Genomic DNA, 144,179 nt, shown 5'->3' on the forward strand with positions numbered 1-144,179 from the left:
TATTTCGGGTAGTATCGAGTAATTAAGACAGTTTAACGAATGAGTAGGGCTGATCGTCTTTCAAGACAAGGACATATGTTGCTGAGGATTTAACGTGTACATAGATAGATGCATTAAACCTAACGTCAGTCAATTCAAATTCGTGTATTTGAGTTCATTTCAAATTCAGTAAAAACTTATACCAAATAATAGGCGTCCGTACAAGAATATATGTTGGCGGTGAACTGCTCTTTTGACTACATAGGTTACTTTAAAAAATCCTGACAACGGTCCTTTTCTCAAAGCTTTGGTGTCGCATTGTCATCACAATTGTACCATTTGCTTCTTTGGAAAAGGGGAAGCATGATCCCTGACATGGTTATTGAGACGCATCACTGCGCCATGATCGACCACGCGAAAATGAAACAATCTGTAATATGTAATTCACCGCAAACTGAATGTCGTTTAAGGGCTACCTACATATCCAGTTCTACAGATCCTTTTTTGAAAGTAGGTAAACAACTAAAAATATATACACAAAATACAAAACCTTTCATAAATTGACACTATGCTAGCTTTGATTAACAGGACAGTTACTGTGAGTTAATAATAACGAGCCTGGCCTCATAACATAGAGCTCTGATTCAACTAATGTAAGGTCAAACATTCATGATCAATACAAACCTTTGGCATCTTTTGAAATTATACCTCTTCTGTCCGAACATTGGGAAAATGAAATTGAAATATACTTACTGACAACGGTCAGAATACAATTGCCGCCACCATCAATTCCAGTAGTACAAAACCATTCTCCAGCATCTGTTGTTTCTACACGAGAAATGTTGAGGACTGAGTGAGTGCTGTTGATGACAGAGGCCGATACGTTCTGAGTCTTACATGATCCATTTGACAAATTACATTCAGCAACGCTAATTCCACTGGGGTTGTTATACACGTGTAGCAGACTTGCCCCGACACAGATCAGCTGTCCAGACGACCCCAGATAGTTGGAATGTGAGCAGATGAGTACAGCAGAAACTGTGGAGAATATTTCAGAAGTGTGGATTACTGATTGTTTGTTCCTCAACTCTTTTGGAATTTCTCAGGTATTACATTATCGTAAATACAAAATAACATTTACATCGATTTTCATTTAAAATGACTCGTTAGTATGTCAGTTACTGAAACGATTTCCCTAAATGTGTTGAACTGACCGCAAAGTGATTGTGTCAGCAACAGAAAGGTCTTGTGTACGGCTGTGTTGGCTGTCATCCTGGAAATGGAAAATTCAAAAACTGTTCAAATGAACTATTAAATAAGGGGGCGTATCATATATACCCGTTGTGGATGTCAACATCTATAATCTAACGAACGTCACGTTTTGGTGTAAATTCGTACTCCGCCATTACCTATTAAAGAAACCAATGAAGGAGCATGAATTTACTCCGAAATATTGTGTTCCTTATTACAGTGGTGACATAAAAAAGTTCATCTAATGTGAATCATTACAAACGTCACAGTGCTGAAAGAAGTCACCAACACTTGACAAACGTATGACCCCAAGCACAAATCTTTGAGTTAGAAGATCCACGAGCAGCATTAACATTTCGCTCGACATCTTGTGTTTAGTGTACATATTACGAATGTAAGAACATTGCAATCGATCGTCCCAAATAATTAACCAGAATCCATTACGAAACAGAGATATGGCCGTGGACATGAAGTACGTAGTGCCACGTTGCACAAACGGTACATGTGGAACCTTCGTCAGGCTGCCTGAAAAGAATTGGTGCACCTTGTCCAAAAGACAGTGCACAACTGGCTAACCCTTAGCTGGAATATAGCCCTTGCATGTTACCTACATGCGGCTTATTACTAAATGATTGTCACATGCGCAAGGAGTAACAGTTGCTGCAAGATAGCATTCAGAAAGTGCGTCCCGTTGGTTCGAGGATGAACTTATCCTTAACCAGTGGATGGGATCTGTATATATATATATATATATATATATATAATTATATATCTTTCAAAATCACGTTGTTTCCAATTCTACAGGAATATGTACATTGAGAGTTCGGACGTATGGACAGCCTTCACGGAAAATACAATTCAATTTATTGGCAGACCAACAATGATATTTACAAACACTGAAAACATTACAGGAGGAAAACATGTCCAAGTAGTGTAATGGGCATAGACACAGGTACAGGACATCTGATTAAATGTGCTATTGCAGAAAAATACATCAAGAGTCCAGAACGAATGTCTTAAGTAAGGATGTTGAAGGCAAGAATCCGAAGAATCCGAAGGTTTGTCGGAGGGTATTTATAAATAACTACTAATAAAGACCACCTGACAATACAACCCAAACATTCTACCAAGTGATCATATACTGAGGAAGTAAACTCTCACTTTCGTATGTATCACCCACTAGTGTCTCTCTCCAACAAAGAACCACCTATGCAAAGTGCACAATTGAAACACAATTAATGACTCCTGACTCCTGATATATTGTTCAAATATATATTTTAGACATAGTGCACAGTTAAAATAGTTGAAAATTTTGAAAGTAACATGAATGTACTTGTACTTCACTTATATTATATGACTAAAATTGTCCAAATAGTTACTTCACGCCACCGTGTCATTGGTGCTATAGTGGCCTAGGTTATTTAATCCTCATACATTTGTAATATCTGACAAGATGGTGGGTAGGATATTACATGAGAGGTAAGTTCGAGTAAATAAGACCATGCGTGTTACATTCTCTTCACAACACATTCTATTGGGATTAACATGTCGAGGAGAACGAAAAGGGATTGTTGGGTCATTTTAACTTCATTTCTGAATTGCCGATTGTCTTCATGCTGTCAGACATATGTTTAGAAGGCCACGCTTCTATTTCACACAGGAGCTTAATCAGTGCTGCCTGGAGAGTTATACAATATCCTCTCAGAAAAGAGGATCATGATATTCGTCCATGGGTGGAGACGATATTTGAAAAATATAATATGCTTACCTGAGTCATGACTTCCATGGAACGTGCATCCTATTTACCTTCTCCTATTACTATTCGTTCAGTGGCCATCCTCACAATTTGCCTAATATTCTGACATATCCCTTTTGAATACAACAGTGAAACGGTGAAATCCTCTGTTTGACTCACGTGATGTCTAACCAGTGTATGCGTACCCAACCGACGTCTTTCGAGAGAACCTACCAACGTTGCGAGATGGTGTCAAATGTAAAACATTGAACTCCTTCCCTCTTCAAGTCATGCTCACATCTGAGTTGCCACAAACATGAACATAATGGCGGAAGGGAGGTAACTCTTCGGAATAGAGCATGTTACAGAAATACAGCGATTTTTTGAAGGGGTAACGGATTCTAAAGTACAGAATACAATCAACTGAATCAATCAGTACCGCTCATGATTTGTCTCACATATCAATACAATTTTATGCCTTGCACGAAGAGCAACTGTGTGCACCTGCAGTCTTGTGCAAAGTACACCCTTAAACTTGCCACCAAGTCATCACCTACATGAATAGCCAGATTGGTGGTTTGGACACGACAGAGAAAGTTTGCAAATTATCCCTCAATGAAACGCCCAAACACAATAACGTTTCACTCCGAAACCGGCACTTCGCAATAAAGTGTTGATATCTGCTCCTATAATCAGTGCAGAATTTATTACTATAGCATGAGTTAGAATTTCTTCGTATAGCCTTACAAACAGTCTCTGTGGCTTGCTTTACAAGACCCTTGAGATGAAACGTTTCAATAACATTACATAATGCTTACGGATTACTTTGGCCCAAATGAAAATGGCTACTGTGGCCACGTTTGTAGCATACAGTCGTAGTGTAATGTGGATCACAGGGGCATCTTGCCCCCCTCACAGTCATGCGAAGTTTCCAGAAACGCGCAATTAACTACCGGAAACGCCATCCACGAAGATATCACTGGACTAATAAAATCTAACACAAGCTGAAACTACTAACACCAATAATGGGAGAAGTATAATTATTGACAGGCTTCAGCATCCGTTATGACCAAAACGTGATGTACTCTCAGCTTTGGGTTTCAAAATAAAATTACTTATCTGGTTACACCGATCCTCATAATGTGACAAAAACAGATCCAGAATAAAAGTTTATGTTGTGATACAAAAAAATCATCATTGGCTGACAAGGGGCATGTAAATGCTGCATGATTACAGAATGCGCAAATAAGTAATTGCGCGATTTCCGTCAAGGCAACAGAAATCCGGCAACCGACTGCAACACGCCACATCTGCTGTGTTAATGCATATATATACCAAACGTCAACTGAAACGTTAGCCTCATACCCTTATGAATTACTGAAAATTATGAAATATATCTTAGACGTTGTAATTTGAACAATACAGCTTTATGCAAATCATAAAACAATTTCAAAAACATTCATATTAAGGTGACGTACACCTTTTTCACAAGTGTTAAATTGTCCTATTTTCAGGGCAACGTTTCTTCTTGGCGTTAAGTGACTATGAATTAATACCACGATTGAATGTTGTTTGTCTCAGTGAATGCCGTGAAGTATTATTCCGTACAACAGAAACAACTGTACTTGCATGGGATTGTGACCATGTCATACGATGAAAGTGTATGTGTTCATGAATCGCTATAATGAGACACAGTGTTCGGGAAAATGTAGTGGGTATCAGCAAGCATCGACACAGAGCAGATGCATTCATCATTCTCAGATGTGTTATACAGTCGTAACACGCTTAGTATCCATATCACATTTCCTTGTCCGGTATGAGTCAATATTGACGTGTATTTGTACACGAGATATGACATTGTTCTTTCTTCCCTTTCTAAAGTCAACATGATATGTATAGCACTCCGCAATACCAGATGTTTTTACATACATATTTATGCATGACCTTTGTTGAGACCACGAGAGAGCCAACGACAAAGAGAAGAGAGAGAGGATGTTTGACAGAAAGAGCGAGAGTGAGAGAGAGATTTAGTGGCATTAAAACTAGGGAAAAGGCGGCTTGTGTTGTTCGAAAGTTATGTCATATAACTAAGCGTGACTATCGTACATAAGGAAACTCATGCAATCATTTCGATGACAAATAACAATCATATCGGGGGAGAAATGTTTCCTGAAATATTAAGGGGTACTTTGAATGCTGCCGACACGGAAAGACGAAATATCATTAGCAACACAATATCACAGTGTTTTAGCTGATGACTAAAATATGACCTTTGTGAACATGATGAGTCTGTTTATATGTTGATTGAAGATTAATAATTCCTAGGCAAAATCTCACGAAAGCCATTGATGTCAGGTTAGGTTTTAGTCGTTTTCCACTTTGCTTGTTATCGATAATCCATGTGTAGAATAGATGCTACATTCCGATGTAGGTGCAAAAAGTGACACACAACTTTATACATAAGAAGAACCTATACACAAAGTATAATTGTAGGTAGCAGCCAGTGTGCACACCGTGCGCATAGAAACAGACCAGACCTCTTCGCCCCGTTAAGATCAGTCTATATCCGAGGAAGGATTTGGTGGAATTCCTGTGGCATTGTTGCAGGATTTGGATAACGTCTGAACTGTCGATAATCCCCGACGTGTTTCAAAGGTGAAACATCACCTAACATAAATTCAAGTTCTGTCGATACGGCTGGAGAGATGTCCGTGGTTTAAATTTGTCAGCCATGAACTAGGGCCTTATTGTTTGCAATACACCACCACAAATGTTTCTCAACACACTTTTGCTCTGGTTGGGAAAAATTATTCACAAGAAAATCCATGAATATACGCTAAGGTGTATCAACGTTTAATTCTGAGTATAGATTGAGTGCAATTAGTCGTAATCCTGTTAGGATACCAAAGGATGGGTTTCAAAGTGAAGTTAGAGAAGACAGGAGTTGTCTGAGGACACTTGAGTGTGAGATCAAGTTCAGCTGCAGATATGTGTTGTTAAAATATTAATATTCCAAAAAATTCTGAATCAGGCTTTGCAGATTTCTAAACACGTTTTTACAGAAATATCGTGTTAGTATAATTAGTGCCAAAGCCTGACATATTTGTAACACCACGTGGATATTTCTTACACCTATGCACTTAAATATGCCTTAAACATGCCTCGTATGATATTATCAGGTAAGTGATCATCAACCTTTGTGCCATCATTACTCCCCACTTAGAACTCGAAACGTCTTTTACCAGTGGACTGCAGGTAGTGTGTGAGACACGAGAATCTGGCGCTGTCAACCACCTTGATTTTGATAATTCAGGTCCCTACTGTGGTTTCTGCTTACGTGATGAATAGCATCACAGTTGCTTTGGATTTCGCTTACTTGACGCGATTGTCGTTGGTCGATTTTAAAATTTTGTGTCTCCTTTTTATAACGTATGCATATTCCTGTACGTGGCATTGGAATTGTGATCAAAGAATGATCCAAGTGTTCACAACGGTGGGATGAAGCCCACTCGTGCTTTAAACTGTCGTTGTTTAAATATATAATCACGGAGGTATTCGGTTCCTCAGTAGTTAATGCACACCTTAGGAAATTGCATGGTCTCTCTATGTTCCATGTGCTATTTCTGTTTCGAATAGATTATTGTAACATTTTGTTTGTTGGTCTAAGGTACCTAGAGACATAGGATATAGGGCAAGTACCTAATATAAAAGATGCCTTGTGAATGGCATGTCTGTTGGCAAATGGCACACGGTATAGATCATGCACACTGTAGGTCCAAACTGGAAATTCTGTTGTGCGTGTATAATGGCAAATAAAAGTGGCAGTAGTAGGACACTTATCTTTATCAGGTATGGTTAGATACCAGCGCAAGGGCACTTACTGAAGTTGGCAATGTGAGATTATATACTGCTTACTTCATAAAGCGCAGCAAATGTGAATGTTAACTATAAAAACACCTGATTTAAAAATGAGGCGTCGTTTTCAAAGGGAAGGTTTTATTTTCGCCGTTTTATGTAGGAAATGCTCGGTAACCACCATGTTGATAGAAGTCGGTCAAAATTTCCAAGAAAATATCAACTATATTCTAAATATAGGTATTTCAAAGCAGTCACAACGTCACAGTGCATCTACTATCATTATATAACGTATTTTGACTATTTTGAAAATACACTGTCAATATGCAGTATTTTAGGGCATGGACACAGCTCTTCCTGCTACTGGAATGTGAGACTGATATCAAGCAAAGGAGAGAAACTGAAGAGGCTCTGGATTGACAGAATCACAAACGAAACTGCATTGCAAATATACTTTCGAAGTACAGCAGGGTTGAACCGATGATTGTGGTTTCTGTTCGATTTACCTAAACAGTGCATACTATGCTGATCCTGAGAAAGGGGACAGAAAGCGCCTCGTACATAGTAATGGGCAGTGTGTCTAGTGTGAGGATCATTTCCTCATGCAGTGTAAGCGTCCCTGTGTCCTTGACACTGGTGACATCGCATGTAGGGATTCTTCGAACTGCAGAGAACTTTTCCACGTTAATATTTCTCTCAAATCAAACAAGAACTTTTTAAGTTTTTGAGAGCAAGTAATTAAAAAAACACTCGACAGGGACAAGTTGTGTATTGGCCGGGTAGTCAAACTAGGAGTAGTCATATTGGGAATAAACCGATGTCACGACACATCTAGCAAGGGAAAGCTTAAGATATCGACTTTTCGCACGTTTAATTTTTCAGGGAAACGCTCTGAGTATATTACTCATGTGTATTTACTTCTGTATTGAATGGGATCCATACACATACCCATGCTTCTCCAACAATATAATGTGGTCACGTCATCTGATATACATTTGTCTAACAAAGTACTGTTGTAACATGCTGGAGGTTTTCACCCTTGTCTACTGCACATTATATCGTTTCAGTATGGTCTTTGTTTTACATATTATATTGTAATTATTATTGATTTTGGTAATAAGTCTAAATCGCAATGTTTTTCAAGATGTTTGTAATGTTTTTCGTACAAAGGTGAGAATGTGTTCATATGCAAAGTCAAATTGCGGTGTCTTCGTAGACTTTTAACGCTTCACATATTGGATATCTGTTCGTATGTTGCCAGAGGTTCGTATATGTTTGAAGGTTGGACAGCACTTCTATCCAGAGCCGAATATTCTCCTCCAGCTTCAGGATGCAGGTGATCACCACCTGAAACAGTTAGATGAAATTAGCAAAGTCTATTTGTTTCTGAAAATTTAATATTAGCACATAGACTCAAGACGAACGACTGACTGAGTTAAAATATATGGTCACATTGGCAATATTTCAGCCATATCGTGACTTGACAAGACAAACGAATGAAGTGATAAAACCAAGCTGAAATTATGTGATTCATATTTCCATCTACGATGTATTTCAGCTAGAACGAAATGGCTGATGTGAATTGTGTGGTGTACTAGAACGACGGAGCGATTGTAGAACAAAACCATTTTGGACAAAAAACCCTCAAGGCAAAACCAATTAGGAAACAAATCCCCCAAAAATAAATAAGAACCTTTGGGCAAAATCCCCAAACACTGAGATATGAACACAGAAGAGTGATATACAGCATGTGAAGTGATAATTACATGTACTGGAAACCCTGTATGTATATAATCAGTCAATGAGGCCAGATAAAAAGAACTTGTAAAAACAAGTGTGATGTGAACACAACAGTGTGATATACACCTTTATTAGTGGCAATATAGGTGGCTTTTGTGATGTTCCAGGAGCTAGAGAGGCACACTCCTTGATACCATAACGTAAAGGTTGTCATCTGTCTGTCTGTCTCGTATACGTATTGAATTAAAAATCCAATTTTTGCTATTTTTCATTGTAAGTGTGATGCCGGCTAAATAGTTTTTTTTCCTTCATTATTAATTCGGTTTTCTTGTTCTACGTGTTTTTGTTTTTTTGTCCTAAGGGGGTCCAAGGTTGTAGTTTTTCCCTGGGGGGATTTTGTCAACAGGGGATTTGTCTGCAGACCGATTGAACATATATATTTCTGTGACCTATCGCGTGTGATGATTCTGTTATATCATTCCAAGGTGACACCTACAATACCTGATTTGCACCCAAAATGAACATGCAGTGCATGGACGTATTGGCTATTACCAGAGGCAGATCCTCCAGAGTTGACTGCAACATTGTGCACAGGTTGCTGCTCGCTTCCTCCAGAAGGGGGGCGTACTGTTAATTCAGATACCTGTTAACCCAACAAGAAAGTAACATAGAAACATTCAGCTTCCTGAGGTTGCTAATTTATGCACATTTAAGGAGTGATGCCATTATATGGATAAACAGTGAGCGTCAGTTGTCATTTACAAAGCAAGTAATTTCTACACCCACACCTGCACCGAAAATTGTGGCTTGCACCAATTTTAGTGTAAGCAGATGCAAGTGCAGGTTATGAATATATTCCCATGTCACATATTCAGCGTGTAATTACAAAGCAATCCTAAAGAGTCGTTATCATTCAAATTAGGATCAATATTTGTGAGGAAAGTTAGTTTCATATCTCATAGTGACATGTTAACATTAGGTATTTTGAGATATATCCTCACTCATTAAATGTTACCGGTTTACAACATGTGACCGCTCATTCGCTTGCATAGTGACACATGTGTTGTGACATACCCCACACTCTCAAAAGTATATTAGGATCATAAGAAGAGTGACTCGTGTTCAAATCAGTTTACCTTTCTTTTGACGACTAGGAAAATGATGATGGCGAGGACGATGAGACACAATGCGGCACCGACAACTCCAGTAATAATAACTATAGTTGAGCTTGTGGCTATTTGTCCAATTGCTTTATTTTCTGCAAACGGGGTATTCAGACAAGGTCAGACAATACGTCAGAAAACAGACATGTGTTGGTTTACTTTGAATAAAACAATCAGAACGAAGACTCAGCTGCAATGCAGTGTGGAACGTCAGTGTAAAAGAAAACTCAATACTGATCCAGACTGCACGCAGTCTAAAAGGCGTAATAGGGTGAAAAACATGCCCTGCATTATAGGTGGTACTGCTACGTATTGCGGATCGCAATCAAATAAGTACTTGTGATAACATACTCCTCGTTAGCATTTGAGTTTTAATGTAACTCACTGTTGTTGAGTCGGGTCACACCGCCGCAGCTGAGATTCCAGTGTTGGACTTGACAGTTGAATACCAGCCTTACCCCACCCAAGTGTGTTTCAGTCATATTGAATGTTATTGGTGAAAGTCCTTGATCTCCAACATGTAATAATTGCGAGGCGTCACCTGTCTGCAGAGTGAAGTTTGAATCTGCAGAACAGTGGGAGCCCCGGATATCGTAATACGCAGTAATGTCCACGGTCAGTGTCACCGCTTCATGCAGGGTTAGAATCTCTGTGTCCTTGTCACTGGTGATGTTGCATGCTGGTGTCCTGGGAACTGAAAGGACTGCATTTATTTTATTTATTTATATATTTTTTGCCAGAAGTGTATCAGTATCTTTGAAATCGTTAAAGTGTACTCACACTGATGCCAAGTTTAGAAATGCATATACATCTAATCGTTAATCGATAATCTGTTTAACTTTCGTTACATAACGCAGTCTAGGGTTAGTATCAGAATTCAAGCATTCTCAGTTGTAAAAATACGAACAAAGCATTAGGGCTGAAATATAAGTTTACCACAACATATAAATGACCGTGTGTGTTTTCATGCCTAACCTCACCTCAAAGAAAATATCACATACGTACAACATTGTTGACGGGTTTATATAAATTCCCAATTTTGACAGTGAAATTTCACATGTCTGTAATTAGTCCAGTCAATTCAAACAATGAGCTAAGTGGTCGTCCTAATTTCGAAAGTCCACGGCTCACACATGTTAATTAGTCCTACTATCTACTGGTAAAATTGTGCCTTTCTCAGTGGATTACATTACCAGTCTCCCTGGCTTTCATTGTAATCATCTTAGTAGTATAGGGAATGATAGTTCTGGCTCACTTTCAAGAAATGTCTCTACAACGCCTTATTTACTGAATAAGACGTTGGTGGGCCCCTTAGCTCTTGCTACTATTACCCCTACTACAAAATTACTGTGCCTTGGTAGGAGGTAACACTGTGCCGTACGGTACGATCAATAATTCTTCTCTTACAAACCCCCTACCCGGCCCACCCCTCAAGTAGTACAAGTTAGGTTCGTCGGCTTTCATATCCACTTTATCTATGTTGTAAGTTTTGACTGACCATATAGGATCGGTGGCCCGCTTACGACTATCGCCCTCGTGTTCCCCTATTTCATGTTTATATCGATGAAACAGTTTAACGTGAACCGCCTACGATCTCTTTGGTGTTCATAATAAAGGCTTGCTGGGCTTTTTGTATTCCCTGTTCTATGTACTTTTTTTCTCGTCCTCGCTGATAGCAGACTTACGAGACTTGGACCGAATATCTTGTTTCATTCCGTTATATTTTTTGAGTTCAGATAGGATTGAACGAAACTCCTCTTCTGAGATCTTACTGTCAGAGAGTGCCGTGGAAATTCGCTCACTCACTGTGTTCAGCTTTGCTTCGGCCAGAACCCTGATCTGGTCGTGTTTCAATGCCTTACGATTAAGCCTGCGTGATACTAACTTAAGCGCCAACCCTGCCAACCCTGCCACCCCTGCCGTTATTTCAATACCTAGCACTATAGGTGCAGCCACGATGGTAGCCAACAACCCAACGCCTGCCGCCCCTAGTCCCATGCTGGTTGCCATAAGGGTAGTGTCAACCCCGTCCACGATATTGAAAGCTCTATTATATTTTTTACATAGTGCTTTCCGCGTGTCACGGTCTTGTTCTAGTTGACGTTTCACATCACATAACTGCCTCAAGCGGAACCCATCTACGGTTTCCAGCGTCTTCGCTACTTCCTCTACGACTGGGTACAGACCCATCCTATAATATATATTTTGAAAAATATTTTAATTGGGTTTCAGTTAATATTTCACGAATGAATTTGAAGCCTACAAGGGATAGATTATGATTAATGATAATAGGTGAGAGATCAATATACTTTTCTGTTGTAATAAAAACCCCAGGGAGGCTTATTAAGCGGTTTATAGGACCCGTGGGGGCATCCCGTTGTATAACAATACGGCAATATTGACCTACGTGTTCGTTATACCAGTGTATTGTCAACCCGGGTAAAATTTGGCGTCCTTTAAGGGAGTTTTCCTGGTTAAAATACGTAAAGATGATTTCTATGATGATTGTGTAGAGGGAGTCTAGTTGATCAGGATGCTCATTGGGCATCAAAAACTTACTGCTAAATGTTAATTTACTTTCTGTGCCAGAACTTAACCCAATATGAGAATCTATCGAGACTGTTGCGTTATTCTCCGTAATGAAATCCATAGGCCAGATACCGTTATTCCTAATCTTAGAGATGAAACCGAAGTTTTTTGATGTGATATAAGGTGAGGTGAGTGTTAAGTTGATCAGCCATTTGGGCTCTTTTAAATCTGATAACGGCACCCGTCTGTACACGTTGTCTTTGAAGTGCAGGATGTATAATTCATCTTCCTCACCAGGCTGATCGAATCCCTCCGTATCTCCTAGGTCGTTAAGCGTAGTGTTGGTAGTGACTGGTCATTATTATACTATTACGATATAATTTCCAACTGGTTTTCTGATAATAATTCAGGGGTGAACTTCATACCAATGAAGTGTATGTTGGCAGGCAGGAAGATATTGGTTAGTGATATCTTATTTTCCACGATCACGTTGACCCCCTGCAGACTGGTGTTGGAGCCGACACCCACCCGCACGTAAACGTTGCAAACTTGATACTGGTGTCGTTTCACCCACCCGAGTTTGATCCCCTTCACGATCTCGACATCATTCCCCGATGGTTCCCCTAGGTAGACTTTGATGATCAGTGTTGAGTTTGCCGGTAGACTCTCTAGTATACTGACAACGCCTTCGAATTCAGACACCAACTGCAATTTCACGTTTTGTATGTTCGGTTTACTCGATAGCATGTGACCTGCCATAGTGTCGAGTGGGCTGACGACTATGCTACGTCTCTGAGTTGGGACGTAAGCCACGAGTATGGTTCCATTGTTCACGATTTTGTTTAGGTGGTTGTCTTTGTTATCCGTGAACACGTAGGGAGAGACGAGTCTAATATTGAGAAACCAGTCGTCGTTATCGGGTAACAACACCCACTTGTCATCTTCGGTGAAGACGAGCATATATGGTTTGTTTCGGGCGACGGTAGTGCTCTCAACATCGTCTAAGTCGAACAGTTTACCCCCGAACGATGGGTATATTATCCAGTTATTATCACCGGTGTTGACAAGGGAGTACTTAGTGTTTACTGTTGCTCTTGTGGTATCTATCATATCACTTAGGACTCCACCGGAGGGGATTTCAACGCTTTTGTAAATGTTGTTTTTCAGTTGCAAGGCGTACGATTTACCATCTACTCCGGGAGCGTCGAAACCGCACGTGTCTCCGAGGTCGGAGATCCCGATATTGATCCCCATTTTTTCACTCCGGGCCCTTGTGCGCTGGTCATTTTACATGAAGCGTTAAGCTGAGGTATCCTATATTTACAGGATTATGATTTATATCTAACACCGATATTGTCAGCTCAGGTATGTTGCCCTGGGTTAATTTTTTATACTGCCGTGGTGAAAACGACTCGGTTCTACCGTCGTTGTATTTCTCAGTTTTCACCGGCACTGCTCTCAGTATAGTGGAAGGGTGACCTCCTTGAATGTTGTACGTTGTGCTCACCTGATCGAGATGAATGTATAGCTCTCGGTACGGTACTAGGTCGGGTACCTTCGTGCCTGTGACGGTTGTTGTTGGTTTTATCTCGTCAGGAGACATACCGAGCATCCTTGCTAATGGTCGGCCGAGCCTCAAAGGGTTTATTCCATTGTTGATTAACACCACTGTACCGTTTGAGTCGTTCATCTTGAGTTCGGCCCCCAGGGGTTTGAAGACCTCGTCGTTTAGAGAGCACACGCTGTAGTAGCCGTCAGTTATCTGGCTGCGAGTTCCACTGACGAACAGCTTATTGTTGCTGATATTAATGTTAGTCCATTGCGGTAGGTAGGTGATATCGCAGAGTGCGACTTCGAGTTGACCTGACGTGTTATCGATCGCGTGCGTCAGCTGAATGGCCTCACCGCTCGTTATTCCTGGAAGTGTTATGTACATATTATAATATATGAATTATATATTATAATATGGATTTAGCACACTTGAAAATCGTGGTGAATGCAGATGGTACGGGGTTTAAAACAACCTTTATTAATATCTTTGAAAAGTGTGTCGTGTCCGTTAATAACGCGCAGGCGGTGGTAAACTGGAATCAAAACCCAATGCAATTTTGGCAGAACCAACTCAACTTTGCTGTGTGGTGTGCGACGACAGGGTCGGGTGTGACACCAGACTACGGTATAGACGAACTGAGTAAGGCGGTTGTTTTGTTTCATATTTATTATCAAACGAGACGAATATTGAAGGAAATAAGTGCTCCTCTTCCCCAAGATAAAGCGTGGAGTATGACGAATAACCCCTATGATAGGCGCGCTTATGAACGTGTTTGTGGGGAGTTTGAGATTCCAACGAATAAAGACTTTCGCCTTCCTGGTGTGAACCATGGTCTCGGTATAGTTCTCGTGTACTTCTACAGGTCCGGAACATATTATGCCGGTTCTAAAGATGGTTCATACAACCCAAACCGGCATACATTTACAGGCCCCACAACGAATGAAAAGATCCATGTCAGCTGTATAAAGCAAACCAGTCCTGATGCAGCCACAGCCTGGACTAAAATGATCTCAAAAACATCGAAAGGATTCACTCGTGCTGGTACAATACGCTTGAACGACTCGATTCGAACGTATGTGTGGGCGCTGTTGGGTGCGCAGTCGATGACGCGTTCCAACATCCTCGGTAAGGGAACTGCTTACGACGCTCAGACACAATTCGTTTCCAACGTTGAGGATGCTATCAATTCTCCAGTTGATCTCCCGAGGGCCATCGACCGTTACCAAAACGTGTTAGAATACGCCAGATCGAAAGTCAATTACGTGTTCGGCGTGGGGTTGTACATGGCTCCGAGTGATATGCAACTGAGAATAAAAAAAGTGGTGGGTTATAGCAACAAAATAGTCATAGCCACGGCGGACCAAAAGTTGGGTATCAACCCCGATATTAACACCCCCTATATCCCACACATCCCACCACGTGAAAAGGGTATAGTGGCGCCACCCCCGGAGTCTAAAGTTCATGTGCCCCCCACACACCCCCATATACATGTGGGGGTACCCCCCTATCAGCAGCATGTTGATAATAAAACAGCCTTAGTGGTTGGTGGGGTAACTTTGGGACTTATTTGGTTAAAGATTTCTTAGCCGCTACGTACACCAGACCCGCCACAGCGACGATGGCTGCCCACAGGTTTTGACTGAGCCACATGGCAGTTTTAGACAGAGCGCTCAACAACCACGAGACGATGCTACCCAGGATGCCGGGAAGGGCTTCGGCGGCTTTACCAGCCAGTTTAGCTAGGTGTTCCCCTAGTTTTTTTATCCAGTCTTTAACACCGTCTGGGGGTGTGGGGGTAACTCCCCCACCGGCAGGCCCCACAGGGGTTCCTCCCACCAGTGACACCACCAGGGTTGATATAATTAAACCCAATGCAGTCAGAATGCTGGCGATGGTGATCCCTTGCTCCCGGAATAATATCCGAATCCTGTCTGCTAACGTGGTGTCTCGGTAGAGGACTTGATTGATGGTTTCCCGTATACGATTGACCTGGGATCGAAGCTTTTCTTTGAAGGAGGATGCTGTCTCCAGCCAGGTCTGCTTTTCATCTTCCAAATTACGTATTCTTTCCTCGATGGTGGCTTTCATAGACTCGTCCTCAGTTTCACCGAGTTTTTTCTTTTCATAGGCGATGTGGTCGTCTATCTCACTCATTTTGGCTGTGCTTTTCGCGAGATGTCCGCGAATGGTTTGCATCGTCAGATCCAACCCCCGCAGTTCCCGAACGGTAAATTCGAGCCCCGGGAAGGGTTTGTTCTCGTAGTCGGCCAACACCTTTTTAATATCATAAGTCATGTTTTGATCTGATGTGGCGTCCCTGATGCCTTCCAGACCTTGAACTAACTTCGGAGGATACTGCTTAGGTCGCGCGCCACCGTAATCTGTGAAGCCTAGTTCATCTTGGACCAACTGACTTCCATGTTTACCGGCCAATGTTGATAAAGCAAGCGGTTCTCTAGTGCGTTTATTCATGAGATCGATCTCCGGGCGAGACTTCAAACGCAGCGTGCCATTGCTGAGGGTAAAATCGGAATAGTTCCTTCCCAACGGTTTGAGTTTGGATTTATTTTCAACTGCGTTGTAATAATCGTCGACGGCGCCCTTAAGGAGCTCGTCACTTTGCGAGAATGAGGTCTCCTGGTCATCATCGAATGCCTGGGCACTATCGCCCGGCATCTCATCCATAGGTATGTCTTCATCCATTAGTATTAAAAATATATTTCATTTATATAACAATGTACGGTAGAAAATTAGATCCTTTCAGAAGATTGAGAGAGCCATTAGGCGCCAGAGCCGTGCGACAGTCGGTGACCATCACCAACAATCCCAGCAAGATAGACCAGAATCAAACTCTGCTGGTTAGATTTCCAAACCTTGGTGAGAATGACCTCATTGTACCAGGCACTGTTCGACTGGCGTTCAATATCACGTTGACCTCCGACAACGATAAACGCGAGCTAGTGCGGAACGTGGGGCGAGCCATCATCAAGAAAACGACCGTCAAGATCAGCGGTAACGAGGTGCTGAGCATCGACGACAGCGACGTGTTTCACTGCTACAAGGATCTCTGGAAAAGCGATGGAGAACGAGTCAATGATGTGTACCAGGGCATCAGCAAATCAACCCGGGCGCGCATAGGGTACGTCTTCACGACAGACCAGCAAGACAAGCTATCGGACGGTGAAAAAGCCATCGCTCTAGCATACGGGAATCGATTCTGCGTGTTTTTCAACCCCGAGAGAAGTTTTTCAACCCCGAGATTGAAAAGGTGGAAGTGACCATCGAGGGCGTGCCCAACCAGCTGTTCAGTCATGGTATGAGGCCACACCAGCAGTGGGATGAGATAAAAAAGCTACCAGTGGGGGATTACATAACAAAGGACCTGGACCTAAGCTCCGTGCAGATCGGTGAATACCTGACCACCAAGTACGCCCTATGGTTGGACATGCGATCCACGGATGATGATAAACTGCACGGTAGCGGGCGCCGTATAGATAACGGCAGCGAAGGGATAACCATCCAGATTACTAAGAAGGCTCAAACCGCTGGTAAGTTGAAATTATATCTGTACGTTATTATGGACGCGCAACTTAATATAGACAATGGGAGATTCGTGCAAGCCATCTACTAGTGGGGGAGACCCCCACACCCCCCGGGGGTACCCACAACTACCCACTGACCCACACTGCGCTATCATATGCGGGCAGACTGGCTGTGGGAAGACCGTTTTCGTGTTGGATATGTTAGAGGGTTACTACAAGGATGTGTTCGATAACATCGTTATCATGTGCCCTACTCTGAGCATGAATAAAACGTACGCGCGACCTTGGGTGATGACGGACCCGGACGTACACAAAATCGACCCTGGAACACGCCTGCAGGACTGGTTGAAAGCTCTTCACGAGAAATTTAAAGGGGAACCGACGCTGTTCATACTGGACGACTGCAGCGCTAATCGCGAGATAACAAAAAAGAGAGACATGCTATCGTACCTGGCCTTCTCTGGCCGGCATGCAAATCACAGCGTCTGGGTGCTAACGCAGAAGTTCAACTCGGTGTTGAAAGACCTCAGGGAGCAGACGCGATGGGTGGCCTTATTTCACTGCAAGGACAGGGATTCGTTCGAGGAGTGTTTGAGAGAGAACGATGTGATGAGTAAATTAGAACGGGAACGGGTGAAGAAACAGCTCGCTGAAACTAAACACACTAAGCTCGTACTAAAGACCGACCAACCAGTAGCATATATAGTATGCTAAGCAAAGCTAAGCAAAGCTAAGCAAAGTTAAGCAAAGCTATGATATTTGAAGTGTTTGTCGTGTGCAACTTAACCTTCATTTCTCTGTGTTTTGTCTGCATCGGGTATTATATAGTTAAAACTAAATCTTACTTGTTATATTATAAGATGGAGTGTGAGGAATTGCTCGAACAGTTGGGGGTACCCCCACTGGGGATTCCCCCAAGCGAGAGAAACTGGTGGCGTTGGCTGTTGGTGGCAAAGCCAAACATTACTTTGGAGACTACACTCCGGATAAAATTCACAAAATGTCAGCCGAAGAAATAGATAAGCTGTACACTAGATACGAGTCCTGGCTCGGAGCAGAAATGACAAAGACAATAGGATCGGCTATGACCCAGATATACACCGGTATTGTGTCACATTTCCTTCCCATTCCACCAGAGCGCCGACTTTACCTGTGGGAGGACCTCGAGAAAGACCCTTTTATCGAACACGCCGTGAGCTCTATCAGCTGCGGGCTGTACCACAAATATGGTATGTTGTTGGCTCCAGTGACGGCGGCGATTATCACGGCAAAACATTGTCAATTTGAGAGAAATAATAATAATAATAGTATAGATGGATGCTGCACAGGAAACAGTGAGTCCCGAGGTGACGGTGGAGACTCCTTCACAGGAACCAGTGACCCCAGTGGAGGTACCTCCAACAGTAACCAGACAGAAGAATCCTAAGAGAGTAGCTGCCGGTAAAAAACGGTGGTGTAACCAACATAAAGTGACCAACCCAACCCGACTGTTGTTGGCTGTAGGCGTAACTGCTGCCGTGGTTATAACATGGTTATACGTGGGGGTACCCTCCCACAGTGAGCCACCACCCAACAGTGAGCCCCCCACCCACACGGTAGATCCGCATATCATGTTATAATTTTAATATTTTTATATCATATACATAATGTCTGAGGGGAAAACGTTCGTCAACGACGCATACCACGCCACAGTGGTCGCCAGTCTAGCCGTAGGGTACGCTCGGTTGACTAAAATGGTGCTTAAACAACCAACTATCAAGCTAGATTTCAACCTGCAGGATATGGGTATGCTCATAATGAACCTTGGTATGGCGATGGCCACAAAAGACATCCTAGTAAAACAAGGAATAATACCTGATAATATAATGAAATAAATATAGGGATGGCCACGATAGCTATGATGGTCGGTGGGGCGTTAGTGAATGCCCTGGCATTTTCCGGGAGTAATTTCCTCTTCTCGAAACTACGAGATGATCACGCGGCTGAAATACAGGAAGAAAGGAAACGGCACGATCTCGCTACTGAGAAATTACAAAAGGCACAGTCCGAGTACGCTAAAAAACGCCTCCAGAGGATCGATTTTATTAACGAACAACTCACGCGTGAAAACCATGCCGTTCAAACATTCAACGATGTTGATGAAGCAATGAAAGAATACTATCTACTAACTGGTAAACAATTGGAACCGCTCAATAAACCCGCACTCGCTCAGTACTACACACCATCCAAGGGACAAATGAATCGTGAACTGGGCTTCATAGTGTTGGGTATAGCAGCTACTGCGTTGGTTGCGAAGCAATTAAACTAAAATACCTATATAAGTAAACATGAGACCCGCTCCATACCGATGCGAATACATACTTATGGGGAAGACCGAGGCCTGTGGTAGGAAATGCAGGAATCAGGGGTTCTGTTGTTTCCATATGGGAAGTCCTAACTACACGTGTTCTGTGTGTGGTATCGGGGTTAAAGGGCACTACTGTCTATGTAAAGCTCACGGAGCGAACGTAGTCAGACATCAACTCATCTACGAGAATAAAAAAGGCTACATAAAAGAACGTAGGCGACTGCTCAAGATAGCCACTTAAGGGCTACCTCCCCTTACTGTGAACCAATTAGACATTGGTTCTCTTAGGTGTAAACACGATGTCTACTGTAAGCGAGCTCAAGCGGGTCGCAAAACAGAGAGGTGTCATCGGGTATTCTCGAATGCGGAAGTCAGCATTGTTGAGATTACTAGGTTTAGAAGCCCCTCCTACGGTAAAACAATTAAAAGCTCAAGCAAAACAGCTTGGACACACGGGTTATTCAAACCTGGGGAGAGCCGGGTTAACCGCATTGTTATCACATGCCCCCGTAGCAAAACCTCCCACTGTAAAACAACTGAAAGTCGAGGCACACGATTTGGGTTTAGGCGGGTATTCTCGTATGAGAAAACCACAGCTTGTAGAATTATTACGACAGAATAGAGCTATTGACCTACAGTTCGTGCGCACTGAGCACGCCGTAGGCAATTATTTGAGAGGTTGGCGCATGCGCGTTGATAGAAACATAGACATTACAGATATCAAGCCTCTGATAGCTGATAAGGTCAACCAGGAACTAAATAACCTAGGAAGTATCAAGTTTCAGATCACAGTGAAAATGTCGCTTGATAAGCAGGTTGGGAGTACCACTGAGTATGTTCAGCCTTACTTCCGAGGTAAACAAGAGGTCGTCACACATGCAGAGACCATTGACGCATCAATCGATAACAGTTTTCAGCAGATACGAGAATACCTAGAACGCTACACACACTTAGGGTCCGGGTGGGCTGTAGATAAAATCGATAATGTCTATCTAGACATAGCTAACTACGTGCCGTTCAGAGGCGGGTCATACCTAGCCTTGCCTCCCTACTATAGGAACAAACATGCCATAGTAAACGTTAAGAATAGAGGAAACGATTGCCTGAGGCTAGCTATCAGGTCAGCCTTATTTCCAGCTGACACTCATTCAGATAGGCTTTCTAGCTATCCCCAAGACGATGGGCTTAATTGGGATGGTATAGATGAACCCACCCCCATATCCCAGATCACTAAAGTAGAAAAACAGAATAATCTGGCTATAAATGTCTTTGGGCACGAAGGTAACACAACAATAGTACACAGGGTCAGCCCGGTGAAGGATCGCCAAGTTATCAATATATTCATGATCCAGCGAGGTGAAAAGTATCACTACACGTGGATAAAACATCTCAGCCGGTTGTTGCACGACCAGTCGAAACACGTTGGGAAAAAACACTTTTGTGTACGATGCCTACACGGTTTCAGTCGAGCTGATTTATTAGAATCCCACCGGGATGATTGTCAAGGTGTGGGGCAGACGGCCATACGAGTCGACATGCCTAAGGAAGGTGAAAATATCCTACAATTCAGTAACCACAAGAACCAAATGTCTGTACCTTATATTATATACGCCGACTTCGAAGCCTTAGTTGTGGGGGAATCCCCCACACCCCCTAGTGGTAGCTTCACCCACAAGACACAAGAGCATAAAGCCTGTTCGTTTGGATACATTGTCGTCCGTTGTGACGGGGAAACGAAAGCTCCGGTAGTGTATAGGGGGCCTGACGCGGCTGAAAGGTTTCTAAAGTGTTTGCAGGAGGAAGAAAAAATTATTAGGAATGCATTGTATAGAATCGCTCCCATGCGTATGACCCGAGTCGACAGGCTAGCTCACGCTAGTAGCACTAACTGTCACGTGTGCGACTCACCACTTAACGGTGATTCGGTGAGAGATCACTGCCACATAACTGGTAAGTATAGAGGCGCCGCTCACAACGCGTGCAACCTCAAGCTTAAAATCAACCCTAAGACAATAAACATCCCCGTTGTCTTTCACAACTTGAGAGGGTACGACTCACACTTGATCATGCAGGCCATCGCGAAAATCGATGGTAATATAACATGCATCCCCAACAATATGGAGAGATACATCTCCTTCAGCTTAAACGGACTTAGGTTCATTGACTCGTTTCAGTTCCTCCTGTCGTCACTCGACAGTCTGGTCAAGGCCAACAATACCTTCCCTATCACCGATCAATACACAGACGCCAAGACTAGACCCCTGCTTATGAGGAAGGGTGTGTACCCCTATGAGTACATGGATAGTTGGGTCAAGTTCACCGAGACCAGACTACCCCCTATTGACTGCTTTTATAGCAAGCTGAATGAGGCGTCCGTCTCACGAGATGATTACTCGCACGCGACTAACGTATGGAATAAACTGGGTTGTAAGAACCTGGGTGATTATCACGACCTGTACTTGAGGACAGATGTACTGCTGTTAGCCGACGTGTTTGAGACGTTCAGGCGGACTTGTTTAAAGCAGTATAAACTCGACCCCGCATGGTATTACACCAGCCCAGGTCTGTCGTGGGACGCCTTGCTTAAAAAGACCGGAGTTAATTTGGAATTGCTCACAGATTACGACATGCACCTATTCATTGAGAAAGGCTTGCGAGGTGGGATTTCCATGGCATCCAAACGATACGCGAAAGCAAATAATCAATACGTGAAAGGTTACGATCCTAACAAACCAACCAATCACATTCTATACCTCGACGCAAACAACCTGTACGGCTGGGCCATGAGTCAGTATCTACCTACAGGGGGATTCGAATGGGTACCCCACGTTGATGTTATGGGGGTCGCACCAGATTCGAACAAAGGGTATATCCTCGAAGTTGACTTAGAGTATCCCAAGGAATTACACACATCGCACAACAGCTATCCCCTTGCACCCGAACATATGAGGGTTAACACAGACTGGATGTCTGAGTACCAACATAACTTGTCAGGTGGGCGTGTGACAGACGTTGAAAAACTCGTTCCTAACTTAATGAATAAGACCAAGTACATCGTTCACTATCGCAACCTACAGCTGTACCTGTCGTTGGGTATGAGGCTGACCAAAATACACAGGGTGCTCATGTTCGACCAGAGCCCATGGATGGAGCCCTACATCAGAATGAACACAGACCTACGAAAAAAAGCCACCAGTGATTTTGAGAAAAATCTCTACAAGCTCATGAACAACTCGGTGTTTGGTAAGACTATGGAGAACCTGAGGAAACGCGTGACCGTGAAGCTGGTTAGATCTAGTGAGGAAGACAAGCTCAGGAAATTGATAGCCAGTCCGGCATTCAACCGTAATAAAATATTTACAGACAACCTGGTTGCCCTACACATGAAGAAAAGCCACATAAAATTCAACCGGCCTGTTTACGTGGGGATGAGCATCCTCGATTTATCCAAACACCTGATGTACGACTTTTACTACAACGAGCTCAAGAAACAGTACGGCGACAGGTGTGAAGTGCTGTACACTGACACGGATTCCCTGCTGATGGAGATTCGAACCGAGGACGTGTACGAGGACATGAAAAAACACCTCGATTTATACGACACCAGCGATTACCCTAAGACCCATGCCATACACAGTACGGTAAATAAAAAGGTCCTAGGTAAGATGAAGGACGAGTGTGCTGGCACGCCCATAGCCGAGTACATAGGTTTGAGACCTAAGATGTACTCCATACTGAAAGCCGACAATAGTGAGATCCGGAAGGCTAAGGGGGTTAAGAAGTATGTGGTGAAACAACACATCAAACACGCCAGATTCAAGGAAGCCCTGTTCAAGACCCGTACCTTTAGACATAAAATGAACACACTTAGAAGTGATGGGCATAAGATATACGGACTGACTATAAACAATACGTCCCTGTCGCCTATGGACACGAAACGTTGGATAGCTATTGATGGAATAAACACATACGCGTATGGACATGAAAAAATTTGAGGCTATTTACTACAGCCCGCGTGGGTACTGGAAAGGAGCTAGCGCAGTAGATAAGCTAGCTAAACTAGCGCGAGTACCCCCGGAGGAAGCCAAAGCGTGGCTTGAAAAACAAGCCCTGTGGCAGATCTATTTACCGGCACCACGCTACGTGCCTAGCAGGAGGTTCGGTATTAACATACCTAATAGCATTCACCAGGCAGACCTACTGTTCCTACCCCACGATAAGAGGTACAAGTATGCCTTAACCGTAGTGGATGTAGCCAGTCGTTACAAGGAAGCCGAACCCTTGACCACGAAAGATTCGGCCCAGGTAGCCAGAGGATTTGAACGCATATACAAACGCAGCCCACTGACGTGGCCAACAGAGCTGCAAGTTGACCCCGGACGGGAGTTCATGGGTGCCGTGTCACAACTGCTAGCCAAACACGATACAAAGGTCAGGCGTGGCACGGCCGGAGCCCATCGCAGCCAAGCCATAGTTGAGAGATTTAATAGAACTTTGGCTGAGCGCTTGTTCGGCTATCAGTATGCTAGGGAGATGACCACCCCTGGAAAACGATCGACTGAATGGGTCACGAGGTTACCCAAGGTGGTGTCGGCAATCAACCATGAAGTCACCCGTCTCACCGGTAAGAAACCGGCAGACGCTATCAAACTAAAATCAATAGTTGCAGAGTCGGCCGCTCCATTGCGTGGGAAGGAGAAACAGATACCAGATAGGGCTCTAGTGAGGTATCTATACCAGCCGGGGGAACACGAGGGTGATAGCCGTAAGCGGGCCACCGATCCTATATGGTCAGTCAAAACTTACAACATAGATAAAGTGGATATGAAAGCCGACGAACCTAACTTATACTACTTGAGGGGTGGGCCGGGTAGGGGGTTTGTAAGGGAAGAATTATTGATCGTACCGTACGGCACAGTGTTACCTCCTACCAAGGCACAGTAATTTTGTAGTAGGGGTAATAGTAGCAAGAGCTAAGGGGCCCACCAACGTCTTATTCAGTAAATAAGGCGTTGTAGAGACATTTCTTGAAAGTGAGCCAGAACTATCATTCCCTATACTACTATCTTACACATGCAACCACGTCAAATAATCACTAGACCCTTATTTTATCATCCCCAAGCGGTATTAGAGTTACAAAATGCTACTTGTCCTGTATTTCTCTCAACTGAGTTCATTCACCTCATTACTCTAAATCACTACAACTAGTTTCTGTTAGTCCCAGTATTGACAGCGAAACTTCATAAAGTAACGGATTCGACACATGAGCCTTGATGTGTTTATTGTGAACATAGAACTCTTGGTTAATGTTGAAAATTCGAATCTAAATAACGCAAAGTATATAGTTTTACGTACTTAGCAAACACTTTTAATAATGAAAATACAAAAAAACTAAAAGGTCAATTCCTAATAACAGTAGATATATGTGATGACTAGAAAACAAGGCTAGATAGGAGACGTGTTAAGTTTCAAGAAATCTTGACAAAGCTACTTTTTTTAAAGCTGTGTGTCATGTTGTCGCATTATCATCCCTATGTTACCACTTGCTGCTTAGAGAGGTGGGGCAAGCGTGATCGTATGGTTACTGCGCTAAATACGTGCACCAAGACCCGTCATAAAAGAGGAAATACACGTAGTGATTCGACAGGTATAGAACAATTCACTCCCTTGCGTATGCGCCATTCCGTCTTGGTTTGAGAGTGACAAACAGTTATATTGAATGTTACACGATGAGAGGTCAGTGTTGGACTTAGGTCGATGTTGACAATCAGAAGAGGAAGTATACATATGCAGATAGGCCGAATGATGACAACTCAAGTAAATCCCTGTGTCCGTGTGTGTGTCGTCAACACAGTAACTAGTCTTATATGCCAGCCACTTAAACTGTGCACTGTAACAATATTATCCCAGTTGATAAGTAGGGTAACTATGTCAAAAGTACATATAAACTTTAATGGAGGGATCATGAGACCATAACAAGTATGGAGAATTTCAATTGAAAAGTCAATCATAACGAGTCCACAAGCGAGAAAGGGGTCAAACGACCATGTCACATGCTCAATAATGCTTCCATCGGCGTTGAGAACAGCAGTGCATCGACGACGCATAGGGCCTATCAAACGTGCAAGGAAGGCTTTGCGGGATGTCACGCCAAACTATGCTAAAGGTCAAGGACGTCATCTGAGGAAGACAGCGTAGACAGCGTAGATGTCGATCCATCTCATCCCAAACATGCTCTATCAGGGAGGGATCCGGTGAATTTGCAGGGCACGACAGTAGGTCAACGTTATGGTGTTGCAAGAAATACATGCAAACCCTTGCTGTAAGAGGGAGGATGAAGAAGATGGTGTAGACGTCGATCTGTCTCGTCCCAAACATGCTGGGCAACGTCAACGTTGTGGTGTTGTAAGAAATCCATAGCAACCTTTACCGTATGAGGGTGGGCATTGTCCTGTTGGAATGTTAACCCATGGCCATGACGTTGCAGAAAAGGAATTGCCACAGGTCAAGTAATCTGATCCCTTATGCCCACACCGATTACGTTGCCCTGAAAAATCACAAAAGGGGTTCTTTGACATGTTGTTATTCCACCCCAAATCATCATGGAATCATCGCCAGAGCGATTGATATCCAAGACACAGACTTGTGCATTACGTTCTCGCACCCTTCTACAGGCACGTTGACGTCCATCACTAATGGTAATGTTAAACCTGGACTCATCTGTTAAAACGACACTTCTCCACCAAACCACAGTTGCAGACATGATTTAGACACCACAATCGGCGAGCTTGTCGACGACGTTCTGTCAGGATAGTTCTGTCGTCACACATTTACAAACTGGAAGGTGCCTCAGGACAAACATTGACTTTTTTTAACGTGTCTAATAAAAAAATTGAACCCTGGCAAGGTTAAACTCCATTCCGTAAGTCTTTGATTCTTAAAGAACAAAAGTCAATGGATTGTGATCTGTGAACGCTGCAGTTGATAATGCAGTGGTACCTAGATACACTTCAAAATACTGTAAAACTATCAAAAGACCTAATGTCTCTTTCTCAATGGAAGAATAATTCCTTTGCTGTTTGTCAAATGTCTTGGAAAAGTATTTAAAAATGACGTTCAATTCCTGAGTCTTCCTCTTGAATCAGGACAGCACCTGCACCTACATCACTGGCATCAACTATCTCAAATTTTGGTGCCTGCAATATTGCTAAATTCATGAGCACGGCTTTGACTTTTTCAAGAGCAGTCTGACAACTGATGTCCCTCTGCAAGTTTACCTTTACCTCAAAAAGGTTTGTAAATGGTGATACAACATCTGAGAAATTTTATGTTAAGTTATGTTACGTCTTAGTTTCTTTTTTTTCACGTTTTATGTGTTACCTAGATCTAGTTCGTGGCCACAGTTCAAGAAATTTTGATTTCAGGTTTTGTATTTGATAAAAAGAAACACGTCGTGAAAACGTTGTTACTAAAGTAATGATTGGACGAGATTTTTGTGAGCATTTCATGAAAATGACAATGCACTTGCATCACGAGATGTCATCCCTATAAGTAGAGTCACCGAACATACACCGACTCATTCACGTTTCGACAGTAGCAACAGGCCACCATTATCAAGGGAGCAGAGAGACCAAACTTGAATACTGAATGCTGACCAGATTGTTGGAAATCATAGTTCCGTTCATGTTCGAACAATATACCGCCTGCAGCAACGAGTCCAATCCACTGAATGCACAGCCGACCGTCCTCGCAGTGGAAGACCGCCCGTGACAATGCTGAGGCAAAACCAGCAGATTATCTATCCTCGCCTGCAAAATGGTTCTACTAGGTTTATGGAAACTGCACAGACAAGCACTGGAAATCACCATAGACCAATCACCACCGACACAGTGCGGAGGCGTTTGAGGCAGAGAAACGTCAGATGTGACAGGCCTTACCTGGGTCCGATCCTTACTGTTCGACATTGCCTCAAGCGACTCGCACATCACTGGAATTTTTCGTCCCCAGGAGTGGCGAACTGTAATCTTCTCCGCCGAAAGCCGGTATTGCTTCTCGACGGCTGATAGCAGAGTGAGGGTATGGCGATGACGCGGGAGCGTTTTGCAGATGATTGTGTCCTGGAAAGAGGCTCGTGGTGAGGTCTGAACACCATTGTGTGGGATGCTATTGCTCTCAGTCCCAAACTAGGCCCTTTTGTGCTCCAGAATATTAGTCGCGGTAGAGGAAATGGTGTAACACCTGCCCCCTATATTGTTCAAGCACTGAGACCTTCCTCGTGCCATAATGTGGTGACCCGTGAAGGTCCCGTGGTAGAATAGGCCTTCAACAACCCATGCTTGCCATAAAAGGTGACTGTGCTTGTTGTAAGAGGCGACTAACGGGATCGGGTGGTCAGGCTTGCTGACTTTGTTGACACATGTCATCGGTTCCCAATTGCACAGATCGATGCTCATGTTGTTGGTCACTGAATTGCCTTGTCCAGACTCGATTATTTACAGACTGCCGCCATATGGCTGGAATATTGCTGAGTGCTGCGTAAAACGTAACTCACTCACCCACTCGTTCATTCACTCCACCATACTTTGGTCATCGTTGAAACCATGTCTTCCAGCAGGCCAACTGGCGTCCCCATACTGCCAGAGCAACTAGAGACTTTCTGAGTCAACATAGCATACACAGTCTTCAATTGCCTACCCTCAGTGCAGACTTAAACCCGATAGAACACACGTGGAACGAGATCCAGAGGAGACTCAGAGATGTGCGGCCAAGGTCGACAACTTGCACTGAACACTCTCAGGCGTACCACCAAGTCTGGGCCCGATGTTCCTGTGGTCTTCATCAGCCGTCTCATCCACTCCATATACAGACGAGGCAACGCTGTTCTCAACGCTCAAGGAGGCCATACACGATATTACCTTTCGGATATTGTGCATGTGAACGACTGTGTTTGGGTCTACAGTTTTGGGAAACGTTTCATCATTTACTGAACTCATGACAATAATCTTTTCACCCTTCCGAATTTGTTTTGCAATATATCAGTCCATGTTTTAACAGTAACTTTAAACAGTATGGACTGTTTTGCACAATCTAGTATAGAACAGTTGACTGAAGTTAGAGGCTGGTAACTTTCGATGGGTACTCTATTATTTTCCAACGATATTCTATTTTATATGTCATATTTGGAGGCTACATCAACAACAGCTTGTACACTTGGTATGTGCTTCATTTGGATACGGTAAAACTAACCGAATTTAGTCACACCAGCACACTCTATATTCCACTGATTGCTGTCACATCTAAACACCAGTCCTACTTTGCCCAGATGGGAGTCCGTCACATTTAGTGTTACTGATGAGCTGTTGTCTGTGGCGCTTGGTACAGAGTCAGCTTCCATCAGCAGGGTTGTCACATTTCCGGTCTGGATGGAGATGCTGTGGGCGGTGGAGCAGTAGTAGTCTCGTACGTCCACCGTGAGGGACAGATAATGGTACTGGACAAGTGAGTTAGTGTCCTGCTTACTGGTGATGCTACATGTTGGTGTCTCTGAAGCATTCAGACTTTAGAATCAAACCAAAAGTCAGTGAGAGGGCGATGGAAGGAGAGAAGGAAGAAGAACATAGTTTGAATTAATGAAAGTAGAGTAAACAAATCAAATCTTTCATTGACATTTCTCACCGACGATGTATATGAACTGTGCATTCAGAAGTATTTAAATGCTCCAACCTTCGCTTGTTCAGTTGTATGACGCCATAGGCAATAACATTTATGTTAAAAGAACGCAAGTTTTTTGGTTTTTTAATATTAGTTTGGGAAAGGTAGATCAGTGATTTACACAAGTAGCGTCATCAATCAAGACATGTCGGGTAGTGTCGGGTACGTCACAGAGTTTAACGAATCGATTCGGTTGGTCGGGATCGTCTGTTCAGACAAGAAACTATGTTCCTGAGGACTTACCGAGTACATGGATGAATGTTTTAAACCCTAACGTCGGATTCATGTACATGTATTTGAGTTCATTTCAAATTCACTAAAACCTTATACTAAACAATCGACTTCGGAACAAGAATAGATATATGCGATGGCCTGCTCTTTTAATAAAAGACAGACTATATGACTTGACAGGCCACAACTTAAGCTTTAAGAAATCTTGACAACGCTACTTTTCTTAAAAGCTGTCGTGTTTTCGCATTTTCATCCCTATGCTTCCTGCTTCCCCGAGAAAGGAGCACATGATCGTATGGTTATTGCGTCACCGAACTGCGCCAGGAGCTATCATTAGATGAGGGAGTGAGTGAGTTAAGATTTATAGTCACATAGGCAGTATTCCAGCCATATCGTACCTCAAACTAGTTCTAAAATACGAATAGATATATATCATACATAAAATCCTGTTAGCGAAGGGCAGTACAACTACTAGAGTATCACACCTTGATTAAAACTTAGCTAGCGTATGTCTTGAGATTAGAATAGAACCCTTTTTTTAAGCATTTCAAAGTAGAAATGGGCTAGTATTCGCCACCAGCTGAAGGCAGATCACCATACCAGGGTCCAGGGGGATTACTTTACTTTAGCTAACTGCATGGACCCTAGCTGGATTTACACCATCCCCTCAGCCACTGACTTTTATGCAGAATATTAGCAATACATTAACATGGCAAAATACTACGATTAAAAGCGTGGAAAACTTAAATTTACATCAAATGGTTTGGGACTTATGTACCATACTACTTGTACCCTTTCAGGAGGACACTAATTTCACAGTTGTATAAACATCGTTGAGGATACAGCCACTAATGATATGAGATAACTAATTTAAACTTCCAATAATAAAGTATTATCTATTTACAAATCAGTTAACAAATCTAATTCTTTTCGGAATGCAACAATGAAATGAGAACTGGTATTGTTTAAAAAGATCCTTCATAGGTCATGATTTGAAATTCTCAACTCAGTCAAAGAAGATATAATTGACCGTGATTCTTTATTCACAAGGGATACAAAACGGAGGATCCTCACATTTTAGTATATATCATCTTACGCGTATGGATCGTTTGTGGCCAATGCGACGTCATCGCATAATGGCCGCCTTGAAGCTTGACTGACAACCCAAGTAAGTGTAACCAATATTGGGTTTTATTGCATGCAATTTATTGATACTCGCTTGAGTGTCCCACTTCTTTTGCATCAGATCACCAATATAAGACCCAATGGTAGCTTTATAATCAGTGTATGGAATAAGAAGTGGTGTCACAGATTTGTTGAGTGCTGCCTTAGTAGTAAAATCAGCCATTATGCTCAGAGAAATGCCAAGGTGCCTGGGCAACCAACAAAAGACGACGGAGAATTGGCCAGTAGCAAGATCATTACATAACTGAACGATTTCTATTAAACGTGGATGTTTACAAGAAGGTTTTTATTAGCCTGAAGGCACGAAAGAAAGTCCTAATAGACAATCATATACTGTTTGTACGTAGGGTGTTGTTAAACATAATTAAATGCAGTTAGTATAGAATGTGTTTCTGCTGTGAAAAGATCTGCTATGTGGTTATCGAGACGATGTTGTTTACCAATACCAATGATGGCCCAAGCCACTGAGCCACCATCCTTGCACCCATCTATAAATAGGCATTTATATGCATTATATTCACTGTTCAAATTATTATATTCATGCTTATACTGTAATTCATTGGCTCCTGATTTTCTTTAAAATATTGTGAGAGTTATGTTGACTTGTGGAAGAGCCAGTTGCCAAGGCGCAGAAGAAAAAAAAAACACTACAGAAGTATATTTTCCAGCACAATGCCGGTAGTAGAAAAGAATGGTTTATTTATGTGCCCAATAGGGGGACCAATAGATTTCTTGTTGTATAAATCGTCCTGAAGGGGATTGAAGACACAGTTATAAGCAGGGTTAGATTCATTGGAGATTCGATTATAGTTTGGTAATATAACTAATATAAATGTAAACTAAGATTTGGTAATGTTAAGATAAATATACAGCAGTTTGTAAAAGATGGTTCGTCGGCCTCGGAGGAGAGACTATCTTCAGGAGAGGTTCTCAAGGACCGAAGACAATGTCTTAGACCTTGATGGTGGACAGAATCAAGTAGTTGTAGGCTGCTTTTGCGGGCTCCACCATATAAGAAGGAGCCATATCAAGTTTCGAGAGGACCAGTGACATAGGTGCAGGGCGAAGGTGGCATGATCCCCTCGCTACTTTGAGTTGAAAATAACTTTCAACAAACCTAGTGCATTCAGGAATTTTGCTTTAAGGGGTTTAATTTTTGGCAGAAAGCTTAATGGAAGTCGAAAATTAGACCTAAGAACTTGGCTTCCTTTGCAGCCATGATGTGGACGCTATTTAACAGTTCAGGGTCCTTATGTCGTATGTATTTATGATTAAAAGTATACAATTTGTTTTTCATTTGGAAACTTTAAAGCCTTTTTCAAGACACCATTTCTTGCGCTATTTAAACACAACTGCATTTGCCGTTCAGAAGTATCCATAATTTTGCCACGACAAAGAATATTAACATCATCAAGAAATAACGAACCATCAATTAAATCGTTTAAAACCTTTAATAAACTATTAATCTTTACACTAAACAATGTGACAGGGATAAAAGAAAATGAAATACGCGTAGTAATTCGACAGGCATAAAACAATTGACTTCCTGTGCGTATCCGCTACTGGTGAAATGGGACGTTAATAATACATCACACAATCTCACTGGTGTGTATCTTTAACAACTGATCGTGCTACATTATTGATGGAGGGTAATGCAAGAATGAGACAATGATAATTACAAGACAATGACTGTGTGTTGATACTAATTAGCCTGGCCTCATAACACACAGCTCCATACAAACCGTTGGCATCTTTTGAAGTTATATCTCTTCTGTGGGAAATATGAAACTGAAATATACTCACGAACAACGGTCAGAATACACTTGCTGCCACCATCAGTTCCAGCAGTACATGACCATTCTCCAGCATCTGTTGTTTCTACACGAGATATATTGAGGGCTGAGAGAGTGTTATTGATGACAGACGCTGATACGTCCTTAGTGTCGCATGATCTATGTTTCAATCCACATTCAGCAACGACATCTCCATTGGGATTAGTATACGTGTGTGCACGACCTTCCCCTCTACTTATCAGCTGTCCAAAAGACGCGAGATAGTTGGAATGTGAGCGGATGAGTAACGCAGATACTGTGGAGAATATGTCAAAAGTGTGGATTAGTGATTGTTTGTCAAGCCCTTTTGTATTACTCAAGTATCGTAAATACAAAATAGCATTTGCATCGATTTTCATTTAAAGGGACTCGTTAAAATGTCATTTACTGAAATGATTTCCCCAAATGTATTGAACTGACCGCAAAGTGATTGTGTCAGCAACAGGAAGGTCTTGGGCACTGCTGTGTTGGTTGTCATCCTAGGAATGGAAAACTGACACATAAAGTAGTCTAATGAACTATTAAATACGTAACATATAGACCTGTTGTAGGTGATGCCGTAGTCTAAAAAAGATGTCAGCATCTAAAAACGTTTTGGGGGTATTCCTTCATTACCTGATAATGAACAAGAGCCCGATGACGGAGCATAAATTTTCTCCGGATCTGTGTATTCCTTGTGATATTCGTGACATGATAGTTCGTCTTATGAGAATTATTTTTGTAAATGACATTCAAACACTCAAAAGAAAGTATCCATTAAATATTGGACGTTACCACAAATTTACAAACGTTACTGTGCTAAAAAATGTCACCAACACTCTACAAAAGTGTAAACCCAAACAGACAATCGCTAAAATTTGCTCAGCATTTTTGTTTAGTGCACCCGCCCAAAAATGTAACAAAAGTGCAATGGATCGTCCCCAATATCATACACAGATTATCGCAATCCATGAAGAATGGAGATATGACCGTGTACATGAAGTACGTTGTGCCAAGCAAATCAACGTTGTACAAACGGCACATATGGAACTTTCGTCAGGCTACTTGAAGAGACATGGAGCACCTTGGGCACAGTTTGCTAACCCTTACCTGGAATATAGCCAGCTAAGGTTGTCGCATGCGCAAGGAGTAACAATTGCTGCAAGACAGCATTCCGAAAGTGCATCCCGTTAGTTCGAGGATGAATTTATGCTCAACCAGTGGATGGGATCTGTATACATTTTGGATACATATATCTTTCAAATTCATGTGGTTTCCAATGTTTTATGAATATATACATTCAGAGCTCGGACGTGTGGACAGCCTTCCCGGTAAATACAATTCGGTTTATTGGCAGACCAACAACGATATTTAAGAGCACTGAAAACATTATAAGAGGAAAACAAATCCAAGTACTGTAATGGGCATAGACATAGGTACAGGAAATCTGATTAACTGTCCTATTGCAGAAAAATAATTCAGGAGTCCAGAAGGAATGCCTTAAGTAAGGATGGTGAAGGCAAGAATCTAACATAATCGAAACAAAGGTCTGTCGGGGGGTATTTATAAACTAATAACAAAGACCACCTAACACTACATAGCAAACTTTCTACCATGTGATCATATATCAAGGAGTGAGTGAGTGAGTTAAATTTTATCGTCACATCGGCAATATTGCAGCCATATCGTGACGGGAACAAGTAAGAACGACATTGTGGATTGAAAGAATATAAGAAACTAAAACCCTGTTGACGAAGAACAGTAAAAGCACTAGTATATATCACAGATATCCATCTAAGACTAGTAAGTAGTTATAAAACAGTTTAATTATAGAGGACAATACAACATAAACATGGACTATAGATTGCCAACAACTGAAGGTAGATCACCACACTAGGGACCATGGGGACTTACAGTACTGTTGCTACCTGCATGGTTCCTACCTGGATTTACACCATCTCCTCAGTTGTTAGCAATTTAGGCACGTCTAGCCATGCATTTAAAAGGACACATATATTACGATTAAAATAGCAGAGAGTTTGAGTTTACTTTAAATGTTTGTGGTCTTACGTACCCTCTCAGGAGGACAATAATTTTACACTACTTTAACCCCCCTCGAGGATACAGCCACTAACAATCTTTGCTATCAATTTAAACCTCCAACCATAAAATATTTATCTATTTACAAATCCGTTAGCAAATCCAATTCTTTTAAAAATGCACATATTAAACGAGAACTTATGTTACTGAGAAGATCCTTCATAGTTGGTGATTTGAAATATTCATCCCTTGTGATGGAATATTCGACACAGTCAAGCAAGAGATGCTTGAGTGTGATTATTTCATCACTAGGGATGCAAAATGGAGGATCCTTACCTTTCAATAAATATTCATGAGTATATCTCGTATGGCCAATACGACATCGCCGCATGTGACCTCTCCAAATCTTGACTGGCAGCCCAAATGGGTATAACCAATATAATTTTTTATTGCATGTAGTTTATTAATGCCCACTTGGGTGTCCCACTTCTTCTGCATCAGATCATGGATAAAAGATCTAATGGAAGCTTTATAATCAGTGTATGGAATAAGAAGTGGTGTCACAGATTTGTTGAGTGCTACCTTGGTAGCAAAATCGGTCATTGCGTTACCAGAAATGCCCACGTGGCTGGGTAACCAACAAAAGACGATGTCGTATTGGCCAGTAGCAAGATCATTATGAAATTCAATAATTTCAATTAAAAGCGGATGTTTGCAACAAATATTGTGAAGAGCCTGAAGGCAAGAAAGAAAATCTGAATAGATTATATACTGTTTATGTTTATAGTGTCTTTGAATATACTTAAGAGTCATTGAGATGGCGTTAGCTTCAGCAGTTAAAATAGAGCTGTTATCTGGCAATCTAGACCTTGGACCCATCTGTAAATATGGATTTATGTGCCTTACTTTTAGTATGTAATGGATTACATTCTTCTTTATATTGTAGTTCATTAGTGTCTGATTTTTTCAATGAGGTTGGCAACCGTGGCGAGCCACCTCCTCGTGGTGGGTGCTGGGTAACGCTAAGTGCTCGCCAACCCCCCCGTGTGGATCCGGGGGCATATTTGGTCCACCAACCCGTTTGCCGTGGGTTGCGGCCCTGTGTCGGTGGAGGACGGGAGTCTGGGGGTTGAGGGCACAGGGGGCCTGTGACCGCGTTCCCTTTGCTCAACACACCCCTTCGACCCTTACTTCATCTAGACGGGAGGTTGAATGGGCCCGGTTCAACCAATCGGCTGGTCATGCCAAGCCCTGTGCATAGATTATAAATTTATTTATCATTGCACAAGTATGATTTGGAACTGATTTTGATTGATTTTGGTCTTGGCTTTAATGTCTAAAACATGTTTGATGTTGAATTATGTTGCTTTGAACTTTGCCTAGAGTCTTATGCCAGAAGGCGATGGCTCATGGGCCAATCTGGTAGACTAATTATTTCTAATTCTTCTACTGGAGTATATCATCCGGGTATCCTTGGTGCTGCAAGCTGGAGGCCCGCTTGCTTTAGCATCGTCCTTGTGATACTCCGTGGTGGGTGGGGAGCTCGGATGATGAAATCTACTAACCATGGCTTACGAAACCCCCACTAAGAAGAGCAAACGTCCTCTCGAAAATGATCCCGTTGACGACCTCAGACCGTCCAAACAAATTGATTATTGGCCACGTTTCCTTGTCATTGAGACCAAAGATAACACACCTTTGAAGCTGAACCCGTTTGCTGTGTCTAAAGGTATCCAAGGCATTGCTGGCGAAGTAAAGAACATTCGACGATTACGTTCTGGTGCGCTGCTGATTGAGTGTGCCAGAAAGCAACAATCAACCAACCTTTTGAATATTGACACTTTTGTTGGTACTCCGGTTACTGTCACGGCCCACAAAACACTCAACACCAGTAAGGGAATAGTGCGAGATCGTGATCGATTGCTGGCAGACATGTGTGACCAGGATATCGAATCCGAGATGAGAGATCAGGGTGTACTATATGTCAAACGTTTCTCAACCCGTAAAAACAACACAACCATAAAAACCAACACATATCTGTTTTCCTTCTCATCGCCTACTGCTCCAAAGTCACTTAAGGCAGGGTACTGTAATCTCAATGTTGATACATACATTCCGAATCCGCTGAGGTGCTTCAAGTGCCAAAAATTCGGCCATGGTGTAAATACGTGCACATTGTCTGTTGTGTGTGCTCATTGTAGTGAAAAAACACACACAACAGAAGATTGTGACAGCCATGTTAAAAAGTGCACAAACTGCGCAGGGGATCACCCATCTTTCTCTAAAGAATGTCCTGTGTGGAAACAACAAATGGCCATTAACAGAATAAAGTTTCACAAAACATCAGTTTTGCAGATGCAAAGAAAATGGTCCAGAGCTCAGTACAAACGGAAAGCTATGCTTCCGTTGCCAGACCAAACCCAGACGCAACATCCACAATTATGAAATTATCTGCAAGCTGTCAGACAAACTTGACTTGGGTGAACACGGATTCCCCTCAACCTTTGTCACCTGCCATATCTACTCAAACTGCAGAATCACTTCCTGGTACATCTCAGATTCAATCAGCAACATCCCCTGATCACAACATGTCTTCTCAGTCATCAACAAGGTCTCAACCCAGTAAAACAAAAACTAAGAAGCCTGATTCTTTGAAAAAGCTAAGTGGCAGAGCCCCAAAAGGTCTGCAGTCTGAAAACGTCCGCTCTAGGGCACACAGCCTGTCGCCCACCAAAAAAGTGCGGGGTAGATCCCCAATAAATCCCCCCAAAAGATAGGTTATCAGAATAATATTATTCAGTGGAATTGCAGAGGACTAAGGACTAATTTTAATGAATTGCAGCTTTTAATCCAGGATTTTACACCGTCAGCAATGTGTCTACAGGAAACATATTTAAAACACACTGATACTCTCGACCTCCGTCATTTCAATGCATACCATTATTTTTCACCTCCAGGTGATAGGGCAAGTGGAGGATCATCAATCTTGGTACGGCAACATGTTATACATAGTTCAATAGAGCTTAAAACAAATCTCCAAGCTGTAACTTACATTACAAGTTGCATTTACGCTTTGTTCATTGTATATTCCACCTTCATCCACTGTCCAGTTAACTGATCTACAAGCTCTTTACAATGAACTTCCTAAACCCTGTATAATCATGGGCGATTTCAATGGCCATAACCCACTCTGGGGTGGTCCTACTACGAACACCAAAGGTAAATTACTTGAGGATTTTCTTTCAAATAATGATCTCTGTATTTACAATGACGGATCACATATATATTTACATCCTGGCACAGGGACATATTCAGCTCTTGATTTATCAGTTACTGACTCTAATCTCTTAAATGAATTTGAATGGTCGGTTCACGATGACTTGTGTGGGAGCGACCATTTCCCTACAATACTAAAACCTGTGAGCCCCTCTGATGTACCTCCATTATCACGATGGAATTTTAAAACGGCCAACTGGGCTCTATATCAATCTCTCTCTACTAGCAAACTTAATCCCGAACGTTTTATTACTGCTCCTGATGCTATTAAATGTTTTTCAGATGTACTCATTGACATTGCTGATGAGTGTATCCCAAAGTTTTCTGCAGTTCCACATATTCGAAAACCATGGTTCAACGATGAATGCAAACAGGCTAGAAAGGCAAGGAAAAGAGCAGAACATTATTTCCGTCGCCACCCTATGGTGCATAATTTAAATAGATTTAAAATTTTAAATGCTAAAGCAAGGCGTACCTTTAAACAGAATAAACGCCAATCTTGGCAAAATTATGTATCTAAAATAAATTCTCGGACACCAATGTCCAAGGTATGGAACATGGTCCAGAAAATTAAAGGTAAAGGTACTAAATCTACTGTCCATCATCTTAAACATGGAGATCAATTGCTTACTGATAAATCAGATATTGCTAATAAACTAGGTGAAACCCTTGCTAAACACTCTTCCTCTTCCAATTATGTACCAAAATTCCAGCAATATCAAAAACAAGAAGAAAAGAAAACTATTTCAATTCTGATAATGGGGAAGATTATAATGAAACTGTTTCTATTCATGAACTCCATACTGCTCTTGATCAAGCTCATGACACTGCTACTGGAGCTGATAACATACATTATCAACTCCTGAAGCACTTACCAGAATCCTGCCTAGACACTCTTCTCAATATTTTTGATGATATTTGGACATCGGGTAACTTTCCTCCGTCATGGTAGTACCAATACCTAAACCTGGGCGTGATCATACGGATCCATCCAATTATCGACCTATTTCACTAACTAGCTGTGTTTGCAAGACCATGGAACGCATGATAAATAATCGACTTGTTTGGTACTTGGAAACAAATAACCTTAAATCTGATATACAGTGTGGTTTCCGGAAAAAACAGAAGTACAGTCGATCACTTAGTGCGTTTAGAATCATTTGTTAAAAACGCACTAATTAATAAACAACATGCTGTGTCTATCTTTTGTGATCTCGAAAAAGCATATGACACAACCTGGAAATATGGTATTTTACGAGACTTACATAACTTCGGCTTGCGAGGTCGTTTACCTCAATTTATAGCCAACTTTTTAAATGACAGACAGTTTCAAGTTCGAGTGGGTTCTACCATGTCTGATCATTATAATCAGGATCAGGGTGTTCCACAAGGCAGTATTCTGTCTGTCACACTTTTTAGCATCAAGATAAATAGTTTATCAAAAGTTTTAAACGATTCAATTGATGGATCGTTACTTGTGGATGATTTTAATATTTCTTGTCGTGGTACAAATATGCATACCACTAAACGGCAACTGCAGCTTTGTTTAAACAAAATAAATAAATGGTGTCTTGAAAACGGCATTAAATTTTCTAAATCCAAAACTAATTGTATACATTTTTGCAGAAAATATAAGCCACATAAGGACCCTGAACTATCTCTAGATGGCACTCCCATCAAAGTTGTAAAGGAGGCCAAGTTCTTGGGCCTAATCTTTGACTCCCACTTAACATTTCTGCCTCATATTAAATCTCTTAAAACTAAATGCCTGAAGGCTCTTGACTTGTTGAAAGTTGTTTCCAACTCAAAGTGGGGAGGGGATCAGGCTACCCTCTTACACCTATACCCATCACTGGTCCGTTCGAAACTCGATTATGGCTCCATCGTATATGGTGGAGCCTGCAAAAGCAACCTTAAACTTCTTGATTCTGTCCACCATCAAGGTCTGAGACTTTGTGTTGGGTCTTTCAGAACGTCACCTATTGATAGTCTTTACGTTGAGGCCGATGAACCATCTCTTACTCAACGTCGTATAAAATTGTCTTTACAATACATTACTAAATTATATTCTAACGAATCTAACCCTGCCTATAACTGTGTGTTCAATCCGCTTCATGAGGATTTCTATAACAAAAAGTCGTCTCTTGTCCCCCCTCTTGGGCACAGAATTAAACCATTTATTTCTTCTGCCAGCATTGCGCTGGAAGGTATATCGCCTTCCCGTCTTCTTTCTTCTCCTCCTTGGCAATTGGTTAGGCCACAAGTTGACCTAACCTTAACATCATTTAAAAAATCAGAAACAAATGACTTACAATATAAACAAGAATATCATCAATTAAAACATCAATATAGCAATTACAAACCCTTATTTACAGATGGATCCAAGGATGGTGGCGCAGTGGCTTGTGCCACTGTCATTGGATCCAGAACAATATCTTCTAGATTACCAGATAATAGTTCTATTTTTACAGCAGAAGCTAGCGCCATATTAACAGCTCTTAAATATATTCAAAGACACCCGAAACGTAAACAGTATATAATCTATTCAGACTCTCTTTCTTGCCTTCAGGCTATTAAAAATTTTTCTTGTAAACATCCACTTTTAACTGAAATTATTGAACTGTATAATAATCTTGCTACTGGCCAATACGACATCGTCTTCTGTTGGTTACCCAGCCATGTAGGCATTTCTGGTAACGCAATGGCCGATCTTGCTGCCAAGGCAGCACTCAACAGATCTGTGACACCACTTCTTATTCCCTACACTGAGTGTAAAGCTACCATTAGATCTTATATCCGTGATCTGATGCAGCAGAAGTGGGACACCCAAGTTGGTATAAATAAATTACATGAGATAAAACCTTACATTGGTTATACCCACTTGGGTTGTCAGTCCAGATTTGAAGAGGTCATACTACGACGATGTCGTATTGGCCACACTAGATATACCCATGCATACCTGTTAAAAGGTGAGGATCCTCCATTTTGTATCCCTTGTGATGAGAGAGTCACGGTCAAGCATATTCTGCTTGACTGTGTCGAATTCTCCATCACGAGGGATATGTATTTTACAGTTAAAACGATGAAGGATCTTTTTACCAGCGTTAGTTTTCATTTAATTATTGGTTTTTTAAAAGAAGTTGATTTTTTGATTGAATTGTGAGCAATATGTTTCTGTAAAAAGATGTATTTTAATAATTGGTAGTTTGGATTCGTAACTGGAATTGTTAGTGGCTGTACCCTCAAAGGGGGTTGAAGTATTGTAAAAATATTGTCCTCCTGAGAGGGTATATAAGTCCAAAAGCATTCATAGTAAATTTAAGTCTACCAGGCTTTTAATCGTAGTATTCCTGTTGTTTTAATTTTGGCTAGCATATTGTACACTCGCCAGCAGCTGAAGGGATGGTGTAAATCCAACTAGGGTCCATGCAGGTAGCAAAGGTACTGTAAGTCCCCATGGTCCCTAGTATGGTGATCTACCTGCTGTTGCTGGCGATCTATAGCCTGTTTTTATATTGTATTGTCTGAATATTGATATTAGTTTTAACTTTCCAAGCTAGTTTTAATTCAAATTGTGATACTGTAGTTGTTTTACTGTCCTTTGTCGACAGGTTTTATAACACACATATATTCCTTTTCAGTGGTTTGTTCCCGTCACGATATGGCTGAAATTTTGCCGATGTGACGTTAAATATTAACTCACTCACTCACACTTAAATGAGGTCAATGTTAGGTCCACTCGGGGCCTAACCAACTGCCAAGGAGGAGAAGAAAGAAGGTGGGAAGGAGCTATAGTATCCAGATCAATGCCGGCAGCAAGAAGTGGTTTTATTCTTAAACCAAGAGGCGGAACAAGAGATTTCTGATTGTATAAATCCTCATAGAGAGGATTGAAAACACAGGTATATGCAGGGTTTGACTCATCGGAATGTAGTTTTGTTATATACTGTAAGGCTAATTTTATACGTCGCTGCTCAAGAGATAACCATCAGCCTCGACATACAGGCTGTCAACAGGTGAAGTACGAAAGGAGCCAAGACAAAGTCTTAGACCTTGACGATGGACAGAATCTAATAATTTTAAGTTGCTCTTGCAGGCTCCACCATATACATTTGAGCCATAATCAAGCTTCGAATGGATAAGTGATCTATATAGATGTAGAAGGGTAGCTTGATCACCTCCCCACTTTGAATTAGACACGACCTTCAATAAATCGAGTGCTTTCAGGCATTTAGTTTTGAGGGATTTGATATGCGGCAGAAAAGTTAAATGTGAGTCGAAAATCAGACCTAAGAACTTGGCCTCCTTAACAACTTTGATGGGAGTGCCATTTAAGAAGAGTTCTGGGTCCTTATGTGGTTCATATTTGCGGCAGAAATGTATACAATTGGTTTTTGATTTAGAAAATTTAAAGCCGTTTTCAAGACACCATTTGTCTATTTTGTTTAAGCACAGTTGCAAGTGCCGTTCAATAGTATGCATATTTTTCTCACGACAGGAAATATTAAAATCATCCACAAAAAGTGAACCATCAACTGAATCATTTAAAACTGTAGCTAAGCTATTGATCTTGATACTAAATAAAGTGACTGACAAAATACTGCCTTGTGGGACACCCTGATCCTGATGGTAATGATCAGATAGGGTAGAATCCACTTGGACTTAAAACTGCATGTCAGTTAAAAAGTGTGATATAAACTGAGGCATACGGCCCCGTAAACCAAAGTCATGTAAGTATTTTAAGATGCCGTGCTTCCAGGTGGTATCATAAGCCTTTTCTAAATTGAAAAAGATCGACACTGCATGTTGCTTGCTGATAAAGGCATTCTTGACAAATTACTCCAGTCGAGCTAAATGGTCAACGGTACTGCGAGTATTACGAAAACCACATTGGATATTTGTGATGAAATTATTAGATTCCAGGTACCAAGTTAATCTGTTATTGACCATGCGTTCCATGGTTTTGCAAACACAGCTAGTCAAAGAAATGGGCCTATAATTTGATGGATCGGTATGGTCACGTCCAGGTTTGGGAATAGGTATAACTATGGCATCACGCCAGGATGGAGGAAATTTACCTGATGTCCAAATTACATCGAACGTATTCAATAGTGTCTCTAAACAGAACTCTGGTAAGTGTTTTAGGAGCTAATAATGTATACCATCAGTTCCTGTTGCAGTATTATGGAATTGTTCAAGAGCAGTATGAAGCTCATGAATAGAAAAGATTTCGTTACAATCCTCCCCATTATCTGAATGAAAATTGAGAATTGTTTTTTTCCTGCTGTTTTTGGTATGTTTGAAACTGAGGAATATAGTTAGCTGAGGAAGAATGTTTCGCAAGTGTTTCACCCAGTTTATTTGCGATATCAGATATCCGTCAGCAGTTCATCTCCGCATTTGAGATGGTGTATGCTTGGTTTGCTACCCTTACCTTTAATTTTCTGGATCATGTTCCATACCTTTCACACTGGCGTTCGCGAATTTCCCTTCGAAACATTATTTCGCCACGATTGGCACTTGTTTTGCTTGAACGTACGCGGCACCCGTGAACGGCCACCTCCTAGTGGTGGATGCTGGGTAACGCAAAGAGCCCTTCAAACCCCCGTGTGGACCCGGGTCAACTAGGTCCATAGCACCCCATTGCTGGTTGCAAGGAGCAACCGAATTAGGCAACCTGTTTGCCGTGGGTTGCGTCCCGTGTCGGTGGAGGACGGTAGTCTGGTGGTTGAGGGCAGTAGGAGCCTGAACCGTGTTCCTCTTGCTCAACACACTTCGACCCTTACTTCACCTAGACGGGTGGTAGAATCGGCCCGATGGCTCATGGGCCAATCTGGTGGATTAGCTATTTTAACTTTTCTGCTGGAGTATATCATCCGAGTATCCTTGGTGCTGCAAGTTGGAGACCCACTTGTTTATAGCATTGTCCTTGTGATACTCCGTGGTGGGTGGTCAGCTCGGATGATGAACCTTAAAACACTAACTATGGCTTACGAAACCCCTATGACCAAGAAAAAACGTCCTCTTGACACGGATCCTGATGTTAATGAACAAAGACCGTCCACATCTATTGACTATTGGCCACGTTTTATAGTACTTGAGACTGTTGACAAGACTCCTTTGAAGCTGAACCCTTTTGCTGTTTCAAAAGGCGTACAAGGCATAGCAGGAGATGTTAAAAATGTTAGACGTTTGCGTACAGGTTCACTTCTTATTGAATGTAGTAAGAGACAACAGGCAAATAACCTCCTGTCAACTAAATCTTTTGTTGGCATTCCCGTATCCGTCTCTGCCCACCGAACGCTTAACACCAGCAAAGGCATAGTGAGAGACCAAGACCGCCTTTTTGCTGATATGCTGGAAATTGATATTGCCTCAGAGATGAAGGAACAAGGTGTGTTGTATGTAAAACGTTTCACTACCCGTAAACACAATGAGATCCAACAAACAAACACCTATTTGTTTTCGTTCTCTACTCCGACTGCTCCTAAATCGATAAAGGCTGGTTACTGTCATATCAAAGTGGAAACATATACTCCGAATCCACTGAGATGTTTCAAGTGTCAGAAGTATGGGCTTGGCGTCAATACTTGCACATCGTCTGTTGTGTGTGCTCACTGTGGTGAGAAGAAACACACAACAGAAGGTTGTGACAGTAGTTATAAGAAATGCACTAACTGTTCAGGAGACCATTCCTCTTTTTCAAAAGAGTGTCCAGTATGGAAGCAGCAGATGGAGATCAACAAACTGAAATTTACTCAAAATATTAGTTTTTCAGAGGCAAAACAGCTTGTTCAGAGATCTGAATTAACAGAAACATATGCTTCAAAAACTAAGACATCATCTGAGGCGACGAATAAAGCAACCAGATCAACTTCAGGCTGTCACACAGATTTGACGTGGGTGAACACTGATTCCCCACAGACTTTTGCACCTGCAATATCTACACAAACTGCTGAGCCGCTTCCTGGCACGTCTCAAAGTCAGCCAGAGCCAGATCGTGATCAAAATTTGTTATCTCAGTCTACCACACGGTCTCAATTCTTGTGTAACGTGCAACAAACTGCTAAAGGCAAAGGTAAACATAGCCGGATTCTTCCCAAAAACAAAGTGGCAGAGCCCCAAAAGGGTCCGAAAATAAGATTAAACTTTTCAACAAATATGGATCACTTGAGGACATGGACGTGTCCGAAAATGTCCATTTTAGGGCACACAGCTTGTCACCCACCAAAAAGGTAGATCCCCAATAACCCCCCCCCCCCCCCCGCAAAGATAGTTTACTCTCACAATATATTAATATTGTACAGTGGAATTGCAGAGGACTAAGGTATAATTATAATGAGTTACAGTTATTGGTCCAGGATTGTACGCCGTCAGCAGTCTGTCTGTAGGAGACTTACTTAAAGCAGACAGATCTTTTTGAACTACGTCATTTCAATGCTTATAATTGTTTCTCACCTCCGGGTGACAGAGCCAGTGGAGGATCTTCAATCCTAGTCAAACAGAATGTTATTCATAGCCCAATAACACTCACTACTAATCTTCAAGCAGTTGCCGTCCGACTCACTTTACAGGTTACCCTTACATTATGTTCTTTGTATGTGTCACCGTCTACACCTCTTCAGAGGACCGACCTTCAAACCCTCTACGATCAACTCCCCAAACCGTGAATTATTATGGGAGATTTGAATGGCCATAACCCACTCTGGGGCGGTACAACTACGAATACTAAAGGTAAACTATTAGAAGAGTTCTGTTCAGATAACGAGTTATGCTTATATAATGACGGTTCAAACACATATTTACACCCTGGTACAGGAACTTATTCTGCTCTCGACTTGTCACTTACAAATTCAGAACTACTAAATGAATTTGAATGGTCAGTCCACGATGACCTCTGTGGAAGTGACCATTTTCCTACTATACTAAAATCTGTAACTCCATCTGATGTTCCTCCATCATCAAGGCGGAATTTCAAAAAGGCTAACTGGGCTTTATATGAACACTGTGTGCTGAAAAACTTAAACCCGAACGGTTTATTGACGTTCCTGATGCTATTAAATGCTTTTCTGATGCATTGAATTCCATAGCTGATGAGTAATCCTCTGCAGTTCCACATATTCGAAAACCATGGTTCAACGATGACTGCAAACAAGCTAGGAAGGTAAGGAAAAAGGCAGAACATTATTTCCGTCGCCATCCTATGGTGCATAATTTAAATAAACTTAAAAATTTAAATGCTAAAGCACGGCGTACTTTTAAACAGAACAAACGCCAATCTTGGCAAAATTATGTATTTAAAATAAATTCTCGGACACCAATGACCAAGGTATGGAACATGGTCCAAAAAATTAAAGGTAAAGCCACTAAATCTACTGTCCATCATCTTAAACATGGAGATCAGTTACTTACTGATAAATCAAATAAACTGGGCGAAACCCTTGCTAAACACTCTTCCTCTTCTAATTATTTACCTAAATTTCACCAGTATCAAAAACAACAAGAAAAGAAACCTATTAATTTCAATCCTGAGTGAGTGAGTTAAAATTTAACGTCACATCGGCAATATCTCAGCCATATCGTGACGAGAACATCTAATATCAAAATTAATTATATGTCTACTATAAAACCTGTCAACGAAGGACAGTAAAACAACTAGAATATCACAAATGGAATTAAAACTAGCTTGGAAAGTTAAAAAAACAACATCACCATTAGGACAATACACTATAAAATCAGGCTATAGATCGCCAACAACTGAAGGTAGATCACCTAACTAGGGACCATAGGGACTTACAGTATCTTTGCTACCTGCATGGACCCTAGTTGGATTTACATCATCCCTTCAGCTGCTGGCGAGTGTACTATATGCTAACCAAAATTAAAACAACAAGAATACTACGATTAAAAACCTGGTAGATTTAAATTTACATGGAATGTTTGTGGACTTACGTACCCTCTCAGGGGGACAATACTTTTACAATACTTCAACCCCCTTTGAGGGTACAGCCACTAACAATTCTAGTTCCTAACCTAAACTACCAATCATTAAAATACATTTATATACAGAATATTACTCCAAATTCAACCAAGAAATTAATTTCCTTTAAAAAACCAATAATTAAATGAGCGCTGACTGTTTTAAAAAGATCCTTAACAGTTTTAAAAAAAAATAAATACTTATCCCTTGTGAAGGTAATTTCAATTCTGATAATGGGGAAGATTAAAATGAAACGTTTTCTATTCATGAACTCCATACTGCTCTTGATCAGGCTCATGACACTGCTACTCTAGCTGATTCCATACATTATCAACTCCTGAAGCACTTACCAGAATCCTGCCTAGAAACTCTTCTCAATATTTTTGATGATATGGCACCCGTGGCGAGCCACCTCCTCGTGGTCAATCAATCAAATATCTTTGATGACATTTGGACATAGGGTAACTTTCCTCCATCATGGCGTGATGCCATAGTAGTACCAATACCTAAACCTGGACGTGATCATACGGATCCGTCCATTTATCGTCCGATTTCATTAACAAGCTGTGTTTGCAAGACCATGGAACGCATGATAAATAATCGACTTGTTTGGTATTTGGAAACTAATAACCTTATCACAGATAAAGTGGTTTCCGTAAAAACAGAAGTACTGTCGATCACTTAGTGCGTTTAGAATCATTTGTTAAAAACGCACTAATTAACAAACAACACGCTGTGTCTATCTTTTTTTGATCTTGAAAAAGCATATGACATTACTTGGAAATATGGCATTTTACGAGATTTACATTACTTCGGGTTGCGAGGTCGTTTGCCTGAATTTATTGCTAAGTTTTTAAATAACAGACAATTCCAGGTCCGTGTGGGTTCTACCCTGTCTGATCATTACAATCAGGATCAGGGTGTTCCACAAGGCAGTATTTTGTCAGTCACTCTTTTTAGCATCAAGCTCAACAGTTTATCTAAAGTTTTAAGCGATTCAATTGATGGATCGTTATTTGTGGAAGATTTTAATATTTCTCGTCGTGGTAAAAATATGCATACCATTGAACGGCAATTGCAGTTGTGTTTAAACAAGATTAATAAATGGTGTCTTGAAAACGGCTTTAAATTTTCTAAATCGAAAACTAACTGCATACATTTTTGTCGTAAATACAAACCACAAAAAGACCCTGAACTGTCTCAAGATGGGACGCCCATTAAAGTTGTTAAAGAAGCCAAATTCTTGGGTCTAATTTTTGATTCACACTTAACGTTTTTACCACATATTAAATCACTTAAAACTAAATGCCTCAAAGCTCTTGACTTGTTAAAAGTGGTTTCAAATTCTAAATGGGGAGGGGATCAAGCTACCCTTCTTCATCTATATCGATCACTCGTTCGTTCTAAACTTGATTATGGCTCCATCGTCTATGGTGGAGCCTGCAAAAGCAATCTTAAACTTCTTGATCCTGTCCATCACCAAGGTGTAAGACTTTGTCTTGGGTCCTTCAGAACTTCACCTATTGACAGTCTTTACGTTGAGGCCGATGAACCATCTTTTGCACAACGCCGTAGCAAATTATCTTTGCAATATATCACAAAACTATACTCTAACGAATCTAACCCCGCATATAACTGTGTCTTCAATCCCCTTTCTGAGGATTTGTATAGCAAAAAGTCTTCTCTTGGTCCACCTCTTGGGCACAGAATAAAGGCATTTATTGCTGCTGCTGGTATTGAGCTGAACAATATAGCTCCTTCCCTTCTTCTTTCCTCTCCCCCTTGGCAGTTGGTTAGGCCACAGGTTGACATTAACTACATTTAAAAAATCAGAAACCAATGAATTACAGTATAAACAAGAATAACAATATCGGTTGAAACATACATATAACAATTACAAATCCTTATTTACAGATGGTTCCAAGGACGGTGGTGCAGTTGCTTGTGCTACTGTCATTGGATCCAGAACAATATCTTCTAGATTACCAGATAATAGCTCCATTTTTACAGCAGAAGCTAACGCCATATTAACAGCTCTTAAATATATTCAAAGACACCCGAAACGTAAACAGTATATAATATATTCCGACTCTCTTTCTTGTCTTCAGGCGATTAAAAATATTTCTTGTAAACATCTGCTTTTAATTGAAATTATTGAACTGTATAATAATCTTGCTACTGGCCAATACGACATCGTCTTTTGTTGGTTACCCAGTCACGTAGGTATTTCTGGGAATGTGATTGCCGATATTGCTGCCAAAGCAGCACTCAACAAATCTGTGACACCACTTCTTCTTCCATATTCAGATTACAAAGCTTGCATTAGAACGTATATCCGTGATCTGATGCAGAAGAAGTGGGACACTCAAGTAGGTATCAATAAATTACATGAAATAAAACCGTATATTGGTTACACTTACTTGGATTGTCAGTCCAGATTTGAGGAGGTCATCATGCGACGATGTACTATTGGCCACACAAGATATACACATAAATATTTGCTTAAAGGTGAGGATCCTCCGTTTTGTATCCCTTGTGATGGAAGAATCACAGTCAAGCATATCCTGCTTGACTGTGTCGAGTATTCCATCACAAGGGATCAGTATTTTAATTCACGAACTCTGAAGGATCTTTTTAATAACACAAGCTCTCATTTAATTATTGCATTTATTAGATTAGAATTAGATTTATTAAATGAATTGTAAATAGATAAATATTTTATTATTGGAAGTTTAAATTGGTAACTGTGCTTGTTAGTGGCTGTATCCTCAAAGGGGGTTGAAGTACTGTAAAACTATTGTCCCCTTGAGAGGTTACGTAAGTCCACAAACATTCAAAGTAATTTCAAACTTTCACGTTTTTAATCGTAGCATAAGTGTCTTTTTATTTGCATGGCTAGATTTCCCAAATTGCTGACGGCAGAGGGGATGATGTAAATCCAGCTAGGGTCCATGCAGGTAGCAAAGGTACAGTAAGTCCCCATGGTCCCTAGTATGGTGATCTACTTTCAGTTGTTAGCAATCTATAGCCCATTTTTATCTTGTATTGTCCTCTATAGATCAATTGTTTTAGGTATAGTTACTAATTTTATATTCTCATCTGTGATATTCTAGTTGTTTTACTGTCCCTCGTTGACAGGTTTTATAATAGATATATATATTTCATTTCGGTATTAAATGTTCTCGTCACGTTATGGCTGAGATATTGCCGATGTGACGTTAAATATTAATTCACTCACTCACTTGAACGTACGCCGGGTTTTTGCATTGAGTATTTTAAATTTACTTAAATTATGGAAAATTGGATGACGACGGAAATATTGCTCAGCCTTCATGCGTGCCCTCCTAGCTTGTTTGCAGTCTGCAGTAAACCATGGTTTACGTATGTGGGGAATAATAAAGGATTTCGGAATTCATTCATCAGCTATTTTGTGAAGCCTATCGGAAAAGAGCTGTATAGAGTCGGGAACATCAATGTTCTGGTGTTAGCTTTTCTGCACAAAGAGTTTCATAGCGAGCCCAGTCTGCTTTAGCACAGTTATGAATTTAAACTTCCAATAATAAAATCTTTATTTACAATTCAGTCAATAAATCTAATTCTTTTAAAAATGCAATGATTAAATGAGAGCTTGTGTTATTAAAAAGATCCTTCAGAGTTCGTGAATCAAAATACTGATCCCTTGTGATGGAATACTCAACACAGTAGAAACGGCCAATACCCAATAATAGTTAAAATGTGCAAAATACAGTCACCATGCACAGGGCTTGGCGTGACCATTGATAGAATCGGGCCGATTCTACTGCCCGCCTAGGTAAAGTAAGGGCCGAAGTAGTGTGTTGAGCAATAGGAGCACGGTTCCAGGCTCCTGCTGCCCTCAACCACCAGACTACCGTCCTCCACCGACACGGGACGTAACCCACGGCTAACGGGTTGGTGTACCAAATATCCCCCCGGGTCCACTACGGGGGTGTCGGCGAGCTCTTGGCGTTACACAGCACCCACCCAGAGGAGGTGGCTCGCCACGGGTGCCATACACGGGTGCCATACATCTTATTCAAAGTGCACAACTGAACCACAATTAATGACTCTTGACGTTGTTCAAATATACATTTTTGACACTGTGCACAATTACAATAGTAGAACATTTAGGTAACATGAATGTGCTTGTACTTCACTTATATCATATGACTAAAATTAACAAATAGTTACTTCATTTCTGAACTAAAGATTGTCTACGTGTTGTCAAACATATGTTTAGAAGGCCACGCTTCTATTTCATACAGGAGCGTAATCAATGCTGACTGGAGAGTTATACAATATTCACTCAGAAAAGAGGATCATGATATTCGTCCATGGGTGGAGACGATATTTGAGATAATATGCTTACCTGAGTCATGACTTCCAAGGAACTTGCATCCTATTTACCCTCTCCTATTACTATTCGTTCAGTGGCCATCCTCACAATTTGCCTCATATTCTGACGTGTCCCTTTTGAATACAACAGTGAAACGGTGAAATTCTCGGTTTGATTCACGTGATGTCTACCCAGAGTACCCAATTGACGTATTTCGAGAGACATTCAACTGGTTCCCTGTTCAAGTCAAGCTCACATCTGAGTTGCCACAAACATGAATTTTATAATGGCGGAATGGAGGTAACTCTTCAGAATATAGCAGGCTACAGAAATACAGCAACTTTTAAAATTTTTTGAAGGGGTAACGGATTCTAAAGTACAGAATACAATCAACTGAATCAATCAGTAATGCTCATGATTTGTCTCACACATCAATGCAATTTTATGCCTTGCAGGAAGAGCAAATGTTGCGAGTGTGTGCACCTGCGGTCGACTCGTGCAAAGTATACCCTTAAACTTGCCAACAAGTCATTACCTAAATGAATAGCCAGATTGGTGGATTGGACACAACAGAGAAAGATCGACTCGTTTGCAAAGTATAACTCGATGAAACGCCCAAACACAATACCGTTTCACTCCAAAACCGGCACTACGCAATAAAGTGTGGATATCTACTCCTATAATCAATGCAGAATTTATTACTATAGCATGAGTTAGAATTTCTTCGCATAGCCTTACAAACAGTCTCTGTGGCTTGCTTGACGACACCCTTGAGAAGAAACGTCTCAATAACATTACATATTGCTTACGGATTACATTGCCCCAAATGAAAATGGTTACTGTGGCCACGTTTATAGCATACAGGCACCCATGAAGAGCCACCTCCTCGTGGTGGGTGCTGGGTAACGCTAAGTGCTCTTCTCCCGTGTGGACCCGGGGCAGAATGTGTCCACAGCAACCCATTGCTTGTCGTAAGAGGCGACTAAATTGGGCAACCTGTTTGCCGTGGGTTGCGTCCCGTGTCGGTGGAGGACGGGATCCTGGTGGTTGAGGGCAGATGGGCTTTAAACTGCGTTCCATTTGCCCAACACACCACTTTGGCCCTTACTTCACCTAGACGGGTGGTAGAATCGGCCCGATTCTATCAATCGGCTGGTCACGCCAAGCCCTGTGTATGGACTTATTTTTTGTCAATACACTAATCTGTTTGGAAAATGTGTTACTTGTGGTCTTGGCAGAATTATTCTCTAAACATGTTTATGATTTTGATGTATGATGTTTTGCACTTTGCCTAGAGTCTTATGCCAGAAGGCGGTGGCTCATGGGCCAATCTGGTAGATGTGTTATTAATAACTCTTCTGCTGGAGTATATCATCCGAGTATCCTTGGTGCTGCAAGTTGGAGCCCCACTTGTTTTTAGCATTGTCCTTGTGATACTCCGTGGTGGGTGGGGAGCTCGGATGACGAACTATTGGAAATTAACCATGGCTTATGAAAACCCTCCTAAAAAAACCAAACGACAACTAGACACTGATCCAATTGATACTGATCAAAGACTGTCCACGTCCATTGAATACTGGCCACGATTTCTTGTAATTGAAACTGTTTACAAGACTCCATTAAAGTTGAACCCTTTTGCCATATCCAAGGGTATACAGGGCCTTGCAGGTGATGTCAAGAAAATTAGACGTTTGCGTTCCGGTGCTTTGTTGGTTGAATGTGGGAAAAGGCAACAAGCCACAAACCTTATGAGCACAGAATTGTTTGTCGGCGTTCCAGTCACGGTTACGGCTCATAAAACACTCAATACGAGCAAGGGAATCATCAGAGATCGTGACCGATTGTTTGCGGATATGACAGAGCTTGACATCATCTCTGAGATGAAAGATCAGGGTGTACTCAATGTAAAACGTTTCACAATCCGGAAGAATGATGTTGTAACTAACACCAATACTTACCTGTTCTCCTTTTCCTCACCAACTGCTCCAAAATCTCTTAAAGCAGGTTATTGTAACATCAATGTGGACATGTACATTCCAAACCCTTTGCGGTGTTTTAAATGTCAAAAGTTCTGTCATGGCGTCAATACTTGCACATTGTCTGTTGTATGTGCTCACTGTGGCGAAAAGACACATACAGAAGATTGTGACAGTAATGTTAAAAAATGTACAAACTGTGCGGGTGACCACTCCTCCTACTCTAAAAGTTGTCCTGTTTGGAAACATCAAATGGAGATAAATAGGATAAAATTCACTCAAAACGTTAGTTTTGCGGAAGCTAAAAAGCTAGTTCAAAGTTCAGAACATAAGGAGAGCTATGCTTCTATCACCAGCACATCGTCAGAAGCAGCAACCGCTAAAACAACAACGTCAACTGTATGCTATCAGACAAACCTGACCTGGGTTAAAACGGAATCTCCTCTGATATTCTCACCTGCAATATCTACCCAAACAACAGAATCAGTCCCTAGTACATCTAAAAAGCCAATGTGAAACATCCTCTGATCTTAACGCATCATCTCAGCCTACAAAGTCTAAACAACTCTCTAAAGGCAAAGGTACAAAGCCAGATTCTTTGAAAAAACTTAGTGGTAGAGCCCCGAAAGGGTCAGACAATAAAATCAATTTATACAACAAATATGGATCCCTTGAGGACATGGACGTGACTGAAAACGTCCGCTCCAGGGCACACAGCTTGTCGCCCGCCAAAAAGGTACGGGGAAGATCCCCAATAAATCCTCCCAAGCGATAGATTATCATAATCCTATTATACAATGGAACTGTAGGGGACTAAGGAATAATTTCCATGAATTACAACTTTTAATCCAAGATTTATCACCCTCAGCGTTTTGTCTGCAGGAGACATATTTGAAAGAGACAGATGTTCTTGACCTACGTTCGTTCAGTGCATACCATTGTTTTTCGCCTAAGGGTGACAGGGCCACTGGAGGGTCTTCCATTAAACAGAACGTTATCCATAGCCCAGTTACACTTACTACTAATCTTAAGGCTGTTGCAGTGCGACTAACTTTGCACGGCACCCGTGGCGAGCCACCTCCTCGTGGTGGGTGCTGGGTAACGCCAAGAGCTCGCCGAAACCCCCGTCGTGGACCCGGGGGGATATTTGGTCCACCAACCCGTTTGCCGTGGGTTGCGGCCCGTGTCGGTGGAGGAAGGGATCCTGGTGGTTGAGGGCAATAGGGGCCTGCAACTGTGTTCCTGTTGCCTAATACACCACTTTGGCCCTGACTTCACCTAGACGGGAGGTTGAATAGGCCCGGTTCAACCAATCGGCTGGTCATGCCAAGCCCTGAGCATTGTCATTGTTTTTGCTCAAATTTGACTTTTTCAAATGTTTGTAAATGGGCCTTTGTCATATAGCTTGTAGACCAGTAATATCTATTGATATATTGATGCCACATTAACCAAACTGTTATTACCTAGAGTCTAATGCCCAGAAGGCGATGGCTCATGGGTCAATCTGGTGGATTTATTGATCTTGAATTGATACTTCTGCTGGAGTATATCATCCCAGTATCCTTGGTGCTGTCAGTAGGAAACCCACTGGCATATAGCATTGTCTTTATGATACTCCGTGGTGGGTGGGGAGCTGGGATGATGAAGTTCTATGACTTTACCATGATACCCCCAAAACAACTCAAACGTACTTTAGAGGATAGTTCATCTTCTGATGATGACACAGTCTCCAAAGGCAAATCTGACCATTGGTCTCGTTATTTAGTGATTTCTTCTTCAGATGATGGTCCGTTGAAACTGAATCCGTTTGCCCTGTCAAAAGCGATTTATGGCATTGCTGGTGACGTTGTGTCAATGAAAAAGATGCGATCTGGTCTTATATTACTTGAATGCAAATCAGCGTTTCAGTCATCTACACTCTTAGCTGTTAAGCATCTCGTGTCCGTACCTGTTATTGTGTCTCCACACAAAACTCTCAACAGTTCTAAAGGCATTGTCAGAGACCGAGAACGTTGTCTGCTAGACATGTCTGAAGATGAGATAGCGTTTGAACTAAAAGACCAGGGTGTAACAGGTGTAAAACGTTTTACAAGGCGGCAAAATGGTCAGATTGTAAACTTAAACACGTATCTGCTCAACTTTTCTGTTCCTGTTCCACCGTCATCCATCAAAGCAGGGTACTGCAATATCAATGTTGATAAGTACATACCGAACCCGCTTCGGTGTTACTCATGTCAAAAGTTTGGTCATGGTGCTAAATCTTGTACCAACAGCAAGAAATGTCATCGCTGTGGAGAACTTGCTCATGACACCTTAGATTGTCCAAACAACCCTAAATGCGTTAATTGCTCTGGCGATCATGCTGCCTCATCAAAATCTTTCCCTGTCTGGCAACAACAACATCAGATAGTGAAACTTAAACATGAAAGAAACATTACTTTCGCAGAGGCTAAACGTTTGGTTGCACAAGACAACACTCCAGTTGCAACTGTGTCATACTCTGCAGTTGTTACCCGTCAACGTACTAAGACTGTTAAATCAGTTGAATGCCAGACTGAAATCACTTGGGTGAATACTGAGACGTATTCTACGTGTGAAATGCAAACTGTTGCTTCCACGCAAACAGCATCACAATCCCGTCCACAATCTCGTTCACCATCACCTGTTATCGTGAATGCTAGCAAGACAGTGAACTATTCAAAAAAGTCAGATCGGGTTCCAAAGAGTCAACGGAATCCGGTACAAATATTTAATAGATATCAACTTCTGGAAGATATGAATGTCACTCCTCATCACCGTGTGCGCCAAAAAAGTCATTCGCCACGGTCCAGGAACAGATCGCCTGTGTTACCACCTAATGTAACATGAATAATACACTTATCCAGTGGAACTGCAGAGGCCTTAGGACCAACTTAAATGAAATACAATTATTAGTACAAGATGTTCAACCATCAGTTTTCTGTCTCCAGGAAACATATCTTAAGCAGACTGATAAATTTGACTTACGTCAGTACAGCTCTCACCACTCCTTTTCTCCTCCGGGTGACAAAGCCACTGGAGGTTCCTCTATCTTGGTGAGGCAGGGTATAATACACAGCCCTGTTGATCTCACTACTAACCTTCAAGCTGTTGCAGTTCGGATTTCGTTACACATTGCGTTTACTTTATGCTCTTTGTATATCCCTCCATCTTCAAACCTCCAGAAATCTGACCTTCAAGCTCTGTATGATCAGCTTCCTCATCCCTGCATACTCATGGGTGATTTGAATGGACATAATCCTTTATGGGGGAGTAATGTTATCAATACCAAGGGGAAAGTAATAGAAGATTTTATTTCTGACAACAGTCTCTGCATATTTAATGATGGTACACACACATATTTACACCCTGCTACAGGTAGCTATTCTGCCTTGGACGTTACACTCACAGATGCAGATCTTCTGAATGAATTTTCATGGTCAGTTCATGATGATTTATGTGGAAGTGACCATTTCCCAACACTTCTCTCAGTCAATAACCCGTCTGATGTTCCACCCTCATCAAGGTGGAATTTTTCAAAGGCTAACTGGTCTAAATTCACATCATTGTGTACTGAGAAACTCAAACATGAAACGTTCCAAAATATTGCTGACCCCATTCAATTGTTTTCAGATACACTGCATACTATAGCTACCGAAACAATTCCTAAGTCCTCTGTGCATCCACACATTCGTAAGCCATGGTTTGATGGCGATTGCAAACAGGTTAGGAAAAACAGGAAGAAGGCGGAAAAATATTTTCGCAAACATCCAACTGTACATAATTTGAACAATGTTAAAGTAACCAGAGCTAAAGCTCGACGTACATTCAAGCAAAATAAACGGAAGTCATGGAGAGACTATGTCTCCAAGATTAACTCCCGCACACCTATATCAAAGGTGTGGAATATGGTACAAAGGATCAAGGGCAAGGGTTCCAAAACAAGCGTTAAACACCTTAAAGACGGAGATCACATTTTGGAAGATGCTTCAGATATTGCAAACAAACTTGGTGAAACATTAGCTAAACATTCGTCTTCATCAAACTATCTTCCTGAATTCCAGAGGTACCAGAAGTTAGAAGAAAAGAAAATCATTAATTTCACCTCTGACAATGGTGAAGACTACAACGAAGTATTTTCCTTACATGAACTATAAACTGCTCTAGTGCAAGCTCATGATACAGCAACAGGGGCTGATAATATTCACTATCAGCTCTTGAAACATTTGCCTGATTCATGTCTTGAGGTACTTTTAGACATATTTGATGAAATTTGGACTTCAGGAACATTCCCTCCCTCTTGGCGGAATGCTATTGTGGTTCCTATACCTAAGCCTGGTAAAGACCATTCAGATGCATCTAATTATCGACCTATATCACTAACTAGCTGCGTTTGCAAGACTATGGAACGAATGGTAAATAATCGTTTAGTGTGGTATTTGGAGACCAATAATCTGATTTCTAACATTCAGTGTGGTTTCCGTAAAAACAGAAGCTCTATTGACCATTTGGTTCGATTGGAGTCTTTCATTAAGAATTCTATTGTTAATAACCAGCATGCTGTATCTATATTTTTCGACCTTGAAAAGGCTTTTGATACTACATGGAAACATGGTATTTTAAAAGATTTACATGAATTTGGTTTACGAGGTCGTTTGCCTCATTTCATATCACAGTTTTTAACGGGCAGACAGTTTCAAGTCCGAGTGGGGTCTACCCTCTCTGATCATTACCAACAGGACCAGGGTGTTCCACAAGGCAGTATTTTGTCTGTGACTTTATTTAGTAATAAAATAAATAGTCTTTCAAAGGTTTTAACAGATTCAATCAATGGTTCTCTTTTCGTGGATGACTTTAATATTTCTTGTCGTGGCAAAAACATGCGAACCATTGAGAGACAGTTACAAATCTGTCTCAACAAAATTCATAAATGGTGCCTTGAGAACGGGTTTAAATTTTCTCAATCTAAAACAAACTGCATTCACTTCTGCAGAAAATACAAACCTCATAAAGACTTTATATGAAACACTGTGTGCTGAAAAACGTAAACCTGAACTTTTTATTGACGTTCCTGATGCTATTAAATGCTTTTCTGATGAACTGAACTCCATAGCTGATGAATGTATACCAAAGTCCTCTGCAATTCCACATATCCGAAAACCATGGTTCAGTGATGAATGCAAACAAGCTAGGAAGGCAAGGAAAAAGGCAGAACGTTATTTCCGTCGCCATCCTATGGTTCATAATTTAAATAAATTTAAAATTTTAAATGCTAAAGCACGGCGTACTTTTAAACAGAACAAACGCCAATCTTGGCAAAATTATGTATCCAAAATAAATTCTCGGACACCCATGTCCAAGGTATGGAACATGGTCCAGAAAATTAAAGGTAAGGGTACTAAATCTACTTTCCATCATCTTAGACATGGAAACCAATTGCTTACTGATAAATCAGATATTGCTAATAAACTGGGTGAAACCCTTGCTAAACAATCTTCCTCTTCAAATTATGTACCTAAATTCCAACAGTATCAAAGACAACAAGAAAAAAGAAGTATTAATTTCAACTCAGATAATGGGGAAGATTATAATGAAACATTTTCTATTCATGAACTCCATACTGCTCTTGATCAAGCTCATGACACTGCTACAGGAGCTGATAACATCCATTATCAGCTCCTCAAGCACTTACCAGAGTCCTGTTTAGAGGCACTCTTATCTATTTTTGATGATATTTGGACTTCCGGTAAATTTCCGTCTTCATGGCGTGATGCTATAGTAGTACCAATACCTAAGCCTGGACGTGATCATACCGATCCGTCCAATTATCGACCTATTTCACTAACTAGCTGTGTTTGCAAGACCATGGAACGCATGATAAATAATCGACTTGTTTGGTACTTGGAAACTAATAACCTTATCACTGATATACAATGTGGTTTCCGTAAAAATAGAAGTACTGTCGATCACCTAGTGCGTTTGGAATCATTTGTTAAAAACGCACTAAATAAAAAACAACACGCTGTGTCTATCTTTTTTGATTTAGAAAAAGCATATGACACGACCTGGAAATATGGTATTTTAAGAGACTTACATGACTTCGGTTTGCGAGGTCGTTTGCCGCAATTCATAGCCAACTTTTTAAATGATAGACAATTTAAAGTCCGAGTGGGCTCTACCCTGTCTGATCATTACAATCAGGATCAGGGTGTTCCACAAGGCAGTATTTTGTCTGTCACACTCTTTAGTATAAAGATGAATAGTTTATCGAAAGTTTTAAATGATTCAATTGATGGTTCGTTATTTGTGGATGATTTTAATATTTCTTGTCGTGGTAAAAACATGAATACCATAGAGCGGCAGTTGCAGTTGTGTTTAAACAAAATAAATAAATGGTGTCTTGAAAACGGTTTTAAATTTTCTAAATCCAAAACTAATTGCATACATTTTTGTCGTAAATATAAACCACATAAAGACCCTGAACTATCTCTAGATGGCACTCCTATTAAAGCTGTCAAGGAGGCCAAGTTCTTGGGATTAATTTTTGACTCCCACCTAACGTTTCTGCCTCATATTAGATCTCTGAAAACTAAATGCCTGAAAGCCCTTGATTTGTTGAAAGTGGTATCAAATTCTAAATGGGGAGGTGATCAAGCTACCCTCCTCCATCTATATCGATCACTTGTCCGTTCTAAACTTGATTATGGCTCCATCGTATATGGTGGAGCCTGCAACAGCAACTTAAAATTATTAAATTCTGTTCATCATCAAGGTCTAAGACTTTGTCTTGGGTCCTTTAGAACCTCTCCTGTTGACAGTCTGTATGTTGAAGCCGATGAACCATCTCTTACACAACGCCGTATAAAACTATCTTTACAATATATAACAAAGCTATACTCTAACGAATCTAACCCTGCATATAACTGTGTTTTCAATCCTCTCTAGGAGGACTTGTACAACAAAAAGTCTTCTCTTGTTCCACCTCTCGGGCAGAGAATTAAACCCTTTCTTTCTTCGGCTGGCATTGAGCTGGAAAACATAGCTCCTTCCCGTCTTCTTTCTTCTCCTCCTTGGCAATTGGTTAGGCCACAAGTTCACCTAACATTGACTACCTTTAAAAAATCAGAAACTAATGAATTACAATACAAACAAGAATATAATCAATTGAAACATAAATATAGCAATTATAAATCCTTATTTACAGATGGGTCCAAGGACGGTGGCGCAGTGGCTTGTGCCATTGTATTTGGATCCAGAACAATATCGTCTAGATTACCAGATAATAGTTCTATTTTTACAGCAGAAGCTAACGCCATATTAACAGCTCTTAAATATATCCAAATACATCCTAAACATAAACAGTACATAATCTATTCAGACTCTCTTTCTTGTCTTCAGGCTATTAAACACCTAGCATGTAAACATCCACTTTTAATAGAAATTATTGAACTTTATAACTATCTTGCGACTGGCCAATACGACATCGTCTTCTGTTGGTTACCCAGCCATGTTGGAATCTCAGGTAACACTTTGGCTGACCTTGCTGCTAAGGCAGCGCTACACAAATCTGTGACACCACTTCATATTCCCTATACTGATTATAAAGCTACAATTAGATCTTACATCCGTGATCTGATGCAGAAGAAGTGGGACACCCAAGTAGGTATCAATAAATTACATGCAATAATACCATATGTTGGTTACACCTACTTGGGTTGTCGGTCCAGATTTGAAGAGGTCATACTACGACGATGTCGTATTGGCCACACTAGGTATACGCATGAATATCTTTTGAAAGGTGAGGCTCCTCCGTTCTGCATCCCTTGTGATGAAATCATCACGGTCAAGCATGTCTTACTTGACTGTGTTGAATATTCCATCACAAGGGACAATTATTTTAAATCAAGAACTATGAAGGACCTTTTTAGTAACGTACGTTCTCATTTAATTATTGCATTTTTAAAAGAATTGAATTTATTGACTGACATGTAAATAAATAAGTATTTTATGACTGGAAGTTTAATTAACAGCTAAGATTGTTAGTGGCTGTATCTTCGAAGGGGGTTGAAGTACCGTAAAATTATTGTCCTCCTGAGAGGATACGTCAGTCCCAAAACGGTTTAAGTCAGATTGAATCTTCCACTTTTTTAATCGTAGAATATGTGTCATTTTAATTTGTGGCTAATCTTGCATACAATCGCCAACAGCTGAGAGGATGGTGTAAATCCAGCCAGGGACCATGCAGGTAGCAGAGGTACTGTAAGTCCCCATGGTCCCTGGTATGGTGATCTACCCTTTGTTGTTGGCGATCTATAGCCTGTTTTTATATTGTACTGTCCAAATAGTGATACTATCATTTTTTAAGTTTCCACGCTAGTTTTAATACTAACTGTGATAATCTAGTGGTTTTACTGTCCTTCGTAGACAGGTTCTTCATATTTTCCATATATATTCTTTTTTGTCATATATGTTCTCGTCACGATATGGCTGCGACATTGCCGATGTGACGTTATATATTAACTCACTCACTCACTATAGCATACAGTCGTAGTGTAATGTGGATCACAGAGGCATCTTGCCCCCCCCCCCCCCCCCCCCCTCACAGTCATGCGAAGTTTCCAGAAACGCGCAATTAACTACCGGAAACGCTATCCACGAAGATATCACTGGACTAATAAAATCTAACACAAGCTGAAACTACTAACACCAATAATGGGAGACGTACAATTATTGACAGGCTTCTGCATCTGTTATGAGCAAAACGTGATGTACTCTCAGTTTTGGATTTCAAAATAAAATTACTTATATGGTTACACCGATCCTCATAATGTGACAAAAACGGATCCAGAATAAAAGTTTATGTTGTCAAGGCAACAGAAATCCGGCAACCGACTGCAACTCGCCACATCTGCTGTGTTAATGCATATGTATACCAAACGTCAACTGAAACGTTAGCCTCCTACCTTATTGAATTTCTGAAAAATATCAAATATATCTTAGACGTTATAAGTTGAACAATACAGCTTTATGCAAATCATAAAACAATTTCAAAAACATTCATATTAAGGTGACGTACACCTTTTTCAGAAGTGTTAAATTGTCCTATTTTCAGGGTAACGTTTCTTCTTGGCGTTTAGTGACTATGAATTAATACCACGATGGAATGTTGTTTCTCTCAGTGAATGCCGTGAAGTATTATTCCGTACAACACTTAAACAACTGTACTTGCATGGGATTGTGACCATGTCATACGATGAAAGTGTATGTGTTCATGAATCGCTATAATGAGACACAGTGTTCGGGAAAATGTAGTGGGTATCAGCAAGCATCGACACAGAGCAGATGCATTCATCATTCTCAGATGTGTTATACAGTCGTAACACGCTTAGTATCCATATCATATTTCCTTGTCCGGTATGAGTCAATATTGACGTGTATTTGTACACGAGATATGACATTGTTCTTTCTTCAGTTTCTAAAGTCAACATGATGTGTATAGCACTCCGCAATACCAGATGTTCTTTCATACATATTTATGCATGACCTTTGTTGAGACCACGAGAGAGCCAACGACAAAGAGAAGAGAGAGAGGATATTTGACAGAAAGAGCGAGAGAGAGAGAGATTTAGTGGCATTAAAACTAGGGAAAAGGCGGCTTGTGTTGTTCGAAAGTTATGTCATATAACTAAGCGTGACTATCGTACATAAGGAAACTCATGCAATCATTTCGATGACAAATAACAATCATATCGGGGGAGAAATATTTCCTGAAATATTAAGGGGTACTTTGAATGCTGCCGACACGGAAAGACGAAATATCATTAACAACACAATATCACAGTGTTTTAGCTGTTGACTAAAATATGACCTTTGTGAACATGATGAGTCTGTTTATATGTTGATTGAAGATTAATAATTCCTAGGCAAAATCTCACGAAAGCCATTGATGTCAGGTTAGGTTTTAGTCGTTTTCCACTTTGCTTGTTATCGATAATCCACGTGTTTAATAGATGCTACATTCCGATGTAGGTGCAAAATGTTATTAAGCAAGTGACACACAACTTAATACATAAGAAGAACATATACACAAAGTATAATTGTAGGTAGCAGCCAGTGTGCACACCGTGCGCATAGAAACAGACCAGACCTCTTCGCCCCGTTAAGATCATTCTATATCCGAGGAAGGATTTGGCGGAATTCCTGTGGCATTGTTGCAGGATTTGGACAACGTCTGAAATGTCGATAATCCCCGACGTGTTTCAAAGGTGAAACATCACCTAACATAAATTCAAGTTCTGTCGATACGGCTGGAGAGATGTCCGTGGTTTAAATTTGTCAGCCATGAACTAGGGCCTTATTGTTTGCAATACACCACCACAAATGCTTCTCAACACACTTTTGCTCTGGTTGGGAAAAATTATTCACAAGAATATCCATGAATATACGCTAAGGTGTATCAACGTTTAATTCTGAGTATAGATTGAGCGCAATTAGTCGTAATCCTGTTAGGATACCAAAGGATGGGTTTCAAAGTGAAGTTAGAGAAGACAGGACTTGTCTGAGGACACTTGAGAGTGAGATCAAGTTCAGCTGCAGATATGTGTTGTTAAGATATTAATATTCCAAAAAATTCTGAATCAGACTTTGCAGCTTTCTAAACACGTTTTTTACAGAAATATCGTGTTAGTATAATTAGTGCCAAAGCCTGACATATTTGTAACACCACGTGGATATTTCTTACACCTATGCACTTAAATATGCCTTAAATATGCCTCGTATGATATTATCAGGTAAGTGATCATCAACCTTTGTGTCATCATTACTCCCCACTTAGAACTCGTAACGTCTTTTACCAGTGGACTGCAGGTAGTGTGTGAGACACGAGAATCTGGCGCTCTCAACCACCTTGATTTTGATAATTCAGAACCCTACTGTGGTTTGTGCTTACGTGATGAATAGCATCACAGTTTGCTTTGGATTTCGCTAATTTGACGCGATTGCCGTTGGTCGATTTTAAAATTTGGTGTCTCCTTTTTATATGCATATTCTTGTACGTGGCATTGGAATTGTGATCAAAGAATAATCCAAGTGTTCACAACAGTGGGATAAAGCCCACTCGTGCTTTAAACTGTCGTTGTTTAAATACACAATCACGGAGGTATTCGGTTCCTCAGTAGTTAATGCACACCTTAGAAAATTGCATGGTCTCTCTATGCTCCATGTGCTATTTCTGTTTCGAATAGATTAATGTAATATTTTGTTTGTTGGTCTAAGGTACCTAGAGACATAGGATATAGGGCAAGTACCTAATATAAAAGATGCCTTGTAAATGGCATGTCTGTTGGCAAATGACACACGGTATAGATCATGCACACTGTAGGTCCAAACTGGAAATTCTGTTGTGCGTGTATAATGGCAAATAAAAGTGGCAGTAGTAGGTTAGATACCAGCACACGGGTACTTACTGAAGTTGGCAATGTCAGATTATATACTGCTTACTTCATAAAGCACAGCAAATTTGAAAGTTAACTATAAAAACACCTGATTTAAAAGTGAGGCGTCGTTTTCAAAGGGAAGGTTTTATTTTCGCCCTTTTATGTAGGAAATGCTCGGTAACCACCATGTTGATAGAAGTCGGTCAAAATTTCCAAGAAAATATCAACTATATTCTAAATATAGGTATTTCAAAGCAGTCACAACGTCACAGTGCATCTACTATCATTATATAACGTATTTTGACTATTTTGAAAATACACAGTCAATATGCAGTATTTTAGGGCATGGACACAGCTCTTCCTGCTACTGGAATATGAGACTGATATCAAGCAAAGGAGAGAAACTGAAGAGGCTTTGGATTGACAGAATCACAAACGAAAGTGCATTGCAAATATACTTTCGGAGTACAGCAGGGTTGAACCGATGACTGTGGTTTCTGTTCGATTTACCTAAACAGTGCATACTATGCTGATCCTGAGAAAGAGGACAGAAAGCGCCTCGTACATAGTAATGGGCAGTGTGTTTAGTGTGAGGATCATTTCCTGATACAGCGAAAGCGTCCCTGTGTCCTTGACACTGGTGACATCGCATGTAGGGATTCTTCGAACTGCAGAGAACTTTTCCACGTTAATATTTCTCTCAAATCAAACAAGAACTTTTTACGTTTTTTAGAGCAAGTAGTTAAAAAACACTCGACAGGGACAAGTTGTGTATTGGCCGGGTAGTCAAACTAGGAGTGGTCATATTGGGAATAAACCTATGTCACGACACACCTAGCAAGGGAAAGCTTAAGATATCGACTTTTCGCACGTTTAATTTTTCAGGGAAACGCTCTGAGTATATTACTCATATGTATTTACTTCCGTATTGAATGGGATCATACACATACGCATGCTTCTCCAACAATATAACGTGGTCACGTAATCTGATATACATTTGTCTATCAAAGTACTGTTGTAACACACTGGATGTTTTCATCCTTGTCTACTGCACATTATATCGTTGCAGTATGGTCTTTGTTTTACATATTACATTGTAATTATTATTGATTTTGGTAATAAGTCTAACTCGCAATGTTTTTCAAGATGTTTCTAATGTTTTTCGTACAAAGGTGAGAATGTGTTCATATGCAAAATCAAATTGCGGTATATGGTATCTTCGTAGACTTTTAACGCTTCACATATTGGATATCTGTTCGTATGTTGCCAGAGGTTCGTATATGTTTGAAGGTTGGACAGCACTTCTATCCACAGCCGTATATTCTCCTCCAGCTTCAGGATGCAGGTAATCACCACCTGAAACAGTTAGATGAAATTATCAAGGTCTATTTGTTTCTGAAAATCTAATATTAGCACATAGACTCAAGACGAACGACTGACTGAGTTAAAATATATGGCCACATTGGCAATATTTCAGCCATATCGTGACTTGACAAGACAAACGAATGAAGTGATAAAACCAAGCTGAAATTATGTGATTCATATTTCCATCTACGATGTATTTCAGCTAGAACGAAATGGCTGATATGAATTGTGTGGTGTACTAGAACGACGGAGCGATTGTAGAACAAAACCATTTTGGACAAAAAACGCTCAAGGCAAAACCAATTAGGAAACAAATCCCCCTAAAATAAATAAGAACCTTTGGGCAAACTCCCCAAACACTGAGATATGAACACAGAAGAGTGATATACAGCATGTGAAGTGATAATTAGATGTACTGGAAACCCTGTATGTATATAATCAGTCAATGAGGCCAGGTAAAAAAAACTTGTAAAAGCAAGTGTGATGTGAACACAAGTGTGATATACACCTTCATTAGTGACAATATAGGTGGCTTTTGTGATATTCCAGGAACTAGAGAGGCATACCCCTTGATACCATAACGTAAAGGTTGTCATCTGTCTGTCTGTCTGTCTCGTATACGTATTGAATTAAAAATCCAATTTTTGCTATTTTTCATTGTAAGTGTGATGCCGGCTAAATAGTTTTTCTCCTTCATTATTAATTCGGTTTTGTTGTTCTACGTGTTGTTGTTTTTTGTCCTAAGGGGGTCCAAGGTTGTTGTTTTTCCCTGGGGGGATTTTGTCAACAGGGGATTTGTCTGCAGACCGATTGAACACATATATTTCTGTGACCTACCGCGTGTGATGATTCTGTTATATGATTCCAAGGTGACACCTACAATACCTGATTTGCACCCAAAATTAACACGCAGTGCATGGACGTATTGGCTATTACCAGAGGCAGATCCTCCCGAGTTGACTGCAACATTGTGCACAGGTTGCTGCTCACTTCCTCCAGAAGGGGGGCGTACTGTTAATTCAGATACCTGTTAACCCAACAAGAAACAAACATAGAAACATTCAGCTTCGTGAGGCTGCTAATGTATGCACATTTAAGGAGTGATGCCATTATATGGATAAACAGTGAGCGTCAGTTGTCATTTACAAAAAGGAAAGTAATTTATACACCCACACCTAACACCTGCACCGAAAATTGTGGTTTGCGCCAATTTTAGTGTAAGCACATGCAAGTGCAGGTTATGAATATATTCCCATGTCACATATTCAGCGTGTAATTACAAAGCAATCCTAAAGAGTCGTTATCATTCAAATTAGGATCAATATTTGTGAGGAAAGTTAGTTTCATATCTAATAGTGACATGTTAACATTAGGTATTTTGAGATATATCCTTCCTCCTTAAATGTTACCGGTTTACAACATGTGACCGCTCATTCGCTTGCATAGTCACACATGTTTTGTGACATACCCCACACTCCCAAAAGCATATTAGGATGATAAGACGAGTGACTCGTTTAAATCAGTTTAGGCACCCGTGGCGAGCCACCTCCTCGTGGTGGGTGCTGGGTAACGCCAAGAGCTCGCCGACACCCCCGTAGTGGACCCGGGGGGATATTTGGTCCACCAACCCGTTTGCCGTGGGTTGCGTCCCGTGTCGGTGGAGGACGGGATCCTGGTGGTTGAGGGCACTGGGGCTTTTATGTGTGTTCCATTGCCCAACACACCACTTTGGCCCTGACTTCACCTAAACGGGTGGTCGAATGGCCCTGTGCATGAAGTATATATATCATTGTACAAATTTTATTTGGATTTTTACTTTCGGTCTTGGCCTATTTGTTCATTCAGCTTTTCGAAATTTAAAATGCATTTTTGAAGTTCTGAATTTTGCCTAGAGTCTTATGCCCAGAAGGCGGTGGCTCATGGGCCAATATGGTAGATTAATTCTTTGTAATTCTTCTACTGGAGTATATCATCCGGGTATTCTTGGTGCTGTAAGCTGGAGGCCCGCTTGCTTTAGCATTGTCCTTGTGATACTCCGTGGTGGGTGGGGAGCTCGGATGATGAACCGTATTACACTAACCATGGCTTACGAAACTCCAACAAAAAAAACAAAACGTCCACTTGATATTGACCCTGTTCATACTGACCATAGACCGTCTACATCGATTGGGTATTGGCCACGTTTCATTGTGATTGAGACTCCTGACAAGACACCTTTGAAGTTGAACCCCTTTGCTGTATCCAAAGGTATTCAAGGCATTGCTGAGGATGTGAAGAACATAAGACGCTTACGTTCGGGTGCCCTGCTAGTCGAGTGCGGGAAAAAGCAGCAAGCAACAAATCTGATGAATATTAAATCTTTCGTGGGCATTCCCGTCACGGTTTCTGCACACAAAACCTTGAATACAAGTACAGGTATCGTGAGAGATAGAGATCGATTGTTTGATGACATGTCGGACCTTGATATAGGATCTGAAATGAAGGATCATATATGTCAAGCGCTTTTCAACTCGCAGAAACAACGAAACCGTCAAAACAAATACGTATCTGTTTACTTTCTCATGTCCAAATGCTCCCAAATCAGTGAAGGCAGGCTACTGCATCATACAAGTTGATACCTACATCCCCAACCCGTTCAGGTGTTTTAAATGTCAGAAATATGGACACGGTGTAAATACTTGCACATTGTCTGTTGTGTCTGCTCACTGTGGTGAGAAGACACACACAACAGAAGATTGTGACAGGGATTATAAAAAATGCACCAATTGCTAAGGCGACCATTCGTCCTTTTCTAAACTGTGTCCTATTTCGAAAGAGCAAACGGAGATCAATAAAATAAAATTTACTCAAAATATCTCTTTTTCTGAGGTCAAAAAAATGGTAAAGAGACCTGATCTTATAGAAAGTTATGCATCAGTAGCAAAAACATCATCGGGTTCTAGCTCTAAAACAACATCAACCACAGGCTGCCAAACTACCTTGACTTGGGTAAATTGCGATTCTCCACAGCATTTGTACCCTGCTATATCATCACAGAGTGAGGAATCACTTCCTCGTACCTCAAGGTCTTCTGATCACAAATCATCATCTCAGTCACACTCAAAGTCTCAATCGCCATCTGATAGTCAACAAACAGTGAAAGGTGAACCAAAGCCGAAGCCTGATGCTTCAAATCAACAAAGGATCACAGAACAAAATTCAATTGTTGAATAAATATGGGTCTCTTGAAGACATGGACGTTTCTGAAAACGTCCATTCTAGGGCACATAGCTTGTCGCCCTCCAAAAGAGTGCGGGGTAGATCCCCAATAAATCCCCCCAAAAGATAGTGTATTCCAATAATATTGTACAGTGGAACTGCAGAGGATTGAGGACTAATTTACATGAATTACAGCTATTAGTCCAAGATTTTGCACCTTCAGCGTTATGTCTCCAAGAGACATATTTAAAACAAACAGATACATTTGACCTTCGTCAATTTAATGCGTATCATTGTTTTTCACCTGCGGGTGATAGGGCCACTGGCGGATCATCCATTCTAGTCAGACAAAACGTTATTCAAAGCCCCGTTTCACTTATTACTAATATGCAGGCTGTTGCAGTTAGAATTACTTTACATGTAGCGTTTACGCTATGTTCCCTCTATATTTCGCCATCTTCAACGTTTGTCAATTTTGATCTTCAAGCTCTATATGACCAACTCCCGAAGCCCTGTATTATAATGGGAGATTTAAATGGGCACAACCCACTCTGGGGTAGTGTAAATATAAACACTAAAGGTAAATTGTTGGAGGACTTTTGTTCTGACAATGATTTGTGTATTTATAATGATGGTTCCAACACATATTTACACCCTGGGACAGGGACTTATTCTGCTCTCGACTTGTCACTTACAAATTCAGAACTATTAACTGAATTCGAATGGTCAGTCCACGATGACCTCTGTGGAAGTGACCAGTTTCCTACTATATTAAAAGCTGTAACTCCATCTGATGTTCAACCATCATCAAGGCGGAATTTTACAAAGGCTAACTGGGCTTTATATGAACACTGTGTGCTGAAAAACTTAAACCCGAAAGGTTTATTGACGTTCCTGATGGTATTGAATGTTTTTCTGAGGAACTGAATTCCATAGCTGATGAGTGTATACCAACGTCCTCTGCAGTTCCACATATTCGAAAACCATGGTTCAACAACGAGTGCAAACAAGCTAGGAAGGCAAGGAAGAAAGCAGAACATTATTTCCGTCGCCATCCTATGGTGCATAATTTAAATAAATTTTAAATTTTAAATGCTAAAGCACGGCGTACTTTTAAACAGAACAAACGCCAATCCTGGCAAAATTATGTATCCAAAATAAATTCTCGGACACCCATGTCCAAGGTATGGAACATGGTCCAGAAAATTAAAGGTAAGGGTACTAAATCTGCTGTCCATCATCTTAAACATGGCGATCAGTTACTTACTGATAAATCAGATATTGCGAATAAACTGGGTGAAACCCTCGCTAAACACTCTTCCTCTTCTAATTACGGACCTACATTCCAGCAGTATGAAAAACAACAAGTACTCGTTTCATCAACTCAGTACTGTGCCAGGTAATAAGAAGCAATAACCCTAATGGACGTTTTCATTTGTGCACTCTGGGAGAGAACCAATTGTGCAATCATTGCACATTGCTTTCTTTGGTATGTGCAGAGAATGTCATGTATTGAGTTCGAAGACAGTCTCATGTGGTTTAGTATATAGTGCAGTATGATAAGGGATTAAAAATTAATGAAAAAGAAAACTCTACCAAAACAGAAAACGTGAGGTGCAGTGTACTAGTTTCCATGAAACGTTCGATTTTATTCATAGAGAGTTTTCGTTTGACTCTTCACGTTAAAACATGTTAACAGATAATTGAGTCTCGAACTAATTCACTTATTGATTTTATTATAAGGATTTCATGGCTTCAGACAAAAGTTGCATTACGACGCATGTAACAACCAGCATAGATCCGCTAAACCCCGCTATACTGAAAACTCTAATCCAGAATCCAAATAATACTTTAGTGAGCATATTACTTTAGCTACATATTATCATGTTCGTTCCATACCAGCGTCTCTTAATGGAAATTATTACACATGTCCATTCATCAGACCTCCCCACATGTACATTCCCCCGTTAAATATTGTTATGCCTCGCATAATCACGTGTGTTATATCTATAACAATACATTTGACTGATTACCGGTTACTCGGCTAACGCACGTATAATACAACATCTAAAATACCAAACATCAACAATATCAACAAAAGCAAACCTACCCTAACCAAAACAAACAGAGCACGCCTGAAGGGTTTAGTGTTGTCAAAGCAGACAGACTTTGATCATTACGAAGAGGTACAGCTATTCTCAGAACAGACATATCAATCTACTCGAACAGGTAAAGCGCTGGATCCATTTGACTGCCACTTAAAAGGAAGGGAATCCAACATGAGGAGAAAAATCCAAACATGTTCCACTGATGATGATTTATGTAGATTGCAAAGCAAATACGTAAGTTTCCTACTCGGATTGCATAATGGCAGAATGTCATTCATTTAGTAATTTACACCTTCAACGGATATAATTCACTGGATATATTTAGTCGGGTGGGTTGGCTCACAAGTTCAACACTGATGAAGTCGTTTCGAATCTCCAGATTTAAGAGGGCCATGGTACATTCTGTTCCAGGTATAGTTGCCTTATGGACGACAGTAAACATATAGAGGTTGATAAGGGTTTCGTAAAGTGTGGAGAGAGGAGTCAGCACTATACAGTACGCTACCTCTTAAGCATCGCACATGGACACCCATAGTGACCTTCAACGGAATCAACTCAGTATATATACCACTAAATGTAAACCTGCTACATATACTTCTAACACATACAAAGAGATGACATGCCGCGCTAACACACACACGTGGAGCTTTACCAAATTGCTTCATAATTGCAGTATATTGTCCCATCTCTCGTGCATTTCTGCAAATATATAATAAGTTGATTTTGAAGCACAGGCAAGACAGTAATTACGAAAGAGTGATACTTATGTTAGGATGTTAGGAGCAGGTGTTTGTCATCCAGATCCATTGTTCTGGAGATTTCGTCTCTTTCTGGAATCAAATTGTTAATAGTGGAAAGTGTTAAGCAGTACTGCAGGAATCTCCCCAACACACAATATTCAAGTATTGGTCTGCCCAATCCGTAAGAGAAAAAGTAGACATCGCTTAACGTATATCATTGAAGTACACGCTCAGCAAAACCGTCACAGGTGCCACCCCATCCTTTTAGTCGTTGAATACTGCAAGCTCTAGTAATTGTTGCAGGCACTTTATAGGAACTATACTGAACCGCAAGAGAAACACAAGTCGGTTTTCAAAAATCTTACACTGCTATCTTGGGTAATTAATTGAAAAAACAACAGACACATGATTGTTGATGAAATGGTTCATGATTTCTGATGGAAAATTCATGTCTGTTAACAAAAGCCTCAAGTGTAAGCACAGCACCCATAAACAGTAAAAATGACAAAACAGAGTCTCGTAATCACTAACGTTTGTGACCGCCATTGCTGTCGACACAGGCAGTACAGCGACGTCTCATCGAGTCAACACGTCTCTGGAAGAAGGCTTGTGGCAGTTGATTCCATTCACTTGTCAACCGTGCTTCCAAATCCCTCAGGTTTTGAGGTGGACCAGCTGTTTCCATTCTTCTTCCAATTTTGTCCCGCACGTGTACTATCGGTGCCATATCGGGGGATAGAGAGGGCCAGGGCAGCATAGGAATGTTCTTTGCTCTCAGAAAGTCCATGGAGACCCGTGCCGTGTGAGGACGAGCATTGTCTTGCTGGAAGATTTGGAGCGGACGCTGTGCTTGGAAAAAGGGTACAACGTGTTGTTGGAGAACTTGATCTCCGTAAATGACAGCAGTCACACGTTGACGAAACACATGCAGAGGTGTTCTGTGGTTGTAGCTGAAGCCTCCCCAGACCATCAGACTTCCTCCTCCCCAGTGGTCACCCTCCACAACGCAGCAGTTGGCGTAACGTTCATTACGTCGTCTCCATACACGTACTCGGCAGTCGGCGTGAGACATGTTGAACCTGCATTCGTCAGAAAACAGCACTTGCTGCCATTGTTGACGTCGACATCGTTGATGTTATCTCGCCCACTGCATGCGTTGTTGGCGGTGACGTTGCGTTAAAATCGGCCCGACGTAAGGACGTCAACATCTGATCCCTGCTGTCGTCATGTGCAGAGATGTGGTGACGTGGTCCTTGGATGGTTGAAGCCGTTTGCGCCGCTCTTTGTTGTCGGTTACAAAGATGAGTAACCCGGATGTGGCGATCTGGCGTTGTTACTCTCGGCCGTCCAAATCTTGGTCGGTCCTGAACATTTCCCGTCTGTTGATGCCTTGCCGAGAGCCTTGTGATTGTCGCAATGTGACACTGGAAGTGCCTGGCCACCGCAGTTGCTGTGGATCCGGTCTGCAACATCCCAATGGCGATCCCTCTTTGCTGTTGAGTTAGACGTGGCATCTTTTCTCAGCGATCTCCCATTGCATTTGGTAATGTGCGATGTTTCTGAATGGCGCCCCTTATAAAGGGCCCATCAAGCACGAAAAGCACACGTTTTGTGAGCAGCACGAAAATGTCATGCAAAAAGCAAAAATGCATCACTAAGGTCGCGTTTGAGCAATTTCACCAAGAAAATACTGAAACAACATTAAAGTCGTCGTGGGGACCGTTGTTTGATAATAGTTTAATATGCTTTACTGCGAGAAAAGTATTGATCGGAATATTTGCAATAAAGTGAACTTGCGTTTCTTTTGCGGTTCAGAATATTTTCTTAGTTCGTAACGAAATAGCTATTCCCGCGAGCGACTCAAAACGTATACTGTTTAAACAACGTAAATTGTTTGCTTCCAAGAACGTGTCCTGTCTTGCGTCAAGACTCACTATCCACCCCCACCCCACTATACACCCTATACAGATGCATCCCCAACTCTTACGGTTGTATGTATTGTTAAGGACCATCCCATTTCAGACACTTATATCTTCTTCACTGGTGTTCATTACAATGTCAGGTGTTGTGCAAGGTGTTGTGACGGACAATAACAGACTATAAAACTACAAAAGAGCAGGTCGTTCGTTCATATTTGACCCGGAAACCGGTTATCTATCCAGTTAACTGATATTACGAAAACAACTTTCGTAATTTCAACAGCTGTCCGCTACTTTGACTGGCAATCAACGAACCTAACCACACGATTCATGAAGTCACTGGTGATCACAGCATTGGGGTCTCTGGTTAGTGTGTAGTCTATACTGACAACACATGACATATATCTACACCTACATATGTACACCTGTACAGTGAAGAAACAATCTGACCTGTGTATATGGCCAAGTATTGGTAACCAGAATAACTGACATTATTTACATCATAAGGAATTCCCAACGTATTTCACTGTACCTACAATCTTACACGGTGTGGCCTTTCATTCCATGACTATACCTACAGAGTAATGAAACCATGTCCCTATCTAACCTCGCAATATTCCAGCAATACCAGGGTGGGCGACACCAGAAATGGGCCTCTCAGATTTTGGGGAATCGAACCCTGGTCTTCAGCGTGACGAAAAAACCGATAACCACTAGGCTATCTCACCGCCCCTCAATTCAGTAGCAAAAAGATGAACTAGAGTGAAATTTAATTGAATTCCGAAACTTGAAACAGAGCAAATCATACTGTTGATCCAATAAAATGATGACTTATCATACTGATGTAGTATCACTCTTTGTTGTCGTATACTCCAGTTTGTTTACAGAGGCATACAGTTCATTAACACATGTTTGATCATCTTCTGGGACAATCTTCTGTACAATGACACCTATCTCCTTCTTAAGCCTATCTGCAGATGGTGCAGATAATTCAACAGATTCATCCTTTGGTGGCCAAGGAGATGTGTGTTCAACGTTAGTGACGACATCTCCGACACTAGCATTACCTCCTGCATCGATCACATCTACCTTGTGGGATCCACCTGGACCTGATGGTGGTCGGATAGAGTTATTCACTTCCACGGCAGCATAAGCAGCACTTGTGGGTTGCCCCACAGTTATGTATGGAGGCGAACAAGATTGAACTGACGAGCGTGGTTTAATTCCATTTACCTTTCTCTTAACGACAAACACGATGACGATGGCGACGACGACGACGATTAGAACCAGGCTGCCAACTACAGAAGCAGAAATGATTAGCACTGAGGATGTCGCTACTTGGTCCAGTGGGTTTCTTTCTGTAACATAGGGGAAGTTTAAGCTAGAGTATGATATATAATTTCAATTAGACCCAAAAGTGATATGAGATGAAATGTGAACGAGGTTGTGGCTCTGTAAAATGTCACATCAATTTATGATCAACACGACGACAGCAATTCACAGCAATGTTTAAGAGGTACAAATAACTGCTATATACAGCCGTCACCCGCCGCCACCCGCCGCAACCGTCGCATGCAAAAATGTGGGACACGCGACCGTGCAGTCGGTAGAAAGAAGGCAAGAGATTGTGTAAACGGCAATGTAATAAATATGCATTTTTTTGTAAATGGACAACGATTGATATGATACATGAAAGTGAATTGTTGGAATTAAAGTCACGTCATGAAAATACATTTGCTTTACTAAGACACCCATCCGCAGTGAAAAGCCAACGTTGTGTCCTAATGTTGCGAGGATATGTTGAGTCAGATGACTGTGTGTGTTACTCATACTCAATAAATACAGTCATAGTACTGGAGCATAGAACAGTTTTGAGCCTACAATACTTCTGGTATGTGCAAGGTAAAAAAATAACTGTTTGATAATTGAAAATGGATTATATCACTCACATAAACATAAAATTGGCATGTGCGTGTGAATGATATACACTCTTTTTCAATATGATGCAGTTGTGTTTATAATGCACAATGGACACAATGTGTGAAGCCCACCTCTTGTCCGATATATTGCTGGGATGTAACTACACGCGACGTTTATAGGATCATAAACGCGCTTCCCCTTTCATATGAAGTTTATGTCCCGAGTAAAATAATTTCCCGAGTGAAATAATTCTGGTTTGCCACGAGCTTTAGCGAGTGGCAAACCAAAAATATTTCACGAGGGACATAAACTTCATATGAAAGGGGAACGAGTTTTGTTTTGTATCCTATTTATTACCCACGTTCTAAAGTGAAAATATCGTTAAAATAAAGCAATACTTTTGTTTCCTATATAGAACCATGTAACGCGGATTAATACATCATATTGGTGATTGGAATGTCAACCGCTTCACTCCAGGAAAACGTACGCTGCGTAAAGGCAATGTATTTCGTATACGGCGCCAAATCACAAGAAAATATACAAATTAAGACAGAATCAAGTCGTAATGAAAATCTAATTCTCTTCAGTTGAGGATTTGTTTTCAAAAGCAATAATATCATTCATCAAAACACTTGTGAAGTGTAAATTTTGAACTTGACTACGTGACCTAAATCTTGCCTGAACGTCAGTCGGCCATCACTGTCGGGCTTGTCGTCATGTTGAGAAGTGTTCCTTAAGAAAAGATTCTAGGGAGAATTTATTTAGGAACGGCAAACTCAACAGCAAAGATGAATGTGAATATCAGGGAACTGTATGTCTCAAATAGTTGAGCTTAATGTTCTTCATCGGAGGACGAGTTACTGTGAATAATTCGGCGACACTTTGCGCAGGATGCCAGTGACGCCTTCTCACATTGAATTCCCACGTGTCGAGATTCGGTGTTTATGTTGAAGACTCCACCGAAAATTGGGCCTGAAAACACAACCTACAACCTCGAACGAAGACGATTTCAAGCCAATTGTGTTCAGATTCTGGGAAGTGCTTTTGGCCCCTACATAAGAAACCACGGGAGGCATGGCAGTGACAATATGGGAGGACGCGAATGGATGCGCCTGACAGTGACAATGATAGAGATACAAGAGCGCCGCTCGTCTTTTGATGTTGTGCAACCCTTTTACTGTGCAGCCCTGACAACATACACGCAGAAGGTATTCAATCTCTTGATAACATTCACAACTCTTCCAACCAGTTGTCCGTCAATTTTGACCAAATCAATAACTTTTACGGGCGACGCCATATTTGTTTACACTCATGAGAGGCCTACTAGATGTATTTGTTTTACGTATTTTTATAGATTGTTTTAGTTTCGTTTTTATTACAGAAACTTGAATTATCATAGAATTGAAAATCATGCTAGTAACCACAATAAATTAAATAACTTTTATCAATTCCATAGGAGTGTTTTCGTTTTACATGCTCTCGGGTGTGAAAACGTGAATGAAAATCATGAATGGAATGAGTGATGAAAGTAGTACCTGTAATGTCAAAGTTCACGTATTAGCCAATCAAATCACTCGAAGGTGTTATGAAACACATTCGAAGTACCACGTGGGTAATAAAAAGCTTTACACAACCACTGACAATATGGCAATACACTTACACGATAGTGTTCATAGGAACGACAAACAATAAATTGACGATGTATTTATTCTGAGGGGTTCACACATATCTTGATCGACGTACCATAGGCGTATGGAATGAAATATTTACAAGGGGTTGCTGTATCGATAGTTCCAGTTTATTATTCATGAATGGCAAACTCAGCATATAGATGAAAGGCAAGATGCAAGGATATACTTCATATGGAATACAATTAAGAGCAAACCAAATAGTGACAGGATAGTGGTTTTCGGATCCCTCACTCAAGATACACACATTACTCACTGTTGTTGAGTCGGGTCACACCGCCGCAGCTGAGATTCCAGTGTTGGACTTGACAGTTGAATACCAACCTTATCCCACCCAAGTGTGTTTCAGTCACATTGAATGTTATTGGTGAAAGACCTTGGTCACCAACATGTAGTAATTGCGAGACGTCACCTGTCTGCAGTGTGAAGTTTGATCTGTAGGAGCCTTGTATATCGTAATACGCAGTAATGTCCACGGTGAGTCTCACTTCCTCATGCAGGGTTAGAAGCTCTGTGTCCTTGTCACTGGTGATGTCGCATTTTGGTTTCTTTGGTGCTGTTAAATGAAAGGGCTAAACTAAGAAGCCTAGATAGTATAATATTGACGTTCAGTATATGTTTCTATAAGGATGTACACATAAAATCATATATTTATGGATATTTACTACCCATCAATCACAAGATTAGTCTCACTATATATGCCTAAACACACTACTATACATATAGAGATCATGTTGCATATGATACAGGTACTGAAGATGTGACGCTCGCTAAGAACAAAAGTAACTTAACACCTAAAGCTGGTAAAAGTAAGGCCCTTGATAAAGTCATGGAGCAATTTAAGGAACTGCCTTTCACATAGCCTTCTTATTACGGTAGATCTAAGATTTCGAGTATAGAACAGGAAGTCTTAAACTCATTCTCCAAAAATGACTACATTGTGATTAAACAGTCCGATAAAGAGGGCACCACAGTTTTTATTGACTAGACATTCTTACACATGGTATACATTATGCTTCCAGAAAGCTCGAAAAAAACCCAGTAATGTTAAATCTTTAAAAAATAGATGATTCCTGTTCCAGTAAAAAGAAGAAGATTACTTGTTTAATTTCGAATCGAAGGAAAGTGACGACTGTAGACTTCGTAAAATTCACAAAAGTGCGGTTATACGCTCAGGATGTAAAAATCTATCACCCCATCTGCGAATGATTTAAAATTACGACCTATTATTGTGGGGCCACAATGTCCAACACATAGGTAAAGCAATTCTGAAGATATACACTCTCTCAAAAAAAGAAACGCATGAACATACATCTGGGAACAAAATAGCTGTAATTTGAATGACAGCAGCACAGTAAACCACACAGATATCAAACGTGGATGATGAGGGTCATTGGGAAGCTGCAGCAAATGAATGTACGTTTGTGTCACCACAACGCCAACGCTGCACCGGAACTGGCTTTAACGTCAGTGCCGGTTGTGACCTCCGTTTGCGTGGCATCTCCTGGGCATAGACGGAATAAGTGTTCAGATCCGCGCCCAGGGTATTTTAGTCCATTCATCCTGTAATGCTTGCCATAGTTTGTGAAGCGTCTGGCGTCGTTAAAGCCGTCGATCAAGATAATCCCATGGGTGTTCGATTGGGTTTAAAATCTGGGGATACAGAGAGCCATGGAAGCACTGTTATGTTCTGGATGGTGAAGACCTTCATTGTGGTGTGTACTGTATGAGGTGTGGTATTATCCTGCTGAAAAATTTATATCTGTTCGTAAACGGGAAGGATTTTATCTCTGTAATGAATGGCCGTTAGAGTTCCCTCTATAAGCACTTAGTCAGTTCTTTGGGTTATAAGAAATATCGCCCACACCGTTGCACTTCCTCATCCAAATCTGTCAACCTACGTGTTTATGATTACTGTTTGTACCAGGTGATATGTTTTGGTGACTGATTCCTCATTTAAACATATATTCAACATAATTTGCTGTCACAATATTTTTTATGGTTTGACTTGGATTAAAGTACGTTGAAAAATTACCCGCTCGTTTCTTTTTTCACCCAACACGTCAAAACCTATTTATGGGGTAATACTGATTTCATCAATAGTCTCCCCAAATCAGTAGAGGAGGGTACAGATTTGGTAAGTTTTGTTGTTAATCTCTACTCCAATAGTCCACATGATCTAGGTGTATAAGCTATGAGCTATTGACTATAAAAAGATCCGTTTGTGATTCCAGATCGAATACCTAAATAATTCATTACCGAAAGAATAAAGCTCATCCTGAGCAATAACGCGTTTCGTTTTGATGGTTCCCATTAGAAACAAGTTAATGGTACTGCACAAATACGGCTCCTACCTGTGCAACCCTTGTTCTAGGACACTTAGAGGAAATATATTCTAAAATAAACGAAATATTTGGTGAACTATTTCATTTCAACATCAATGAAGAGGTTCATAGATAACGGATTTATTCTCTGGAAACGAAGTGAAAACGATTTGGAATTTGATTTCCAACATGCTACAAAATTTACACCCCAGTTTCTCTTTTACCAGATACTTAAACAGTAAGCATCTTCCTTTCCTTGGTGTACATGGTTCAATATCAAACAACATTGTAGAAAAGGATATACATTATATAGTAATAGATTCAGAACAGTATCTAGACTACAATTAATGTCACCCACGCCACACAACAGTGTCCTGTACACTTTAACGCGAAGAAAATGCACCATAGTTTCAAATGCGGACCGTGTAGACTTCAGGCTAAATTAATGAAAAGATTTACTTTTACAAAGAAACTACGAGGCAAGAAGTTAAAGGTGCTATAGTTAAAGCAGAATAACCGAACAGGAGTGAACTGCTAAACTTCAAAGAATAATTCATGAAAATGTCCTTGCATTTGTATCCACCTTCAACCCTCGAAATCCTTAACTATTTACCAAAGTTTGTGAAACTCGCCTGCCCTTACAAGAAATCGACATTTTAAAAGATAAACTATCACAGGTAAAGTTAATTAAAAGAAACGGACAGGGTAAGATTATCAAGCAAATTTAACGATGGCAAAGTTTGCAAAAGCCTTGTCAAGAAAACATAATCTGACACTATGGGCGAGAGACCAAATCGTGGTACATGCCAATATCTAATAGAGCGAAATGTATGCCAGTTCAAGACTGATCAGACCTCCGAAATACAAGAAAGTATGACATGAGCATCTCAGTCTGAGTAAGATGAACTGCATGAGGTTCATGCATCAAGTTGCTAAAACGCATGTGCAGATATCATGCATGTAAAGAGCTGCGTTTTGGTGTTAGGTTTTATTGAGAATTTGCCATTGTTAACAGTTTTTCATCATTTACTGAACTCATGACAATAATCTTTTCGCCATTCAGAATTTGTTTTACAATACATCAGTCCGTGTTTTAACAGTAACTTTAAATAGAACGGAATGTTTTGCAAAATCCAGTTTAGAACAGTTGACTGAAGTAAAAGACTAAAACTAAACTTTTGATTGGTACTGTATCATTTTCAGTAGATATACAATTTTATACATCATATTTGGAAGCGTATGCACTTAGTTATATGCTTCATTTGGATGCGGTAAAACTAACCGAATTTAGTCACCCCAGCACACTCTATACTCCACTGACTGCTGTCACATCTAAACACCAGTCCTACTTTGCCCAGATGGGAGTCCGTCACATTTAGTGTTACTGATGAGGTGTTATCCGTGACACTTGGTACAGAGTCAGCTTCCATCAACAGGGTTGTTACATTTCCGGTCTGGAGGGAGATGTTGTGAGCGGTGGAGCAGTAGTAGTCTCGTACGTCCACCGTGAGGGACAGATTCTGGTACTGGACAAGTGAGTTAGTGTTCTGCTTACTGACGATACTGCAAGTTGGTGTATCTGAAACATTCAATCTTTAGAATGATACCATCGTTTGAATAAATGAAAGTAGAGTAAACAGATTAAATCTTTCTTTGACATGTCTCACGCTGCAAGGGTCATTAAGATTTATACTGACGTTATAGCCGCAAACTGAATGTTATTTTACGGGTTACCTAAATATACCGTTCCACACCTTTTTTGAAAACAGGCACACAAATGACATAAATAAACGAAATAGAAAATCTCTCATAAATTGACACAACGCTAACATTGACTAAGAGGACAAAACTGTGTGTTAAGAATAACGAGCGTGATCTCAAAACACAGAGCTCAGATTTGACGGATGTAAGGAGCAAATGTTCATGATCCATACAAACCATTGGCGTCATCTCAACAGTCGGAAATGTGAAACTGAAGCATACTCACTGACAACTGTCAAAATACACTTGTCGACATTCTGAATACCAAAAGCACATGACCATTCTCCCGCATCTGTTGTTTCTACACGAGAAATATTGAGGACTGTGTGAGTAGCATTGATTCCAGACGCTGATACATTTCGAGTGTCGCATGATCCACCTGACAGTGCACATCTAGCAACGGTATTTCCACTTGGGTTAGTATACACGTGTACACTACTTTCCCCTGCACAGATCAGTTGTCCAAAAAACCCGAGATAGTTGGAATCTGAGCAGATGAGTAACGAAGAAACTGTGGAGAATATTTCAAAAGTGTGAGTTAGTGATTGTTTGTTAACTCCTTTGGAATTACTCAAGTGTCGTAAACACAAAATAACATTTGCATCGATTTTCATATAAAGTGACTCGCTAAAATGTCATTTACTGAAATGATTTCCCTAAATGTGTTGAACTCACCGCAAAGTGATTGTGTCAGCAACAGGACTGTCTTGGGCACCGTTGTCATCCTGGGAGTGGAAAATGCACAAACTAGTCCAGTGAACTATTAAATACATATCATATAGACTCGTTGTGGATGTCAACATCTAAGAAATAAGGAACACCATGTTTTGTGTAAATCCTTCATTACCTGATAATTAAAAGAGCCGGGTAAATGAGCATGAATTTACTCCGAAATACTGTGTTCCTTGTGATAATGGAGACATGAAAAGTTCGTCTTTTGTGACTTGTGTCCTTGTATCTTTCAAACACTCTGAGAAAAGTGTGCATTAAATACTGGACGTTACCACAAAATTACAAAGGTTACTGTGCTAAAAAGTCACCAACACTCCACAAAGTTATACACCCAAAAGCAAATCGTGGGTGTGGAGATACAGCAGCATTAACATTCACTCAAGATCATTTATTTAGTGCACCCCCGACCCCGACCCACCCCACCTCAAATAAATTTATGTAATAAAACAGGAGAGGATCAAGTGGATCGTCTTCAATATCACACATAGTTTGTCACAATACATAAAGGGCAGTGAAACGTCATGGACATGACGTGCGTTGTGCCAAGCAAATAAAATATCGTTACAATCCACAATACTAGCAAATACTTCAGTAGGCAATTCTTTACACGATTTGTGCATATCTACAATCAAAAGGGCTCATCACCTGCAACAATGTGTACGTAAAGGCTGGTATGTACGCAATGGATGGGTATGTGCGGTCACTCTGCAAGTCGAGTGGTCCTACCAAACATTCTCTGCTTACTACGTTGGGAAATCAAAATGATAGTTTTGCACTAAGTGAGTCAAATCCTATTTCTGACATGTAGACGATAACTGATGACAGAGTGAATGGGGTCAGTTGTGTGATGTTCCAGTGTAATTTGACATTTTAATGGTCCTCTATGATAGGAACTTTCCTGTTACAAAAGTCTGTTTTCAGTGTGACCTAGTGCTTGATATGTGCCTTGCCATAAATATGTCTGTCCTTTCACCACACAAGTAAATTAGTTTGTAGATTTTGAAAAGGAAACAACACGTCACAATTTAATTCTGGACTCACAATAGTCCAGAAACTCTCCGCACTGTGGCCGCTCTCTCACAAGACATTTGGCAAAAATAAACATGCAGCTATTATGAATATGTGCTAAGGATGAAAAATTGAAAATAAATTTTTTCGAAAACTGAAAATTTAAACTCGCTCGCGAGAGTGTTTAATTTCGTCCAGAATAAATGTTTTGGAGGTTGTAAATGAATGAAAAAATGTTAATAAGTATCATGACTCAAATTTCAGCTCGATTTGACTTCACTCCGCTAACTGACAGCGATTTTAAAAAATCTCGCCCATGGGTGCAAAACATATTGGCCCATGGACGAGAATATTTCATTCACTGAAAATACATGGGTTTTTTTCATGTTTTGCAGTATGTAAATAAATGTAAGTATATTTGTTCGTGTCGTGACACGAAAATAAGCTTATTGTGACTTAATTCTGATAATTTAGAGCCATTTAAAAATAGCATTTGGCCCATGGGTGAGAATATTCACTTTTACTCAAATTACATCTTTTTGCATGTTTTAGGGGTTGTAAATGAGTGAAAGTATGTTCATAAGTATCATAATACAAATTTCAACTTATATTGACTTAATTCCGTTAATTTAGAGCGATTTTCAAAAAAATCTCGCCCATGGGTGAAGAACATTTTCGCCCATGGGCGAGAACATTGCATTTTACCCCAAATATATCTTTTCACGTGTTTCGGAGGATGTAAATTAATGAAAGTACATTTATCAACATCATGACAGAAATTTCAACTCATTTGACTTAATTCCGCTAACTGAGAGCGATTTTAAAAACTCTCGCCCATGGGCGAAAAACATTTTGGCCCATGGGCGAGAAAATATTTTTTTCACTCAAAATAGATCCTTTTACATGTTTTGCAGTTTGTAAATAAATGCAAGCATATTTTTTAGTATCATGACACGACATCCAACTCATTTTGACTTCATTCTGCTAATTTAGAGCGATTTAAAAACAATCTCGCCCATGGGCGAGAATATTTCCTTTCACTCCAAATAAATTTTTTCCAATGTTTTGAAGGATGTAAATGAATGAAAGTGGCTTTACAAGTATCATGACACAAAATTCAACTGATCTGATTTATTTTTGCGAATTCAGGGGGATTTTAAAAAATGTGCGAGAATAATTACTTTTACTCAAAATACATCTTTTCCTGTGGTTTGGAGGTTGTAAATGAATGAGGATATATTTATAAGTATCATGGCACAAAATTCAACTCATTTTGACTTAATTCCGCTAACTACAAGAATCTGCACTTCCACTCTAAATACGTAGGGTTCTTTTTATTGTTTTAGAGGTTGTAAATGAATGAAAGTGTGTTTATAAGTATCACTCCTGTCTTAATTCGACTAACCTCGCTCGTGGACGAAAATCTTTTCATTTGCTTGTTTTCTTTATTTTGCAAGCATATGGTTGACATTCAGATGAAATTATAATGACAAATAATTTCAGTTAAATTTAGTGAGTTTAGTTCTATGTCGCACTCAGCAATATTCCAACAACATGGCGGCGGTTTCTAGATAAACCATTTATCGACCAGACAGTCCAGTGATCAACAGCATGACCATCGACCTGCACAATCAGGAACCGATGACATGTGGCAATCAAGTTAGCGAATCTGACCACCCGATCCCGTTAATCGCCTCTTACGACAAGCATAGTCACCTTTTTTGGCAAGCATTGCTATGAAATTGAAGTTATTTGTGAAAGTCCTTACTCCAGTGACACAAAGACTATGCTGGGACACATTAATAAACAGCGTTGTGAGATCTTTAAGCTGTTTTGAAATATGTCTTGTCAATCCCACTGAGATTCGCCAATAACCACGTAAACATAGAATATATAGTCGGTGCTCCTTCAGAACGAATAAGTAATTAAGGATCCCCAACTGGGGTAATTAAGTAAACAACTCAAAATACTGTCACTTTCTGCCCAGGACATCACGCGTCACCAGTCGTGAGCTAATGACCTTGTAAAACCCCTCACAAAGGGAAACATAAAGCACCAAAACTGTATTTCTTTCTAGGTGACACACGGTATGTTGTCAAAATTTTCGTTGTTCAATACATTCTATAGTGGGCAAAACCTTACGCTTGGAAAGTGTATCTACCCAGTAGTGTTAAGTTTAGCATGTTTCGTTTTAATATTGTGGGATACACTTTTAGTAATTCTCGTTTGCCCGTTCTTCGACCGAGGTTTTATGGGGTATTCTCCTATTTGTCAGACCAGGGACAATCTACAACAGTGATAGGTCACTCGCTTGCTTTCTTTACCATTTGTACCAATTAACATGTTCCTCGTCATGCTCCAGCGCACACAGTGACTTGGTTCGTTTCAAGCGCAACTTCGGCTGCGTTTAACAATTTCGGCTGCGTTTGACAGTACTTCAGCCAGTTTACTGTATCAGTCGAAATCTTACAGTGAATGAATGAATGAATGAATGAATGAATGAATTATAATAAGAAATAAGAGCAAGATGTATATGTGAATGAATGAAAGAAATAATAAAAGAAAGAAGTACATATGTGAATGAATGAAAGAATAAATGATACACCACGGCCATCCCTTCCTAAACATGCTAAATAATGCAAAACTATCGCTAGATCACATGTGTTTACATCAGCTAATAATAGTCTCCCTTGTCAGACATAACAATTTTCAGACAGGTTTAAACAACAAACTATCTGCTTGACTGCACAGCTGCCTGTTGACGTAGTATACCCACCTCACCTAATTTTCCTGCGTAATCTTCATCTACATCACCATAAGCAGAGAGCACAGAAGACCGAATATCTGTAACCACTGAACCGTGGCGTCTCACTTGAACAAGCTAAGTTCCCAAGTGCGGGTGTCCTTCTCTACCTTTTCCATTAATCTTTAAAACATCTAACAAGCTCAACGCATGCAACTTCTCACTAAAATGTGATGTTATACATATGATAAAAGTAATTTTTAGGTATTATTCAGTTGATAAATTATCATTTTACGATGCATATATGTATGACATGCTGGACGGGTATTGGGCATTTTGTGATAATTTACCATTACCATTTTCATAATGCATAAAAAAGACATTCATTAATCTATCACTGAGTTTTTTCATTCTTTCACTCCAATACGGTCGCTAAATCCCCTCTGATCATAGTATATGGACTCTCCCATACCCAATTCACCTAATCCCGAGAAATCAACCAGGCATGAGTGAGTGAGTGAGTGAGTGAGTGAGTTAGTATTTAACGTCACATCGGCAGTATTGCAGCCATATCGTGACGAGAACGATTAATTATAAAAATACAAATGAATTACTAGCACGGACATTGTAAAACCCTGTCAACGAAGGACAGTAAAACTGACTAGAATATCACAGAATAGAATATAAAACTAGTGAATAGACCTAAAACAATCTATCTATAGAGGACAGTACAATATAAAAATTAGCTATAGGTTGCCAACAACTGAAGGTAGATCACCATACTAAGGACCATGGGGACTTACAGTACATTTGCTACCTGCATGGACCCTAGTTGGATTTACATCATCCCTTCAGCTGTTAGCAATTTAGACAAATCTAGCCATAAAGTAAAAACACACTTATTCTACGATTAAAAGCTGGAAAACTGAAATTTACGTCAAATGTTTTTGGACTTATGTACCCTCTCAGGAGGACAATTATTTTACGGTACTTCAACCCCCTTTGAGGGTACAGCCTCTAACGATTTGAGTTACTAATTTAATCTTCCAATTTTAAAATATTTATCTATTTACAGTTCGGTTAACAAATTTAATTCCTTTAAAAATGCAATAATTAAATGAGGACTAACACTGTTAAAAAGATCCTTCACAGTATGTGAATTAAAATACTGATCCCTTGTGATGGAATACTCAACACAGTCAAGCAAGATATGCTTGACTGTGATTCTTTCATCACAAGGGATGCAGAACGGAGGATCCTCACCTTTCAAAAGGTATTCATGTGTATATCTGGTGTGGCCAATACGACATCGCCGCATGATGACCTCTTCACGTCTGGACTGACAACCCAAGTAGGTGTAACCAATATACGGTTTTATTGCATGTAATTTATTTATGCCCACTTGGGTGTCCCACTTCTTCTGCATCAGATCACGGATGTAAGTTCTAATGCTGGCTTTATAATCTGAGTATGGAATAAGAAGTGGTGTCACAGATTTGTTGAGTGCTGCCTTGGCAGCAAGATCGGCCATTGCGTTACCGGAAATACCTACGTGGCTGGGTAACCAACATAAGACGATGTCGTATTGGCCAGTGGCAAGATTATTATACAATTCAATAATTTCTATTAAAAGTGGATGTTTACAAGAGATATTTTTAATAGCCTGAAGGCAAGAAAGAGAGTCGGAATATATTATATATTGTTTACGTTTAGGGTGTCTTTGAATATATTTAAGAGCTGTTAGTATGGCGTTAGCTTCAGCTGTAAAAATAGAACTGTTATCTGGTAATCGAGAAGATATTGTTCTGGATCCAATGACAGTGGCACAAGCCACTGCGCCACCATCCTTGGACCCATCTGTAAATAAGGATTTATAATTGCTATATTTATGTTTCATTTGATTATATTCTTGTTTATACTGTAATTCATTCGTTTCTGATTTTTTAAAAGTCGTTAATGTTAAGTCAACTTGTGGCCTAACCAACTGCCAAGGAGGAGAAGAAAGAAGACGGGAAGGAGCTATGTTTTCCAGCTCAATACTGGCAGCAGAAATAAGTGGTTTTATTCTTAAACCAAGAGGCGGAACAAGAGAAGATTTCTTTTTGTATAAATCCTCATACAGGGGATTGAAAACACAGTTATATGCAGGGTTAGACTCATTTGAATATAGTTTTGTTACATACTGTAAAGCTAATTTTATACGTCGCTGCTCAAGAGATGGTTCGTCAGCCTCGACATACAGGCTGTCAACAGGTGAAGTTCTAAAGGAGCCAAGACAAAGTCTTAGACCTTGATGATGGACTGAATCTAATAGTTTTAAGTTGCTTTTGCAGGCTCCACCATAAACAATGGAGCCATAATCGAGTTTCGAACGCACGAGAGATCGATATAGATGGAGAAGGGTAGTTTGATCCCCTCCCCATTTTGAATTTGAAACCACTTTCAACAAGTCAAGTGCTTTCAGGCATTTAGTTTTAAGTGATTTAATATGCGGTAAAAACGTTAAGTGTGAGTCAAAAATGAGACCCAAGAACTTAGCTTCCTTCACAACTTTAATTGGTGTGCCATCTAGAGATAGTTCAGGGTCTTTATGTGGTTTATATTTACGACAAAAATGTATACAATTAGTTTTCGATTTAGAAAATTTAAAGCCGTTTTCTAGACACCATTTATTAATCTTGTTTAAACACAACTGTAGTTGTCGTTCAATGGTATTCATATTTTTACCACGACAAGAAATATTAAAATCATCCACAAATAACGATCCATCAATTGAATCGTTTAAAACTTTTGATAAACTGTTTATCTTTATACTAAAAAGTGTGACTGACAAAATACTGCCCTGTGGAACTCCCTGATCCTGATTGTAATGATCAGACAGGGTAGAGCCCACACGGACCTGGAATTGTCTGTCATTTAAAAAGTTGGCAATAAATTCAGGCAAACGACCACGCAACCCGAAGTCATGTAAATCTCGTAAAATGCCATATTTCCAAGTAGTGTCATATGCTTTTTCAAGATCAAAAAAGATAGACACAGCGTGTTGTTTGTTAATCAGTGCGTTTTTTACAAATGATTCTAAACGCACTAAGTGATCGACAGTACTTCTGTTTTTCCGGAAACCACATTGTATATTTGTGATAAGGTTATTAGTTTCCAAATACCAAACAAGTCGATTATTTATCATGCGTTCCATGGTCTTGCAAACACAGCTTGTTAATGAAATCGGACGATAATTGGACGGATCCGTATGATCACGTCCAGGTTTAGGTATTGGTACTACTATGGCGTCACGCCAAGAAGGAGGAAAGTTACCCGATGTCCAAATATCATCAAAATTATTTAGGAGAGTTTCTAGGCAGGATTCTGGTAAGTGCTTCAGGAGTTGATAATGAATGTTATCAGCTCCTGTAGCAGTGTCATGAGCTTGATCAAGAGCAGTATGGAGTTCATGAATAGAAAACGTTTCATTATAATCTTCCCCATTATCAGAATTGAAATTAATAGTTTTCTTTTCTTGTTGTTTTTGATATTGCTGAAATTTAGGTAGATAATTAGAAGAGGAAGAATGTTTAGCGAGAGTTTCGCCCAGTTTATTTGCGATATCTTTTTTATCAGTAAGTAACTGATCTCCATGTTTAAGATGATGGACAGTAGATTTAGTACCTTTACCTTTAATTTTCTGGATCATGTTCCATACCTTGGACATAGGTGTCCGAGAATTTATTTTAGATACATAATTTTGCCAAGATTGGCGTTTGTTCTGTTTAAATGTACGCCGTGCTTTAGCATTTAAAATCTTAAATTTATTTAAATTATGCACCATAGGATGGCGACGGAAATAATGTTCTGCTTTTTTCCTTGCCTTCCTAGCTTGTTTGCATTCATCGCTGAACCATGGTTTTCGAATATGTGGAACTGCAGAGGACTTTGGTATACATTCATCAGCTATAGATTTCAGTTCATCAGAAAAGCATTTGATAGCGTCAGGAACAGTAATAAAATATTCAGGTTGAAGCTTCGCAGCACACAGCGTTTCATATAAAGGCCAATCAGCCTTTTTAAAATTCCATCTTGTTGATGGGGGCACATCAGATGGTGTTGTAGATTTTAGTATAGTAGGAAAATGGTCACTTCCACACAGGTCATTGTGGACTGACCATTCAAATTCGTTTAGTAAGTTGGAGTCAGTTAGTGACAAATCAAGAGCTGTATATGTTCCTGTGCCAGGATGTAAATATGTATTTGTACCATCATTGTATATACATAAATTATTATTCGAGATGAAATCTTCCAGAACCTGACCTTTTGTGTTTGTGGTCACACCACCCCAAAGAGGATTGTGCCCATTTAAATCACCCGTGAGTATACATGGTTTGGGTAATTGATCATAGAGAGTTTGTAGATCAGCCTGGAGAAGAGTCGATGAAGGTGGAATGTACAATGAACACAAAGTAAGAGTAACGTGCAAAGTAATTCGCACTGCAACTGCTTGAAGATTAGTTTTGAGAGTCACAGGGCTATGGATAACATCATGCCTTACAAGGATTGACGATCCTCCTGTGGCTTTATCGCCTGGTGGAGAAAAAGAATGAGACGCATTATAGTGACGAAGATTAAAATTATCCATCTGTTTTAAATATGTTTCTTGCAAGCAGAATGCTGCAGGTTTAAAGTCTTGGACTAACAGGTGTAGTTCATTCAGATTTGTTTTCAGTCCTCTGCAGTTCCATTGAATTATATGTGAAGAAATTATTTCTTCGGAGGGTTTATTGGGGATCTGCCCCTTGTTTTCCTTGAGGGCGACAAGCTATGTGCCCTAATTTGGATGTTTTCAGACACATCCATGTCCTCTAAAGATCCGAACTTATTATAAAGTTGGACTTTGTCATTCGAACCCTTTGAGGCTCTGCTACTTTGACATTTTTGTAAGTCATTTCTGGTTTTGATTTTAGTTTTAGTAAGATGTTTCCCACTATTTTGAGATTCATGTTTGGCTATGGATCGTGATGATGATGACGATGACGGTTCCTGAGACGACCGTGACTGAACTTGAACTAGTGTTTTTGGAAGGGATTCAGTAATGTGAATGAACTCAGCAGTCTGAGTGGACTGATTTGGTGAATATACTTCAGGTTTTTCTGTATCCACCCATGTCAGATCAGTTTGACACAGTGTTGATGAAGTGGACACGGCTGTTATGTGGCTGATAGTGGAGGGTGCTCTCGTAATTGAGGCATAAGATGCAACAGCGTCTGGTGTCGAAACAAGTTTCTTAGCTTCAGCAAAACTGATATTCTGTGTAAATTTAATTTTGTTCATCTCCATTTGTTGCTTCCAGATTGGACATTGTTTAGAAAAAGCAGAATGTGTCCCAGAGCAGTTGACGCATTTTTTAAGAGTGTTATTGCAGTCCTCAGTAACATGAGTTTTCTCACTACAATGAGCGCATGTTACTGAGTTAGTACAGTTAGTGACACCGTGCCCGTACCTTTGGCATTTGAAGCATCGCAGTGGATTGGGAATGTAAGTATCAACACTGATATTACAATATCCTGCTCTTACTGATTTTGGTATACTTGGAGAAGCGAAGTGGAAGAGATATGTGTTAGTTGGTTTTGTTTCTGAGTTTATCCGGGTTGTAAATCTTTTAACGAAAGACGATATCAAATTCAGTCATATCAGCGAACAATTGATCTCGGTCTCTGACAATCCCTTTGCTCGTATTCAGAGTCCTGTGTGGAGTAACTGCGACCTGAACTCCAACAAACAGCTCAGTTGACAACAGGTTGGTTGATTGCTGTCTCCTGCTACATTCTACAAGTAGGGAACCTGAACGCAGTCGTCTGATATTTCCTACCTCGCCTGCGATACCCTGTATACCTTTTGATACCGCAAACGGGTTTAATTTGATAGGTGACTTGTCAAGTGTCTCGATCACTAGGAATCGTGGCCAGTATTCCACGGTCGGATTGGACGGTCGTAGTTCATCATCATCATTGTCAAGTTGACGCTTGTTTCTTTTAATGGGGGTTGTGTAAGCCATAGTTAGTTTAATATGGTTCATCATCTGAGCTCCCCACCCACCACGGAGTATCACACGGACAATGCTAAAAACAAGTGGGCCTCCGACTTGCAGCACCAAGGATACTCAGATGATATACTCCAGCAGAAGAATTATAAATAATTGATCTACCAGATTGGCCCATGAGCCACCGCCTTCTGGGCATTAAGACTCTAGGCAAAATATGTATTTGTTAAAGCTTTAAATCAATAGAAATTTAGTGAAGTATTTGATCAATACCTTTATCAGGATCATTTATTTAAATCAAAACTGTGCAATGTCAAATACAATGCACATGGGCTTGGCATGACCAGCCGATTGGTTGAACCGGGCCCATTCAACCACCCGTCTAGGCGAAGTCAGGGCCAAAGTGGTGTATTGAGCAACAGGAACACGGTTGCAGGCCCCTATTGCCCTCAACCACCAGGATCCCTTTCTCCGCCGACACAGGGCCGCAACCCACGGCAAACGGGTTGGTGGACCAAAGATCCCCCCGGGTCCACTACGGGGGTGATGGCGAGCTCTTGGCGTTACCCAGCACCCACCACGAGGAGGTGGCTCGCCACGGGTGCCACCAGGCATGACATACCCACATCACCTAATTAATTTTCTGTACCTATCGATCAAAAAATACATAACATGGGAGGACACACTGTTCACTAATGGGAGTGAGCCTTGTAGGGAGTACCCTCACTCTCACAAACCAACCGACTGGGGAGAAGCTGCCGTATTTACCGGGGATTCTTCTGGCTTTGCTAAATAAATCATGCATAAACATGTAAAATATTTTGCTTTGATTGTGTAACTACCCACATTAGGACATTGAGACCATTCTGATTTATCGAGTAAAATACGATTGTATGGTTAAGAGTTTGAATCTTGGCATATCTTACCGGTTTTGCTACTTTTGCACTCTACCTTTTTACCTGGGGCGAGCATGTTTTATGTTTTTTAGTATTTCATCTATTTGTTTAGATTTATTTGTTTTATAACTGTAAATTTATTCTGACGTTTGACGGGGTTTGTGTAGTTATCATGTATGTTATGTAATTATATTATTGGTATGGAGTGGCATTGATATGCATGATTATGCTTGCCAATCCAGTCACGATTACTTAAAGAGATTAGTTTAAACTATAAATTAACGTATCCATACTGTTAATGTGTAATCTTTATATTGGGCTATGAGGAATATGTAAAATATTCAAGAATGATTTTGCGTTTACTTTTCTATCTTTTTATATATTTTCGCTTTTTTTTGCTACAGTCGAAAAGATTTACCGTGGCTTCGTTGTGTACAGGTCCATGGTTGTGGTCTCTAAGTATGTTAGAAATTATGTTGATCTGCAGTCTTTCAAAATTCATTTTCACGAGATATTCTCCCTTTCTGCTACAAAAATATTCTCACAATGTACATATAGATGTCAAAGGTATCTTCCCGTAAAAAAAGCAGGAGGAAACGCAAAAGTATAGCAGCGTATTTGCCATAACTGAAGTTGTTAAAATGATAAAGAAAACTGTCATTTCCAACATTCACATTGCAAGCAATTTTATTAAGAAAATGAATAACTCATTACTAATGGAAGGGGTGAACTGAAAGTTCATTTTATTAACTAAAGTCACTGAGTGAACTCGCTAACATCGGTTCAATTACATTGGCACACGTGTCTTATTTCGTTTCCTAAAGAAACACATGTTATTTTGGGTTTTTTTAGAAAACCAGTGTCTAATCCGTTACAACAGCGCCGTTGTCACTACACCAAACGATTGTGACCTTGACCCAAAACAAAGGTTTAACTTACATAAATTAGACATCATTTACTTGAAAACGAGTTTAACACCTACGCCGAATTGCTGCTTACATTGGAAGAACTTCTATATCCATATAACTTTCTCTGTTTTTCAAATTATCATAACCTGAACAGATATTACTTTGTCAACGGCTTTATGAGAGTTTTTCAAGTTCTAATCGACACACTGATTTCCACTTTTTCATCATTCTGACTTTTATCTTAATTTGTTGAGTATTTCAGCACAACTCGCAAAGACAAGACCACTGAGCGGAACGATGGCGTTTTCTGTTTCCGCGTTCAGTCACGTAATTTCCGCAAAGCGCCTGCTACAATTTGCGCATCGTGTCTCATCCGCTGGATTACTCTAGGTCATTAGGTGACACCAGCTTTGAAATGAACAGGTGTTCGTGAGTGTATATGGATGAAAAAGACTGACTGCGCATGACGCGCAGCCACATATCTCACATTCAAAGGAAATCTCGAATTGATTGTTTTATAAGGCGTCGAGCTGACCAATTGGTTTCGGTTTTGTGTATAAACCTCCATGTGAACTTAGAGTCTAAATACATTGTTGTTTATACTGGGGACGCATGCAGACCTTATATATACACATGAATAATCTCGAATTTCGACCTTTTGTAAAATTCTATGTGCATTAAATTTGACTGTAAATGTATATTGAAATCAATATATATACATGCATGTGTGATTGAACAATCCTATTTACTAAAACAGGGATGGGGACTCTGTCCTTCTTCAAGACCTGCACATATTAGTCTGTGAAAGACAATGGCATTTATGTGAATGTACTCTGGAAACCTTCTCCTGCACGATATTCTTATCAATATAGTTATTGTGTGCATGCTGTATTTCAATTTTGAAAATGTAGTTAAAACATATTTTGATTCTCAAAGAATCTCGTTCGTTTAGCAAGCAAAATATTGCTTTGACTAATACTTCACCAGTACTATACAATATACAGAATGCACAAAACCGGATACGCAAAGCCCACAAATTATAGCATTGTGATGAAGGGTATACGGGGTTATAGGAGTCCCTGTTTATCCACCGAACCAAATTGTCGCTGACACGGCCCCACAATCCTATACGCCCTTGTGGGGTGTGGAATCGGGGGAGGGGGTAACGGTGGAGATGACCATGCCAAGGAAGACACAAGTACTCCATACTCTATCATGGTCTTCCTTACTGCTTGAAGATGGACGTTTTCTCACTGTGGTCTGTGATGACTTCGATGAACGGAAACAAAGAACTTATACACTGTGAAAACCAGAAAATACTTGAATCCGTCAATGATTTTATCATGAAAACACAAAGCTTGTTTTTTTTTTGCAGAAAACTAATTAACTTATCAATAACCTTCTCACAATTGTTCAGTGTTTCTACAAAGATCTAGTCAGACACAACAAACCGTAACTCTCTTTTTTATGTTTACTTATATGATAGATGTGTATTTGATGTAATGATATGTATGCATATGTTATTATGTGATAGTTCATATGGATGACGACACATGCTGCATTTATATTTTGTATTATATGTTGTACGGCTGAAGTACTGATATAAACTGTAAAGCTTGTTCACCAGTCCCAATCAGTGTTTACGAAACACACAAAAAAACACAACATCTTGGAGATGTGTTGAGAAAATAGAGACATATGGAGAACAGCAATGTCATAATTGAACAGAAATCATTCCCTCTATTGGTGAAGGCCGTCTGGGATTAGTTAAACAAAGAAACCTAGTCGACCATGCCTCATAATCCTCTTCCTCCGTAAATAAACAACGCACCTGGGCTGTCGAAAATTGAAATTTTGTAAATTCGATGTTTCGGCCAAAATGTAAGGAGGTAACCCGACGTTAACACTATGGCGTTAACACACCGGACAAGAAGGTAAACAAAGTACGTTAACAGTACATGCTTTAATGTGGCCACTATGAACGGGGTAGACTGTCTGATCGGCACAGCTTATTATGGAAATGTCTTGTCTCTGAAGCTGGTCCTTGACACGCTGAAACTTTCTGTCTTCTTTACTGTGGCCCCTTTGTTACAATATGCAGTTTACAATGCTCGCAGATTCTTGATTCACGATGATGCCAACTTTTTCGATTACTGTTCGTGCGACGACTATCATTCAGGAATTGGTTCCACAGCTCCTTCTTTCACCGATGTCTTTGTGTATGTGTTCTCCCTCGTTAATTAGAGTAGAGCCGAGTCTTCTATTCTTAGGCGCAAGTTCTCCAAGGCAGTCAACACTCACACTCCGCTGCTTCTCGACAGTCCAGTTGAGTATTCGATCAAACAGTTGACAGTCCGGGTGTGAACCAAAACAGGATACTAACATTCGGATCGGTGGATCACAATGCTACACCGCATTTACCACAACGAATGTTTAAAATTCACTTTATGTAAATATAGCATCAAAACAAACTGAAATAATGTATTTTATGAACATGGTACTGACTATAGTCGATTCGAATCACTGCTTCACGGTTCACTGACTGCCATGGATGCTTGCTTTTCCCACATGCGGGGTAAAACTGATATATTCTCCCTCGAAAGGTCACGTGAAGCAATCAGAAATGGACATTCTTAAATGAAGTAGGATAAATGTGCCCTCTACGTGCTTATGAACCTTGAACGCGCAGTTTCATTTCACCAGTTATGTACAAATATTGGTCTAGAATAATTTTATTTTTCAAAACCTTTAGTCTTAAATATGTATTGATGCAAGGGCTCCATATATGTTCTTGTTCATGTCCCTCTCGTCAAGTGTCAGAATAAACTTACAGTTATCAAAGCAGACTCACTCTCTGGGCCACTAGCAGTAAAAAACTAATCTCTTTAAGTAATCGTGACTGGATTGGCAAGCATAATCATGCATATCAATGCCACTCCATACCAATAATATAATTACATAACATACATGATAACTACACAAACCCCGTCAAACGTCAGAATAAATTTACAGTTATAAAACAAATAAATCTAAACAAATAGATGAAATACTAAAAAACACAAAACATGCTCGCCCCAGGTAAAAAGGTAGAGTGCAAAAGTAGCAAAACCGGTAAGATATGCCAAGATTCAAACTCTTAACCATACAATCGTATTTTACTCGATAAATCAGAATGGTCTCAATGTCCTAATGTGGGTAGTTACACAATCAAAGCAAAATATTTTACATGTTTATGCATGATTTATTTAGCAAAGCCAGAAGAATCCCCGGTAAATACGGCAGCTTCTCCCCAGTCGGTTGGTTTGTGAGAGTGAGGGTACTCCCTACAAGGCTCACTCCCATTAGTGAACAGTGTGTCCTCCCATGTTATGTATTTTTTGATCGATAGGTACAGAAAATTAATTAGGTGATGTGGGTATGTCATGCCTGGTTGATTTCTCGGGATTAGGTGAATTGGGTATGGGAGAGTCCATATACTATGATCAGAGGGGATTTAGCGACCGTATTGGAGTGAAAGAATGAAAAAACTCAGTGATAGATTAATGAATGTCTTTTTTATGCATTATGAAAATGGTAATGGTAAATTATCACAAAATGCCCAATACCCGTCCAGCATGTCATACATATATGCATCATAAAATGATAATTTATCAACTGAATAATACCTAAAAATTACTTTTATCATATGTATAACATCACATTTTAGTGAGAAGTTGCATGCGTTGAGCTTGTTAGATGTTTTAAAGATTAATGGAAAAGGTAGAGAAGGACACCCGCACTTGGGAACTTAGCTTGTTCAAGTGAGACGCCACGGTTCAGTGGTTACAGATATTCGGTCTTCTGTGCTCTCTGCTTATGGTGATGTAGATGAAGATTACGCAGGAAAATTAGGTGAGGTGGGTATACTACGTCAACAGGCAGCTGTGCAGTCAAGCAGATAGTTTGTTGTTTAAACCTGTCTGAAAATTGTTATGTCTGACAAGGGAGACTATTATTAGCTGATGTTAACACATGTGATCTAGCGATAGTTTTGCATTATTTAGCATGTTTAGGAAGGGATGGCCGTGGTGTATCATTTATTCTTTCATTCATTCACATATGTACTTCTTTCTTTTATTATTTCTTTCATTCGTTCGCATATACATCTTGCTCTTAATTCTTATTATAATTCATTCATTCATTCATTCATTCATTCATTCATTCACTGTAAGATTTCGACTGATACAGTAAACTGGCTGAAGTACTGTTAAACGCAGCCGAAGTTGCCAAGTCACTGTGTGCGCTGGAGCATGACGAGGAACATGTTAATTGGTACAAATGGTAAAGAAAGCAAGCGAGTGACCTATCATTGGTCTGACAAATAGGAGAATACCCCATAAAACCTCGGTCGAAGAACGGGCAAACGAGAATTACTAAAAGTGTATCCCACAATATTAAAACGAAACATGCTAAACTGGGTAGGTACACTTAACACTACTGGGTAGGTACACTTTCCAAGCGTAAGGTTTTGCCCACTATAGACTGTATTGAACAACGAAAATTTTGACAACATACCGTGTGTCACCTAGAAAGAAATACAGTTTTGGTGCTTTATGTTTCCCTTTGTGAGGGGTTTTACAAGGTCATTAGCTCACGACTGGTGACGCGTGATGTCCTGGGCAGAAAGTGACAGTATTTTGAGTTGTTTACTTAATTACCCCAGTTGGGGATCCTTAATTACTTATTTGTTCTGAAGGAGCACCGACTATATATTCTATGTTTACGTGGTTATTGGCGAATGTCAGTGGGATTGACAAGACATATTTCAAAACAGCTTAAAGATCTCACAACGCTGTTTATTAATGTGTCCCAGCATAGTCTTTGTGTCACTGGAGTAAGGACTTTCACAAATAACTTCAATTTCATAGCTCTGCGTTCAGGACCTATGAGGATCTGGAGTAGAACAGGGCTTCAGCAAGTAATGCTTGCCAAAAAAGGTGACTATGCTTGTCGTAAGAGGCGATTAACGGGATCGGATGGTCAGACTCGCTAACTTGATTGCCACATGTCATCGGTTCCCGATTGTGCAGGTCGATGGTCATGCTGTTGATCACTGGACTGTCTGGTCGATAAATGGTTTATCTAGAAACCGCCGCCATGTTGTTGGAATATTGCTGAGTGCGACATAGAACTAAACTCACTAAATTTAACTGAAATTATTTGTCATTATAATTTCATCTGAATGTCAACCATATGCTTGCAAAATAAAGAAAACAAGCAAATGAAAAGATTTTCGTCCACGAGCGAGGTTAGTCGAATTAAGACAGGAGTGATACTTATAAACACACTTTCATTCATTTACAACCTCTAAAACAATTAAAAAAAACTATGTATTTAGAGTGGAAGTGCAGATTCTTGTAGTTAGCGGAATTAAGTCAAAATGAGTTGAATTTTGTGCCATGATACTTATAAATATATCCTTATTCATTTACAACCTCCAAACCACAGGAAAAGATGTATTTTGAGTAAAAGTAATTATTCTCAGATCAGTTGAATTTTGTGTCATGATACTCGTAAAGCCACTTTCATTCATTTACATCCTTCAAAACATTGGTAAAGATGTATTTGGAGTAAAAGGAAATATTCTCGCCCATGGGCGAGATTGTTTTTAAATCGCTCTAAATTAACAGAATGAAGTCAAAATGATACTAAAAAATATGCTTGCATTCATTTACAAACTGCAAAACATGTAAAAGGATCTATTTTGAGTGAAAAAAATATTTTCTCGCCCATGGGCCAAAATGTTTTTCGCCCATGGGCGAGAGTTTTTAAAATCGCTCTCAGTTAGCGGAATTAAGTCAAATGAGTTGAAATTTCTGTCATGATGTTGATAAATGTACTTTCATTAATTTACATCCTCCGAAACACGTGAAAAGATATATTTGGGGTAAAATGCAATGTTCTCGCCCATGGGCCAAAATGTTCTTCACCCATGGGCGAGATTTTTTTGAAAATCGCTCTAAATTAACGGAATTAAGTCAAAATAAGTTGAAATTTGTATTATGATACTTATGAACATACTTTCACTTATTTACAACCCCTAAAACATGCAAAAAGATGTAATTTGAGTAAAAGTGAATATTCTCACCCATGGGCCAAATGCTATTTTTAAATCGCTCTAAATTATCAGAATGAAGTCAAAATGAGTTGGATGTCGTGTCATGATACTTATAAATATGCTTGCATTCATTTTCAGACTGCAAAACATGTAAAAGGATCTATTTTGAGTAAAATAAATATTTTCTCGCCCATGGGCGAGAGTTTTTAAAATCGCTGTCAGTTAGCGGAGTGAAGTCAAATCGAGCTGAAATTTGAGTCATGATACTTATTAACATTTTTTTCATTCATTTAGAACCCCCGAAACATTTATTCTGGACGAAATTAAACACTCTCGCCCATGGGCCGCTGTTCCATGGGCGAGCGAGTTTAAATTTTCAGTTTTCGAAAAAAATTTTAAAAATTTTTCATCCTTAGCACATATTCATAATAGCTGCATGTTTATTTTTGCCAAATCTCTTGTGAGAGAGTGGCCACAGTGCGGAGAGTGTCTGGACTATTGTGAGTGAGTGAGTGAGTGAGTTAATATTTTGCGTCACATCGGCATTTTCTCAGCCATATCGTGACGAGAACATTTACATGAAATATATGCATGTGGTAAAATCTGTCAACGAAGGACAGTAAAACAACTAGCATATCACAAATGGGATTAAAACGAGCATGGAAAGTTAAAACTAATAGCACTATTTAGACAATACAATATAAAAAAAACAGACTATAGATCGCCAACAACAGAAGGTAGATCACCACACTAGGGACCATGGGGACTTACAGTGCCTTTGCTTCCTACATGGACCCTAGTTGGATTTACACCATCCCTTCAGCTGCTGGCGATTGTACGAAAATTTAGCCAAAATTAAAAGAACATGAATACTACGATTAAAAACCTGGTAGACTTAAATTTACTGTGAATGTTTGTGGACTTACGTACCCTCTCAGGAGGACAATAATTTTACAATACTTCAACCCCCTTTGAGGGTACAGCCATCAACAATTCAAGTTACTAATCTAAACTACCAATAATTAAAATGCAACTATCTACAGAACATAATAATCAGAATTCATTCATGAAATCAATTTCTTTTAAAAATCAAATGATTAAATGAACACTAACTGTGTTAAAAAGATCTTACATTGATTAACATTAAAATATTTATCCCTTGTGATGGAGAATTCAACACAGTCAAGCAGGATATGCTTGACCGTGGTTCTCTCATCACAAGGGATGCAAAATGGAGGATCCTCACCTTTAAGCAAATATTTATGGGTATATCTTGTGTGGCCAATACGACATCGTGTTAAAATAACGTCTTCAAATCTGGACCGACGACCCAAGTAGGCGTAACCAATATACGGTTTTATTTCATGTAATTTATTTATACCTACTTGGGTGTCCCACTTCTTCTGCATCAGGTCACGGATATAAGATCTAATGCAAGCTTTGTAATCTGAATATGGAATAAGAAGAGGCGTCACAGATTTGTTGAGTGCTGCTTTAGCAGCAAGGTCAGCCAGTGTGTTACCAGATATGCCTACGTGGCTGGGTAACCAACAGAAGACGATGTCGTACTGGCCAGTAGCAAGATCATTATATAATTCAATAATTTCAATTAAAAGTGGATGTTTACAAGAAAGATTTTTAATCGCCTGAAGGCAAGAGAGAGAGAGTCAGAATAGATTATATATTGTTTACGTTTATGGCGTCTTTGAATATATTTAAGAGCTGTTAATATGGCGTTAGCCTCAGCGGTAAAAATAGAACTGTTGTCTGGTAATCTAGAAGATATTGTTCTGGATCCAATGACAGTGGCACAAGCTACTTCGCCACCGTCCTTGGACCCATCTGTAAATAAAGATTTGTATGTATTATAGTTACTTTTTAATTGATTATATTCTTGTTTATATTGTAATTTATTTGTTTCTGATTTTTTAAACCTCGTCAGTGTTAGGTCAACCTCGGGTCTAACTAACTGCCAAGGTGGAGACGAAAGTAGACGGGAAGGAGATATATTGGCTAGCTCAATGCCGCAAGCAGACAGAAAAGGTTTTACTCTAAGTCCCAGAGGCGGAACAAGAGAAGACTTTTTATTGTATAGATCCTCATAAAGAGGATTAAAAACACAATTAAATGCAGGATTGGCCTCATTAGAAAATAGTTTTGTTATATACTGTAAGGAGAGTTTTATACGTCGTTGAGTAAGAGATGGCTCATCGGCCTCGACGTAAAGACTGTCAATAGGAGAAGTTCTAAATGACCCAAGACATAGTCTTAGACCTTGATGGTGGATAGAATCAAGTAGTTTGAGGTTGCTTTTACAGGCTCCGCCATAAACGATGGAACCGTAATCAAGTTTCGAACGGATGAGAGATCTGTATAAATGGAGTAGGGTAGTTTGGTCTCCTCCCCACTTTGAATTGGAAACAACTTTTAACAGATCAAGTGCCTTCAGGCATTTAGTTTTAAGGGATTTAATGTGGGGTAGAAATAAGACGCAAGAACTTGGCCTCCTTTACAATTTTTTACAAATGATTCCAAACGAACCAAGTGGTCAATTGTGCTTCGGTTTTTACGAAAACCACATTGTATATCAGTAATCAGATTGTTGGTTTCCAAAAACCAAACTAAGCGATTATTTACCATTCGCTCCATGGTTTTGCAAACGCAGCTAGTTAAGGAAATAGGTCGGTAGTTTGATGGATCTGTATGATCCCTCCCAGGCTTTGGAATAGGAACAACTATGGCTTTTCGCCATGAAGGGGGGAAATGTTGTGTTATCCAAATATGGTCAAAAATGCCAAGTAACGTTTCGAGACATGATTCAGGCAAGTGTTTTAAGAGTTGGTAATGGATATCAGCAGGTCCTGTTGCAGTATCGTGAGCCTGTGATAACGCAGTATGAAGTTCATGTAATGAAAATACCTCATTATAATCTTCACCATTATCAGATTTAAAATTTACTGGTTTCTTCTCTTGGTGTGTTTGATAAGTCTGGAATTTTGGATGATAATTTGAGGAGGACGAATGTTTAGCCAAAGTTTCACCCAACTTGTTTGCAATATCACATTTTTCAGTTAGTATGCTATTATCATTTTTGAGATGCTGAATACTACTGGATTTGGAACCCTTGCCTTTAATTTTTTGGATCATATTCCATACCCTTGACATAGGAGTACGGGAATGTATTTTGGAAACGAAATTTTTCCAAGTATGACGTTTAATGTGTTTAAACGTTCGTCGAGCTTTAGCGTAACTGATTTTTACATTATTTAAGTTGAACAGTGGGATGAAGAAAATATTTCTCTGCTTTCTTCCTCTTTTTCCTAGCCTGTTTGCATTCATCATTAAACCATGGTTTACGGATGTGCGGATTTACAGAGGACTTAGGAATAGTTTCATCAGCTATATGTTTTAGTTTGTCTGAGAACATTTTAATTGGATCAGGTACATCCATGAAAAGGTCTGGTTTAAGTTCTATAAGGCAGGTGGCCTGAAATAATGGCCAATTGGCCTTTGAAAAATTCCATCTTGTTACAGGCGGATCATCGGAAGGGTTAATTGCTGTAAGTACTGTAGGAAAATGGTCACTACCACAAAGATCATTATGGACTGACCATTCAAACTCATTGTAAACGTTTGAATCAGTGAGTGACAGGTCTAAAGACGAATATGTTCCCGTTCCAGGATGTAAATACGTGTCAGAACCATCATTGAATATACATAAATTATTATCAGATATAAACTCTTCAAGAACTTTCCCTTTACTGTTGGTATCAGGACTTCCCCATAATGGGTTATGTCCATTGAGATCACCCATTATGATACAGGGGTTTGGTAATTGGTCATACAAATCTTGAAGATCATTCTGATGGAGAATGGAAGAAGGGGAGATATACAAGGAACAAAGGGTGAGGGTTATATGTAAAGTAAGACGAACAGCAACAGCCTGAAGATTGGTTTTAAGTGGAACAGGGCGATGAATAGTACCATGTCTCACCAATATGGAAGATCCACCAGTGGCTTTGTCACCAGGGGGTGAAAAAGAATGATAAGAATGGTATTTACGCAATTCGAATTTTTCAGTTTGTTTCAAGTATGTTTCTTGAAAACTAAATGCTGATGGTTTATAATCCTGTGCTAGTAGTTGTACTTCATTAAAATTGGTCCTAAGTCCTCTGCAATTCCATTGGATTAAGGAATTACTGTTCATTTAATAGCAGGTGGTAGTACTGGGGACCGACTTTTCCCCTTCCGAGGCGAACTGCTTCTATTTCGCGCACGGGGATGAGGAGAGACGTCCATGTCTTCTAAAAGTTGAAACTTGTTATAGACTTGTACAGGATCACGTGATCCCTTTTGTACTCGATCAGATTTTTGTCTATAATCTACTTTACGACAAGGATTTTTCACTGCAGGAGATACTGTTTGTGAGTCAGTCTGGCAAGCTGATGTTGCATGATTCTTATCAACAGCAGAATCTGATGTACTTAAAGTATGTTTGTCAGCTTTAACCCAGGTGATATCTGTCTGACATGAAACAGACTGAACAGATTTAGCATGAGGGCGAGCAACGACAGCAGAGTATGTTCTACTTGATGACTGAGGCGAGGCTGCATTTACTAAACGTTTTGCCTCATGATAGGTGACATTCTTTTGAGTTTTGATTTTGATAATTTCATATTCACGTTTCCAGATTTCACATGACTTTGATGAAGACATATGGTCTCCAAGACAATTAACACATTTTGGAGAAGACAAACAGTCAGAACCTTCATGATCTTCTTCACCACATCTGTAGCATGTTGCACGATTCCTGCAAGATTGGGCACCGTGACCAAACTTTTGACACTTGTAACAACGAAGTGGATTTGGAATATATTGCTCCACTTCGATATTACAATATCCAGCTTTGATATACTTTGGGTGTTTCGGTTGTGAAAAAGAAATCAAATAAGTATTTGTATTGAAAGTTTCTCCGTTTTTCTTAAAAGTGAATCGTTTGACATGAGTGACTCCTTGATTTTGTAGTTCAGTGGCGATTTCTGTTTCACTCATGTGGGCAAGCCACAGGTCTCTGTCTCTCAAGATGCCTTTGCTGCTGTTTAAAGACTTATGTGGAGAAACAGATACTGCAGTATTTGCAAGCTGTTTTGTACCTATGAGGGTAGCTGATTGTTTCGCTGTTTTACACTCTATGAGGAGAAACCCAGATCTAATTTTTGTTACAGCTTGTACATCACCAACAAGTCCATAAATTGCTTTTGATGTGGCAAATGGATTGAGTTTTAGAGGTTCACCGTCAGTAGAAGATACAACCAAAAATCTACTCCATGTATCCGGTAATCTGTTTGTAGCACTGTCCTCGTCAGAGGACAAACACTCATCTAGTGCTCGTTTGTGTTTTTTGGGTTGCGCCATGGTTAATAATAGAAAGTTCACCATCCCAGCTCCCCACCCTCCACCGAGTATCACATGGACAATGCTATATACCAGTGGCTCTCCGACTGGCAGCACCAAGGATACTGGAATGGTATACTCCAGCAGAAGATTAATTCAAAATTAATCGATCCACCAGATTGGCCCATGAACCACCGCCTTCTGGGCAAAAGACTCTAGGCAAAGTTCAGAACATCAGTATTCAAATCTAAAAGTTTTATGTGAATGAAAAAGCCAAGGCCAAAATTGAAACAGTACAAAATCAAATCTGTGCAATTACATAAATAATCCACGCACAGGGCTTGGCATGACCAGCCGATTGGTCGAACCGGGCCCATTCGACCACCCGTCTAGGCGAAGTCAGGGCCCAAGTGGTGTATTGAGCAACAGGAACACGGTTACAGGTCCCTATTGCCCTCAACCACCAGGATCCCTTCCTCCGCCGACACAGGGCCGCAACCCACGGCAAACGGGTTGGTGGACCAAATATCCCCCCGGGTCCACTACGGGGGTGTCGGCGAGCTCTTAGCGTTACCCCCCAGCACCCACCACGAGGAGGTGGCTCGCCACGGGTGCCTGGACTATTGTGAGTCCAGAATTAAATTGTGACGTGTTAAACATGATTTCTGTGCTCCTTCATGATTTGGCAGATGTGCCAAGGTAAATAAGTAAAGAACGTCCCAGTTAGTGAGACGGCGTATGTAATTGGTCTGTATGGTATGAAACAATGGTATCATGGAATAAGAAGAATAATTATACATGAACAACTTCTTTATTTATTCTATAAGTTTCTCTTTATCTGATTAGCTAACCTCTACGTATACTCCTCAAAGTTAAGGAATCTTGGGTTACTAGAGTAACAAAATTTATAATATCTATGTATGCATAATTATATGATTAAAACATATCTATTTCCAATGAAAGAACGGATTGGTAAACAAGTATAAACTTGTGAATACGACTCCGGTTATAATCATGGGAAATAGTCTGTTCCAATACTTAATACACGAGCTGTATGACGTACTGTCAAGATGTTAAGTGTTAGCCTTTTGCACAGTGTCTGGGCCTGCTGCATAATTGGACCGAGTGACAATTTTGAAAAGAATGTGTTTTCAAGAAGTATGTATATCTCTCTCCATATATATTGTAAACTATATATGAATAAACACACACAGAAGTCAGACGTGTGAACAATCTTCCCGGAAAATATATTTCGACGTGCTGGCAGCCCAAGAGAGATATCGAGTCGCGGTGTATTGCCACGTTATAAAATGAATACATAATTCAATTGCCTTGATGAGCATAGACGCTAGAACATGGAATCGTTTTAACTGTGTTATTTCAGAAAATAAGCCAAGAGCTCAGAAGGAATGTTCTAAACATGTGCTTGGCTATATAATGGTGAGGGCAAGAATTTAATGTAATCGAAACAAAGGTATGTCCCCGGGTATTTTTAAATACGCAACCACCAGTAAACAATACTTGAGAGCTAAACAATATTCACTCAGAAATGAGGATCATGATATTCGTCCTTGGTTGGAGACGATATTTGGAACGTAGTATATGCTCACTTACCCGTGTCAAGCCTTCCTTGGAACGTACACTGTGACACTACACCCTAATTATCCTTTTATAACTATTCCTTCAGTGACAAACCTTACACATTTCTCATGTTCATGAAGCTGTGAAATTCTCTTTGTGACTCACGTGATGTCTAACCAGTGTATGCGTACCCCACCGACGTCTTACTAGAGACCAATGTCCCTACCAACGTTGCGAGATGGTGTCAAATGTAATATAGTCAACCGCTTCCCTGTTTAAGTCATGCTCACATCCGTGTTGCCTCAAACACATCGATTTTATAATGGCGGAAGGGAGATAATTCTTCGAAGTATAGTATATTACAGAAATACAACACTTTTTGAAGGGGTAACGGATTCAAAATATAGAAAATTATCAACTGAATCAGTTAGTAATGTTCATTATTTGTTACAAATGTCAATACAATTTTATGCCATGCATGAAGAGTAAATGTTGCATGTGTGTGCGCCTGCAGTCGACTCGCAATCTCTTGTGCAAAGTACACCCTTAAACTTGCTACCAACACCTAAATGAATAGCCAGATTGGCGGATTGGTCACGACAGAGAAAGAGGGCAGAGAGATCGACTCATTCGCACATTATCCTTCAGTGAAACGCACAAACACAACAACGTTTCATTCCAACAACGGCACTACGCTATAAAGGATGCTGCTCCTATTATCAATGCAGAATTAATTACTATAGCATGTGGTAGAATTTCTTCGCATAGCCTTACAGTCTCTGTTTCAATCAATCAATTAATCAGTCAATCAATATATAGGTAACGTGCATCTTTTTTCAGAAGTATTGAATTTTCCTATTTTCGATCATGTCGAATGAAAAGTTAACCTATAACACTGATTTAGATGTGAAAAAAAAGAGAAAGGCTGAAACAAAATAATCCATTTCTAAAGACACAAGATTTCAACTATTATAATCACTGGAAAAGTGTAACAGAATCATTTCTACGATATCAGTCTTTTTCTGCTGATTTGCATGAGTGAAACAAGTAACCGTGTCATTGATATTGTGACAAGGTGCGTAGGAGCATATAAAATTATTAGTTTTTGCTTACAGTGTAACATTTTGTCAGTTTCTTCTTACGCATAACAATACCAATCGTAAAAAAAAACATAGGAATGGTCAAAAGGTATTAGCATCCATTTCGTTTGCAAAATGAGTCTATAAAGTATAAAGAGAGACTGGAATGCAAGATATGAAGCACACGTAGGTGAAATATGCAACGATTGACAGCTGAAGAACGAGGAACAACCATTGTAATGGTGCAGATGACAAACAATGCTGTCGCCAACGCCCTAGGATGCCACCGTATCACGGTTATAAGACATCCTGGGGTCTCCGTAGGCAGACCATATAGTGGACGCCCACACATCACAACGCGAGAGAGGTACACAGGATGAAAGAGTTCGGGGAAATGTAGTGCGTATCACCAAGCATCGACACAGAGCAGTTGCATCCATCATTTACAGATGTATAATGCAGCTGTAACATGCGTATTATCCATTTCACATTTTTGTGTCCTGTATGAGTCTATGAGAATATATAGTATGCACTGTGATATTGTGTTGTGTGTGTGTCTATCTATCTATCTATCTATCTATCTATATATATATATATATATATATATATATATACGTGTGACAGAACGAGCGAGTGTTGTAAGGCTGCTACTTGAAGAATTTATCCGCCATATTGGATTCATGACGTCATCAACACCTGGACACCTGGTGTGTTTATTTTTAGAAAATGAGTCACTCCTCTCTATTGCATATGGAGATCTATTGTGTCAACACCTGGTGTGTCTATATTTAGAGTATGAGTCACATGGAATTCCCCACAACTTATTTTTAGATTCAGCTGGGTAATATAAGGTCCCCAAAACAGCCCTCCAAATCATTCCCACTTCACTTGCCAAAGAGAACGTAACCTCTCCAGTCTATGTTCTTGACTACTGATTCTGGTAGCTGTTTACTTTGAAGACAGGAAATGGAAACGGTTCACCGGGAGATCCTAAGGAAGAATTATTCTGGCCTCGTGCAGGCCATACAGCGTGTAGAAGAGGTGGTCGACAAACTCGTGCAGTTTAACGTCCTTACCTGCCTCATGAGAGCGGAGATTATGTAGAAACTGTCTTTTGACCGGGCCAGAGAGTTACTCAACATGTTACCTAGGCGAGGGCCTCAAGCATACACCCTGTTTTGCAAAGCCCTAGAGGAATGCGGGGAGATACAGGCCCTAACATTACTGGGACATGAGACAGATCAGGAGATGACTGAACTACAGGATCCCAGATGCCATTTACATCTAGGTGACAATGTGTATGTGACAGCCAAGACATGGGGCGAGGTTTTGAGCATACATGTGAGAAAGTATGAAGTGTACCCGAGTGGCATGGCCTACCCAACCAAGAGGGGTATTGTACTGAGTTTGAAACACTGGATGGAACTCCCTGGAGCTATTCGATCCATTGAGGAGGCTGTCAAGGAAGGGAAACCTAACTCCCAATGGCATTTGGGAGCTAATGTGTTTGTTACCATGGATAGTACGGGGATAGAGATTCAGCAGTGTTGTTGGGATAAATCTATGCAGTCTATGGTTCCTCGTGCCAAATTTTTTTTGCTGTCCATGGATCAGTGGAAGAAACTAGGTTACTGTGTTGAAGTGATGGCAGACTTTGTACCCGAACTGAAGAACATGGTTCCCTGTATGGCACAAGAGGATCATCAGAACCAGATGGGATATCTTATGTGTTCTTTTTGCAACCCTGCTGGATATGACATGTGGAGTAACTGACTATTTTCCTACGGATGGAAGTCACCCCTCAGCAACTTTCATCCAGCTGTGTTTACCCTGGATGGTATTACATTTAATTGTGTTGAGCAGTGTTACATGTACTCTAAAGCAATGTACTTTGGAGATTTGGACAGTGCGAAGTCTATACTACAGGAGACTTTACCAACAAAGCAAAAATGTCTTGGGAGATGTGTGAAAGGCTTTACTCAGAAAGCGTGGGACACTCTCAGTCTTGATGTTATGACAAAGGCTGTAATGGCTAAATTCTCCCAGAACAGTGACTTGAAACATATATCGATTCGATCCTATCCTAAGCCGTTAGCTGAAGCTAGCCCCTTTGATAAACGATGGGGAATAGGAATTGATGCATCCTATCCTGATATTGAGAAACCCTGGAAATGGCCAGGGGAAAACAAGCTAGGAAAAATGTTAATGTACATCCGTAAAAAGGTGTTGTAAATATTGTCCTTGCTGTAAATAAAATATTGTATTGTATGTTTGTCTTGGGTTTTGCTTAAATAGCATGATGCATGTGAGTCATGTTTAGTTGTGTTTGAGATGGCACCTTGGGAAGACTACTTGAACAGGATCTATTATGATCCAGAACATCCTGGTAGTTATGCTGGACCCAGGAAGTTATACGACGATGTCAAAGCTGAGGGTCAGTTTAAAATTGGTCTACATCGAATCCAGAAATGGTTGAAAGGTCAGGAGAACTATACGATGACTCATCAAGTCAGAAGAAAGTTTCCACGAAATAAGTATGTAGTGGAAGGTGTAGACAGTCACTGGCAGTCTGATCTCATGGACATGGTATCACTGGCAAAGTACAATGATGGGGTCAAATACCTCTTGGTCACCATAGATCTATTTTCACGTTATTTGTGGGTAATTCCACTCCTGTCTTCAAAAGGTCAAGAAGTGGTGAAAGCCCTCACCAACTTATGGAAAACCGAAACACGGAAACCGAAACTTTTTCAATCGGACATGGGTTCAGAATTTAAGAATCAGTGGGTAAAAGCTTTTTTGAAAAAGCATAATGTAAGTCAACTGTTTACACTGAATGAAACCAAAGCCCCTTATGCTGAGAGAGTGATTAAAACCATTAAAATGAGACTGTATCGTTACATGTTGAAACACTTTAAATACAGATATGTGGATATCTTACAAGATGTTGTCAAGAGTTACAACCACACCAAACACAGAATGTTAGGACAGTCGCCTGCTAGTGTAACTCATAAAAATGAAGATGAAGTGCGACTCTCTCAATATTTAATTCAACCCCGGACATTTAAACTCAGTAAAAGAACTTCACCTTCAAGGTGGGTGATAAGGTCAGAGTGAGTCATCTTAGGAGACCATTTGACAGAGAATACCAGGAGAAATGGTCTGGTGAAATTTTTACAGTCACCGGGAGATATTGGTCACAAGACAATGACATGTACAAGTTGAAAGACTGAGGTGGTGATCCTATTGAAGGTGCGTTTTATTCATCAGAGCTACAAGCCGTGATAGAGAACCCAGATCAGGAGTATAGAATTCAAGACATTGTCAAAACACGGACCAGAAATAAACGGAATGAAGTCTTAGTGAAATGGCTTCATTGGTCGAAAAAATACAATTCTTGGATCCCAGAAGCAGATGTGGAACAGTATAAAAGCACAATGTAAACTCTTTTCAACGTCATTTATGATGGATGAGACAGTAGAGACACAACCTCTCTCACGCAGCAGGTCTGGTGAAAGTTGGACTTTGCTAGGACGAAAAGTGGCCAAAACAGAAACAGTGTTTTTCTCTCAAATCATCATAATTTACATTGTGGTGATTACGTGTATTGTCAATTTGTCCCTAGACAAAGGAAACTCCAATTTGTGGACAGCTCTCCTCAGTTCCAGTTACCAAATCCCAAGATTAAATCTCAACATGGATAAAAACATTACCATCAGAAGTACTGACAGTGAACGCCTATATCCCAATAACAAACCTTATAACTTCAGAGTAGATTTGAATGATCCTTTACATCTTGACCAGAGATGGAGAATAGGACTAACAGAAATATCTATATTGTCCTGGGACATAGATAAAAAGTCTGAATGTCGAGACATTTATATTTATTCCTCCATGTGTGATTCATCTTATGTGGGGGAAACTAAACAACCCTTACTGAGACGTTTATGTCTCATAGGAAACCGAAAAGAGCGTTCATTTTCATTTTCTCAATGCCAGTATGTCCCCATGAATTTGAGAGATGTGCAGACTGTAGATGTCTATATAAATGACCATGAGGGTAATCCAGCTTCATTTATCCGCGGTCCAGTGACAGTGACATTTCACCTCAAGCCGCTCCCGTTTTGGTATTCATCATGAATAATCCGCGATGCAAACTCTTCGTACCCGATGCAGAAAAATGGACTCGGTTTTACATGCTCAGGGCTGAAGGGAAAGGAGATCCTTATCACTCCATCATGCGTGGAGGAGAAAAATCTGCCATGATGTCTGTGGATCGTTTTTTAGAACTGTACGATCCAGAGTGGAAGAAGGAAAAAACAAAAGAAATCTCAGAACAACAACCTAAGATTAATTTCGTGACTCCAACTCAACAAGCAGTCGAACAGGCTGAGGCTCGTATACAGATGCAGAAGAAACCTATAAAAAGGCAAACTAAAGATAGGAAAAACAGTTCCTCACAGAAGCGCAAGCCGTGCATATCTGGAGTGTATCCATTGAGGCTAACGCTGATGAATTTGATCTCTGTACTATACCTCCTACCTATGCATCTGTGGATAAACAGTATTACATGACCTACAGACCGACGTCTCAAATTACAACCGATTCCAGTCCCATTGAATTTAACATCTCAGGACAAGGGGTAGATTACATTGACCTGAGGAGAACTCAATTATATGTACAGGCCAAGATACTCAAAGCAGATGGAACAGACATTACAACAGACGAAAAAGTAGGACCGGTCAATTTATGGCTTCAAAGCCTGTTCTCTCAAGTGGATTTGTCTCTCAATGGAAAACTCATTACGAGTTCGACCAATTTATATCCCTACAAGAGTTATATCAAGGTTCTTCTCAACGAAACCACAGCATCGAAACAATCTCTACAACAATCTCAACTCTATTACAAAGACAGTGCGGATTCTATGGATGAATCTGATCCTAATTCAACCAACGGGGGACTGTTTCTAAGATATGAATACACTCCTAATGGAACCGTGGATATGTGTGGGCCTCTCTATGAAGATCTGATGGATTCAAAACGTTACTTGATTAATGGCGTGGATTTACAAATACGAATGTTCCGCACCACTCCTGCATTTAATCTCATATGTGCAGAAGACTCACCCAGTTACAAGGTGAACGTACAAAATATCTATTTGCGAATGTGTAAGATTCGACCCAGCTCAGCCATCACCACCAGTCATGCCAAAGTTCTCGCTCATCACACAGCAAAGTATCCTTTCACCAAGAGTGACATCAAAACTGTATCGTTACCCAAAGGACAGCTGAACTACACAGTGAATAATTTGTTTCAAAACAAGGTCCCCAACAAAATTGTAGTAGCATTGGCATCTTCTGAAGCCGTCAATGGCAGTTACACCAAGTCACCCTTTAATTTTCAAATGTATGATCTCAGTTCTGTTGTTCTTTATGTGGATGGAGAATCACTGCCCGGGGGAAGCCCTACGGGTAACTAAGAAACAGTACATCACAGGTTATAATGCTTTGTTCGAAGGAAGAGCATCCACAGGGTTGGATATTGAAAGGGACGACTTTAACGGCGGATATGCTCTGTACCAGTTTTGTCTTGAACCTTATCATTTGAAAGATGACTACTTGGATCTGATAAAAAGAGGAAACCTAAGGCTTAACCTCCAGTATAGCAAGGCATTACCTGAGACAACAAATCTGATTCTCTATTCCGAGGACAATCTCATGCTGACTGTGGATAATGCGAGGAATATATTGTACTCTACACCATGAATACACTACAACTGATGTGTGCCCTCAATACGAATGGAATCACCAAACAGTTTCATGTGACAATAGGTGCAGCAGACCAACTTCCTAAGAGAATCATCTCGTACCCTCAAGGTTTTATCATCAATACCCAAGATTCAACACAAGGAGGCCAGCATTGGATCGCTATTTGGTTACATTCACCAAATTATGGAGAATTCTGTGACAGCTTTGGAAAAAGACCCAGTTACTATCGAAGAGAATTTCAAGACTTTTTATGTAAAAATGTATCACGTTATCAGTACAATACCAAAGTACTTCAAAGCAGTGACAGCTCTACCTGTGGAGTCTATTGTGTTTACTACATTATCATGAAATGTAGAGGATATGTGTTGCATGACATTCAAAGTTGTTTCACTATAAATGCAAAGGTCAATGATGAAATGATGTATGACTATGCCTCTCAGTATTTTAATGCATGTATGCAAAACTGTCCATACTATCTAGATTTAGCACGTGTTTATAGTAGTGAGACAATGTACCTGGAAATAAACATAAAAAAAACACTGTAATTCCGCTAGCCCACAGAAGTCCCAAATCGGAGAAGGACGGTTGGGAGGTATGGCACTGTGTTCTGTTATTATTGATATCAACAAACAAACAAACAAACAAGGTATACATTTTCATTGTTTAATGACCCCGTTTCACACAGAAGTAGCACTACAGGTTAGGGGTCAACCCATAGTCTACTTTACAACCATATTTTACAATGTAATCCATTTGAAAGGCTTCTTCTTTTTCTTCTGTCAAGTATGAGCTGGTATCCCAGGAGGTTTTGACGTCATGTCTGCTGTTTTGGATTTCATGTCCACTTCCAGTCGTTGTCTGTTGCCTACAAGACCTTGAGGCACATGTACCTCTTTTAAGGCCTGATAGAATTCAGGCAGGCCGTTGGGTTGAAAATGTTTATACAGATACTGGGAGTCCTTGAGTAAGTCTGCAATATGACTCCCTTCAATGACTTGACCCTTGTAGATGAGGACACCTTTCTCATCCCATGATAGTTTATGTTCAGGGTCACTCTGAATATGTCTCAATAAAGTAGCACCTCTCTGTCTGTAAGGTTCGGGGAGCACACTCAGAATCAAACTGGTATCCATGGGTTCTGACTCATCAATATTGGTGTGATGATTCACATCTGGGGAGGGCGCATTCATTGTCCCACCACTCATTGGATTCATGTGATATTTCAAGAGCCGTTTATATTTATCCATAGGAATGAGCACCTGTTTTTGGATATGCTCCATTACAAAGTCTTCAATAAAGGCCCAACAACCTTCAACACTAAACTAATGACAGCCACTCTTTTTGGCAATAATTGTTTTTTCTTTGTCTTAGATACGGTTTTATCACCGAGAACACTGACCCTCACATGGAGAGGTAGGAGTATGGTACCCATGGACTATATTGTGAATGGCAGTCACTACACACATGACTCAGTTGGAGGAGTCTATAAATATCAGTGACATTGGTTGTCATGTGCATTCAGTGAGCCACCAGTGATCCAAACTGTTGTGCTTATAAATTGTGCTGAACACTGAATGAAACGTCATTATGTCTAAGACACTCTGACAGAACGGATATCTCTTACGGTTTTTGCAAGCGAGTACATCTCCTGTACAAAAGAAGTTGCTTTTCTGAGTTTTGTACAGGAGATGTACTCGCTTGCAAAAAACGTAAGAATACACTACATAGCATCTGTGTATGCTTCCACGAGAATCCCTGCACGTCCAGGAAATAACTGTTTTCCAAGGGTCATCATTTGTGATGTATCACGCACATTCTTGAACAAGACCAGGTACCACGTGTTCAGGGCTATGGTTCGTGCAGATTTGCCTTGTCCATACAAGTTCTGAGTTATAAATGTCACACTCAGACGTCGATGATGACAGGCTTGTGTAAACAACAGTTCCATGTCTTTAGAACTTAAGACGTGATGTAACAGATCATCCAGAATAATGAGTCCATGCTGCCCATCAGAGGACAACTGTTCTATGTCTGCTTCTGTAGGTAATCCCTGTTGGAACACAATGTTTGGCACAGTTCTTTCCACATCGTCAAACAGAGATTGATAAACACCATAACAGTAGAGTATTTTCTGGGGTGGGTCCTTCACATACATGCCATTCACATGTTGCAACAGTCTATACACCTACTGAGTCTTTCCTGCTCCTGTAGGTCCAGACACACAAATGCTGGAGCAAGGTTCAAAAGGTGTTAAACTTTGTGTCTCCCACCAAGGTTTAGTCGGATCAGTCACAGCGTGAAGACTCCAAGTAATGGCTGCCTTGGGTGTAGTGGGTTGAACTTCAGTCATGTCCTCCCTCTTCATTAACCAGTGCCTCTTCCCTTGAGTATCTAATTTGTGAACTTTGGATAGATGTAAGGGAAGTCTCAATAGATGTCGAGCTGAACAACCAGGTACAGGGCAGTCTTTTCTTAACCTACCCATCTTGTTTGAATTTCTTTCATTTACGAAACTAATCCTATATATAGTGTGGCTCCTTATGGCTGCCAAATGGCTCCCTGTGGCTCCCAAGTGGCTCCCAAGTGGCTGTCAAGTGGCTCGCTGTGGCTCCCAAGTAACTCCCAAGTGGCTCCCTATGACTGCCAAGTGGCTCCCTGTGGCTGCCAAGTGGCTCCCAAGTAACTCCCAAGTGGCTCCCTATGGCTGCCAAATGGCTCCCTGTGGCTCCCAAGTGACTCCCTATGGCTGCCAAATGGCTTCCTGTGGCTCCCAAGTGGCTGCCAAGTGGCTCCCAAGCGGCTCCCTGTGGCTGTCAAATGGCTCCCTGTGGCTCCCTAAAGGTCATTTGGCCTTTTGACAGTAGAAATGTCCCTGCCAAGTACGAACCTCAAAACCCATAGGGCACAGTATCTAAGTCTTTTTAATGACACGTTTAGTGTAGACCATTCTATAGCGTTTGGTTTCTTTTCTATTGAATACTTTGGCCGAATATTTGTCTCTAGTAATTTTGGAGGAGTTGGTGACTTTCTCCTATTTTTCTTCCAAACCCAACATGTCTTTCTTGTGAAAAAGTACTGTGTCTTTGACAGAGTCAACATTGATCAATTGTGAGTTGATATAATTCAAAGTAAATCCTCTCACTTTGCAAGTTTCTTTGCCAGATTTTGTTTTGTAGGCATGATTCTTTGGCCCTCCTGAACAAAAAACCGCAATGGGGTCTCCTTCTAATTCATCAGTGAGTTCCCCTAAATAGTCCCCCAAGGGTGGATTCATATCACCAGGGACAGAGACAAAAATGACTGAGTCTGTATCATAGTACAACACACGTTCTTGTAGCATGTCCAACACGCTATACAATTTTAGCCTTGCATAACAGGTGGTAAATGTGGCAATAAAGATATTGGTGACATCACTGTCTGGAATGAATTGAGTGTCGTGCGTCCACTGAAACTGGGCTACATGATTGTTCAGAATGTGAAAATCGTGTAGGGTCTTTTTGGGTCAGCCAAAAGTTGATACAGTTCTTCTAGTTTTGTACTGTGAACAAATTTGGTCTGTTTCATGTTTTGTCTCTGGGCATATTTACCCCAAAATGAATTTAACATCAATTTCGAAAGTGCTCTCAAGCCAGGATTTTTTTCAATTTTGTCATAGTTTAACCGAATACCTTCATTCTTCAAATAATTGTCAATGTATTTCTGTTTGTCTTCCTCTGTCTGACACCATGCAGGCCAACCCGATGACTCTTGTTTGATTTTGAGGAAGGTGTTAATATAACTCGCAAACAGACCACCTGACTGGGTGGTTTTGTCATACTGGGTGGTTTCTGCCCAGTGATAAACTTCATACATTTTCTGAATTTCGTAACCCTTTTCAAGAGCTTTGGCTAACTCTGGTGTGCACCATGTCCCAATGAAGCTACGCTCTTCATCCGAGTGCTGACATGGTTCTTGTTGTTCCGTTTCAGCACACGTGTGACATAATGCAAATTTGAGTTTACCTTGGGACTTCAAAGGTAAAACGGGATGGTACAGTCCACGAAGGGCTAGGATTGTGACTTTGGCAATGCCAAATTACTGATCCAAGTATTTGAAGTTTGTGGTAAAGATTTGAGGATGCCCAACGGGATACTGTCCATACTTGTTCACCCAAGGATACAAGGATGTGAAATCCATATACAAAATGTTTTCCTTCTCCTTGGCCTCGTAAAACAGTTTGGAAGCATTGGTACGTCCACCGAAAAATGAATCTCTGGGATCTAATCGTTCCTGAAGATCTAAGGTGGACACGAACATTTTCAGCTCAGGTTTAGTTTTCAGTTCTTGCCTGAACTCATGTTCCCAGAGGGTCACTAACTCGTAACCCTTCTCTTTGATGGTTGCGTTTCTTTTCATGGTTAGAGCATACAACTCACTGACTGACTGCTTAGTGTAAGGCAATACTGTTTTGTTCCTGTCATGAGGATAACACGTAGGACAGCTATGATAGAGACAACCATCAAATTGGTAGACAGTCTTACTGTCACGACAGTACCCATCCACCTTGTCCCTGGGATCAGATACTCCCCTTCATTCAAAGCTTGTTGAATGTGCTTATCATGGGAATGAATCAACCATTAGAGCCATTGTATGGAGATGAGACTGTATTGACCCTTGGTGTATCCATCTCCAGGGACCTTCGCAATGGGACTAGGAAGGGTTACTTCCTTGTGAATCACAGCCCCTGCCTCTTGTACTGCTTGAAGGGTTAGCTAGGACCCAGGTTTGACTTCCATCCATTGCTGTCCTTTTACCTCTTTCACAGAAAGCCAAGGGGCAATGTGACCATGCCACAGTAATTTTACATGGCTGTGCTTGGTCAAAAACTTGTGTTTGAATACCCCATGGCAGACACTGGCAATGGTAATGTAATCTGTAGGATCAATGCCCGGTTCTTTCTTCTCACTGATTTGCTGAGTTTTAGGGTCCTTAACAAGATATGTCTTGGTAGTGACAGACAATAATAACTGTCGGAACGTCATGAGAGCTTCTCTCAAGATCTGGACATCTGACCGACAATAGTCTTCCATCTCTTGAGCAAAGTCAAACATTTTGTCCTTTTGTTCTGCATGCCATTGCAGAAAGTCACTCCTACCCTTGGTGGACATACTGTTCACTCTATAGAAAGAAGCATCAGGATAAGGTCCAACATACCGTTGATTGGCGTGGGTATTAGAATAATGTGGGAAATAGCCTATCTTCAACTCTTCCAGATGAAACATCTTGGGAAGGCTGGCCAATTTGGTATTGAAATAGGACAAACTGTCCAACAGTCGAATTTTGAAGCCCCGAGGGACATGCATGGACATGAGTTTGGACCCATTGTACACAATGTTGTCAGGTAGGATACTATTTTGGATCAGATAGTCCAAAATAAAATAACCATCGTAACCCTTGAAATTGTGGGAAAACACTGAAAAGTTTTTGTGAGCTTTTGTGAAAAGCCATTGACAGAATAGTGCTGCTGTGTATGGGAATTTGAACTTGACTTCTCGATGACCACAAGTGTCTGGACATGGGGGCATCTTGAAACATTTGAATTGCTTGTGCCATTTAGAACAATGATCGCAACGAGATCCACAACTCGTACACATTGCATCCGAAGTGACAGGTTCATCCTTGCACACATCACAGACAGACTGGGCGATGACAAAGTTAGGCTTGTGTTCCTGACGCCCACACCACGACTGATGACAATTATCACAAGGGGTATGGTGAGAGCAATCATCATCAGGTCCACACTGTGAACAAGGGCAAGGTAGATAACCTTCTGCACAGGTAGACACCTCATCTTGTGAGCACTCAAAATCAAACATGATAAACTTTTTTACTCCCTGTTTGTCATTCACAGATAGGGGTGTATGGTAACAATGATGATCCATGGACACCCTCTTACCACAGGGTTGACACATGTAAGTGTCACAGTTGTGCTGACCATCTTTGTTTTGCCAAATGTTTAGGACTTTAAAACACTGAGAACAGCGCCAGTAGGTCTCACATTCTGATGGGAGGTCACCCTTTTTGCATTTTTTGGGTTGTTTGTGAGTCACAAAACACTCTTCCGATCGACATTGCATGTTGCAGTCAGGACAAGTTTTTGCAGTATCATTGACCTTACAGGATTTTCTCTTGCAGACCCGACAATAATTTTCACATTCATGCTTGTGATTTTTGCTAAAAGGGGTGAGACAGTGGTCACAAAAATAACTTTGACTGAAAAAGCCAGAAATGTTCGGGATAGCATGAACATGGTTATCCACTAAATAGAGAAACAATTGTTTTCTGTCATCTTTAATTCCTTTGGTCATGACTTTATTCCCTAGTGATGCACTGACCACCAAAATTTGGCATCCCAAGACAGCTTCCAATTTGGGAATATCTGTCAAACTGGCCATTCACACCTGCTTTATCACACATAGTTTTGGCAAAAAGGGTTTGTTGTGTACTTGTGGAAGCTTTCAAGTTGGTGTACAAGGCGGGCGGACATTTCTTGTGCTCCAGTGCCATATGAGCCATATGAGTATTTTTCTTGTCATTGGTTGACATGACTAGAAACCTACACTCGCATTGATCTAAAGGATCAGCTTGGAGGAGATCCTCCCATTCAACCTTGGATACTTGATGAACTTTTGCGAAACATACAGCTAAAGCTCTTGCCATACACATGTTGTCTTTATTTTTTATTTCGACAATAGACGTAGGTGCAAAATGATATTAAGCAAGTGACACACAACTTTATGCATAAGGAGAAGCTACACGTGAAGTATAATTTGGGTAGTACCCAGTGTGCACACCATGTGTATTGTAAGAGGTCCCTTCGTCCTGTTTAGGCCACGAAATCTCAACCTTCCATATCCGAGGAAGGATTCCTGAAATCCTGGGGCGGTGTTGGGGATTTGGATAACGTCTGAAATGTCGATTTGTTCCCGGCGTGTTTAATAGGTGAAACATCAGGGGTTTATGCGGGTCAGGGTAACACATTATGATTGAGAATCTAGCTAAATGTAAACAATGAACAAATGAAGGGGTTTTCTGTAACTTAAATTCATGTTCCGTCGATACGGTCTGTAGTGCGCAGGCTGGAATCTGACAAATGTCCGTAGTTCGAATTTGTCAGCATTGAACTAGGCTCTTGATGTTTGCAATGCTCCACCACAAATGCTTCTTAACACACCTTTACTCTGGATGGGAAAAACATTCTCAAGAATATCCATGAACATATGTCAAGGCATATCGACTTTATAATTGGATTTTGGTTATTTTGGTTCCCACCAATACTTCAGCACAATTAGTAATTCTTGTTGGGATACCAAAGGGTGTGCTTTTACGTGACGGCAGAGAAAACAGGAGTTGTCTGACGAAATGTGAGACTGAGGTCAAGTTCAGCTGAAGAAATGTGTGATTTTAATCCTAATATTCCAAAACATTTTGTTGTGCGTGTATAATGGCAAATAAAAGTGACAGTAGAAGGACACGTTTCTTTATCAGGTATGGTTAGATACCAACACATGGGCACTTACTGAAATTGGCAATGTCAGATTATTTCATAGATGACAACGGATATGCTGCTTACGTCATAAAGTGCAGTAAATGTGAAGGCTATTGTAAACTATAAAAACACGGATTTAAAAGTCAGGCGTCGTTTTCAATTTGAAGGTTTCATTTTCTGGCCGTTATATGTAGGAAGTGCTAGGTAACCACTACTTTGATAAAAGTCGGTCAAAACGTCTAAAAATATGAACTATATTCTAAACATAGGCATTTCAGAGCTGTCACAGCGTCACAGGGACTGGCAGAATTACTAATGTTTACTGAAGTACAAGCTACATTTCCATACATACTTTCGGAGTATAACAGGGTTGAACTGATGACTGGTTTCTATTCGATTTACCTAAACGGTGCATACTATGCTGATCCTGAGAAACAGGACTGCACCAATTACTCCAGCAATACAGATTGAAGCTTACGTTTAGACCGTGGCTGGTCAAGCAGCTGTCTATACTCTGCCACATAACACAATGCAAAGTTATAGTTTAATATCTAATCTGCAGAACAGAAGGCTACTCGTACATAACAGCGTGCAGTGTGTCTAGTGAGGATCATTTCCTCATGCTGCCCTTGACACTGGTGCAGTTGCATGTAAGGATTCTTCGAACTGCGGAGACCTTTTCCACGTTAAAATTTCTCTCAATTCAAACAAGAACTTTGGAAGTTTCTGAGATCTAGTAATTAGAAACACTCGACTGGGACAAGTTGTGTATTGGACGGGTATGTCAAACTAAGGGGAGTCATATTGGAAATAGGCACCCGTGGCGAGCCACCTCCTCGTGGTGGGTGCTGGGTAACGCCAAGAGCTCGCTGACACCCCCGTAGTGGACCCGGGGATATATTTGGTCCACCAACCCGTTTGCCGTGGGTTGCGTCCCTGTGTCGGTGGGGGAGGGGATCCTGGTGGTTGAGGGCAATGGGAGCAGGACCAGTGTTCCTATTGCTCAACACACCACTTCAGCCCTGACTTCACCCAGACGGGTGGTAGACGATTCTATCAATCGGCTGGTCACGCCAAGCCCTATGTATGGACTTATGTCATTACACAGTTTTAATTTGGAAAGGAGTTACTTTTGGACTTGGCACATTTGTTTATATCAAATGTTAAAGATTTTTCGATATGATGTTTTGAACTCATGGGCCAATCTGGTGGATGTGTTATTTATAACTCTTCTGCTGGAGTATATCATCCGAGTATCCTTCGTTCTGCACTTGTTTTTATCATTGTCCTTGTGATACTGGTGGGTGGGGAGCTCGGGTGATGAAAATATAAACATTAAACATGGCTTATGAATCCACACCTAAGAAAACCAAACGTGCTCTTGAAACTGATCCGACCGTCCAAATCAATTGACTTCTGGCCACGTTTTCTAGTGATTGAAACTACTGACAAGACACCTTTCAAGTTGAACCCTTTTGCAATATCTAAGGGTATTCAGGGTATTGCTGGAGAAGTCAAAAACATAAGAAAGTTACGTTCAGGTGTGCTGCTGATTGGATGCTCTAAAAGACAACAATCAGCCAACCTTATGAGTACCGAATCATTCGTTGGCTTTCCAGTTACGGTCTCTGCTCATAAGACCTTAAATACAAGCAAAGGCATCATCAGGAACCCCGATCAACTATTTGCTGAAATGTCAGAAATGGACATCGCATACGAGATGAAAGATCAAGGTGTGCTCTATATCAAAAGCTTTTAGACCCGTAAAAAAACAATGAAACTGTTCCCACCAATACTTATCTCTTCTCCTTTTCGTCTCCGACAGCTCCAAAATCATTGAAGGCTGGTTACTGCAACATTAAGGTTGACATGTACATTCCCAATCCATTCAGATGTTTTAAGTACGGCCATGGTGTAAATACTTGTACATTGTCCGTTGTGTGTGCTCACTGTGGTGAGAAGACACACACAACAGAAGATTGTACAAGAACCTTTAAAAAGTGCACCAACTGTTCAGGAAACCATACATCTTTTTCGAAAGAGTGCCCGATTTGGAAAGAACACATGGAAGTTAACAAGATCAAATTTACACAAAACATCAGTTTCTCGGATGCCCAAAAACTTGTTAAGAGATCTGAGCTTCCAGACAGTTATGCTTCTGTAATCAAAACATCAACTGAATCCAGCCATAAATTATCTACTTTATCCACAAGCTGTCAAACAAATTTGACTTTGGTCAAATGTGATTCTCCCCAGATATTATATCCCACCACATCGTCTCAAACTATGGAGTCACTTCCTAGTCAGTCACAAAAGCAGTCAGAGTCTTCTTCTGATCTTAAGCCATCCTCTCAGTTGCGTTCACAATCTAAATCGTCAGGTGATACTCAGTCAGCTGTATCAAGCAAAAGTAAACTGAAGCATGAGGCCTCAAAAAACAAAGTGGAAGAGCCCCGAAAGGGTCGGAAAATAGAATACAGCTACACAACAGATATGGATCTCTGGAGGACATGGACGTATCTGAAAACGTCCATTCTAGGGCACATAGCCTGTCGCCCTCCAAAAAGGTGCGGAGTAGATCCCCAATAAATCCTCCCAAAAGATAGTTTCTTCTTATAATATCAAACAGTGGAACAGCAGAGGGCTAAGTGATAATTTCACTGATTTACAGCTATTGATCCAGGACTTTATTCCATCAGCAGTCTGTCTGCAGGAGACATATTTAAAGCAGATGGATACTTTTGACCTAAGCCATTTCAATGCTTACCATTCTTTTTCACCCTCGGGCGAGAGGGCCACTGGAGGAGCTTCTATCCTTATAAACCAGAATATTATTCAGAGCCCTAGTATTCATAATACTGGTCCCCAGGCTGTTGCCGTGCGACTTACTTTACACGTTGCACTCACACTATGCTCTTTATATATCTCATCGTCTTCAACACTTCAGAAGACCGAACTTCAAAATTTGTATCACAAACTTCCGAAACTCTGTGTTATTATGGGAGACGTAAATGGCCACAACCCACTCTGGGGTGGTACAGCTACTAATGCTAAAGGTAAAATACTAGAGGAGTTCTGTTCCGAAAATGATTTATGTATTTTCAATGATGGGTCGAACACATATCTACATCCTGGCACAGGAACATATTCAGCCCTTGATTTATCGGTTTCTGATTCAAGCCTTCTAAATGAATTTGAATGGTCAGTACATGAAGACCTCTGTGGGAGTGACCATTTCCCAACATTCCTAAAACCTGTGAATCCATCTGATGTTCCTCCATCATCAAGATGGAACTTTAAAAAGGATAACTGGCGTTTATATGAAACTCTGTGTGCTGAGAAACCTAAACCTGAACGTTTTATTGACGTTCCTGATGCAATTAAATGTTTTTGTGATGAAATGAATGATATTGCTCATGAATGTATACCAAAGTCCTCTGCAGTTCCACATATTCGCAAACCATGGTTCAATGATCAATGCAAACAAGCTAGAAATGAACGGAAAAAGGCAGAACACTATTTCCGTCGACACCCCATGGTACATAATTTGAATAAATTTAAGATTTTAAATGCTAAAGCACGGCGTACTTTTAAACAAAGCAAACGCCAATCTTGGCAATGATATGTATCACACATTAATTCACGTACACCGATGTCTAAAGTCTGGAATATGAAAAAAAAAAAATCAAAGGTAAGGGCTCCAAATCTAGTATTCACCATCTTAAAGATGGAAACCAGTTATTAACTAATGAAACCGATATTGCTAATAAACTTGGTGAAACTTTGGCAAAACATTCTTCCTCGTCAAATTATGAGCCTAACTTCCAAACATATAAAAAACAGCAAGAAAAGAAAACTGTTAACTTTAATTCAGATAATGGGGAAGACTATAATGAAACTTTTTCCTTACATGAGCTCCACACTGCTCTTGATCAGGCTCATGATACTGCTTCAGGAGCTGATAACATACATTATCAACTCCTGAAGTACTTGCCAGATACATGCTTAGAGACGCCCTTACATACTTTTGATAACATTTGGACATCTGGACAATTTCCTTCGTCGTGGCATGATGCTATAGTTGTTAGCCTTCCTAAACCTGGACGTGATCCGACTGATCCTTCCAATTATAGGCCAATTTCACTTACTAGCTGTGTTTGCAAGACCATGGAACGCATGATAAATAATCGACTTGTCTGGTACTTGGAAACAAATAGCCTAATAACAGATATACAATGTGGTTTCCGCAAAAGCAGAACTACAGTCGACCATTTAGTGCGTTTAGAATCTTTTGTTAAGAATGCCATAATTAATAAACAGCATGCAGTGTCGATCTTTTTCGATCTGGAAAAATCATATGACACCACTTGGAAACATGGGATTTTAAAAGATTTACATGACTTCGGATTGCGAGGCCGATTGCCTCAATTTATGGTCAACGTTTTAAATAATAGATAAATTAATATTTCAAGTCCGTGTGGGTTCTACACTGTCTGATCATTACAGTCAGGATCAGGGTGTACCACAAGGCAGTATTTTGTCTGTTAAACTGTTTAGCATCAAGATAAACAATTTATCAAAGGTTTTTAACGATTCAATTGATGGATCACTTTTTGTGGATGATTTTAACATTTCATGTCGGGGTAAAAACATGCATACTGTTGAACGGCAAATGCAGTTGTGTCTAAACAAGATAAATAAATGGAGTTTGGAAAACGGCTGTAAATTTTCTAAAACTAACTGTATACATTTCTGCCGTAAATACAAACCACATAAGGACCCTGAACTGTATCTAAACGGCACACCTATTAAAGTTGTAAAGGAGGCCAAGTTTCTGGGTCTTATATTTGACTCCCACTTGACATTCTTGCCGCATATTAAATCCCTTAAAGTTAAATGTTTGAAGGCACTCGCTCGACTCTTTCCAACTCAAAATGGGGAGGCGATCAAACCACCCTACTTCACTTATACAGATCACTCATTCTCTCCAAGCTTGACTGTGGTTCCATTGTATACGGCGGAGCCTGTAAAAGCAGCCTGAAAATGTTAGATTCTATCCATCATCAAGGTCTAAGATTATGTCTTGGATCTTTTAGAACTTCTCCCGTTGACAGTCTTTATGTCGAGGCAGATGAGCTATCTCTCACTCAGCGACGTATAAAATTATCTTTACAATATGTTACAAAACTATACTCTAACAAATCTAACCCTGCTTTTAATTGTGTCTTTAACCCTCTTTATGAGGTTTTATATATCAAAAAGTCTTCTCTTATTCCACCTCTAGGGCACAGAATTAAACCCTTTTTTCTTCAGCCAGCATACAGCTGGAAAACATAGTTCCCTCCCGTCTTCTTTCTTCTCCTCCTTGGCAGATAGTTAGACCACAAGTTGACCTAACATTAACTACATTTAAAAAATCAGAAACGAATGAATTACAGTATAAACAAGAAGATCATCAATTGAAACATAAATATAGCAATTATAAATCCTTATTTACAAGTCAGTCGAAGGACGGTGGTGCAGTGGCTTGTGCCACTGTCATTGGATCCAGAACAACATTTTCTAGATTGCCAGATAATAGTTCTATTTTTACAGCAGAAGCTAATGCCATATTAACAGCTCTTAAATATATTCAAAGACACCCAAAAGGTAAACAATATATAATCTATTCCGACTCTCTTTCTTGTCTTCAGGCTATTAAAAATTTATCATGTAAACATCCACTTTTAATTGACATTATTGAATTGTATAATTATCTTGCTACTGGCCAATACGACATCGTCTTCTGTTGGTTACCCAGCCATGTAGGCATTTCAGGTAAACACAATGGCCGATCTTGCTGCTAAGGCAGCACTCAATAAATCTGTGACACCACTTCTTATTCCATACTCTGATTATAAAGCGAGCATTAGAACTTATATCCGTGATCTGATGCAAAAGAAGTGGGACACCCAGGTAGGTATAAATAAATTACATGAAATAAAACCGTATATTGGTTACACCTACTTGGGCTGTCTGTCCAGATTTGAAGACGTTATTTTAAGACGATGTCATATTGGCCATAACAGATATACTCATTGATACCTTTTAAAAGGTGAGGATCCTCCATTTTGTATCCCTTGTGATGAGAGAGTCACGGTCAAGCATATCCTGCTTGACTGTGTCGAATTCTCCATCACAAGGGATAAATATTTCAATGTAAAAACTATCAAGGATCTTTTTACCAGAGTTAGTTCTCATTTAATCATTGTTTTCTTAAAAGAAATTGATTTTTTGGTTGAATTTTGAGTAATATGTTCTGTAAATAAATGTATTTGTATTATCGGTAGTTTAGATCTGTAACTAGAATTGTTAGTGGCTGTACCCTCAAAGGGGGTTGAAGTATTGTAAAATTATAGTCCTCCTGAGAGGGTACGTAAGTCCATTCACAGTAAATTTAAACTTTCCACTGTTCGTAATCGTAGCACATTTGTATTTTTAATTTTTGGCTAGATATGTCTAAATTGCTAACAGCTGGGGGGATGATGTAAATCCAACTAGGGTCCATGCACGTAGCAAAGGTACTGTAAGTCCCCATGGTCCCTAGTATGGTGATCTACCTTCAGGTGTTGGCAATCTATAGCCTGTTTTATATTGTCTTGTCCGAATAGTGCTATTAAATTTAACTTACCACGCTCGTTTTAATCCCATTTGTGATATTCTAGTTGTTTTACTGTCCTTCGCTGACAGGTTTTTATAATGTGTGTATGATCATTTTCACTGTTGAATGTTCTCGTCACGATATGGCTGAGATATTGCCCATGTGACGTTAAATATTAGCTCACTCACTCAGTCATATTGGGAATAAACCGATGTCACGCCACAGCTAGCAAGGGAAAGCTTACGATATCGACTTTTCGCACATGTATTACTTCAGGGAAACACTCTCAGTATATTCCTCATGTGTATTTACTTCTGTGAGTGAGTTTAGTTTTACGCAGCACTCAGCAATATTCCAGTTATATGACGGCGGTCTGTAAATAATCGAGTCTGGAACAGACAATCCAGTGATCAACAACATGAGCCTCGATCTGCGCAATAGGGAACCGATGACGTGTCAACCAAGTCAGCGAGCCTGACCACCCGATCCCGGTAGTCGCCTCTTCCGACAAGCATAGTCGCCCTTTATGGCAAGCATGGGTTGCTGAAGGCCTATTCTACCCCGGGACCTTCACCGGTCGCATTTACTTCTGTATTGAATGGGATTCATACACAATCATATGCTTGTCCGGCAACATGACGTGGTCACCTGATCTGATTCACATTTGTCTAACAATGTACTGTTGTACCACTCTGGAGGTTTTCATCCTTGAGTTATCCATAAGGGTAACGCTATTTTTCAGGGCATTATCATTTGCAGAAGCCTAAGGTCTTTCATTAACTGCCCACCGGTGGAGGGCAGTTGAAAAGACCGAGGGCTTCTGCAAATGAAAATGCCCTGAAAAATAGCGTTACCGTTGTTATAGCTAAAATGAATAGAATTTTTAATAAAATCAGAATAAAAACAGCGGCATCGGTTTAGAAGCATTTACTGCCAACAACAAAATGACGGAAGTCACTGACACATTTTACAAATATAGTCACGTCATAGAACAACACAGATGACGTCACTATTGAGAGTGACGATATTCGACCTTGACCTTTGCTCATACTACCAGCCGCCATTGTTTTCAGTGATCAACAACGTTAGACTTCAAGTCGATATTTCCATTGATGTATGTTGTAATTTATGGTACAATTGTCATGGTTGGCACAGGCAGGAAAGTGCATAATGGCACAGGCACATGTGACGAATGTGAGCCAGATATATGGTCATTAATGAACCCAAGTTCAATCGAGCCGTAGGTGACCTAACAACGGACTTGATAATGGCCCGTCGTTAAGCATTTTGCGGGCATTGTCAAGTTACAGTGGCCCGCTCATTTCTGATAACGCGGGGCCGTTTTAATGATACTTCTATCCATTTTAGCTATAATGCACATTATATCGTTTCAGTATGGTCTTTGTTTTACATATTACATTGTAATTATGATTGAGTTTAGGTAATGACTCTAAATCACAATGTCTTGTTACGTCTAATTTGTTTTCAAGATGTGTGTAATGTATTTCGTACAAAGGTGAGAATGTGTTCATATGCAAAGTCAAATTGCGGTATATGGTGTCTTCGTAGACTTCTAACGCTTTACATATAGGATATGTTAGACGGTTGGACAGCTCTTCTATCCAGAGCCGTATATTCTCCTCCCTCCCCCAGGATGTAGGTAATCACCATCTGAAACAGTTAAAAGAAATTAGCAAAGTCTGTTTCTTTATAAAAATCTAATATTAGCACATAGATTCAAGACGAACGACTGAGTGCGATAAAATATAGTCACATTGGCTATATTTCAGCCGTATCGTGACTTGACAAGACAAACGAATGAAGTGATAAAACTAGCTGAAATTATCTGATTCATATATTCATCCATGATATACTTCGGCTAGAACGAAATGGCTAAAATGAATTGTGCTGTGTACTAAAACGACTGAGCCATTGTAGAACAAAACCATTTTGAACCAAAAAAAAATTAAGGCAAAACCTATAAGGAAACGAATCCCCCAAAATAAATGATGACCTGTGGGCAAAATCCCCAAACGTTGTGATATGAACACAGAAGAGTGATAAACAGCATATGAAGTGATAATTAGATTTACTGGAAACCCTGTATGTATATACATCAGTCAATGAGGCCAGACAAACAGTAGTGTAAAAACCAATGATGATGTGAACACAACAGATATACACCTTCATTAGTGTCAATATAGGTCGCTTTGCGATTTCCCAGGAACTAGAGAGGCATTCCCCTTGATACCATAAAGTAAAGGTTGTTATCTGTCTATCTGTCTGTCTGTCTGTCTGTCTGGTATTGAATTAAAAATCCAATTTTTGCCAGCGTTCTTTATAAGTGTGATGCCGGCTAAATATGTTTGCCTTCGTTATTTATTGGGTTTCTTTTTTCTACGTGTTGTTATTTTCTGTCCTAAGGGGGTCCAAGGTTGTTGTTGTTCCCTCCCTAGGAGGCTTTTGGCAGCAAGGGATTTGTCCGCACACCGACTGAACATATACATTTCTGTGACCTATCGCGTGTGATGATTCTGTTTTATGATTCCAAGGTGGCACCTACTGTACCTGGTTTGCACCCAAAATGAACATGCAGTGCATAGACGTATTGGCCATTGGGCGTACTGTTAATTCAGATACCTGTTAACCCGACAAGAAACAAACATAGAAACATTCAGCTTCCAGAGGTTGATAATTTATGCACATTTAAGGAGTGATACCATTATATGGATAAACAGTGACCGCCAGTTGTCACTTACAAAGCAAGTAAATTATACACCTACACCTAACACCCGCACCGAAAATTGTGGCTTGCACCAATTTTAGTGTAAGCAGCTACAAGTGCAGGTTATGAATATATTCCCATGTCACATATTCAGCGTGTAATTACCAGGCAATCCCCAAGAGTCGCTTTCATTCAAATTACGATCAATATTTGTATGAACCGTTAGTTTCATATCTCATAGTGACATGTTAACAGTAGGTATTTTGGGATATATTCTTCCTCATTAAATGTTACCGGTTTACAACATGTGACCGTTCATTCGCTTGCATAGTCACACATGTGTTGTGACATACCCCACACTATCAAATACATATTAGGACGATAAGAAGATTGACTCTTTTTCAAATCAGTTTACCTTTCTTTTGATGGCGAGGACGATGAGACACAAGGCGGCACCAACAACTCCAGCAATAATAACTATAGTTGAGCTTGTGGTTATTTGTCCAATTGCTTTAGTTTCTGCAATCGGAGTATTCAGACAAGGTCAGACAATACGTCAGAAAACAGACATGTGTTAGTTTACTTTGAACAAAACAAACAGAACGAAGACTCAGATGCCATGTAGTGTGGAACGTCAGTGTAAAAGAAAACTCAATACTGATCCAGATTGCACGCAGTCTAAAAGGCGTAATAGGGTGAAAAACATACCCTGCATTATAGGTGGTACTGCTACGTGTTGCGGATCGCAATCAAAGAAGTACTTGAGTTAGCATTAGCACTTGAGAATGTAACTCACTGTTGCTGAGTCGGGTCACACCGCCGCAGCTGAGATTCCAGTGTTGGACTTAACAGCTGAATACCAGCCTTATCCCACCCAAGTGTGTTTCAGTCACATTGAATGTTATTGGTGAAAGACCTTGGTCACCAACATGTAATTGCGAGACGTCACCTGTCTGCAGTGTGAAGTTTGAATCTGCAGAACAGTAGTAGCCTTGTATATCGTAATACGCAGTAATGTCCATGGTCAGTGTCACCGCTTCATGCAGGGTTAGACTCTCTGTGTCCTTGTCACTGGTGATGTTGCATGCTGGTGTCCTGGGAACTGAAAGACCTGCATTTTTTTGCCAGAATGGTGTCAGTATCTTCGAAATTGTTAAAGTGTACTCACTCTGATGCCAAGTTTAGAAATGCATACACATCTAACCATTAATCGATAATCCGTTTAACTTTCGTTACATAACGCAGACTAGGGTTAGTATCAGAATTCAATCATTCTGATTTGTATAAATACGAACAAAGCATTAGAGCTGAAATATAAGTTTACCACAACATATAAATGACCGTGTGTTCTTTCATGCCTAACCTCACCTCAAAGAAAATATCACATATGTATAACATTGTTGACGGATTTATATAAATTCCCGATTTCGACAGTGAAATTTCACATGTCTGTAATTAGTCTAGACAATTCAAACAATGAGCTGACTTGTCGTCCCTATTTTGACAGTCCACGGCTCACATATATGTTAATTAGTCCTACTATCTAATGGTAAAATTGTGCCTTTCTCACTGGATTACATTACCAGCCTCCCTGGCTTTCATTGTAATCATCTTACACATGCAACCACGTCAAATAATCACTAGTCCCTTATTTTATCACCCCCAAGCGGTATTAGTGTTAAGAAATGCTACTTGTTCTGTATTTCTCTCAATTGATTTCCTTCACCTAATTACTCTAAATTACTACAACTAGTTTCTGTTAGTCCCAGTATTGACAGCGAAATTTCATAAATTAACGAATTCGACACATGAGCCTTGATGTGTTTATTGTGGACATACGAGGGGATGTCAATAAGTTTTGAACCTTGAGCATTTTTCATACCCAGTTGTCACGGCCTATCGTACGACATTGAACCTTGGGGAATAGCTGACGTGATATATAAGTTTTGGTATCCTACTCTCAGAAGTTATTGAAGAGCTCACATTGACAGAAAGAGACCCCCTTCACGGCAGTGAAAATGAATACAATTGAGTATAGAGCAGTAATTAAGTTTTTAGTTCTTGAAGGAAACGCGGCGAAGAACATTGAAGAAAGGCTTTCAGCAGTTTATGGGAAGTCTTCCCCTTCATCTGCTACCATCAAACGATGGGTCAATGAATGTAAGCATGGTAGAGAGAGTCTTGAAGATGACCCCTGTCCAGGTCGCCCAACAACAAGCACTAGTCAGGAAAACATTGACAGAGTGCATAGACTTGTGCTGGAACATCGTCGAATCACTCTCCACAAGATGGGTGCCAAGAATGCTTACAGATGGAATGAAGCAAACAATGGTCACCATAAGCAGCTCCATGCTAACCAGATACAACAAGAATCCAGAAGATTTTCACTTTAGGCTAGTAACCTGTGATGAAACCTGGATCCACCACTATGATCCTGAGAGCAAACAGGAATCCATGCAATGGAAACATGTCACTTCTTCCAGGACCAAAAAGTTCAAAGCTTCCAGATCAGTGCACAAGGTAATGGCGACAGTCTTCTGGGATAGCAAAGGCGTCATCCACATAGATTACTTAGAAGAACAATGAATGGGGAATATTACGCTAACTTGTTGAGGCAAGTGCGACAGTCAATCAAGGAGAAGCGCCGGGGCAAGATCAGACGTGGTATTCTCCTACATCAAGACAATGCTCCAGTACACACCTCTCGCGTTGCAGCCGCTGCTGTCCGGGAATGCGGGTACAAAATCTTGCCGCATCCCCTATACTTTCCAGACCGGGCACAAAGTGATTACCATCTGTTCCCAAATCTCAAGAAACACTTGCGTGGTCGTAGATTTCAGGATGATAATAAGCTTATTGCTGCTACTGAGGCTTGGTTTGAGGACCAAAATGGCGCATTCTACAGAGATGGTATCAGCGACTGGCAGAATAGATGAAACAAGTGTCTTGACTCACAAGGGGACTATGTTGAAACATAAATGTGGTTATCATCCCTATGTTACCACTTGCTTCTTTGGAGAGGGGGGTAAGCGTGATCGTATGGTTATTGCGCCACATACGTGCATCAAGACCCATCATGAGATCATGAGATGAGAGGAAATACACGTAGTTATCCGAGAGGTATAGAACAATTCACTTCCTATGTGTATGCGCCATTGATGAAACTCACTTACGTCTTGGTTTGAGAGTGGCAAACAGTTATATTGAATGTTACACGGTGAGAGGTCAGTGTTGGACTTAGGTCGATGTTGACAATCAGAAGAGGAAGTATACATATGCAGATAGGCCGAATGATGACAACTCCAGTAAATCCGTGTGTGTGTCGTCAACACAGTAACCAGTCTTATATGCCAGCTACATAAACTGTGCACTGTCACAATATTATCCCAGTTGATAAGTACGATAACAATGGCAAATGTACATATAACTTTAATGGAGGGATCATGAGACCATAACAAGTATGGAGAATTTCAATTGAAAAGTCAGTCATAACGAGTCCACAAGCGAGAAAGGGGTCAAACGACCATGTCACATGCTCAATATTGCCTCCATCGGCATTGAGAACAGCAGTGCATCGACGACGCATAGAGCCTATCAAACGTACAAGGAAGGCTTTGCGGGATGTCACGCCAAACTCTACTACATTCTGTTGCAAGGCCAAGGACGTTATCTGAGGAAGACCGCGTAGACGTCTATCAATCTCATCCCAAACATGCTCTATCGGGGAGGGATCCAGTGAATTTGCAGGGCACGACAGTAGGTCAGAGTTGAGGTGTTGCAAGAAATACTTGCAAACCCTTGCTGTATGAGGGCGGATGAGAAAGACAGTGTAGACGTCGATCTGTCTCGCCCCAAACATGCTGTATCGGGGAGAGATCCGTTGCAATCCAGGGCAACGTCAACGTTGTGGTTTTGCAAGAAATCCATAGCAACCTTTGCAGTATGAGGGTGGGCATTGTCCTGTTGGAATGTTAACCCAGGGCCCTGGCGTTGCAGAAAAGGAATTGCCACAAGTTATCTGATCCCTTTAGCCCACACCGATTACATTGCCCTGAAAAATCACAAAAGTGGTTCTTTGACATGCTGTTATTCCACCCCAAATCATCACTGAATCATCGCCAAAGCGATTGATCTCCAAGACACGGGCTTGTGCATTATGTTATCGCACCCTTCTACAGGCACGTTGACGTCCATCACTATTGGTAATGTTAAACCTGGACTCATCTGTGAAAACGACAATTCTCCACCAAACCATAGTTGCAGACATGATTTAGATACCACATTCGACGAGCTTGTCGATGACGTTCTGTTAGGATAGATCGTATGGCAGGACGTCCTGGTCTTATCCCGTCCTAGGATGGTCCCAACAACTGCAGTCTGAAACCTCTGGCGGAAGATGTATCACCCCTGTACATCTCTCCTGTTTGGCGCTGTTACACATGGACGTCCAGAACGTGGCCGACAGATGACGCTATTTGTGTTCTGGTAGCGTCTCACCAGGGCATAAATGGTGTTCCTTTGGCAGTGAAAATGTGCAACCACTTGTCGTTGAGACATTACCCACGGACCATCCCAATGGTCTCATGACATTGTACAGACGTTAGCCGTGGCATGCTATGCGTTTCAATAACCATTTAGTTTCATGAACGATGACAAGGGCAGGGGTTGAGCTTTCCAAAGTAACAGTACTTTTAGGCATTCAATTGCTCTTTTTCTCTTTCCCGGCATGCACGAGCAAAACCACTGACGTCACTGAAAGTGCAAGCATGTTTGATACATGTCACTAGTCTCTGAGTGTCATCCTTATGTGTCTACAAAGGTTTGAAAAATTAAAATTCTAAAGTTTTGTATGCAATATGTGCCTAATATATATATATATATATATATATATATATATATATATATATATATATATATATATATATATATATATATATATATATACACATAAATTACTATGATATAATGCAAATGCATACATACAGCATCATCACACCATAATACATTTACAACTTGGAAAGTGCCTCAGGACAAATCTTGTCTTTACCTTTAATGCGTCTAATAAAAAAATTGAACCCTGGCAAAGTTAAACTCCATTTCATACGTCTTTGATTCTTAATGAAGAAAAGTCAATGGATTGTGATCTGTAAACGCTGCAGTTGATAATGCAGTGGTACCTAGACACACTTCAAAATACTGTAAAACTATCAAAAGACCTAATGTCTCTTTCTCAGTGGAAGAATAATTTCTTTGCTGCTTGTCAAATGTCTTGGAAAAATAAAAAAATGACGTTCAATTCCTGAGTCTTCCTCTTGAATCAGGACAGCACCTGCGCCTACATCACTGGCATCAATTGTATCACAAATGCTATCTCAAATTGTGATGCCTGCAATATTGCTAAATTCATGAGCATGGCTTTGACTTTTTCAAAACCAGTCTGACAACTGATATCCCTCTGGAATGTTACCTTCTCCTCAAAAAGGTTTGTAAGTGGTGATACAACATCTGAGAAATTTTATGTTAAGTTATGTTTCATTTTAGTTTCTTATTTTTTCACCTTTTATGTGCTAGATTTGGTTCATGGCCAGAATTCAAGAAATTTTGGTTTCCGGTTTTGTATTTGTTAAAAAGAAACACATCGTAATAACGCGGTTACTAAAGTAATGATTGGACGAGATTTTTGTGTGCATTTCATGAAAATGACAATGCACATGCATCACGAGATGACATCCCTATAAGTAGAGTCACCAAACATACACCGACTCATTCACTTTTCGACAGTAGCAACAGGCCACCATTATCAAGGGAGCAGAGAGACCAAACTTGAATACTGAATGCTGACCAGATTGAAAGACATGTTGGAAATCATAGTTCTGTTCATGTTCGAACAATATACCGCCTGCAGCAACGAGTCCAATCCACTGAATGCACAGCCGACCGTCCTCGCAGTGGAAGACCGCCCGTGACAATGCTGAGGCAAAACCAGCAGATTATCTATCCTCACCTGCAAAATGGTTCTACTAGGTTTATGGAAACTGCACAGACAAGCACTGGAAATCACCATAGACCAATCACCACCGACACAGTGCGGAGGCGTTTGAGGCAGAGAAACGTCAGATGTGACAGGCCTTACCTGGGTCCGATCCTTACTGTTCGACATTAACTCAGGCGACTCGCACATCACTGGAATTTTTCGTCCCCGGGAGTGGCGAACTGTAATCTTCTCCGCCGGAAGCAGGTATTGCTTCTCGACGACTGATAGCAGAGTGAGGGTATGGCGATGACGCGGGAGCGTTTTGCAGATGATTGTGTCCTGGAAAGAGACTCGTGGTGAGGTCTGAACACAATTGTGTGGGATGCTATTGCTCTCAGTCCCAAACTAGGCCCTTTTGTGCTCCAGAATATTAGTCCCGGTAGAGGAACTGGTGTAACACCTGCCCCCTATATTGTTCAAGCACTGAGACCTTCCTCGTGCCATAATGTGGTGACCCGTGAAGGTCCCGGGGTAGAAGAGGCCTTCAGCAACCCATGCTTGCCATAAAAGGTGACTGTGCTTGTTGTAAGAGGCGACTAACGGGATCGGGTGGTCAGGCTTGCTGTCTTGGTTGACACATGTCATCGGCTCCCAATTGCACAGATCGATGCTCATGTTGTTGGTCACTGAATTGCCTGGTCCAGACTCGATTATTTACAGACTGCCGCCATATGGCTGGAATATTGCTGAGTGCTGCGTAAAACTTCACTCACTCACTCACTCATTCACTCCACCATACTTTGGTCATCGTTGAAACCATGTCTTCCAGCAGGACACTTCGCGTCCCCATACTGCCAGAGCAACTAGAGACTTTCTGAGTCAACATAGCATACACAGTCTTCAATTGCCTACCCTCAGTGCAGACTTAAACCCGATAGAACACACGTGGAACGGGATCCAGAGGAGACTCAGAGATGTGCGGCCAAGGTCGACAACTTGCACTGAACACTCTCAGGCGTACCACCAAGTCTGGGCCTGATGTTCCTGTGGTCTTCATCAGCCGTCTCATCCACTCCATATACAGACGAGGCAACGCTGTTCTCAACGCTCAAGGAGGCCATACACGATATTACCTTTCGGATATTGTGCATGTGAACAACTGTGTTTGGGTCTACAGTTTTGGGAAACGTTTAACTAATTTTCATCATTTACTGAACTCATGACAATAATTCTTTCACCCTTCCGAATTTGTTTTGCAATACATCAGTCCATGTTTTAACAGTAACTTTAAACAGTATGGACTGTTTTGCACAATCTAGTATAGAACAGTTGACTGAAGTTAGAGGCTGGTAACTTTCGATGGGTACTGTATTATTTTCCAACGATATTCTATTTTATATAATTATCATATTTGGAGGCTACATCAACAACAGCTTGTACACTTGGTATGTGCTTCATTTGGATGCGGTAAAACTAACCGAATGTAGTCACACCAGCACACTCTATATTCCACTGATTGCTGTCACATCTAAACACCAGTTCTACTTTGCCCAGATGTGAGTCCGTTACATTTAGTGTTACTGATGAGGTCTTTTCAAAGACACTTGGTACAGAGTCGGCTTCCATCAGCAGGATTGTCACATTTCCGGTCTGGATGGAGATGTTGTGGCGGTGGAGCAGTAGTAAGTCTCGTGCGACCACCGTGAGGGACAGATCCTGGTACTGGACAAGTGAGTTAGTGTCCTGCTTACTGGTGATGCTACATGTTGGTGTCTCTGAAGCATTCAGACTTTAGAATCAAACCAAAAGTCAGTGAGAGGGCGATGGAAGGAGAGAAGGAAGAAGAACATAGTTTGAATTAATGAAAGTAGAGTAAACAAATCAAATCTTTCATTGACATTTCTCACCGACGATGTATATGAACTGTGCATTCAGAAGTATTTAAATGCTCCAACCTTCGCTTGTTCAGTTGTATGACGCCATAGGCAATAACATTTATGTTAAAAGAACGCAAGTTTTTTGGTTTTTTAATATTAGTTTGGGAAAGGTAGATCAGTGATTTACACAAGTAGCGTCATCAATCAAGACATGTCGGGTAGTGTCGGGTACGTCACAGAGTTTAACGAATCGATTCGGTTGGTCGGGATCGTCTGTTCAGACAAGAAACTATGTTCCTGAGGACTTACCGAGTACATGGATGAATGTTTTAAACCCTAACGTCGGATTCATGTACATGTATTTGAGTTCATTTCAAATTCACTAAACCTTATACTAAACAATCGACTTCGGAACAAGAATAGATATATGCGATGGCCTGCTCTTTTAATAAAAGACAGACTATATGACTTGACAGGCCACAACTTAAGCTTTAAGAAATTCTGACAACGCTACTTTTCTTAAAAGCTGTCGTGGTTTCGCATTTTCATCCCTATGCTTCCTGCTTCCCCGAGAAAGGAGCACATGATCGTATGGTTATTGCGTCACAGAACAGCGCCAGGAGCTATCATTAGATGAGGGAGTGAGTGAGTTAAGATTTATAGTCACATAGGCAGTATTCCAGCCATATCGTACCTCAAACTAGTTCTAAAATACGAATAGATATATATCATACATAAAATCCTGTCAGCGAAGGGCAGTACAACTACTAGAGTATCACACCTTCATTAAAACTTAGCTAGCGTATGTCTGGAGATTAGAATAGAACCCTATTTTTAAGCATTTCAAAGTAGAAATGGGCTAGTATTCGCCACCAGCTGAACGCAGATCACCATACCAGGGTCCAGGGGGATTACTTTACTTTAGCTAACTGCATGGACCCTAGCTGGATTTACACCATCCCCTCTGCCATTGACTTTTATGCAGAATATTAGCAATACATTAACATGACAAAATACTACGATTAAAAGCGTGGAAAACTTAAATTTACATCAAATGGTTTGGGACTTATGTACCATACTACTTGTACCCTTTCAGGAGGACACTAATTTCACAGTTGTATAACCATCGTTGAGGATACAGCCACTAATGATTTGAGATAACTAATTTAAACTCCCAATAATAAAATATTATCTATTTACAAATCAGTTAACAAATCTAATGCTTTTCGGAATGCAACAATGAAATGAGAACTGGTATTGTTAAAAAGATCCTTCATAGGTCATGATTTGAAATAGTTGTCAACTTTGATGGAAATACTCAACTCAGTCAAGCAAGATATAATTGACCGTGATTCTTTATTCACAAGGGATACAAAACGGAGGATCCTCACCTTTTAGTATATATCATCTTACGCGTATGGGTCGTTTGTGGCCAATGTGGCGTCATCGCATAATGGCCGCCTTGAATCTGGACTGACAACCCAAGTAAGTGTAACCAATATTGGGTTTTATTGCATGCAATTTATTGATACTCGCTTGAGTGTCCCACTTCTTTTGCATCAGATCACCAATATAAGACCCAATGGTAGCTTTATAATCAGCGTATGGAATAAGAAGTGGTGTCACAGATTTGTTGAGTGCTGCCTTAGCAGTAAAATCAGCCATTATGCTCAGAGAAATGCCAAGGTGGTTGGGCAATCAACAAAAGACGACGTAGAATTGGCCAGTAGCAAGATCATTACTGAACGATTTCTATTAAACGTGGATGTTTACAATAAGGTTTTTAATAGCCTGAAGGCACGAAAGAAAGTCCTAACAGACAAACATATACTGTTTGTACTTAGGGTGTTGTTAAACATAATTAAAGGCAGTTAGGATAGAATGTGTTTCTGCTGTGAAAAGATCTGTTATGTGGTTATCGAGACGATATTGTTTACCAATACCAATGGCCCAAGTCACTGAGCCACCATCCTTGCACCCATCTTTAAACAGGCATTTATATGCATTAAATTGACTGTTCAAATTATTATATTCTTGCTTATACTGTAATTCATTGGCTCCTGATATTCTTTAAAATATTGTGAGAGTTATGTCGACTTGTGGAAGAGCCAGTCGCCAAGGCGCAGAAGAAAAAAAAAACACTACAGAAGTATATTTTCCAGCACAATGCCGGTAGTAGAAAAGAATGCATTTATGTGCCCAATAGGGGGACCAATAGATTTCCTGTTGTATAAATCGTCCTGAAGGGGATTGAAGACACAGTTATAAGCAGGGTTAGATTCATTGGAGATTCGAGTAAAGTTTGTTAATATAAATAATATAAATATTAACTAAGATTGGTAATGTTAAGATAAATATACAGCGGTTTGTAAAAGATGGTTCGTCGGCCTCGAAGGAGAGACTATCTTCAGGAGAGGTTCTCAAGGACCGAAGACAATGTCTTAGACATTGATACTGGACAGAATCAAGTAGTTGTAGGCTGCTTTTGCGGGCTCCACCATATAAGATGGAGCCATATCAAGTTTCGAGAGGACCAGTGACATAGGTGGAGGGCGGAGGTGGCATGATCCCCTCGCTACTTTTGAGTTGAAAATAACTTTCAACAAACCTAGTGCATTCAGGAATTTCGCTTTAAGGGATTTAATTTTTGGCAGAAAGGTTAATGGGAGGCTTCCTTTGTAGCCTTGATATGGTGCCATTTAACAGTTCAGGGTCCTTTTGTCGTATGTATTTATGATTAAACGTATACAATTTGTTTTTAATTTGGAAACTTTAAAACCTTTTTCAAGACACCATTCCTTCCGCTATTTAAACACAACTGCATTTGCCGTTCAGTGGTATCCATAATTTTGCCACGACAAAAGAATATTAACATCATCAAGAAATAACGAACCATCAATTAAATCGTTTAAAACCTTTAATAAACTATTAATCTTTACACTAAACAATGTGACAGGGATAAAAGAAAATGAAATACGCGTGGTAATTCGACAGGCATAAAACAATTGACTTCCTGTGCGTATCCGCTACTGGTGAAAATGGGACGTTAATAATACATCACACAATCTCACTGGTGTGCATCTTTAACAACTGATCGTGCTACATCATTGATGGAGGGTAATGCAAGAATGAGACAATGATAATTACAAGACAATGACTGTGTGTTCATAATAACTAGCCTGGCCTCATAACACACAGCTCCATACAAACCGTTGGCATCTTTTGAAATTATATCTCTTCTGTGGGAAATATGAAACTGAAATATACTCACGCACAACGGTCAGAATACACTTGCCGCCACCATCAAGTCCAGAAGTACATAACCATTCTCCAGCATCTGTTGTTTCTACACGAGAAATGTTGAGGACTGAGTGAGTGCTGTTGATGACAGAGGCCGATACGTTCCGAGTCGTACATGATCCATTTGACAATTTACAATGTGCAACGGCAATTTCACTGGGGTTGTTATACACGTGTAGCAGACTTGCCCCGACACAGATCAGCTGTCCAGACGACCCCAGACAATTGGAATGTGAGCAGATGAGTACAGCAGAAACTGTGGAGAATATTTCAGAAGTGTGAAGTGCTGTTTTTTTGTTTCTCAACTCTTTTGGAATTTCTCAAGTATTACATTATCGTAAATACAAAATAACCTTTGCATCGATTTTCATTTAAAATGAGTCGTTAGTATGTCATTTACTGAAATGATTTCCCTAAATGTGTTGAACTGACCGCAAAGTGATTGTGTCAGCAACAGTAACGTCTTGTGTACGGCTGTGTTGGTTGCCATCCTGGAAATGGAAAATTCACAAATTATTCAAATGAACTATTAAATAAGGGGGCGTATCATATATGCCCGTTATGAAAGTAAATGCGTATCATATAGGAACGTTGTGAGTGAGTGAGTGATTGAGTGAGTTAATATTTAATGTCACATCGGCAATATCTCAGCCATATCGTGACAAGAACATTTAATACTGAAATGAAATATGTAACTATTATAAAACCTGTCAACGAAGGACAGTAAAACAACTAGAATATCAAGATGAGAATATAAAACTAGTAACTATACCTGAAACAATTTATCTATAGAGGACAATACAAGATAAAAATGGGCTATAGATTGCTAACAACTGAAGGTAGATCGGCATACTAGGGACCATGGGGACTTACCGTACCTTTGCTATCTGCATGGACCCTAGCTGGATTTACACCATCCCCTCAGCCGTCAGCAATTTGGGAAATCTAGCAGTGCAAATAAAAAGACATTTATGCTACGATTAAAAACGTGGAAAGTTTGAATTTACTTTGAATGTTTGTGAACTTACGCACCCTCTCAGGAGGACAATAGTTTTACAGTACTTCAACCCCCTTTGCGGATACAGCCACTAACAAGCACAGTTATGAATTTAAACTTCCAATAATAAAATATTTAAAAGCCTGAAGGCAAGAAAGAGAGTCTGAATAGATTATATACTGTTTACGTTTCGGGTGTCTTTGAATATATTTAAGAGCTGTTAATATGGCATTAGCTTCGGCTGCAAAAATAGAACTATTGTCCGGTAGTCTAGAAGATATTGTACTGGATCCAATGACAGTGGCACAAGCAACTGCGCCAGCGTCCTTGGACCCATCTGTAAATAAGGATTTTTATTTTTTTATGTATTTTCAATTGATTATATTCTTGTTTATACTGTAATTCATTCGTTTCTGATGTTTTAAATGTAGTTAATGTTAGGTCAACCTGTGGTCTAACCAACTGCCAAGATGGAGAGGAAAGAAGACGGAAGGGAGCTATATTGTTCAGCTCAATACCAGCTGCAGCAATAAACGGCTTTATTCTGAGCCCAAGAGGTAGAACAAGAGAAGACTTTTTGCTATATAAATCCTCATAAGGAGGATTGAAGACACAGTTATATGCAGGGTTAGATTCCTTAGAGTATAGTTTTGCGATATATTGTAAAGATAGTTTGATACGGCATTGTGCAAGAGATGGTTCATCAGCCTCAACGTACAGACTGTCAGTTGGTGAGGTTCTGAAGGACCCAAGACAAAGTCTTAGACCGTGGCGATGGACAGGATCAAGAATTTTAAGATTGCTTTTGCAGGCTCCACCATAGACGATAGAACCATAATCAAGTTTAGAACGAACCAGTGATCGATATAGATGTAGAAGGGTAGCTTGATCCCCTCCCCATTTTGAATTTGAGACAACTTCAAGTGCTGTCAAGTACTTTCAGACATTTAGTTTTAAGTGATTTAATATGTGGTAAATACGTTAAATGTGAATCAAAGATTATACCCAAGAATTTGGCTTCCTTCACAACTTTAATCCGCGTCCCATCTAGAGATAGTTCAGGGTCTTTATGTGGCTTGTATTTACGACAAAAATCTATGCAGTTAGTTTTCGATTTGGAAAATTTAAAGCCGTTTTCAAGACACCATTTATTCATCCTGTTTAAACA

The 144,179-nt window shown here is 40.3% G+C and overlaps 3 protein-coding genes across 3 annotated transcripts in view; all 3 read right to left on the minus strand.

Annotated features, from left to right (window-relative positions):
- Positions 1 to 1,251, minus strand: part of LOC137288890 (uncharacterized) — an 8,256-nt gene extending 7,005 nt beyond the window's left edge. The window contains exons 1-2 of the mRNA XM_067820824.1: positions 1,194 to 1,251; positions 733 to 1,017 (exon numbers count right to left, since the gene is read on the minus strand). Of these exons, the coding sequence (XP_067676925.1) occupies positions 733 to 1,017; positions 1,194 to 1,251 (343 nt within the window). The remainder of the gene's footprint in view (positions 1 to 732; positions 1,018 to 1,193) is intronic.
- A 6,763-nt stretch (positions 1,252 to 8,014) lies between these two features.
- LOC137289047 (uncharacterized) lies at positions 8,015 to 73,193 on the minus strand. The gene is made up of 6 exons (XM_067820837.1): positions 72,653 to 73,193; positions 28,940 to 29,236; positions 10,109 to 10,417; positions 9,697 to 9,809; positions 9,113 to 9,187; positions 8,015 to 8,167 (listed from the first exon to the last, which is right to left on the minus strand). Exons 1-6 carry the CDS (start codon positions 73,191 to 73,193, stop codon positions 8,015 to 8,017), a joined length of 1,488 nt encoding a protein of 495 aa, XP_067676938.1.
- A 1,681-nt stretch (positions 73,194 to 74,874) lies between these two features.
- Positions 74,875 to 82,457, minus strand: LOC137289203 (uncharacterized). The gene is made up of 5 exons (XM_067820850.1): positions 82,409 to 82,457; positions 81,960 to 82,244; positions 81,255 to 81,551; positions 77,905 to 78,204; positions 74,875 to 75,398 (listed from the first exon to the last, which is right to left on the minus strand). The coding sequence occupies exons 1-5, from the start codon at positions 82,455 to 82,457 to the stop codon at positions 74,875 to 74,877; spliced, it is 1,455 nt and encodes a 484-aa protein (XP_067676951.1).
- Between the last annotated feature and the right edge of the window lie 61,722 nt (positions 82,458 to 144,179).

The sequence above is a fragment of the Haliotis asinina genome, chromosome 1, assembly GCF_037392515.1.
Source record: "Haliotis asinina isolate JCU_RB_2024 chromosome 1, JCU_Hal_asi_v2, whole genome shotgun sequence".
In the NCBI taxonomy this organism is placed as follows: domain Eukaryota; kingdom Metazoa; phylum Mollusca; class Gastropoda; order Lepetellida; family Haliotidae; genus Haliotis; species Haliotis asinina.

Excerpts from the sequence above, each read along its gene's own strand:
- LOC137289203 (XM_067820850.1), bottom strand. The coding sequence starts at position 82,457 with ATGACAACGGTGCCCAAGACAGTCCTGTTGCTGACACAATCACTTTGC. Across the intron at positions 81,552-81,959 it reads GTGTATTTTGACAGTTGTCA|ATACACCAACTTGCAGTATC; the intron begins GTGAGTATGCTT and ends TGAATGTTTCAG. Across the intron at positions 78,205-81,254 it reads TGCTGGGGTGACTAAATTCG|CACCAAAGAAACCAAAATGC; the intron begins GTTAGTTTTACC and ends TTCATTTAACAG.
- LOC137289047 (XM_067820837.1), bottom strand. The coding sequence starts at position 73,193 with ATGTCTCACGCCGACTGCCGAGTACGTGTATGGAGACGACGTAATGAA. Across the intron at positions 29,237-72,652 it reads CAGCAATGGCGGTCACAAAC|AGACACCAACATGTAGCATC; the intron begins GTTAGTGATTAC and ends TGAATGCTTCAG. Across the intron at positions 10,418-28,939 it reads TGCTGGTGTGACTAAATTCG|TTCCCAGGACACCAGCATGC; the intron begins GTTAGTTTTACC and ends CAGTCCTTTCAG.